General features: G+C 51.6%; 40 protein-coding genes across 44 annotated transcripts; 22 read left to right on the forward strand and 18 right to left on the reverse strand.

Moving 5' to 3' along the window:
- Window positions 1-221: 221 nt before the first annotated feature.
- On the reverse strand, window positions 222-1,550 carry ecm33 (GPI-anchored protein Ecm33; the record flags this gene model as incomplete). The annotated part of the gene is made up of 3 exons (XM_046088181.1): window positions 222-522; window positions 582-1,422; window positions 1,490-1,550. 3 exons carry the CDS (start codon window positions 1,548-1,550, stop codon window positions 222-224), a joined length of 1,203 nt encoding a protein of 400 aa, XP_045944151.1.
- A 4,260-nt stretch (window positions 1,551-5,810) lies between these two features.
- alkA (DNA-3-methyladenine glycosylase II) lies at window positions 5,811-7,200 on the forward strand (the record flags this gene model as incomplete). Its single annotated transcript, XM_046088182.1, has 2 exons — window positions 5,811-6,814; window positions 6,942-7,200. 2 exons carry the CDS (start codon window positions 5,811-5,813, stop codon window positions 7,198-7,200), a joined length of 1,263 nt encoding a protein of 420 aa, XP_045944152.1.
- Window positions 7,201-7,713: 513 nt separating this feature from the next.
- Window positions 7,714-8,541, reverse strand: QCR7 (ubiquinol--cytochrome-c reductase subunit 7; the record flags this gene model as incomplete). The annotated part of the gene is made up of 4 exons (XM_046088183.1): window positions 7,714-7,803; window positions 7,994-8,047; window positions 8,112-8,220; window positions 8,426-8,541. The coding sequence occupies 4 exons, from the start codon at window positions 8,539-8,541 to the stop codon at window positions 7,714-7,716; spliced, it is 369 nt and encodes a 122-aa protein (XP_045944153.1).
- A 784-nt stretch (window positions 8,542-9,325) lies between these two features.
- LDX57_006476 (putative mitochondrial carrier protein) lies at window positions 9,326-10,637 on the forward strand (the record flags this gene model as incomplete). Its single annotated transcript, XM_046088184.1, has 2 exons — window positions 9,326-9,797; window positions 9,862-10,637. The coding sequence occupies 2 exons, from the start codon at window positions 9,326-9,328 to the stop codon at window positions 10,635-10,637; spliced, it is 1,248 nt and encodes a 415-aa protein (XP_045944154.1).
- A 1,388-nt stretch (window positions 10,638-12,025) lies between these two features.
- LDX57_006477 (uncharacterized protein) lies at window positions 12,026-12,413 on the reverse strand (the record flags this gene model as incomplete). Its single annotated transcript, XM_046088185.1, has 2 exons — window positions 12,026-12,244; window positions 12,381-12,413. The coding sequence occupies 2 exons, from the start codon at window positions 12,411-12,413 to the stop codon at window positions 12,026-12,028; spliced, it is 252 nt and encodes an 83-aa protein (XP_045944155.1).
- Window positions 12,414-12,917: 504 nt separating this feature from the next.
- Window positions 12,918-14,412, forward strand: ISU1 (putative iron-sulfur cofactor synthesis protein (Isu1)). Its single transcript, XM_046088186.1, has 3 exons — window positions 12,918-13,282; window positions 13,426-13,716; window positions 13,787-14,412. Exons 1-3 carry the CDS (start codon window positions 13,135-13,137, stop codon window positions 13,948-13,950), a joined length of 603 nt encoding a protein of 200 aa, XP_045944156.1. The 5' UTR covers window positions 12,918-13,134; the 3' UTR covers window positions 13,951-14,412.
- LDX57_006480 (ABC1 kinase family protein) lies at window positions 14,386-17,205 on the reverse strand. 2 transcript variants are annotated; one of them, XM_046088187.1, is made up of 4 exons: window positions 16,483-17,205; window positions 15,804-16,408; window positions 15,185-15,754; window positions 14,386-15,119 (listed from the first exon to the last, which is right to left on the reverse strand). In XM_046088187.1, exons 1-4 carry the CDS (start codon window positions 16,920-16,922, stop codon window positions 14,869-14,871), a joined length of 1,866 nt encoding a protein of 621 aa, XP_045944157.1. In that variant the 5' UTR covers window positions 16,923-17,205; the 3' UTR covers window positions 14,386-14,868. The 2 variants fall into 2 exon arrangements, with proteins under 2 accessions (XP_045944157.1, XP_045944158.1); XM_046088188.1 differs by having other exon boundaries at window positions 15,804-17,205.
- A 243-nt stretch (window positions 17,206-17,448) lies between these two features.
- CDC15 (serine/threonine-protein kinase) lies at window positions 17,449-21,984 on the reverse strand (the record flags this gene model as incomplete). Its single annotated transcript, XM_046088189.1, has 10 exons — window positions 17,449-18,271; window positions 18,332-18,782; window positions 18,841-19,045; window positions 19,097-19,987; window positions 20,040-20,834; window positions 20,907-21,339; window positions 21,394-21,458; window positions 21,525-21,554; window positions 21,609-21,743; window positions 21,805-21,984. 10 exons carry the CDS (start codon window positions 21,982-21,984, stop codon window positions 17,449-17,451), a joined length of 4,008 nt encoding a protein of 1,335 aa, XP_045944159.1.
- A 910-nt stretch (window positions 21,985-22,894) lies between these two features.
- Window positions 22,895-24,145, reverse strand: FOL3 (dihydrofolate synthase; the record flags this gene model as incomplete). The annotated part of the gene is made up of 1 exon (XM_046088190.1): window positions 22,895-24,145. The coding sequence occupies one exon, from the start codon at window positions 24,143-24,145 to the stop codon at window positions 22,895-22,897; it is 1,251 nt and encodes a 416-aa protein (XP_045944160.1).
- A 405-nt stretch (window positions 24,146-24,550) lies between these two features.
- On the forward strand, window positions 24,551-26,708 carry LDX57_006483 (uncharacterized protein). Of its 2 annotated transcripts, XM_046088191.1 has the most exons (2): window positions 24,551-25,006; window positions 25,139-26,708. In XM_046088191.1, exons 1-2 carry the CDS (start codon window positions 24,996-24,998, stop codon window positions 26,430-26,432), a joined length of 1,305 nt encoding a protein of 434 aa, XP_045944161.1. In that variant the 5' UTR covers window positions 24,551-24,995; the 3' UTR covers window positions 26,433-26,708. The 2 variants fall into 2 exon arrangements, with proteins under 2 accessions (XP_045944161.1, XP_045944162.1); XM_046088192.1 differs by having other exon boundaries at window positions 24,551-26,708.
- A 692-nt stretch (window positions 26,709-27,400) lies between these two features.
- On the forward strand, window positions 27,401-28,250 carry LDX57_006484 (kinase-related protein; the record flags this gene model as incomplete). Its single annotated transcript, XM_046088193.1, has 2 exons — window positions 27,401-27,440; window positions 27,580-28,250. The coding sequence occupies 2 exons, from the start codon at window positions 27,401-27,403 to the stop codon at window positions 28,248-28,250; spliced, it is 711 nt and encodes a 236-aa protein (XP_045944163.1).
- A 6,195-nt stretch (window positions 28,251-34,445) lies between these two features.
- LDX57_006485 (putative GPI anchored cell wall protein) lies at window positions 34,446-35,128 on the forward strand (the record flags this gene model as incomplete). Its single annotated transcript, XM_046088194.1, has 3 exons — window positions 34,446-34,543; window positions 34,619-34,761; window positions 34,824-35,128. 3 exons carry the CDS (start codon window positions 34,446-34,448, stop codon window positions 35,126-35,128), a joined length of 546 nt encoding a protein of 181 aa, XP_045944164.1.
- Window positions 35,129-35,929: 801 nt separating this feature from the next.
- RNR1 (ribonucleotide-diphosphate reductase subunit RNR1) lies at window positions 35,930-38,796 on the forward strand (the record flags this gene model as incomplete). Its single annotated transcript, XM_046088195.1, has 4 exons — window positions 35,930-35,948; window positions 36,089-36,246; window positions 36,305-37,245; window positions 37,311-38,796. 4 exons carry the CDS (start codon window positions 35,930-35,932, stop codon window positions 38,794-38,796), a joined length of 2,604 nt encoding a protein of 867 aa, XP_045944165.1.
- A 2,226-nt stretch (window positions 38,797-41,022) lies between these two features.
- LDX57_006487 (RlpA-like double-psi beta-barrel domain-containing protein) lies at window positions 41,023-42,513 on the forward strand. The gene has a single exon (XM_046088196.1). The coding sequence runs from the start codon at window positions 41,222-41,224 to the stop codon at window positions 42,038-42,040; it is 819 nt and encodes a 272-aa protein (XP_045944166.1). The 5' UTR covers window positions 41,023-41,221; the 3' UTR covers window positions 42,041-42,513.
- Window positions 42,514-42,628: 115 nt separating this feature from the next.
- LDX57_006488 (sphingomyelin phosphodiesterase) lies at window positions 42,629-44,647 on the reverse strand (the record flags this gene model as incomplete). The annotated part of the gene is made up of 2 exons (XM_046088197.1): window positions 42,629-44,329; window positions 44,438-44,647. 2 exons carry the CDS (start codon window positions 44,645-44,647, stop codon window positions 42,629-42,631), a joined length of 1,911 nt encoding a protein of 636 aa, XP_045944167.1.
- A 1,139-nt stretch (window positions 44,648-45,786) lies between these two features.
- LDX57_006489 (putative MFS monosaccharide transporter) lies at window positions 45,787-48,797 on the forward strand (the record flags this gene model as incomplete). The annotated part of the gene is made up of 5 exons (XM_046088198.1): window positions 45,787-45,930; window positions 46,059-46,190; window positions 46,260-46,728; window positions 46,778-48,017; window positions 48,083-48,797. 5 exons carry the CDS (start codon window positions 45,787-45,789, stop codon window positions 48,795-48,797), a joined length of 2,700 nt encoding a protein of 899 aa, XP_045944168.1.
- Window positions 48,798-49,409: 612 nt separating this feature from the next.
- GDH3 (glutamate dehydrogenase) lies at window positions 49,410-51,765 on the reverse strand. Its single transcript, XM_046088199.1, has 3 exons — window positions 51,110-51,765; window positions 50,479-51,041; window positions 49,410-50,420 (listed from the first exon to the last, which is right to left on the reverse strand). Exons 1-3 carry the CDS (start codon window positions 51,153-51,155, stop codon window positions 49,653-49,655), a joined length of 1,377 nt encoding a protein of 458 aa, XP_045944169.1. The 5' UTR covers window positions 51,156-51,765; the 3' UTR covers window positions 49,410-49,652.
- A 10,097-nt stretch (window positions 51,766-61,862) lies between these two features.
- LDX57_006491 (uncharacterized protein) lies at window positions 61,863-62,564 on the forward strand (the record flags this gene model as incomplete). Its single annotated transcript, XM_046088200.1, has 1 exon — window positions 61,863-62,564. One exon carries the CDS (start codon window positions 61,863-61,865, stop codon window positions 62,562-62,564), a length of 702 nt encoding a protein of 233 aa, XP_045944170.1.
- Window positions 62,565-66,978: 4,414 nt separating this feature from the next.
- Window positions 66,979-70,303, forward strand: nut1 (putative RNA polymerase II mediator complex subunit Nut1; the record flags this gene model as incomplete). Its single annotated transcript, XM_046088201.1, has 6 exons — window positions 66,979-67,597; window positions 67,663-67,913; window positions 67,970-68,032; window positions 68,084-68,584; window positions 68,637-69,168; window positions 69,228-70,303. 6 exons carry the CDS (start codon window positions 66,979-66,981, stop codon window positions 70,301-70,303), a joined length of 3,042 nt encoding a protein of 1,013 aa, XP_045944171.1.
- Window positions 70,304-70,745: 442 nt separating this feature from the next.
- LDX57_006493 (uncharacterized protein) lies at window positions 70,746-70,919 on the reverse strand (the record flags this gene model as incomplete). The annotated part of the gene is made up of 1 exon (XM_046088202.1): window positions 70,746-70,919. One exon carries the CDS (start codon window positions 70,917-70,919, stop codon window positions 70,746-70,748), a length of 174 nt encoding a protein of 57 aa, XP_045944172.1.
- A 1,242-nt stretch (window positions 70,920-72,161) lies between these two features.
- Window positions 72,162-72,515, reverse strand: LDX57_006494 (uncharacterized protein; the record flags this gene model as incomplete). Its single annotated transcript, XM_046088203.1, has 1 exon — window positions 72,162-72,515. The coding sequence occupies one exon, from the start codon at window positions 72,513-72,515 to the stop codon at window positions 72,162-72,164; it is 354 nt and encodes a 117-aa protein (XP_045944173.1).
- Window positions 72,516-80,955: 8,440 nt separating this feature from the next.
- BUD5 (guanine nucleotide exchange factor) lies at window positions 80,956-84,498 on the forward strand (the record flags this gene model as incomplete). The annotated part of the gene is made up of 2 exons (XM_046088204.1): window positions 80,956-81,471; window positions 81,532-84,498. The coding sequence occupies 2 exons, from the start codon at window positions 80,956-80,958 to the stop codon at window positions 84,496-84,498; spliced, it is 3,483 nt and encodes a 1,160-aa protein (XP_045944174.1).
- Window positions 84,499-85,322: 824 nt separating this feature from the next.
- On the reverse strand, window positions 85,323-88,148 carry MLH3 (putative DNA mismatch repair protein (Mlh3); the record flags this gene model as incomplete). Its single annotated transcript, XM_046088205.1, has 2 exons — window positions 85,323-87,847; window positions 87,902-88,148. 2 exons carry the CDS (start codon window positions 88,146-88,148, stop codon window positions 85,323-85,325), a joined length of 2,772 nt encoding a protein of 923 aa, XP_045944175.1.
- A 558-nt stretch (window positions 88,149-88,706) lies between these two features.
- Window positions 88,707-90,194, reverse strand: LDX57_006497 (uncharacterized protein; the record flags this gene model as incomplete). Its single annotated transcript, XM_046088206.1, has 2 exons — window positions 88,707-89,999; window positions 90,066-90,194. The coding sequence occupies 2 exons, from the start codon at window positions 90,192-90,194 to the stop codon at window positions 88,707-88,709; spliced, it is 1,422 nt and encodes a 473-aa protein (XP_045944176.1).
- Window positions 90,195-91,048: 854 nt separating this feature from the next.
- On the forward strand, window positions 91,049-93,321 carry LDX57_006498 (uncharacterized protein). Its single transcript, XM_046088207.1, has 3 exons — window positions 91,049-91,443; window positions 91,507-92,796; window positions 92,903-93,321. Exons 1-2 carry the CDS (start codon window positions 91,410-91,412, stop codon window positions 92,715-92,717), a joined length of 1,245 nt encoding a protein of 414 aa, XP_045944177.1. The 5' UTR covers window positions 91,049-91,409; the 3' UTR covers window positions 92,718-92,796; window positions 92,903-93,321.
- Window positions 93,322-93,474: 153 nt separating this feature from the next.
- LDX57_006499 (uncharacterized protein) lies at window positions 93,475-94,641 on the forward strand (the record flags this gene model as incomplete). The annotated part of the gene is made up of 1 exon (XM_046088208.1): window positions 93,475-94,641. One exon carries the CDS (start codon window positions 93,475-93,477, stop codon window positions 94,639-94,641), a length of 1,167 nt encoding a protein of 388 aa, XP_045944178.1.
- Window positions 94,642-94,970: 329 nt separating this feature from the next.
- LDX57_006500 (uncharacterized protein) lies at window positions 94,971-96,086 on the forward strand (the record flags this gene model as incomplete). The annotated part of the gene is made up of 2 exons (XM_046088209.1): window positions 94,971-95,126; window positions 95,184-96,086. 2 exons carry the CDS (start codon window positions 94,971-94,973, stop codon window positions 96,084-96,086), a joined length of 1,059 nt encoding a protein of 352 aa, XP_045944179.1.
- Window positions 96,087-97,788: 1,702 nt separating this feature from the next.
- On the reverse strand, window positions 97,789-98,865 carry LDX57_006501 (uncharacterized protein; the record flags this gene model as incomplete). The annotated part of the gene is made up of 1 exon (XM_046088210.1): window positions 97,789-98,865. One exon carries the CDS (start codon window positions 98,863-98,865, stop codon window positions 97,789-97,791), a length of 1,077 nt encoding a protein of 358 aa, XP_045944180.1.
- Window positions 98,866-99,461: 596 nt separating this feature from the next.
- On the reverse strand, window positions 99,462-99,947 carry LDX57_006502 (uncharacterized protein; the record flags this gene model as incomplete). The annotated part of the gene is made up of 1 exon (XM_046088211.1): window positions 99,462-99,947. One exon carries the CDS (start codon window positions 99,945-99,947, stop codon window positions 99,462-99,464), a length of 486 nt encoding a protein of 161 aa, XP_045944181.1.
- A 950-nt stretch (window positions 99,948-100,897) lies between these two features.
- On the reverse strand, window positions 100,898-102,516 carry LDX57_006503 (putative bZIP transcription factor (MetR); the record flags this gene model as incomplete). The annotated part of the gene is made up of 2 exons (XM_046088212.1): window positions 100,898-101,511; window positions 102,222-102,516. The coding sequence occupies 2 exons, from the start codon at window positions 102,514-102,516 to the stop codon at window positions 100,898-100,900; spliced, it is 909 nt and encodes a 302-aa protein (XP_045944182.1).
- A 1,157-nt stretch (window positions 102,517-103,673) lies between these two features.
- Window positions 103,674-105,925, forward strand: CHL4 (CENP-N/CHL4 family protein). Its single transcript, XM_046088213.1, has one exon. It carries the CDS (start codon window positions 104,153-104,155, stop codon window positions 105,614-105,616), a length of 1,464 nt encoding a protein of 487 aa, XP_045944183.1. The 5' UTR covers window positions 103,674-104,152; the 3' UTR covers window positions 105,617-105,925.
- Window positions 105,926-106,199: 274 nt separating this feature from the next.
- LDX57_006505 (RING finger protein) lies at window positions 106,200-107,479 on the reverse strand (the record flags this gene model as incomplete). The annotated part of the gene is made up of 6 exons (XM_046088214.1): window positions 106,200-106,288; window positions 106,348-106,469; window positions 106,540-106,772; window positions 106,833-106,894; window positions 106,990-107,156; window positions 107,223-107,479. 6 exons carry the CDS (start codon window positions 107,477-107,479, stop codon window positions 106,200-106,202), a joined length of 930 nt encoding a protein of 309 aa, XP_045944184.1.
- Window positions 107,480-108,350: 871 nt separating this feature from the next.
- LDX57_006506 (trafficking protein particle complex subunit 13) lies at window positions 108,351-108,923 on the forward strand (the record flags this gene model as incomplete). Its single annotated transcript, XM_046088215.1, has 1 exon — window positions 108,351-108,923. The coding sequence occupies one exon, from the start codon at window positions 108,351-108,353 to the stop codon at window positions 108,921-108,923; it is 573 nt and encodes a 190-aa protein (XP_045944185.1).
- Window positions 108,924-113,582: 4,659 nt separating this feature from the next.
- On the forward strand, window positions 113,583-116,640 carry LDX57_006507 (dDENN domain protein; the record flags this gene model as incomplete). The annotated part of the gene is made up of 2 exons (XM_046088216.1): window positions 113,583-114,231; window positions 114,296-116,640. 2 exons carry the CDS (start codon window positions 113,583-113,585, stop codon window positions 116,638-116,640), a joined length of 2,994 nt encoding a protein of 997 aa, XP_045944186.1.
- Window positions 116,641-119,502: 2,862 nt separating this feature from the next.
- LDX57_006508 (type I 3-dehydroquinate dehydratase) lies at window positions 119,503-121,539 on the forward strand (the record flags this gene model as incomplete). Its single annotated transcript, XM_046088217.1, has 1 exon — window positions 119,503-121,539. The coding sequence occupies one exon, from the start codon at window positions 119,503-119,505 to the stop codon at window positions 121,537-121,539; it is 2,037 nt and encodes a 678-aa protein (XP_045944187.1).
- Window positions 121,540-122,208: 669 nt separating this feature from the next.
- Window positions 122,209-122,816, forward strand: LDX57_006509 (transcription factor domain-containing protein; the record flags this gene model as incomplete). The annotated part of the gene is made up of 2 exons (XM_046088218.1): window positions 122,209-122,374; window positions 122,446-122,816. 2 exons carry the CDS (start codon window positions 122,209-122,211, stop codon window positions 122,814-122,816), a joined length of 537 nt encoding a protein of 178 aa, XP_045944188.1.
- A 292-nt stretch (window positions 122,817-123,108) lies between these two features.
- LDX57_006510 (fungal specific transcription factor domain-containing protein) lies at window positions 123,109-124,717 on the forward strand (the record flags this gene model as incomplete). The annotated part of the gene is made up of 2 exons (XM_046088219.1): window positions 123,109-124,115; window positions 124,174-124,717. The coding sequence occupies 2 exons, from the start codon at window positions 123,109-123,111 to the stop codon at window positions 124,715-124,717; spliced, it is 1,551 nt and encodes a 516-aa protein (XP_045944189.1).
- A 285-nt stretch (window positions 124,718-125,002) lies between these two features.
- LDX57_006511 (uncharacterized protein) lies at window positions 125,003-126,651 on the forward strand (the record flags this gene model as incomplete). Its single annotated transcript, XM_046088220.1, has 3 exons — window positions 125,003-125,174; window positions 125,378-126,162; window positions 126,250-126,651. The coding sequence occupies 3 exons, from the start codon at window positions 125,003-125,005 to the stop codon at window positions 126,649-126,651; spliced, it is 1,359 nt and encodes a 452-aa protein (XP_045944190.1).
- A 69-nt stretch (window positions 126,652-126,720) lies between these two features.
- RIM20 lies at window positions 126,721-129,780 on the reverse strand. Of its 3 annotated transcripts, XM_046088221.1 has the most exons (7): window positions 129,597-129,780; window positions 129,291-129,528; window positions 129,160-129,214; window positions 128,206-129,100; window positions 127,573-128,147; window positions 127,119-127,521; window positions 126,721-127,065 (listed from the first exon to the last, which is right to left on the reverse strand). In XM_046088221.1, the coding sequence occupies exons 1-7, from the start codon at window positions 129,602-129,604 to the stop codon at window positions 126,828-126,830; spliced, it is 2,412 nt and encodes an 803-aa protein (XP_045944192.1). In that variant the 5' UTR covers window positions 129,605-129,780; the 3' UTR covers window positions 126,721-126,827. The 3 variants fall into 3 exon arrangements, with proteins under 3 accessions (XP_045944192.1, XP_045944191.1, XP_045944193.1); XM_046088223.1 differs by having other exon boundaries at window positions 129,291-129,780; XM_046088222.1 differs by having other exon boundaries at window positions 128,206-129,780.
- A 186-nt stretch (window positions 129,781-129,966) lies between these two features.
- Window positions 129,967-131,811, reverse strand: LDX57_006513 (putative mitochondrial carrier protein; the record flags this gene model as incomplete). The annotated part of the gene is made up of 5 exons (XM_046088224.1): window positions 131,077-131,811; window positions 130,938-131,011; window positions 130,619-130,837; window positions 130,224-130,561; window positions 129,967-130,170 (listed from the first exon to the last, which is right to left on the reverse strand). The coding sequence occupies exons 1-5, from the start codon at window positions 131,082-131,084 to the stop codon at window positions 129,967-129,969; spliced, it is 843 nt and encodes a 280-aa protein (XP_045944194.1). The 5' UTR covers window positions 131,085-131,811.
- Between the last annotated feature and the right edge of the window lie 339 nt (window positions 131,812-132,150).

Here is a 132,150-nt window from a genome sequence, read left to right on the forward strand (position 1 = left end):
GGGCCCACAGGGTGGTAATCAACATTGCATAAAACTCCGCGCCAACAGGTTCCGCGGACAGACCCCAAATTAAGAATTTTGCTCAAACGAGATTCAATTATTATCATAAGAACAACAAGGTACTGGACAAAAGCCCCAATGGTTATCAGGCGACTCTACACGACCATAAACAAGGGTTTATAAAGTTAAAAAAAAAAGACACACATTCTCGGCATCTGCATTTACAGAGCGTACTGGACGAGAGCACCGAAGACGGCGGCCAGACCCATGGCGGGCATGTTGGCAACGTTGATGGGGGAGGCACCCTCGCTGGAGGAGGCAGAGGCGCTGCTGCCGCTGCCAGTGCCGCTGGCACCGGAAGAGCCGTCCTTGGTAGTGGGGTGAGCCTTGTTGCCGGAGCACTCGTACTTGCCGCGGATGGTCTTGTCCTCCTCGAGCTTCTTGAAAGCGTCGCAGCTGAAGTTACCAGTGCTCTGCATGTTGAAACCACCACGGACGTTCTTCAGGGAAGGAAGGGAGGCCCTAGAGAAAGAATTAGTATGTTGAAAACAGATGAACCAAGAAATCTCAGAAACACTTACTTGTCGAACTTGCCGCTGAAGTCAATAGCACCGGTGACGGTCTCGAGGTCGGGGAAGCTGATCTCGCCGAGCTTGTTGTTACGCGCGATCTGGAAACCACCGTTGACCTTGGTGAGCTTGGCCATGCTGATGTTGGAGAGCTTCTGGTTGTCGTTGAAGACCAGGTCACCGGTCTCGGTAAGATTGGGGGCGCTGAAGGACTTGAACTTGTCACCCCAGAAGCCGAGCTGACCGGTCAGCTCCTTGAGGGAGGGAACGGAGACGGAAGAAACGTTGCGGAAGGTCATGTTGCTACCGCCGGCAAGGTTGGGGAGCTCAATCTCCAGGGAGTCCATGTTACCGGCGAAGTTGATCAGACCGGTGGCGTTCTTCAGGTTGTTGACGTTGACAGTCTTGAGAGAAAGGTTCTCGGTGATGTCGAAGGTACCGACGGTCTTGAGGGAGATACCGTCGAGGTTGGTCAGACCAGTGTTGGTGATCGTGACATCGTCGGCCTCGGTGATACCCTTGTTGAAGTCGAGGTTCTGCAGTTGAGGGAGAGCGGCCCACTTGACAGTTCCGACCTTGTTGAGGGAGCCGAAGCTGAGGGTGGTGAGAGTGGTGAGACCGTTCAGCTTGAAGGTGTCACCGATGGAGCTCAGGCTGGAGGCGGCCAGAGAGCTCAGGTTGTTGGCACCATCGACAGTCAGACTGCCGGCAATCTGCTCAACACCGTTGATGTTGATGTCACCGGAGACGTGCTCGCTGATCTCAACGTCACCCTTGAGGGTCTTGCAGCTGGAGTACTTGTCGGCATCGCTCTGGTTTTCGATGGTGATGGACTTGCCGCTGCTACCACAGTCTAGGCGATTGTCAGTACGGGACTGGTCTCTTCGGTTTTGGGATCGAATGCGCCGTCCTCTACTTACCGGCAGCGAAGACAGCATTGGTCGCCATCAAGGCGGGGAGAGCATATTTGAGGAAACCCATTGTTGGATGTGATTTCGCACTACTGTTGAGGACATCCAGTTAGCATTTTCGGATCTGTCAGGGAGACTGCGCGCAAGTAGTCCAACTTCTATCAGAAGGATGATTGGAGGGGCAAGTCAAGTAAACAAACATGAGTTGCGCGAAGACGGGCACTGCTTGAGCCGACTTACCTATGATGGATGAGATGGAATTGATAACGGGGCGATGGACGGGCCCTTTGTAGTCAATATGCAGTGGCAGCGAAAGAGCTGAAAAGGGGGTTAAGATAAATAAACGAGTGAAAGAAAAAGAGAGGAGGCTTCAAACGAAGGGGAAGCTTAAGACGGCCGAGTGCTGGCAAGGAAATGCACGGATTAGGCAGGCACGTTCTCAAAGAATGAAGAGAAGAGGGAAAGAGAAAAGGAAGGACTGGATGGCAAAAAAGAAGGAAGAGACAGACTTTCAGGGAGGGACAAGGAAAGGAGTCAGTCGTGGCCCGAGGAGTGGAGTCGTTTTGGGAGACTTTGAGACGGGGGCGTTTCTCCTTGCGAGTACCGTTTGGTATTCAGGTATTCAGGTACCGTATTGTATGTATGCATTTGTTTATTTTGGATTATTATTTATTCAAGTCCTGGATTGCTCTCGATTATTGACATGAATTGACTCCTGTCCTTCTAGTATTTACTATTTTCCCCCTCCCTTCCTCTCTCATAACAATAACAATAACAGGGAAAGAATCCATCAACCACCAAATTCCCCCCTTGGTCTACCACAGTAACGGAGAAAGTCAATAAAAGAAAGAAAAAAAAGAAAAAAGCATCCCGCCGGCTTACGCAGGAATCCTGTTTTTCCCGTGCAGCCCGTTGTGGCTAGTCCGCCCCATCTTGTAACACCTCGCCAATCGTCCGCCCTGCCCCCCGCCGCTGATTCGCTCCCCGAACCCCCTTTAGCTTCTGCCCATTTTCACGTCTGAAACAGTTTGCTTGCGTTTCTGGCCTCTTGCCTGACACCTCAATTCTGTTTTCTAGTTTCTACGGTTTCGCCATCAATGGGTACGCAATTCATCCGCGGTACTCTAGAGGTCCAGCGATCATGAGTTCTGCACTCACGTAGGGCTCCCCGTCTGGAGTAGGTAAATCATCAATAGACAGAGTCCATATACCCATATTTACTTAACCGAGTAAACTCTCTGCCAACTATTCCCGACCAACAGAGCAACGATATTCTGTTCCTGGCGTGAACGACAGCGGATTTGCCCAATGTTCATGATCATCGTGAAGATCGGTTGCAACATTAATCTACCAGCCGACTAGTATAGCCGCTAGGAGGGGCCAGACTCCGGTACGGATCCCAAGCCGATGGCGATTCTTACGATGCTCTCAGGGAAGGTCCTCGACCAAAATATCGCACATCCGTCCAGCCATTTCGCTATAACATGAAATAATCCGCCGCCGGATCGTCCGTCGACCTCTGTTTTCGGCCATCCCAATCCTCCTTGATACTGATGGCCAGTTGATAGGTATTCTAGAAAGGCGACCGGAATGCGACGGTCGTCGTCATGGTCCAACCAGAGGCTGAGCCGACCAAAATAACCCAGCAGAAATTTGGATAGGAGAATTCCAAGGTCAGAACCTGGTGATCGGTCCGATACAGTGGGCATTCCCAGTTGTCCTGCGATTCCTGCCTGCCACTCGGACGGTATGCGACGCCGAGTATTTGGCGGGGTGTTGGCATTTGCCATTTGGTCGTTCGCCTCGTCGCGAAATGCGCGGAGATGCCATTCTTCCATTCATACCTTACGAAGTGTGAAGAAAACACTTTGTGCGAGGGCTGACCTCGAATTGAGCTTGGATTCGGCTGGTGTTCAGGTACCATGGACGGGGTGAAGCACAATCATAAAAATAAAGTGGCAAAGTCCAGATCCAATCACGTGTCGACGTAACGCGCTGGTAACGGGTTCTGTCACGGGGTTACATACCGTACGGTAGCGCGGCCCACCGTGCAAAACCTGGACTGTGCAAAGCTCCTGAAATTGTCATCTTGCCATCATTCATTCACTAATTATCGAGTCGCGACTTGCGGAAATATTCCTCATCATCTTCATCATCCTCATAATAATAGACATCTTCAGTTCCTTTCCTCCCTTCGTTGACTGATCTATCGATGATGTAGCAATGCGTCGTTTTTGCCTCAAACGCGAGGGTTGTGTCCTCGAAAATAGTATCAACCACTCAATGCTGTAAGGAGTCGGTCGATCCTGTGACATCGGCTCGAGGCCCAGCTCGAAATTTGCCCTCCTTCATAAGATGAATAATGCTTAGCATTGTCGTCAACTAACTTATTTCGATCGCTTGCGCAGTTTAGAGTTGCTCACTTATCAACTCCGCCGGCGTGGACGCCCCATTTACTGACTCCACAACTTATCCGTTGCAATTAATCCTATGGGGAATGGAATTTCTTTAATTACTCTGTAAGTCTGTAGTCCGTCCTGAGACTCGGCTGGTTGCTGCTGTATATAGTATCATTGTCTCTTGTCAATTTCAAAATCCCGTCGTCTCGACTCATTCTCAGGGCCGTGTCTTTTTTTTTGTCCCGAGGTGATCTTTCTCTGGAGTTACACCAGGCCAGGTCAGATAATCAAATCAAATCATGATATCAGCTGTGCAGCACGTTCCCCCGAACGCCACCAGAGGCCAGGCACGGGTGGCTGTACGCTTGATAAGGAGGATAACGGCCTTCGTCGAGGACTGAGGACCGAGGACCCTTCACGGATGGACCCTCGACGCGGGAGAAGCGCGCATGAATCAATCAATTGATGATCACCGAATAATATTATAGTTCTCACCACAGCGTTTGCTCGTGCAACTACGTACTACATACACCGTACGATGTACGTATCTTGCTTTTCCTCTAGACGGTGGTATTGCGTGGGCGATAGTCATGCAAGAGCAGAGTTTGGGGCCGTCCATCCTCATCTTACACCCCTGCTAGCAGTGCCACTCTCGTTGCTGCCGGGCTAGACTGGATGCCCACGAAGCAGGTGCTATTATCTGACCACACTGACTTGCCTATTCCGACTGTTGGCTTCCCGTAGTACTACCGGGTTGGTCATGGTTCATGTGAAACAGGAAATTTCCATCACGGTGAATCCCGAGCGAAGCTTTCCATGTTAAATTGTCGATGGGGGGCTTTTGCATCCTGTCATTGTATTTCTCCCTTCGAATCTCGAGTCTGGAACCAACGGCCGAGTATTAATAGTTTTTCATAATTTGATAGTGACCCCTGGCCCTGAGGCCTGAGCTGCTCTATTAATTACGGCTTCTCCACTAGGGTCTGGCGGTCGCGGTCCGTTTAATTACTTCCTCCCTCTTGGGCCAGTTTTTTTTTTTCGGTTTGACAGGAGGGTATTCCGTACTCGACCTGGCCATCGGGTCTTAGGTAGACGAGGTCTTAGATGACCGATAAATCGCCTGGTGGGCTGCGTCTGTCGGATGACGCAAACTGGGGATGTTCTGTGTTACCTAGATATGATGATTCCGCAGACCTGTGGGATCGACCCGGCTTCATTTACACTTTACATGCCCTGATTGAGCCCTGTACCTGGTATTAGTACCTAGGCAGAGGTTGGAAATGTAACCTGCAAGCGAAGGTTTACCTCAACCAGAGTAGAATGCGAGACATGACGAATAACGTTCTTGCTGGCCGACCATGGGGTAACAGTTAGCGGACAGTACTACCACACCCTTTGACCTCTGCGGGTGCTCCTAGACGCGAGGGCGACCTTTTTTATAATATGATACATGGGTCGAATGTATTCAACAGGGATAATGGTCAGATTGAACTTGTGCGATCAATACTTGACCTACGAGTTGGTATCGCAGTGGCCGAGGTTTTGCCGGAACAGTCAACATATAAATGTCGAGAGTAGATTCGAATGATACCTAGTCGGTAGCACCGCAGGACCAATCGTCTACACCAACCAAAAAATATAAGTGACCTATAGGACTACTTCTCCTTTCAAGAATAATCACCAGATCTTAGATGTATAAACCCCGCAAATCCCATCGACGGTTGGCAAGAATGTGGACAGGAACCAAAGCATGGATGACTTATCCGAGCTGACATGCGTCACATCCCAAGAGCGCCAGACATCAATGCATATACCTGCCAACAAACAGACGCTGTTTGCTTGCAACGTCTATATATCCAGTCCACGTCAACCTATATAAATCCACGCCCGCCAATCCCTGAACCAGTCTATATAAATAGATCTTCATCTGAATGATGGTTCTCAGGCGATCTGCTCGCCTGAGCGCAACGCCCGGCAAAGCCGCATCGCCCCTATTGCAAGCCAGCACGCAGACAAACAAAGCCAGCAGGGCTCCGCTCAGCAGCAAAGGAGTGACCAAGCCGCGAAAAGCACCAGAAAAGAACAAGGGTATCTTGAACTCGAAAGTGAAGAAGTCACTCGCACATCCCCTCCCGCCCAAGACGACAGCAGTAGGGGCCGACACTTCGGACGGACATGAAGCAGCGCCCCAGAACATCTTCGATCCATCCTCCACCACGACTGGCTCGACCGGCCGGTCACTGCATTCTACCCCTCCGCCCCTCGACCGACCCGTCGAGCTTCACGGGACGAACGCCCCCCTCCTCACGCCCCATGGCTCTTCCGTGGTCGCGTACCCGCGCACCGAGGACGCCTCTCCCAGCAAGACCGGGCGACCTCGCCCAACAGCCACAACAGGCACGCTTTTGGAACAAGCCGTCGCACACCTGATCGCCACAGATCCGCGACTCGAGCCCGTCATCAAACAGCACCCGTGTCCCCTCTTCTCCCCCGAGGGACTCGCCGAGCCGATCGATCCATTCCGCAGCCTGGTCGTCAGCATCATCGGACAGCAGGTATCAGGCGCAGCGGCCAAGTCGATCCGCGACAAATTCGTGGCCTTGTTCAATGCCACAAGCGAAGGTCAAGCAGGCGATCCCGTGAACGTCCCGGGGAATAGTAATCGATTCCCCACCCCCGAGGAGATCATCCGGTTTGATATCCCCACGCTGCGGACGGCTGGTCTCTCCCAGCGGAAAGCCGAGTATATCCAGGGTCTGTCGCAGAAGTTTGTAGATGGGGACCTGAGTGCCCGGATGCTACTGAATGCTAGTGATGAGGAGCTGCTTCGGAAACTGATCGCCGTGCGAGGTCTGGGTCAATGGTCTGTCGAGATGTTCGCTTGCTTCGCGTTGAAGCGTATAGATGTTTTCTCGACTGGTGATCTGGGTGTGCAGTAAGCGGACCCCTCCCTCCCGTCTTCTCCTTGTTGTTTTTTTCCGAAGTAATTCGAAGCTTGACAGCACCGGCGCTGTGCTTGCCATGTTCCCATATCTCGGCTGGAAGCTAACATGGGGAAATAGAAGAGGCTGCGCCGCCTTCGTGGGCAAAGATGTGAATAAACTCAAGGCAAAAGGAGGCGGTAAGTTCAAGTACATGGCCGAAAAAGACATGCTAGAATTGGCGGCGAAATTCGCCCCATACAGGTACGTGCAAACCCCCTCTTCCCGGTCCACGGCGAAGGCAAAAGAGCCCACCAGTCTCACATGGACACGTAGGAGCCTTTTCATGTGGTACATGTGGCGGATAGAGAACGTAGACATTGCTGTATTGAATCCATGAGCCAATTGTGAGAGTATTTCCTTAGCCCGTTGGTTCCGTTGTGTTCTATGGGAGTTGACTGGGGTTCTTTTGATTTGATTGGTATAACATGTATTATATGACCAGTGTTGAGTGATACGATCTTGGCCATCTAGGTAGCAGCATGCATATATGACATGGCCTCTCCTGCACTCGGTAATGCCAACACCAGATTACAGTGGTCCTGGGGTGGACACTGAGAGCGTTCCGAACAGCGCCGGCATGCCACGCTTCCAGCACGAACCCATCGTCTTCATCTCATGTTACGGATTACTCGAGACACATGCAAGGATGCGATGGTCAACAAAATCGAGACAAATGAATTTGTACAGTATCAGTACACGTGATCGAACGTATCAAAGTCAATTAACTTCCAGCGCAGGTCCATCGCAGCGACGCGCAACGGCCAGCAATTTCCCCCAGTCTCTACCCAGTCTGTCTATTTCCCTAGCGCTCCCTTTGTGTTTCTCGGCAGTAATATCTAGGACTAGACATTTACCGCTTGACGACGAGGTTGTCGAGGTCGGCGCGCTCCTGCTGCTCCTTCTCGATTTCGCGGATGATGGGGCTCAGGTACTCGACGTCCTATTGACTATGGTCAGTCACGGGTCCCTTCAATGACTCCTCAAGTGATATCTGATCCTCTTTCGAGGCATTGGGTCGATCGAATATGGGTCGTGCATCAGTTGACAAATCCGGCTCACGGGATTGGCCGATGGCTTTTGCGGAGGTATGGGGACGAATTGCATGCGAGATTATACGAAATTCGACTCACCTCGCTAGGCTTGGTCTGCTCAGCAGCGGGAAGGAGGGTGTGAGAGACAGAGCACTGATTGAGAAGGTGGGTTAGTTCGCTGATTGCGTCCGGGATCTCATGGGAGGTCGGTTCGAACCTGGAAAGCTCTGCGGATACGGAAAACACGGTCGTAGGCCTCCTTGGGAGGGAGACGCTTGATGGCGGTCTGGACGGTCTCGCTCTCCTCGGGGACCAGGTCATCGGCCCTGATCAAGGTCAGCTCTGCGGTCTCTCTTGGGGATCGAAGGTATAAAAATTGTTCCGCGGACAAGGCGCAGATCGGGATACGGAAGAGAGGCAGGATGGGAAAAGAAAAACGAGGGGCTCGACAGTTTGACCAAGCTCTATCGCATCTCCAATCCGTTCTATCTGGCCCCTGCCCTTCGGGATCGTGGATGGATGAGCGCTTACCTCAACCCGAGTTTCCGGTAGCCGGCAGCGTCGGTGTACCAATTGGCAATCGGCGTCATCCAGCGCTTGAGCCAGGGGCGCTTGACGATGTAGCCGGCAAGAGAGGGAGCGGACATGGTGAATGATTCCAGAAAAGGAGGTTCTGGGTCCAATTGACGGGATGGTGTGGGAGGAGGAGGGGGGTGGTTCGCGGAGTGTCAGTCAAGCTGAGCGAGAGTTGGCCCGACGTTGGAGATTGTGCAAAACGGAGGTTCGACGGCTGACTTTCCCAAAAAACATCCGATCCTTGATGCCTAAGGCAGAACTCATCCTACCCGCTCCGATGAGCGACACGTGACCGGTGGACTCACCGCTGCCTCAGGCCCCCATACGCTTGGAGCCGGGGTGGATTCCCTCTCCACCTGACCGGAAGAGACTCTCGCAACTGGGATTCACTTCTCGTCCACAATCCTCCGCGCTGTCCCGGGTTCGCATTTGTCCCCGACACTTCTAGCGGATCTGATCCTTTTGTGTTTTAACCTTCTTTGATCGCCACTGTCCTTGAACCGATAGGTTATGGGGGTCATCAACCGTTGAATCATTCACCCTGTCATTTTAGCTCCTGTCGAGGAGCCGAGCTGCTTTCACGAGACCCCGCCCCGTCTGTGCTTCGGATAGGGCAACGTCCAACGATTAGACAATCCGGCAGCATCGGAACACTTCGCACGCAATTCCTCTCCTCCTCCCACGTCCCTTCATCTACCTACGAGCGCTCCGAACGACGGATTCCGTCACCGCCGCGACCAAAACAGATTCTTTTGGGTTCCGGAGCGAGCACCGATATGCTCGGGTCCGGGAGCCCTCGTGACAATTAAGACGGATTGATAGATCGATTCGAGTGTTGGCGGAGATACTCAAACGATGTTCTCAGAAGGCCACGGCACTTCAGGTGCCGAGGGCTCTCAACAACAACAGCAGCAGGTTACACATACCGATAATGCCCCGTCATCCCATCTCCATGGGACCTCCGAAGCGCAAACCAGTCCGTTTCTCACTCGCATCGAACTATTCTCCACGCACGTTCCTGACATCTACATCGCGCCGTTTTGCGGAGCCAGTGCCGGCGTGGCATCTGGTATCGTAACATGCCCCCTCGACGTGATTAAGACCAAGCTGCAGGCTCAGGGAGGCTTCGCACGAAGAGGGCCTAATGTGGTTGAGACCAAGGCGCTATACCGAGGCATGCTAGGCACGGGTAGAATGATATGGCGCGAAGATGGCATTCGAGGTCTCTACCAAGGACTTGGTCCCATGCTTCTCGGATATCTGCCGACGTGGGCCGTCTATCTGGCGGTCTATGACCGGTCTCGAGAATACTTTTATGAATCTACCGGTTCGTTCATCCTTAGGTTTTCCCGCTTGAGATATTGATCGGCTAAGTTTATATAACTATACAGACAGTTGGTGGCTCTCTAGAGGTTATGCTTCCATATCGGCCGGTGCCTGCTCCACGATAGCGACGAATCCAATCTGGGTGATCAAGACACGACTCATGTCTCAAAGCACCAAATCTAATAGTGAGGGGTTCCGGGCTCCATGGCAGTACTCCAGCACGTGGGACGCGGCTCGCAAAATGTACAAGACCGAAGGAATCCGTTCATTTTACTCTGGGCTTTCGCCCGCCTTGCTAGGACTGACACACGTGGCCATTCAGTTCCCGCTGTATGAATATCTGAAAATGGCTATAACTGGCTATGGAATCGGAGAGCATCCTGACAATGGAACCTCCCACTGGATCGGAATATCTTTTGCTACTTTCCTGAGCAAGATATGCGCCAGCACCGTGACTTACCCCCATGAAGTACTACGGACCAGGCTACAAACGCAGCAAAGGACATCCCCTGTGTCATCGCCCGAGGAGATAGCATTCCGTGGAGGACTGGACCATCCCCAGGATCGTGGTAGGCGCCCGGGTGCCGCATCATCTGATGGCATGCCTAACCGACCCCGATACACAGGAATCATCCGCACATGCCAGACCATTCTGAAAGAAGAAGGATGGCGCGCATTTTACTCCGGGATCGGCACCAATCTATTCCGTGCCGTTCCGGCTGCTATGACCACAATGTTGACATACGAATATCTTCGCAAGCTCATCGGCCACCTTCAGCACGAGGGGCAGTTGAAGCGGAAGATGGAGGAGGAAACGCCAGAGGATTCAGTTGGAATATAACTGGACGAATAGCTTCTTGGTGGCTGATACGAACCGAGCCAGCGGTCTTTTTATCTGGTTTCACATGGTCTGCACCCTCTATTGGCCGCAGACGAAGCCATATGCTCCGAGATTTTCTTGTCGCTCGTACCTGCGCTTAAGGCGCTCTTTAGAATTTCCTTTTTCCTTTTCTCCTCTTTTCTTTTTTTCCCCCGTCTTTTCATATTTTATTACGTCCCTGGTTACCTTTTACCGGCTACAAGCTTGCCTCTTGTCTACATAACGGTCATGGAACCACCTCGACTGAACAAACGTTTATCGGTATCGAGTGAACAGGGCATGGCGTTAACCCTAGAGTGGTCAGGCTCTCTTCTGACATGTGAAGATTTCTATTTTCCCGATTTCATCCGTCATATGGTGGGCTTCTTTACCCGGCGAAAGACTGCGATGTTTTTCTGAGCGTTGATTTTGAATCGGTTTCTTGCATGTGTTCGCAATGTACATACAAACCTCCATTTTACCTACTGCCTTAGGACCTCTCGACAGCCCAGCGGCTAAATAAGGGCTAATGTAAATGTTTGATATGTTTGATTGAAGAGATCGAGTAGAGTGGAGAGCCAATGCCGGCTGGATGCCTTATGACCGAGCTGTGGATGCCTGAGGAATGATGTCAGGCGGGACCCACGTGACACACCCACAAAGTCGAAATTTCCAGTTTTCGGATTTCCCTTTTAAACTTCCTGACAAACAACGAACAAGTCGGTGGAACGAATGATGAAAAACAGTGAAGATCCTTCTCCGCGCAGACGCAGTCAATCAGATGTCCCGAGTTCGTCATCGCTAAGCGGGCTCTGCATCTCTGCGTCGTTCGGGACAAGGATCTTTTTCCCCTTTCTGGTTACTTGTTGCTCTTCGCTGTAGAAAACTCCCAACAACCGCGCCAACAATGTTACACTTCCTCCGACAGCGCAGTGGAAAAAGGTACTGTTGTTCTCGCTCCTTTCTCCTTTTTTTTTTTTTTGTTTTGTGTTGCCTGTCCATTCCAGAAGATGAACCCTTTTATGTGAGATTCGCGTTCCAATAATGGGCCGGATATGACTATTACAATACACTGAAAATTCTGATCCTGGAATGACGGCGACTTGATTTGATCTGTCGGTTGTTTACTTTGCAATAAACTCATTGCTAACGTTTATTGTCTAGGTATTCTCTTGAGAAAACAGAACTCGCATTGTCGCTAGATAGACATAATAATAATAATAAAATGATTCTCTTGACACTTGGTCACAATGAAAAAAAAAATCCACAACACATAACTCCGCAGATGCATATCGATCGCCGTAGCGCAGTATTTACTTCGTAGTACAAGCTGTACACGATACTTCCAGAGCATCTATCTATCCCGATCTTCAACTCGACGCTTTCTTTCTCCCTTGCTCGGACTCCCGGCTTTCTTCAAGAGCCTGCCGAACCCAGGCCGGCTGGTCAGCGGGAGGTCTCGGACGGGAGGCCGGTGTAGGACTCGCCGACGAAACCTGGGCTTCGCGACGAGCGCTGCGGATGGAGCTGACGCAGTAGGTGGTGAGGAGGATGGCCATGGTGAAAGCGGCTATGGGGGCATTGAGGGACTGGAGGTGGGTTAATTCTTGTCTAACTTTGTATAAATGTGTTTACGTTCAACGTGGGAAGCGAATGCATGTTACATGTTTATGGGGAATGAACTTAGAGAGAAGAGATCAAATAATATAAGATAGAAAGACTTACGCCCGACGTTCGACCCAAGGTCTTCTTGGACATGGTGCAAGCCCGTGGTAGGACCGTAGGAGTTCCCGTGACGCGAGAAGATTATCAGATGGAGGGCGACGAAGAGGCGGCCTGATAAGGTATTGATTACAGGGCGCGTTACTGCTCGGAGTTCCTTCCCGTTGGTTGCGACAGGGATGCAACTGCCGTCTATCGGGTAAGCGACGTTTCGTACGAACCGCCGGGGCTGGACTGCCTTTCCTTTACTAATTCTTTCCCTTTTCCTCGGAGCATCCGTTCGCGGTCCCCCGCCTTCAATTGCGCTCCAGGGAAGACGTGGCCGTGGTTGATGTCTGAAATGCCATTGTAATGAATGATAGTTGAGCTCTGCTCGAATCATAGACACTCATCAAATCCACTTGACCAACCGTGAAGTCAGAAGAAGTCCAGGTAACCGGACTTCGAGCTCGGGGGAACGTCATCTCCGAGGCCGGACCCGCGGAGGCAACGGGGTTTCCGAAAGCGGACTAGCGCCGAAGGGCGAGGAATAATCAATCAATGAATTAATTCGATCGATCTTTCATCGACATCACATCCAACTTTACTAAACCTACCTAACCTCGGGCATCTCCTCTTCCATTTTCTTTCCCTCTCTATCATCCATCTCACTACCCGATATACTTCATCGCCTCTGACGGCTTTTTGAATTGCGTTCTCATCACCAACGATACCCTTTTTCTACTCCGCTCTCTCCTAATTCTTCACATCCATCATCATGTTCCGTCGTCTCGTCACAGTCGCCCCTCGCTCCGTCGGCACTCTCGTGTCGCCTCGCATCACACCGGCCCTGTCTGGCCTGCAAACGCAGCAGCCCATCTTCCGCGCATCTCCCGCTCCTCAGCGAAGGGGCTACCACGAGAAAGATAAGTCGCCCGGTCGCTCTTCACAGGGATCTCTGAGGACGCGTTGCCACCGACGGTCCAAGGAACCCTCAAGCCCTCCCAACATCCCCTTATATCCCTTCGAAAGGAAAACGACCCGAGGAAAATACTGACCGTCTTAGCACTGCTCGACCACTACAACAACCCGCGAAATGCCGGATCCATGAAGGTCAGCGAGGACGTCGGCAGCGGCCTCGTCGGTGCTCCCGCCTGCGGTGACGTGATGAAGCTCCAGATCCGTGTCGACAAGGACACGCACACGATCAGCGACGTCAAGTTCAAGACTTTCGGCTGCGGTAGCGCCATCGCTAGCTCCTCTTATCTCACCGAGTTGGTGCGCGGCATGACTCTTGAGGAAGCCGGCAAGATCCGCAACACCGATATCGCCAAGGAACTGTGCCTTCCCCCTGTGAAGTGTATGTTGATAATCTATTTTTTTTTTCTTCGTTTAGGATCAGGAACTGTGACTAACCAGAACCGAAACAGTGCACTGCTCCATGCTTGCTGAAGATGCTATCAAGTCGGCCATCTCGGACTACTACACCAAGAACCCCAAGGCTCGTTCGACCAACCTCGGTGGCACCGGTGCCTCCATGCCTCAGGTTGAGGTTGAGGTTGAGAAGACTGGCGGTGCTGCTGCCAGCCTTTAAAAATTTTATCCAAACCAAAAAAATATACCAAAAAAAAGATTGAAATTCTCAAATCTTACCCAAAAACACCACCCAACCAAAAGACAACCGTGTTGTGAAAGGAACAAGGCGATACCAAATATGATTCCCTGATTGTGTTGAATTTCTTCTTTCTTTTCCCATGTTCCAAACTCAGATTGGAATTCGTTTCACTTTTCTTGAATGATGTACAGATTTTTGCACTTATTCTTCGAATTTTTTTTTAATACTTCGCGCTGGCAGATTGACGCAGGCAATGAATGCAAGGCGAAACCAGAATATACCTAGCTTCGTGTTTTATTTGCCTGTACTAGTTACTTTCAATTGAATGAATGTCTTCGCTTGCGTGTTGTGATGATTCATCCCGTTCTTTCTGCGATACTGGCGTTATTGTACTTGCAATATCATTTGTAGATTTTATACACATCAGGAAATTCACCTCTCTTTCTTTCTTCCTTCAGTAACTAAGCACTTGTTCTGAGAATAACAAACGGCCACCGCATAAGATAGTTATTGATTTATCCATTCTATTCACACGACAGTGGGATTGCCCACTACTGCCTGCTGACTCGGTATCTATATATGGTACATACAACATTTTATTGAAGGAAAAACCAAACAAGTCAAACGGCAGGGGAGAAGTATATAAAAAGAAAGACAAGCAGGGCGAAGATCAAGGCGAGGGTTCAGAATTGGAAAGACGGACAAAAAGAGGGAAAAAAAGAGAAGGAAAGAAAAAGAAAAAAACGCCATCTGATGCACAGATTCTACCCACCCGTGCCAATCTATCAAACCATAAAACTACAATGAAATAAACCAAAAAGAAAAATAGAAATAAGAACGCAAGAGACAAAAAAGGGGAATGTATACAAAAAAGTTGACTATTTAAATGCCCCGTCCCTACCAAAGTTGAGCGAATCGCGACTTAAGAGACAGCAGGGTCTCGTAGACGGACAACTTCAGCTCGACGCGAAGGAATCCGGTCCAGGCACGGAGAAATCGGAGGAAGTTCCCGATGCGCAGGATCCCGCCTGTCTCGTTGATCGACTCCATTTGCTCCTCGAACACCGTGCGCGTGGCGTAGCGAGCGAGGATCAGGAACGTGCGGACGGGACCCTGTCGGGTGTGAAGGTTTTCGTCAAGGCTGCGGGCTGAAGGAGGTCGATGTTAGGATATAGCGCAGGGCGTAAAAAGGAATAGTGGGGGATGAACTTACTGAGGTCGTTGGTCTTGAGAATCAAAAGGATGATCCGGGGAACTTGACCGAGCAATTCGACCAGCTGCTGCAACATGCCCTCGCTAAGGGCACCGGACATGCTGTCACGCTCGGCGTCAGTGCGTTGAGAGACGATGTTCTTATTCGTAACCTTGGTGTAGTCTCGGCCGGTGATGGCGCTAGCAAAGAGCGGGAACTGCTCGTCGGTGATGCCGGCCACCTTGCGTGCATACTCGCGCATACGCCCTTCGTCCGCTTCGATGACTGCTAGCCACATCTTGGCGTAGTTGCGGCGCAATTCGCGAGGGATGTCGCGGTAGAGACCATGGTCGTAGAGGATGATCTCGAAGCCGTGACGTCGACTTGGGTTCTTTCGGATGGCGATGTTTCCGCCGTGAGGATCACAGTGCAAAGGAGCATTGTCACCAAAGATCATCTCGTTAAATATATGTGCCAGTGTCGCGGAGACTTCGTCCCGGTTGATGTGGTTGGAGTCCAAGTACTCCAGGTCATCAGGCCGGTTACCAGAGATAAATTCCATCACGAGGATCCGTTTCTGAGCCCACATAACTATAGTGCCATTAGTCTAAGCCATGCAAATATAAAAAGGACGGCCTACCATCCGGGATAACCAATGGAGCATCCGAGTGTGCCTTGAAGTACTCGCTGGCTCTCGTAGCATTGTCCGCCTCCATGCGGAAATCTAATTCCTGAGGCAAGGAGAAATCCATTTCCTTTGATAGCCATTCCAGATCATATTCGGGGAAGAAGCGCTTCAGCATCGAGAACGTGAACCGAGTCAAGGCGAGGTCCAAGGGTACCCATTCTGCCAACGCCGGATGTTGCACCTTCACCGCGACTTTCTGGCCGGTCTCTCTCAGCGTACCGATGTGGACCTGGGCCAGAGACGCAGCGCCGATGGGTTCCGAGTCAAAGGAAGAGAAGAGCTCGTCGATGCGACGGCCTGTGTCCGCCACAAACATCTGCTCGATGGATTCGATCGACGAAACGGGGCACTTGTCCTGCAGCGGAATAAAGGTCGTGGTCCACTCCAATGGAAGCAAATAACCCATGCTGCTCAGATGTTGTCCTAGTTTGATGAATATGGAGCCGTTCTTCTCGAGAACTCGCAGGGTTCGTTCGGCGCATCGTTTGTGGCAAGCCCGGATGTTTTCACTCCGTTCTTCGGGCGACGAGGTTTCTTGCTTGAGGGTGACTCGGTAACTGGTGAGGACAAGTATGTATGAGTGGACACGGAGCACCATATAGCAGAGCGCAACACCAGCTTCAAAACTTACTCGTTGATACACACCGCCAATGTCCCAACAACCCTCCCCGTTCTCTGCGCGGCGCGGTAGATATGCTGAGCGTCATCCGAGAACACCACCGCGCCAACAACCAGCGTTCCGCCAATGATCGCATATTTCACAAGCCTCTTCTGCGATCCACCCGAACCCGTGTCTTTGCCGGCATTACTACCGACATTTCCCAACAAAGTCGCCGTTTTCGAGGAGAAGGGAGCGCGTGGCGTAAAGGGCCCGGCCTGTCCCGAAGCGCGGTATCGACATGATTCCCGAAATCCTGGTGCAGATGAGGAAATCGACTTGCGAATTATCGTAGGAGCTCGTGGTTGTAGCAACGACAAGCTGGGAGGAGCGTGAGTAGAAGTTGAGTATCGAAGGGCCGTTGCGGGATCAAAATTGGATGCCCGCAGCGGAGCGCGGAGCGCTGCCCTCATACCGGTTCCAGGGCAATGCCGTCCGGAGAGCGACCGGAAACAAAGATCAAAGAACAAAAGAAAAAGGTTGGTAGCAAAGACGCAGTTAATTGCGTTGCTAACAGCAGGCCATGGTTGTCCGCCGAAGTACGGAGGTCAAGAAGAGTGAACTAGCGGGAACGGAAAGGGCACGAGAGAATCCCGATTTGCTCCATCACTTGCCGCTTTAAGTCAGGCCGAGGCCGAGCCAAACACATTCAAAACTGGTCTACTGGCATGTCTACGTCTGAAGGAACACAAGTACGTGGAGCCAAATATCTCCTCTCATTTTCAGAATCAGGCAAATGGATGCTCAGGAAACAGTCCAAGAACACCTGCCCCCGTCTTTATATCCAGTACCCAGGGAGGAAGACCAACACTATAAACACAACGCCAAAGCGCCAGCACCATGCAATATTGACAGCTACAATGTCCAGGTTCCACACAGAGACCGGAAAAGCATATGGAGATGGAAGATGCAGAAATGAGGAAAGCGTATCTGTAGAGCCTAGTCTGCATCGGTTGGTGCCGTACGCCGTCGTCTGGGGATGATCGATGGCCGACGGGACACCGAACTTGATGGTCGAGGATTGTCTTCGGGTAGAAAGTCGACATGGGACATGCGATTGTCGGAAATCCCTCGTGACAGCCGGTGTCTCGACGCACCGGAGCCTCCATTCAGTCCCGCTGCGAGACTAGGGTTGGCGCCGTCCCTACTCCCCGGCCGGAGTGCCAATGCTGAGCCGCTGAGAGCGTTTCGCGGATGTCTTTGGCTTTCTCTGCCCTCGTAGTATGCCTTGGACTGGCTAGACCGGTTGAACTGGGGGGTGGTGGGACTGGATTGGCTGGTGAGCAAGCCCGGTGGCGTGGTGGATGTGCTCATCCGTCTCACGCCCGGCTTGCGTTTGCCGAGACTGTAAGCTTCGCTCCTCTCGTTAGACTTGATAAGCTTCCCGGCCATGTCTCTTACGAGAATGGCAGGATCGTGCTCGAGCTCTCCAATTGCGTCCAAAAGACCGTATTTGGCGAGAAGTCCGCCTTGCTCTTCGCTAGAATCACAAATGCTGGATATGATCCGGAGTAGGTTCAGCCTCACGGCAGCTTTGGTATGGTGCAACTTCTGGTCAATACGAGTAAACAGATCTGGCCGAGCGAGAGTCGAGGCAATCGGAGGACTCAATCTCAGAAGCTTTTGCAAAGGCTCTAGGAGATTCTCAAATGCGTTGGCTTTCGACAAGGTCAGACAACGGATGATTGCATCGGTGAAAGAGAGCTTGTCATAGCGATTCTCTAGTAGATGCTCCTCAACCTTGGCCGTCTCTTCTTGAAGCCTGTTCATAGAGATCAAGATTAGCTATATGCAGGCTTGATTCCAGCGGGTGCATACTGACCAAGTGAATATGGCATCCAATGCCGTAACCTGCCAATACGGGTCGGATAGTAAGGATATGTAGAACGCAAGACCTTTATTGCGCCACAGCTCCCGCCGCCCAACTTTGCCTGAATGCGCCATGTCGCAGAGAATGGGCAATGCAAATTCCTTTAGTGGCCGCTCAGTCTTCACGATTTTTTGGAGCAGTGGCACGATGCCATTCAAGGCTGCGTCCTCTTGCCGAGACTTGTTCAAGCGGCACATATTATAGATCGTATTCAGGATCTGGTTCGACACTTCTCGGAAATGCGGGCGTTTAATGGTGGACCTCAGTAGATCCGTTAACACGTCAATTGCATTCGAATTCTGAAGTGAGTCAAGTGTTGTGGACAGCATGGACAAGTTCTTGATAAACTTCAACATGGTGATCTGATGCGCTGGTGTCATGCGCCTCAATTCTTTCAGTACCCCTTTGGAAAGAGCTGTCAGTGTAAATTTCAATGGCTATCAGTCCTAAAGAAGTCTTACTGTGTAGGACCGTTCGCTCGGCGACCATCTCCTTGACATGGTTCTCTGCTTGGGAGAAAATGAAGAAGATGTTTGCAATACGGCCTTCGACGACCTCGGCCAACGCTCCGTCCTCATCCAAAACCCGACTGAGAACGAGGGACAGAGGGTCTAAAACAGAATTCCGCGATAGAATTCGACAAAAGTCATTTTTGGGTGTTGAGCCCTAGAGAGCTTGTCAGTTCGCGCGCCAACATTCATTGCTGGAAGTTCTTACCTGAAGTTCGAAGACACTCCAGATGCCGTTCACACCAATCAAGACAAGGTCTCGCTCATCTTCGTAATCATCCTCTAAGAACTCCACCAGCACGTTCAGTCCTCCTGCACTGACGAACATCTGTAGTGTAAGTGTAGAAGTCTGATACATCTGCTGTACAAATGCCGCGGCTTCGAGTCGAATCTCTCGGGGGTATTTCTTTGATGCGAATTCGTTGATGATAGGTATACCTCCCACAAAGCAGAGGTTCTCCTGTATCTCGTAGTCGTTGAAAATGATCGCATTTACAATCCTCAGGAGGCATAGGATTATGTCTCGTCGACGACACATATCGAGGATCTCAAGAATTGGCAGCATCCCGTGGGCGCTGATAATGATGTTTTTCGTTTCCGGTAGATCACAGAAGACTGTCAGCAGTTGCTCCGAAATCTCCCCGAGAACATCTTCGTCCTGCGAAGTTTTGAGAGAGCTCACAAGCCCCTCGACCTGGTTGCGAAGTCGAGCATGCTTGTCACGGGCTATGTTAGCTTCCAGGTCCATTTCATCCAGCCCTTCCTCCAGCTGGGCGAAGGGATCATCCTCATCATCCTGGTCCCCGAGCCAGGAATTGTTGGACAGCTTCGAGTTCAGCATCAACGTGCTTGGGTCTGGGCGTCGATCATTTTCGGATTTATCCAAAGTAACTACACCTGTGCCTAGGATATCGGAGAAATCCTCATCGGTCTCATTCTCCGTGAAACGCTGGATCTCTATTGCTGATCGGTGGCGCTTGACTGAAATTTGTTTTCTAAGCTGGGGCTGCTGATCTCCCCTATCCTCGGACCGGGGTTGATATCGCACTATCTCTTTCGAGGCCATGTCTTCGAACATCGCAGCGTCTTCGTCCACCTCCTAGTGGGTGTTAGAAGAACCATAGTCTGGTAGATTAGAGAATATTACTCACCTGAAAAGCGCCCAGCTTACGGTCTAGGACGTCCTCGTTGGCCCTGATTAGATCCGAATAATCTTCGACTGAGTTTTCCTTGTAAAACGACGCTGGGCGTGGCTGCCTCATGGGTGGCACCGGATTCGGATTTAGGATCGGTACGTTTTGCATAGGCGCGAATGTGCCGTTAGCAAAGTTATACGGCGAGCGATTCTGTGGTTGCCCGCCTTCGGTGGTTGTTCGTTTCGGCGGCGAAGGGCGGATGGTCTCTAGGGGATCTAATTCTCCAGAATTGAATGAGCCCTGGAAGGAGTCCTCAAATTCATCGAAGCTATCCTCTGACCTCAATACCGTCCCATCAAGAGATGCGAACGCTTTGAGCTTCTCTGAGGACAGCATCCCTCCGAAGTTATCCTGTGGCCGAAGGTGAGGCAATTGCAAAGCGCTGGGAGAAATGGCTGTGGCGAAGTCATCGTCCCAATTGTCCTCTTCCGGAGAGATCGGAGACCGAAATTGATCCGCCACATGGGTAGCAATTGGCGACGGAAGGGAGTCTTTAGTCGGCGTATTTCGAGACGAAGGTAGGCCCCCGGAGTATTGAGGTTTTCGGAGGGTTCCTGCACTCGGTGAACGTAGGGCCTCATTCCACTCCTGAACACTTTTCACGGCTTCCTCGTATTCCGTTGATTTCTTAGGGACCACCGAATCCGATCGACGTGCATTGACTATCCATGGATGTTTAAGCAGTTTCTTTGCCGAGACACGAAGGTTAGGGTCCTTTTGGAAGCACTGCATCAAGAAATCCTTGACGGCCTAGTTTCCTTGTCAGAGGCCGAAACCATCGATCGCCTTCTATACCAGTATGGACGAAAGAAAGAAACTCACCGGTGAGGCACCTTGCGGTAGCGGGGGGTGATCATCGTTCACAATACGAAAAAGAGCAGGCATGGGTTGGAGGTTATAATAAGGAGGCCTTCCCTCTAGCAGCTCAATCACAGTACAGCCAAGACTCCAGATATCAGAGGCCGTCGTTGCACCAGAAAGTTCAATCACCTCAGGAGCCATCCAGTAGGGTGTGCCGACAACACTGGACTCGCTGAGCCCGGTGGTACGGCTAGCCACTCCGAAGTCTGCAAGTTTGACTAGGCCCTGTTTCGTCGTGAGAATATTGGCACCCTTGATGTCCCTGTGTATCACACCTTGCTCATGGAGATACAAGAGACCGTGAAGCACTTGCGACATGTATAGACCCACAAGATTTTCTGGGAAACGACCGAAGTTCTTCGCAATTGAGTGAAGGGAGCCATTCTCGCAATATCTGACGCCATTAGCGATGCAAACTCGCAGTACCGAGCTGGGGAGGTGGGCATACTCGAGGATTATATTCAAAGTTTCGACAGACTTCACGAATCCTTGGTACTTGACAATGTTCGGATGCTGGAGAGTTTGTCAGCTACTACTCTGGGGGCCATCTCCAAACTTTAGTCAGATGCTAAATCTCACATCCAAGTTCTTCAGGAGATCGATCTCCAGCTGCGGCACACCAAATTAGCAGACACCCGGATATCGGGGATGGAAGTACGGTACCATAATAACCCGCAGCTCACTCTTGGGAAGGTCTACGAGCTTGATTTGCTTGACAGCAACGGTCTCCCCGGTGTTCCAGTTGAGAGCCCTATAGACCGACCCAAATGCGCCCTTCCCCAGACAGTCCCCCAGTTGCTTCGGTATGTCAGCGGGCCGAATCTTTGTTTGGAGAGAAACCATGGGTCCAGGTCCATACATAATCCTTGAGTTCCGCAACATCCTTGGCTGATGACTTAATAACCCGGTCGTCCTTTGCTTTATCTTCTCTTTTCGATGGGCTGGAGCCGAGTCTCGCTATGCGTGTTTTGGCGGGGGTATTCGGGGTTTTAGAGGATGGAGGAGGCCCCTCGTTCCCCTCGTTGGCTCGAGAGACCATCGTCGGGCAAGGTAGTGAATCGGCTTCCCCCCTCGTTTTTCGTCGGATCGGTTCAACCTATTCGAGTTTTCTCGGAATGCAGGGGTTCGGGTTAGGAACGGCAGGTGTGGACAGGCAGGAGCCAGGGGATCGATCGAAATCATTCATGTCAGCCGAGCCTGTTTATTTTGGGTGTGAATTGTCAGTCATCGCGAGAAAAAAGCACACCAGAAAGCACCGGCAGTGATCGTATCCACCGAGGGGGAATTATGGCATGATCACCGCTGGATTCGGGGGAAAAGAAGAAAAAAAAGCAAAAAGCAAAAAGCGAAAGAGCCATACAGGAGGAAATCGTGCTCTCACACCCATAGAGCCGCGTTCGACCAACGCGTCGCTCCTCATTCGAGATTTGTCGCTGGTAGAATCCGGGTGGGACTTGAAATTAGTCGATAAAACCCACCGATATCGACGGACAAGATCGATCCAACAAGATATGGCAGCTACCGTGGTGGCTGCGGAGGGAACAGCAGCAAATTGAAGAGTGTTTTGAACTTTCCCCTTCTCCACCGGCGGTTTGGCGCATGACGCAGCGACCGGCTTCTTCTGTATCTCCGATCAGCCTTATCGAAAAAAGCCGATCTGTTTTATTTTTTTTTTTCGGCCAGATTGCTTCGCTCCCCACTTTGGTTTGACTCGAGCTGTCTCATATTTACTACGGAGTACGGAGTAGATCCTAAATTAATCTTGGTTCATTGTATGTACATGATTAGTAACCCTTGATATGCTCATGATTGAGCTCCGCAGATGCAGCAACATCCAAGTAGGATTCTTCCCATAACATTATTACAATTGGTAGAAGGTTAAGATGTATATACAAATTATTCCGATGCTGCTGCTACGGTTGCCGCCATCGAGATGACTACCGCATGGCTCATGACGACGTTTTGGCCTCCCGCAGATGCCGGAGGACATCCGACACAAGGTAAAGACTGCCCGCAATGACGAGCGGATTACCATTAGCCTCCCTCGAAGCATAATCAATAGCAGCGACAATGTCCTTCCCAAACGACTGGACTTCTCCGATCCCCGGGAAAGACCGAACGCAGGTGGCGAGCTCTTCGGGCTCAACTGCTTTGACCCACGGCATCCCGTCAACGGGCCCAAATGCCGTTGTGACGACACGGTCGCCCTCTTTGATAATGGAACCGAACAGCTCGGGTATGTCCTTCCCACGAGAAGCTGCAATGACCCAGGTGACGTTCCCTGCTTGTGGACGGAGCCTGCGGTCCACATATTGCCTAAGGACTTCGGCGGATTGGGTATTGTGCGCACCGTCTAGTAGAATAGGTTCTTCCCGAGCAATAAGAGGCGCTAGAGAGATACTTTGTAAGCGCCCTGGCCACTCCACGTTCGAAAGATGTGGAAGTAGTGAATCAAGCCCGAAATCGGGACGTAGCTTCGGCAAGGCAAACTTGAGAGCTGAAACGGCGCAGCACATGTTGGCCTGCTGATGCGGCAAGAGGTCAAGTTTTGAGAAGAGTTGACCAAGCGACGGAGAGTGTTCATTCGGGGTTTCCGGGTGAGTGTAAGTTGCATCGATGTTGAGTTCCTTGATACGGTCTTGGAGAGTGGTGATCACCGAGGGGGAGTTCGTGCCGTCCACCACGCACGGAACTCCACGCTTCAAGATGCCAGCCTTCTCTCGGGTAATCTCTTCGATCGTGTTTCCAAGCAGGTTCTGGTGATCTAGCCCTATCTTCGTGATCACTGACACGAGGACATCTTTCAGGATATTGGTCGCATCCAACCGCCCGCCCATGCCAACTTCCACTACTCCGACCTCAACCTGTTCATGGTGAAAAATTTCAAAGGCCGTTGCAGTCAGCAACTCAAACTCGCTGGCCCCAATCCCCAGGGACTGATCCCGCTGTTTGACCTGGGCCTCGATCTGGCGGAAAAGAGATTCTTGGACAACTCTTTCGCCGATTGTGATGCAGTCCCATCGGTCGACTAGGTGCGGGGATGTAAATCGGCCACAGCGAACGCCCCCGGAAGTTAACAGATGCGATAGATACGCGCTGATCGACCCTTTGCCATTCGTTCCCGCGATGTGAATGGCTTGCCAGGACAACGACGTCTGCTGGACAAGACGGGAAATGCGACTCAGGCCGAGCTCAATCATCCCTCCAAGTATGTGATCTTGATGACAGGACGAGAGGTGGTTATGTCATAACCCGGGGTAAGGTACTTTTGATTTTATAGAAAATCGACCAAACCGCTGGTCAGTGATTGGATAAGAGAACAAAGAGCCAGAGAGAATAGGCAGGTAACTACTGCAAACCCTTTATAAGGCCGGTCACAAGCGACGCTGCCCTTTTCCCGACGAAAACTCCGCCGATCCTTGGAGTTTCCCGAAGTCGCTGCGATAAGGGCGATACGCGATAAGGCCGTGACTTATGCATGCCTCAGGCGGCTAACCGTCGGTGTTATTCCTATTCGGGAAGGGTTGTTTTTCGAGGACGGCGTTAAAAAGACGAACTAAACACGCTGTGTGACTTAAGAGTCGTTCCGTCCTCCTTCAAGTCATCGGACGGTGGAGAGAGAGTCCGTCATCGGATTCTATTCAGTTATCGCTGTCATCCCCAGATTTATCTCGACTCGAGTCCTCTCATCGGTGTACACCCTATTCATTATTCTCATACTCATAGCGGCTGTGCTGAGTTGTACGCAGAGCCACGTCCCGTTGCGCCACAACTCCCAGCCTTCGTTCTTCCCTTCTGGGCGCGACCGCGCGATCGGGGGAACGCCTCAGGCGCAAATCTCTTTGCCTCCGCTTTTTACCCTTAAGAGGAAAACCAAATTTTGCCGCTGCTCCATCAACAGAATCCATCTTGTCGCCTCTCCCCCCGCAGCCTCCTCTCCTATAATTCGCGTCACTCTTAGCGTGACTCGGCCCTGGTGTCTATCTGAACATCGGATTTTGTTCCTTTCCCATCCCAAAAGTGGTTGATCCACACAATTCATTTGTAGTCATGGGTATACCGTGAGTTTTGCCCTAGTCTTCCTTGCCATTTAATTTGGAATTTGCTGCTGTCGGGGACTACGCGCGCTGTGTTGCGCTGCCGACATCGCTCTTCTAGCGCACAGGGTCATCATAATGGCTGACTCTTTATAGAATGTTCCGCGAGCACTCCTCTACCGAGGCTGCCAAAAACAATCCTATTAAAGACCCCTGTGCCGCTGCGCGCTCGACAATCCGTCGCCAGGCCACCATTCGGCGTCCTTCGCGTTACAGTAGCTCCTCCGCTTTACGCAGCGCAACCCTGCGCCCTCCCTTCCCTCGCCCCCTCGTGGATGAGATCGAACGAGAAACAAACGGACTCCAGCGCCATGTGCGCTCTCCCGCTCCGAACTCGGGCTCCGGCGACGACCCGTTTGATCTGACCAACGGTCTCACGGACTCCAGCGCTCGGGAGGCTGGTCAGCGGCTGCTGAACGATGTCCTCCGACATAGTCGTCCTGGTCAACGGTTGAGAATTCCGCGTAACACGACCGTTTCGGATCTGTACCGTCGCTCATCCCCTGGCGATGATGTGACACATCGACAAGATCAAGAGTCATCCTCATTTACACCACGTTTCACCCCTGCAGTTGTACACCATCGAACTAGTTCCCCTCAACTACGCCCGGATGTCGTGCGCCTGTCCCCCTTTCCCAGACCCGAGAGCTTTGGCGGGGATGTTGCATCGAATATTCCGCTGTTGCGTCGAGTCGGCCAACGATCCATCAACGAGGCAAGCCGCGCAAGCCGTGAGTCGGTTGTCGATGGTCTTGGAGATCGCGAAAGGAGCATGAGCCCTGACGATGACCATGCAAACGATGCGTGGGAGACGCTTTTGACGACCATCACTCCCGACACCACTCTTCCTAGCGCGAGTTCCTCCTTCACCTCGGCATCGGCTGCCGGAACAAATGCCTCGAGGAACGGGACCTCCAGAAGCTCGACCACGTTCGGCACCCTTCCAAGCTCGTTGGACTCCAACCCGGGAACTGTGCAGATGGTCCTTGACCCCTACCCAGAGTTTCTCAACCCGTGTGATTACTCCAGTTCCTCCGATCCGGAGCTAGAGTCCGACGAAGAGGTCAATCAAAATTCTCTATTCCGACGATATCGGCGACGAATGCGCCAGATCGACATGATGAGACGATCGCACAACATTCAACAACAGTCAACCATGGGCAACCATCCTCCTATTCCTACAATCTCTCTCGCTTTCCCTGATACCTCCGCCGACCCCGATCTTCATCAGATGCAGGCCATACTGGATCGACTCGCTCGCCGGGAGGATATCCCGGACGACTGGTGGGCGGCGGCCGGGCTGTCTCGGACCATCGGTCAAAGGGCTGGTTCCAATGATGAGTCCACCAGTAACACCGACGGTGCGGACGGACCATTGAGACAACCGTAAAAGAAAATTTTACATCATTTATGCTTCTGTGTCAAATATTGAGCTTTTTTGAGAATTCTTATATCTTCTTTCTCCGATCTCGGGGTGTGGGGACTTACTGGGGAATTTCGGCGTTGTTGGGTTCTTTTCAAGCGGTGACTTGCAGTTTACAGCGGAGGGCGAGAGAGCACTCGGCAATGAATAGGGTTATTTCTCATACTGATCGAATTCCTGTATGTATTTTTGTGAGATTTGTCGCGGATCAACAGTTAATAGCAACGTGCCTACAGAGTTTGCAAAACCTCATCAAGGGGCGAAGATCGGATCCTGCAAGGCTTAAACCGTTGCTCTGTGGTATTGGCTCCTAGATCTCATTTATAGAAACCATATGGTGAGACAACAGGAGTGTGGCAATTATAGTCGTAGAAATTGATCGAAAGACAGACAGGACAGGATCCTCGCTGCTATGTTCTTGAGCATATGATCATCGAAAATTTTCTGGGTAGTAACGTTGATGCAATAAAAAAAGGGGTTCCCAGGAACTCAGGTCTTTGCACTCCATTCGAGCGGCCCGGAGTGGAATAACATAACATTTGGCCGAGGGAGACCGGATCATTTGAAGCTCCCCTGTGACGTAGCGGCAGGTAAGGTAAGCCTTGGTCCGCGCTATGATGCTACAGATCGCAAAACCCCACTCCGATGACAAGCCCCGCCGCTTGCCTTTATTTATCTCAATAGGCCGCGGAAGCTTTCTCGCCCCATTAACATATTCTAACATATTTCTTTTGATTGCTTTGCAGGAAATCGGTTGTCTATACTCTATAGTCGTTTCATTGCCTGTACGTCCCGCTGGAACGCGACCTTTCTTTATAGCCGAGCACGCGAACAGCAACGCGGGGTTCCCACCGTTTAACCCCATATTATCCGGTCGTTTACCGCCGTTTGGACTGCTTCAGCTACCGCCGGGCGCATTGGTACCGTTCAAAAAGATGGACTCCCAAGTAGACAGGCTCGTGGATAAGATATGGGGTAAGTAAATTGTCTCAGCCTTGTGCAACTTCCCACCGTTGGCGCATCCAACCCGTTCGCCCGGCCCCCCCCCTCCGGGGCTTCCCTAGTAGCGAATCCCGCAGTTAGGCCAAGACAGATACTAACAGGTCTCCTCAAGGTAAATTTCAATCCACGCCTTCGGATGCCCGTTTGATGATCGGAGTGAGTGGGATCCCGGGGTCCGGGAAGACAGAGCTGGCCAGCACGATGGCCAATCGCATCAACAAACTCTATAGCACACAACACCCCGACGCGCTACCGGTGGCGACGGTCGTCCCGATGGACGGATACCATTACACGCGGGCCCAGCTGGCCGAGATGCCCGACCCGGAGTACGCCGTCGCTCGGCGCGGCGCGGCCTTCACGTTCGACGGGGAGAAGTTTCTGAAACTCGTGCAGGCCCTGCGGGTTCCGTTGACGCCGGAGTCGCAAAGTCTCTACGCCCCCAGTTTCGACCATGCGGTCAAGGACCCCGTGGATGGGGATATTGCCATTCCGGCCAGCCGTAGGGTCATCTTCTTCGAAGGGAATTATCTCAGTCTGAATAAAGAGCCGTGGAACCGGGCTGCGCAGTTGATGGATGAGCTCTGGCTGGTCGAGGTCGACTTCGAGATCGCTCGGAAGAGGCTCGTTTCAAGACACGTCAAGGCGGGGATTGCACAGAACGAGGCCGAGGCGGACAAGCGCGTGACGGAGAATGACCTCGTAAATGGCAAGGAGATCATCGAGGAGCGATTGGAGGTGCAAGAGATCATCTCGAGTAATTATGACTCCGGGTGGGACCGGTAAAAGGGGCGTTATGATGAGGAATTGACGACAATGACAACGAATGGACAAAGATCATGAAGATACAGCTATACTTTTTTTTTTGCTTTTGCAGTTCAGGGACATTTGCATATCCCCATATGTTTAACAAGAGGACAATTAGAGAGATTTCCAGAATATAGAAGTCTACAAGGTGCTCAATTGATGCTGGATAGGGTGGCAGCATGTTGTTTGATCAATTCAGGGAATTTTATAGGACAGTACAGAGTACTCCCGCTATTTGTATAGTTACCTACTCTTTTGAATTAATGGAATGCTCAACGGTAAAGAATCCACCCCATTCTAGCGGATGGGAGCAAGGCACACAAGAAGCGGCAGCTCTAGACGGATTTAGCATGATTAGGATCATCTGCTCATTCCGGTTGCCACAAACCAAGTAGCGAAGTAAGGTCAGCACCTAGCACCTTACCTACACCGGCAAGGGCCTCCAATTTCCCGCGCTGAGCGTTCAGGAGCATCAAGCAAATTTGATATTACCTTACCGGATTGATACCGCGCGTGTTACGCTGCAAAAAACCAAACACCCGGGGTGTGGTTGCAGCTGACCTGACCTCTTGAAAGTGGGTCCCGCGAGCCGAAAACGCTTATTAAGCAGGATTTGGTCACGTGACGTTCGCACCACCAAATTTTTTCTTTTCAATTCGCACGACCTCTTACACCACCTTACCTTCGTATTCAACCCACCTTCTTCGACCCCCCCCTTCTTTCTTTCTTCAATAAAGCACTTTCCAAACACTTATAAAGCCCTCTGATACACTCTTCATTACAAATACTCATTTACCGCTCCGCAACCGCTTCGGAGCCGCCACGATGGCAAATCTGGCGAAAAATGTGAGTAACCGCTTATCAAGCGCTTTCGAAGCAGTTGTTTTAACTTTTCCCCTCAGAAGTGGTACTGCTGGTATCTGCGTATGGTGCCCACTGGGCAGCTCACCCTCCCCCCCTACGAAACGGTAAGCCTTATTTTCGCCTTCTTTCTGTCTGATTCCTACCTCATTCCGTTTTCCATTTGAGCAATCTTTTCGTGGAAAGGATACTTGAAAGGGAGGGAAAGATTGCTTGAAAAGTGCTTTTTAAGCACTTGAGTGAAAGCGGTTTGAAACCTTTCAGAAAGGGAACTGAGAAGTGCTTTATAAGTACTTCGAGGAAACCTTTTGTTTCCAGCCTCTCAAGTATTTGCTAACTGATTTGGAACTGCTTAGGATAGTGCCGGCAACCTGATTATCTACTACGGAGAGCTTTTTTGCCGGAAGGAGGATTGCGCCAAGGGCCAGGTGAAAAAAAAATAAAATGATTTTAACTGTTTGCTAACTGCTTGTCAACTGCTTAGAGGAAATACACGGCTACCAATAACCTTCGCACCCACCTCAAAGCGCATGAAAACATCAGCCTGGCAGAGGATAACAAGGGCGGTCGGGTCGGACAGAAGGAAATGGATCGGTCCATCAGTACGGATATTCAATATGATTACAACTGATTCTCAAGCACTTGCTAACTGCTCTACAACTGCTTAGAATGGTACAAGGACCTTTTTTCCGGTGAGGAGCCCCAGCTTGAGGAAGGTACTGGCGGCGGCAGTAGCGGCGGCAGATTTGGTTCTGGCAATGCCTCGATTCCCCTGCCAGCTTTGCCCCTGACTAAAAAGGACGGAAAGGTAAGATTATAACCACTCATTAACTGCTTGGCAAGCGATTAATGACTGCTTAGGTTCATATCACGGACATGCGGAAGCTGGTCAGAAATATGGGCAAAAAGATTCCCTGCGGCAGTTGTGGCGACCGTAGAAATTGTTGCAAAGATATCAATCTTTGCGAGCATTTCTTGTTGTTTAATTGCGACAAATTGGCCCCGGCTACCCACAACGATGAGCAGGAAAATGCTGGCGTCAATGCCGAGGAAAACGATGCTTGAAAAAAAAAATACCAGGGATCAAGTGCTTGTTAAGCGGTCTCCAAGCGGTTACAGGAGTTCGGGGGAATTTTCTTTTTTAAAAAAACAGGCGCTTTGGAAGTGTTTTTTAAGTGGTTTGCAACTGGTTACGTGAACTAGGGAGGCGTTTTGATTTGGCCAAGGGCCCAGGATTTTAAGCATTTTTTTTTGGGGGGAAAAACATGGCCGTGGTTAGTTAGTTCAAGTGAAGCAGTTGAGAAGTGCTTCTTAAGCACTTGAAAAACTTCCTTACCAAAAAGTAGATTATCACCTCAAGTAGTTTATAAGTGCTTAGATGGAATCATTCCTTTACCGAAGCTCGATATATCATAGAATATATATCTGTTATATTTAGAAGGGTCCGCCACTAAAATGCTTGCAAGGGACCCCTTAATCAGTTATAAAGCGCTTACGGTCAAGGAAATATATTTCAACCTAGCAAAAGCACTTAGAAGCTGCTTAATAAGTATTTATATCATCTTGCAACTGGCGCCGGCGCTCAATAAGATTCAATTCCAACTCTTCATTTCGTAGCTGTTGCAATCGCGTCTCTTCCTCCTGCTTTCGTATATCAGCTTCAAGCTTTTTAAGCTCAAGTTCCTGACGTTTCTGCTCGGCCGAAAGGGTATTGGTTGAAGCGAGACGACGAAGATTGGTGGTTGATCGAACGGATCTAAGTACTTATTAGGCGCTTGCTAAGTACTTGTGCAGGGGGGAAATATACTCGCTGTCTCTACTACGCCTTGATGATTGAGACCGTGACTGAGAGACGGCCTGAGATTGAGGCCTTTCTTCAGGGTCATATAATGAACCTTGAGAATTCGATCTAGGGCGTTTGCGGGATCCTAAAGAGGGGGTAAGCACTTGCTAAGCGGTTGATAAGTACTTGGGGGAACTCACGGTAAAGGTGTCTCCGATAATGTGTCTCTATACTAGAGGTTCGCGAGCTATGATGAATATTATATTGATCAAAGTGCAAATATTGCTCAATATCATTTTGATCAAGCTTCGCAGAGCTATAGTCTTATTAGTATTATCATAAATACTTGGAAAGTGCTTACTAAGTACTTTCTAGCAGCCTCAGTTAACGGTAAAAACTTTCCTGAGGCATATGACTTTTCATGAGATTGCTCAACCGCATTTGTATGATCGCGAAGGGATTGAAAGAAAACAGGCTTAATTCTTGAACAGGCTTTATTCAAACCTGCTTTAATAATTGGTCGACTTTTGTGTAGAGCCCAATTTCGTACATTGTGATCTTCCAAGGCTGTATAAGCAGTTAGCAAGCGCTTCTCAAGTAGTTAATAAGTAGTTATACTAGTTAATAATCTTATCAACTCATCGTAGTCTTCCTCTGATTTGCATTCAATAAGACTCATCATTCGACTCCATACGCCACTACCATGATTTTGAGTGCCAATCGCAGTCAAAATCGATCGTTGGAAATGGACTTTACAGAATACAATTATATTCTGCAATTGCCATATATAATCTCGATGTTCCGGATCGATTTCAGACAGATATTGCCCCAGACCTATAGAAGCGCTTAGAAAGCATTTGTCAATCAGTTGATAAGTACTTACCAGTATATTGTTTATTATCCATATCAACAATTATACCGTAAATCCCATTGCCATGAATAGGATAGAACTCAACTGGCTTTCTTGTTACCTTTGCAATAAGCTGAAAAGCTCGTTTAAAAAGTAAAAAATAGCCTTTTGTTGTTTCCTGGTTGGTAAAGACGCGTAAGAGGGTAACAACTTTATAAAGCAGTTAGTAAGCGCTTAAATAGTACTTTATTGCTGTTTACTCACTTTTCTTCTGGTCGGTCAGAAAAGTTGAAAAAAGAACTTCATTAAAGTCCTTTGTACGGATCCGTTTGTATGACATATCAACTTCAAATGAGCCTAATTCTGAAAGAAGCTGAATTTGCTCTTTGAATGCGCAAAAAGCCATACTACCATTTGAATCATGATAGTATTCTCGTAGATATTCCTTAAGTAAAGTAAATAAATGTAACTACTTAAGAAGCGGTTACTAAGTACTTACTTTTATTAAAGGATCCCGATTTTGTAAAAAGATTAAACCATTCAATCCTTGACCTGCAGGATTTGAAAGAAGACGTTCTTTTTGAATAATTGCAGAGATTCGATCTTTATTTGAAAAAGATGAATGGATTTGAGCTAAGGTTGAAGAATTATACTGCTCACAAAACTTTTCAAGTTGTGGAGATCGGAGAAATTGAGCTATTCTAAGCAGTTAAAAAGCAGTCCGTAACCGGTTAGAAAGTACTTACACGTTGTTAAAGTAGGATCCCGAAGCTCACGAATAATTCTTTGCACTCCATTTAAAATTTGTTCTGGAGGCTTGTTTGGAGGTGGTGGTATATGTTGATGAATCCCATGCGAAGTGAAGATGAAATATGGACATTCTTGAAGCTGTAGAGGCAATAATGCACTGAATTTAACATTGCATTTAGTTGTAATAATCCGTCCACTTCCTTGCGGATGGTCTTGATCTGGATAAGCAGTTAATAATCGCTTAGCAAGTAATTAAAAAGATAACATACCGCACCACTGTCTTCTGGAGGTAACAGGTTCAAAACTACCACATTCTTCAGAAGAAGGTAGTAAATCTTCATTACAAAGACTTTCTAAGAAGCCTATATCCATATTTGTATGATTTGGAATAGACTCTCGAAGATGAGAAGGATTCTGACCCCCTAGATCATTGACACAAGCAATATAGGGTTGACGTTCTCCTATAGCGTTCTAAAGTAGTTGTTAAACAGTTCCTAAGCACTTAGAGGAAATAATGCTTACCACTTGATTATACCGCTTAAAAAGCGGTTTACATGATTCCCGATTTTCAACACATGCATGCCCTCGGTTGAAACGCTGCGTAAGCATTCGAAAAAAACTGGAAAAATTAGATCAAGTACTTGCTAACTGCTTTGTAAGTGGTCATAATACCTGTATGCATTTCGTTTGGTCCTATCTGTCTCAGAAAGTTGAATGCTTCGACGAGCCTTTCGAATCCTTTCCCACAAAGCTTCATCTACTGCAGTATGATGATGTAATCTGAGATCAGAATTAAGGAATTCGCATGTTTTAATTCCTGAGCAATTCCATGTGATTCGGCTGACAAAACAATCCAAAAATGAACAAAAAATCGATTCTTTACGACCACAGATTTGCCGCTTCGCATATTGAACCTAAGAACGTAAGTACTTATCAAGCGGTTATTAAGTGGTTCTGTACCTCTGATAGTAGGTTTTTGCATTCATCATATGATCGTCCTCTTGATGCAACAATATATGAATATCCTTGCAAATGAGATTGAGGGTATTCAGGAAGATCATCAATATATTCAACCTTTAGTGTAGTAAGAGGCTTTGTTTTCGCATGAGTCAACGGAATTGGAATGTCATCTTCGGGTTCCTATAAGCACTTAGTAAGCGGTTACCAAGCGCCGGCAAGCTTGGGAGTTTTCCCTACTGTAGTCAAAGCATCCACATCGATTACTTCATTCAAGGGATCTGCAGTAGAATCCATAGTATGACTTGTAAGAAAGTACTTTGTAATCGCTTAAGAAGCGCTTGACGGACCGGAATAGGGAGTGGTGAAGAAATAAGAAAGAAAGTTGAATTTTTCATGGAAAGCGGATTACTGTAAGATATTTAAGGTCGCGCGAATCGTTCTGCTTATAAATCAAGCCTTGGCGGACCCACATTATGAAACGGCTCAAGCGAGCCTATCGATAAGCTCGCGTGAACTGTATCCACACCCGGGGTTCCCCACCGGAGGAGCCCTCGCTGACCAAGCAGAGTGGGCAGCAAGCGTTGTTCGGGGCAGTTGGACCCGCCGGGAGAAATCCAAGCCGTACGGTAATTCTGTCAGGTGGTGGTAAGGCCGAGGGATCGGCAGGGTCGCCGCCGTCTTGGGTCAACTCCTCCGCTGGAGACTCTTCATCTTTCCATCTCCCACTTCCATTCTTCAGCGTTTCAAATGGTCGTGCTTGCCCATTGATCGTTGCTTGTCGCTCTTTCTGACCAAACAGTCTCTCTTTCATTTAATCCCACGCTCTTTATATTTACTTCGAATACAATCGTTCTTTAATAAACACATCTCCAGACATTTCGATTGCGATCCCCGCCGCGAACTTGAACTAATCGGCCCCCCTAATCGCGTGTTAACCGAAGCCCCAACGTCAAATTACTCCGACGCCATCATGTTGTTCGCAAAGTCCGCCTTCCTTTTGTCCTTGTTCGCTCTCAGCAACATCGCCGTTGCTGCCGATTCCTCCGCCTGTCTCCTTTCCGCCCTAGGGTATGCTAGATTAGCCCCGCTTCGTGGAATGAAACGTTGAACTACCGGTCATTTGCTGACAGTTCGGAACAACAGCTCGGAGAAAAGTCCCGGTGACTTGAAGGCCGTCTGCGTCGACAGAGTGCAGAAGAAGATCGCGGATGCCTGCAGTGGTGATGATAAGGAGGATGCTCTGAAGCAATTCGCCGACACTTGCTCTTCCGCGGGCCACAAAGTTGGTGGGTTCTATCTGGTTGACCTCTGTCGCATTGAACAAATACTAACAAGACTTGCGACACAGTCATCAACTCCTCGTCATCTTCCGCAGACTCCTCTACCGGAACTGCTACCGGAACTTCGACTGGCAGCTCCAAGTCCACCAAGACCGCGACGACCGGAACTGGGTTTGTGACTGCTTCTGCAACGAGCACTTCTGGCTCTAGCTCTGGCTCTGGCTCGGGATCTAGCTCCAACGCCGAGTCCAGCCCCAGCTCGACTTCCGAAGAAACTCCTCTTCAGACCAACTCCGCTGGCTCGTCCGATAAGCATGTTTCTGCCGCTGCGTTTGCTGCTGTGGTTTTTGTCGGATTCGCTGCCACCCTGTAATGGCCGGAGTCACTTGTGTTTGATCCATCTACCATTCAATATTCCAACATTTAAACCATGTAACATTCATTCACTTCGTGTTTCATTTCTTAGTCACATACCTATTAATCGGAACACATTAGCATAAGAAGAATGTGATGTACAAACTGCGGAGGGAATATGGCCCATGAGCTACCTCTGTTTGTTTCATGAGTTACTATGGAGCATAGTATCAGTACTAGTAGATGATTCACATACTCTGTAAGTTCGGTTAAATCTTCTCAAAGAAATCATTTGACCAGTTTTCTGAAGAGTTTGGAGTACAAGACCCGCTTTCATCGATCAAAGTTCCGCAAGGAAGCCATGAGGAGTAAGGCATGTTCGGCATCGAGTCAGCCCGGTAGATCTATACTTGGACGAGATCGGGTCGGCAGCGTTCTTGTGGCGTGAGGAGCGAGGAGCGTCGGCACGTGACCCGCGCTCACCGCGCGTTTCCGCCGGCGCCGGAAGGCCTTAGGCTCTGCGCAAGGGAAGCCCATTTGGGCCAAACACGAAAATTCGCGTTGATAATCCACCGGCAACGCGTTTGCCCCGGCGACATCAAATATCTACCACGGCCTCTGCCCCTCTGACTTCTTTTCTCTCTTTCCATCCCTCTCCTCCCCTCCCATCCTAATCCTCCCCCATCTTTCAACGACTTTTCTCTTTCTCATACCCCTTGCAGAGCTTCAATACCCTTTTATCCTAGTAATACTATTTCTATCTTTTCTTTCTTTCTAATTTCTGTTCCCACATACCTCGACCTCCCTGCCACCCGTGAAAATGTTTGTCTACAAGCGAGGTAAGCAATCTTGATCATCACCGCCCCTCGAAGAATGAAAGAGGGGAAATACTCGGCTTGGGTTGCCGCAGTCATGGTTTCCTCACCGTCGTTGCCACTTGCTCGAGAAAAGATTTTGCTGACTGAACTACCATGATCAGACGGACGCAAGGAACGCGTACAGTTCGACAAGATCACTGCTCGTGTATCGAGGCTGTGTTATAGCCTCGATCCCGAGCATGTCGATGCTGCCGCTATCACTCAGAAGGTCATCTCTGGTGTCTACCAGGGTGTCACCACCGTCGAGCTGGACAACTTGGTATGGTCCCTGGATGATACTCGTGCTCTTGGGATACGTGCTAATGCCATCTTTTCAGGCTGCTGAGACTGCCGCTTACATGACCGTTACACACCCCGACTATGCCATCCTCGCTGCACGTATTGCCGTGTCCAACCTCCACAAGCAGACCAAGAAGCAATTCTCACTGGTCATCTCCGACCTCTACCATTATGTCAACCCGAAAAATAAAAAGCCAGCACCCATGATATCTAAGGAAACGTACGAGACAATCATGAAGCATGCTGATGAGCTCAACTCGGCTATTGTGTACGACCGGGATTTCAACTACAACTTCTTTGGCTTCAAGACCCTTGAGCGGTCGTACTTGCTGCGGGTGGATGGAAAGGTTGCCGAGCGTCCTCAGCACCTGCTGATGCGTGTTGCTGTCGGTATCCATGGAGAAGATATTGAGCGGGCTATCGAGACCTACCACTTGATGTCCCAGAAGTACTTCACGCATGCTTCCCCTACCCTATTCAATGCCGGTACCCCTCAGCCCCAGCTTGCTTCGTGCTTCCTGGTCGACATGAAGGAAGACAGCATTGATGGTATTTATGATACCCTGAAGACCTGTGCTATGATTTCCAAGACCGCCGGTGGTATCGGTCTGAACGTTCACCGGATCCGTGCCACCGGATCCTACATTGGCGGAACCAACGGTTCTTCCAACGGTATCGTTCCCATGCTTCGTGTGTTCAACAACACTGCCCGGTATGTTGACCAGGGTGGCAACAAGCGTCCCGGCGCTTTCGCCATCTACCTGGAGCCCTGGCACTCGGATGTCTTTGAATTCTTGGATCTTCGTAAGAACCACGGTAAGGAGGAAGTGAGAGCCCGTGATCTGTTCTACGCTCTCTGGACTCCCGACCTGTTCATGAAGCGTGTCGAGGCCAACGGTGACTGGACTCTGTTCTGCCCCAATGAGGCTCCTGGCCTTGCCGATGTTTACGGAGACGAGTTCGATGCTCTTTACGAACAGTAAGTTTTCTTTGTCACTCTGAGACATCATGTGCCAAGACGGATTGGCTAACAATGATATGCAGGTACGAGAAGGAGGGCCGAGGCCGTCGCACTATCAAGGCCCAGAAGCTTTGGTATGCTATTCTCGAGGCTCAGACCGAGACCGGAAACCCCTTCATGCTGTACAAGGATGCTTGCAACAAGAAGAGCAACCAGAAGAACCTGGGAACTATCCGTAGCTCCAACCTGTGCACTGAGATCGTTGAGTACACTGCTCCCGACGAGGTCGCTGTTTGCAACTTGGCTTCTCTTGCCCTCCCTACCTTTGTCGACGCTGTTCGTGGCGAGTACGACTTTGGCAAGCTTCACGAGGTCGTGCAGGTTTTGGTTCGCAACCTGAACAAGATCATCGACATCAACTACTACCCTGTCCCTGAGGCCAAGAAGAGTAACTTCCGTCACCGTCCTATTGCTCTCGGTGTTAACGGTCTGGCCGATGCTTTCCTTGCCCTGCGTCTGCCTTTCGACTCGGCCGAGGCCAGGCAGTTGAACATCCAGATCTTCGAGACCATCTACCACGGAGCTTTGACCGCTTCCTCTGACCTTGCCAAGCAGTACGGTACCTACGAGTCGTACGAGGGCTCACCTGTGTCTCAGGGTATCCTCCAGTACGACATGTGGGATCGCACCCCCACTGACCTCTGGGACTGGGATGCCCTCAAGGCGAAGATCGCGCAGACCGGTGTGCGTAACAGCTTGCTGGTGGCGCCCATGCCCACGGCCAGCACCAGTCAGATCCTGGGTTTCAACGAGTGTTTCGAGCCCTACACGTCGAACATTTACTCGCGTCGTGTTCTGGCGGGTGAGTTCCAGGTCGTCAACCCCTGGTTGCTCAAGGACCTGGTCGACCTGGGTCTCTGGTCAGACAACATGAAGAACCGTATCATTGCGGATGGTGGATCGGTCCAGAACGTTCCCAACATTCCCGCCGACATCAAGGCTCTCTACAAGACCGTGTGGGAAATTTCCCAGCGGGGTATCCTGCAGATGGCGGCCGATCGGGGTGCTTACATCGATCAGTCCCAGTCGCTCAACATTCACCTGAAGGAGCCCACTATGGGCAAGATCACCAGCATGCACTTTGCGGGCTGGAAGATGGGCTTGAAGACCGGCATGTACTACCTGCGTACCATGGCCGCCTCTGCCCCCATCCAGTTCACCGTGGACCAGGAGCAACTCAAGGTTGCTGACACCAACGTCGCTCGGGCCGGTGCCTCGCTCAAGAAGCGGACTGCCGGCGCTGCGTCCAACACCTACTCGGCGGTTCCCCGCTCCTCCGCGGGCGAAGTCAACGGGCACAGCGAGGCCGCCACCAATGGCGACCAGGGTAGCCCCCGGACCATCGCGGCCGATGCCGCAACCCCTCGCGAGGAGGAGGTTGAGAACCGCACTGCCCAGGATGAGGACGGTGCCAAGGAGAGCGAGGAGCGGGAGAACGACATTTACTCGCAGCAGGTTCTCCAGTGTAGCATTGAGAACAAGGAAGCCTGCGTTATGTGCCAGGGTTAGAACTTTTACGTGATCAATTTGGATGGGCGGCGTCTGGGACGTTTTTCATTTTTGCCAATTTTTTTTTTTACATGTAATTATATCATGAGTTTGATGGATATCAGGTTTTACTTTTTCTTTTTCTTTTTTTTTGTTGTTCATTTCATTTCTTTTGTTCTTATTTTTCCTTTACTCATTTCTATCTCACTTTTCTTTTTCATGTCGACTTACGGGCCTTGCTGTGATTTATCCGAAATCTTGTACCTAAAAAAAGACCTCACCCGGGCAAGGCTTGAGATGGCTGATTTCATGTCTGATGGATTTCATGGCGATAGTGATTTATACCTTAGATAGACTGACTTGTCGAATGGCAGTTGTTTTTCGAGATGCGTTGTTCAAAAAGTGGAGTACAGGAAGTCAGCGCTCAGCATGTCACGTCAGACTCGGACAGTCGATGATTATTGAACAGTGCTGCGGTGCATCACTGCATCTTCACAGTACTCCGGACATTCTACTCCGTACAATCTACACAAAGAACGAGAAAAATGTCCGTGAATTTCCGGTCGGGCTCGGACCAACTTGGATGAGGTCATCGTACGGCGAAGCCGATTAATAATGGGTAGAAAGAAAGAAAGATCGCGCGAGATGCATCGGGCTGCGTGAATTAAATCTCTAGGGCTTCAAAGCCCCGCCTTGGACAGGTCCAGCCAGGCACCCCCTCCTCAACGCTGAACGATGATTGACGCAGTACCTGAAGTGAGTCAGGTCCAATGCAGGTCGTGTCCGCCGACCTCTCAGAGCATGTATTCAGCAATTGGCAGGTCCAGGGTGGCGTTGTACGCGCTCCTGAGCCACTCAGCCCAATCCGAGGGTTTTACGATCGAGACCCATCGAGTGGCCAGCAGGCTAGCAGGGCTCAGGAAGAGATTTTGCTCCAGACCGTCTTGCGCCCACCACCCTGGTTCGGTCTGGACCTGAATTCATTGTGCCGGGTCCTCGCGCCATCCGACCGGGGACGCTAACGTTGGGAGAGAGAGTTCAGAGAGGGGTTGTTTGACATGTTTCATGGGAGCCTACGGTGTATTTGCAGGGTTCATGTCGACGGTAGGGTAGCACAAGGCGGGAATTGCGGTCATTGTATGGATGAATCGAATTGGACAGGTTTGAAGGCGCGCGCCGGAAGTCCTGTCCCTGTCTGAGCCTGCTGGATTCCGGCTGTGTTGTGCGTGTCTTAGACCGATCTGTTAGTCTGAGTCTAGTTCCTAGTCAGTCTTAGTCTCTTCGCTTTCTCTCTCTTCTTTTGTGCGTGTGTCTCGGTGGCCGCAAGTGGATCCATGCCCCCCCCTCTCTTGGTCTTTCTTTCTTTCTTTTGTGCGTTGCCTTCTGTGTTTTGAAATTTCTTCCTTTTCTTTCAACTCGGACTGGAGTTGACGCGAGTCGAGTCAACCAGAAACGGTTAAAGCTGTAGGGACTAGACTCGGACCAAGAGGCTAACAGTCGAACTAGATAGCGTGGCGTAGACATGCGAAATCAATAACGATGATCCCCCTGGACCCGACCAGCAAAGGCAGACCTTTTAACCAAGGACCAAGCCTAGGCTAACGAGGTTAGTGGAAGGTTAACGAGGCCCAAATGCCCTGGAAGGGGAATAGACACGACACGCTGTAACGCCGGCGTTGGGTGGAGGCTGCCAATCGGACGATCGGCGCAAGATGAAAGTCGAAAAACGAACAGGATCAGAATTTAAAAATTGGAAAAGGAGCCGTAAGAAGCAAAAGAAAAAAGCGGGTACCTGAATTTGATGATGGAATGAAGGTTACTCGGGTCGGTGGCACAGTCAGTGTCGGAGGGAATGGGATTGGATTGATTGATCAAAATAAAATGAAATGAAATGAAATGAAATGAAATGAAACGAGATGCAATGAGACGAGACGAGATGAAGGAAATGAGAATCAACCACGTCAGGGAGGGCATTCAGGGCAGCGAGGGCCAGTCACAAAGAGGGTGTGCCTGACCGGAATCCATGGAATTGGATGAGCGCAAATGTCGGTTCACGAGCAGCAGCTGGACTCGGTGGGTCCGGGGCTTTTTTTCCCTTTGCTTTCAGTCTCCACCGCGTGTTCATTGGAGTTCCTGAGGTACCTACCTAGTACCTGTTGGTCGAGGTTGTCTCTCCCCGTGCAGGCCGATAAATACCTTACCTCCGCTCTTTCCTCCTGTCTTTTCCTTTCCTTTCCGTCACCACATTCTCTCTCTCTCTCTCTCTCCCACTTTCCTTCAATTGGTATCATAGACAGTTCTACCTGTCGTTCCTTCCTTCTTATCCATCTACTGCTGTGCAGTCTGTCTCATTGATCGCATTCCTTTGTCGATTCAACCCGGACATTCCTTGCTGATTGATACCCAATTCTTTCTCTCTACACCTCCATTCAACAATTCAACTACAATGGCTCCTCTTGCCAAATCCCTGGCCCTTGCCGGCTCTCTTCTGGCAGCCTTCGGCTCTGCCGCTCCTTTGAACAAGCGCGACAACGGCAACAACGTTCACGTCGTCTATGAGACCTCCACCACCGTCGTCTGGACCACCGTGGATCTCACCACCACCATCTATGCCAACATTCCCGCTCCCACCGTGCCTGCTCAGACCACCGTCATCTCCGTCACTCAGGCTGCTCCCACTGTCCAGACCCAGGAGCCCGAGCCCGAGACCACCAGCGAGGAAGCTCAGCCCACTCAGCCTCCTCAGCCCACGACCACCCAGGTCGAAGAGCCGGAGCCCACTCAGCCTGCCGTGACTTCTGTGCCTCAGCCTACTTACACCCCGGAGCCCCAGCCTGAGCCCCAGCAGCCCACCACCACCGCTGTTGCGCAACAGCCCACCATTACTGCCGCCGCTCTGCCTGCTCCCACCACCGGTGGCGGCAGCAGCAGCAGCGGAAGCAGTGGCAGCAGCAGTGGCGGATCTTGGAACACGGGTGATATCACCTACTACGACACTGCTACTTCTGCCAGCAGCCCGAGCAGCTGCGGCTACACCAACGACGGTGAGACCGAGTACGTTGTTGCGTTGTCCCACGAGATCATGCAGGACAGTGACTGCGGCAAAACGATCACCATCGACGTCAACGGCAAGACTGCAACCGCAAAGGTCGTCGACAAGTGCATGGGCTGCAACGCCGGCTCCGTTGATGTGTCCCGTGCTACCTTCGGCGCCTTGGCCTCCATGGCCGATGGTCGCGTGACCTGCAAGTGGAAGTTCAATTAAGCGTTGATCGCTGAAAGCGTGTTCTCTTTTTCTTGACCTTCTTCTTATACCCTCATCTTGTTTGCTTCTCTTCTTCATATCAACTTTGATTCTTCACATTCTTGTCACTCTTTTATGACTTATTTTCAGACGTTGACGAACTCCAACGGAGCATCTGTCTTTTGTTTTTCTTCATGTGGATAAAGCTCTTCACATCTTTCTTTCGGGGTATTTAAACCAATTCTTTTTTCATTCGCTTTTTGAGGAACAAGATAAGGAGCACGCGGGACGCCTTCCGACACGACGCTACGATAGATATATGCTGAGGTCGATAGAATCGGGAATTCTATCTGGGAGACTGAGCCACGATGAACAATGAAAAGTTTTGAGATTACGTAGATCGATCTTGATTCAATTGCGTTTTGTCTAAACCTGAGATTCTTGGCTTAGAAATAGTGACAATATTGACAATGTCATCTGCTTTATTCACTTTGACTGGCTATACTTGTCTCGTACTACTACTATTCACTCCATAACTATGCCGATCTTCCCTACTCCGTATATCTAGACCTTGGCCAATGCACGTATACCAATTGCCCATAGATCAGATCATTCCAACCCAGCCCTCTCCCGAATCAACCTCTCCACGCCAGGCCTCCTCAGCATCTCCCCCAACACCCTCCCCAACCCATCATCCTCACAACCCGGTCTTTTCATCTTCCCATCCCTCTCTTCCGTCTCCCTCTTCGCCAACTCGTCCATCCCCAACCCCCCAACCCGACAATTATACCGTCCATCCCCGCCCCGCAACGCACAGATCTCCGTCCGCGCGCACGCCCCCGTACATTCGCTCACGTTGTACCCGCGCGTCGTCCGCTCCCAGAAGCCCTGGAATACGGCCTCGTCGCGCTCCATGGCTTCTGTGACGTTGTGCCAGAATGACGGCGTTAGTTCCGTTGTGGCGGATGTGATCGGGGGCGAGAGTGCCGCGCCGTAGGTTTCTTTGGCGGAGTAGTATTTTTTCCAGTGGAGTTCGGGTGCTTGGGAGGATTCGTCGTGGGGAGATGTGGAGGTGGATTCGTAGGTGGGCAGGTCGGCGATGTAGACTGTATAGTCGAGCACGGCGAACGTCACGGGGTCGATCTCGTAGATCCGGAACGCAGGCGGGCCGGACGTCGGCGTCAATGACGGCGCGATGTAGCCGATGGCCGAGGCTGACTGGGCGGTTCGTTTGCCCGGGGCGTAGTCGCGATACGAAACCTGGAAGAGGTCGGTGTGGGTGTGGCCGTAGAACAGCGCGGCGATGGTATCGGCGAAGCGGTTCACGACCCGGTCGAACGCCGCGGAGTAGTCGTGTAGTGTGTCGGGACCGCCGTGGGGAATGTGCGCTACGAGCCAGACGCGCTGGCCGGCGGACTCGGCGGCCGTCAGCTCGTCGATTAGCCAGGCGAGGAGGCCGTCGGGGTCGGCTGGCATCGGGTCCGTGTAGGCGTAGAAGTTGTACTTGTAGTAGAGGACGCTGTTGTAGGAGATGATGCGCAGGGGGGCGGCGTCCTTGTTGTTGTTTTCGGCGCCGTGGAGGATGGAGTAGGAGCCCTGGGGAGTCTTCTTCGGGGTGGTGAAGTTGGGGCCCATGAGCGCCGTCCAGTCGTCCGACAGGGCGTCGTAGGCCCATTGAGGTCGGTGCGAGGCTGGGATGCCGTTGTCCGTGGCAGGGAAGAGGTTCAGCGGCGCGGCGTCGTGGTTGCCCAGCGCGGCGTAGACGAGGCCCAATCCGCCGAGTCGGTCGTAGGTGGAGTTGAGGTCGCGCAGCACGGAGGATTGGTTGACCATCCAGATGTCGTGGGCCGGCACGTCGCCCGTGTAGAGCGTGAATGCTGGGTCCAGCGCTGCGACGGCCGCCATCATGCTGGCCTCCAGCTGCGCGGGCGAGTCGCCGTGCGGGTCACCGAGGGGACCGCAGGGCGCGGCGTTGTGACCGGGGGCGTCGTCGTCGGTCCAGGACCGGCAGCAAAGCGGCTTGGAGCAGAAGGCGTTGGAGCCCGGCTGGTAGGCATGGTCGACGTGCGTGTCGCTGATGTGGGCGACGCGGATGGGCGACTGACCGCTGGGAGGAGGCCGAGTGGCCGTGGAGGGCGCCGGCGGCAGCTCGAGGTGGTCGGGTTGCACGGGGGGATAGTCGCAGAGGCCGACAACGTGCGCGCAGAAGGTCTTGGAGGTTTGCGAGCCGACGTGCAGCTCTTTGAGCACGTAGTACACGGCCGGACCTTGCGCGGCGATAAGTCCTTTACAGACGTCGGCATCTTCGACCTGAGAAGCAGTCAGCATATGACATTCAGAGGTCGGATCAGATCAGGTCAGACGCGATCGTATCCTCTGGAGATCGACCCGACAGGAAGGAAAAGAATGCAAGCATACGCCACTGATAATGCACACGTCCGTGACGACCCGAATCAACGCCTCCTGACCCAGGCCAGCCACCAGTTTGAGGGTGCCCAAAAGACCTTCGCAGCTGGCACAGGTGACAGCTTCTTTGACATCGTCCCAGATGGTTTTGGCCCAGTCGGACTCGGTCTTCGCCTGGACGCCAATCGACGCCAGAGCAGCAAGCAAGAAGGCGGGTCTCATTTCCAGATCAGTCTGTCCCAAGCGACGAGCCTCAATTCTTCATCGCATTCCAAAAAACCTCCCTCGAACCCGCCATCTTGCTGACTTTATGTAGTCCTGTCGATGGATTCCTCGAAAGCGAGCTGATTGTCATAGTCTCGCTTCCCCTCCGCCCAGATCCGTCGGCATCCGATTCCAGCCCTGGGGAGTAGAGGAAACCGTTACGTTTTGGAATAAGAAGACGAACACCTCGGGCGAGAGGCCGCCCATGTGATGGACGGTGGGTTGCATCGTGGATTGTCATCTCCGCAATCAAAGTTCAGTGAAGCTGAAGATCGCAGAATTAGCGCGCTGCAGGCCTGCGAGGGACCGAAGGGTTCAACGACTGGCCCCATTTCTCCCATCCCTGACTGATCACGGGGGCGTCGTCGATCTCGTCGAGTGGCTTGACAGAAGATGCTAGGGAGGAATTATTAGTTCTCCCAGGATTTGTGGATTAGGGGTGTGTTTGTGTTGGGTGGTCGGAGGGTGAAAGAACACAGTCCGACAATAGGATTCTCAACCCTTTGAAAGATAGCATCATGACTTGGGGTCAGGTTGAGGCTGCGGGAGTTCCGAAGACAATGGGATTATGACAACAGATTGTCTTAGATCGGAGGATTCAAAGCCAAATGGAGAGCGCCAGAGGAGACCGAATCCCTTAAGACCGCAATCGCCGCTGCAGGCCATTTCGATAGTCTGGCTGCGTCGTGCCTGGCAATATCCTGTCCAATTTCAATATTCAATATCCAGATTCACCCGGGGATTAGAGAATAATAAGAATAAGAATACTCTGTAAGGATAACATCATCCGGCCAGGAACCGACCCCCCCAAAGACCCAGCGAAAAGTCCCTTGACCCACCGCCACACAATCCTTTCCCTTTCCCTTTCTTTCCTTCTCCGCTTCTCCTCATCTTCGCTCTCTCTTTCTTTCTCACTCACTTTCTTACTCTCCTCTCCTCTCTTTCGGTTTGTTTGTTTGTGTACTTCTGTATTTCTCATTGAACTGGATTGCTTGCATTTATTCCGCTACTTCCCCAGATCCCCCGCCATGGATCCGCCAACGTGGAATCATCTCGCGCCGCCTTGTTAATGCCTCCGCCAACTCCGATCGCTCAGCATGGACGACCGTCGCCCCCAAGTACTGGTCGTTTCCATTGTCTTTTTCGTCATCGCCTCCATCTTCGTCGCTCTGCGCTTCGTGTCGCGTCTCTGCATTGTGCGCAAAGTTGGTCTTCATGATTATTTAATGCTCTTGGCCTGGGTACGTCGATTAAGTCCGGACATAAGAAAAAAAAAAAAAAAAAAAAAAAAAACGAAACACAAGAATAAGAAAAGAGACAAACAAGATACTGGGGATTGGGCGGATGGATGTGTTAATTATGCGACCAGATTCTTGACTTTGGTTTCTCCTTCTCCCTCTTCTATGCGACCAGCAAAGGCTTGGGTCTCCACGACCCCGACATTGACGCCGCCGCTCGTCCAAGTCTCAATCGCGCCAATTATGCCTTTACCGTACTCTACGTGAGTGACCGTGACTCCGTTTCCGCCGTCATCCGCTTGGCAACGTGCCCCTTCGCTTACCGTCGCTAGAACCCGGCTTTGATGGCCGTTAAAACCTCCATTCTCGTCTTCTACCTGACCTTGACGCAAGGTGAAAAAGTGTTCCGCTGGGCCAACTACGTGACTCTCGCCGTCGTGAATGCCGCCGGTCTGGCCCTGACCTTGGTCAATGTCTTCCAGTGTCGCCCCGTCGGCGCTGCCTTCGCCTACCCCAAGCCGCCCGATGCGACCTGCAGCGACATCCTGACTCTATACCTCTCGTCCTCCCCCGTCAACATCATCACCGACTTGGCCATTCTCTTTCTGCCCAACCCCATCCTCACCCAGATGCGCCTCCCGCGCAAGCAAAAGATTATCCTGGTCATTACCTTCAGTTTCGGTTTCTTCGTCGCCGTTGTCGATGTCATCCGCATTGCCTATTTGCAGAACGCCGCGACTTCGCGCCAAGTGGCTCTGAAAGAGCTTCACCTCCAAGACTCCCCCGGCGATGACTTCAATTGTAATACTTCCCTGCCCTCTACCCCCTGCCCCAAGGCTGACTAGTTTAGGGTTTGCCTCTTTGTCGTTCATGTGGTCCGTCGTCGAAGTCAACGTGTCGGTCATTTGCGCCTGCGTGCCCAGTTTGAAACCGCTGGTAGCTCGTATCCTTCCCAAATTGATTCGCGATTCCGATGGCAGCTCGCAGCCGACGCTCGATCCTGCCATGCCCGAGCTGCCAGAGATGGCCGAGCCTCCGTCTCCGAATGCGATTCCGAGCGGCCTCAATACTGTACCGCAAACCGAGCATCAGAGTAAACCAAACTCGCAGTCGGGGAGTCGCAGCAGCGGTAGTCCAAGAAACATAGAAGGCCCCATCGACATGCTCCAGTTCTTGACGGTCCGTGACCCGGCATCTGCGGATGCCGAAGCTGCAGAGACCAACACGGCAACCATCACCAGCGCCTCCTACCCCCCGACGATCACGTTCTTCGATTTTGTCAATATGCGAACCCCGACGAGCATGCTCAAATTGAGCAACAAGGAATCAATTGCGCCCGTGGCCCTGACTACCGTTCTCTTTTTCTTGTGGGGCTTCGCCTACGGACTGCTGGATATCCTCAATAGCCAATTCCAGCAAATTGTGCGACTGGATGCGTGGCGTTCGCTGGGTCTCCACGCCGTCTACTTCGGAGGGTACTTCGTGGGACCTCCTTTGGTCGGTCGGGTCGTGCTAAAGCGATGGGGTTTCAAAGCCACCTTCATTACGGGCCTGTGTATATACGCCTGCGGCACTCTGATCTTCTGGCCGTCGGCCGTGCTGACCTCGTACTCCGCTTTTACCATATCGAACTTCATCGTGGGATTTGGTCTGGCCGTGCTGGAGACCGCCGGCAACCCGTTTATTGCGCTCTGCGGGCCGCTGGAGAACTCCGAAATCCGCCTGAATATTTCCCAGGGAGTTCAGGCGGTCGGCAGTGTCCTCTCGCCGCTGTTGGCCAAGAAGGTCCTGTTCCGATCCGTGACCGACGTCTCGGCCTTGGTGGACGTGCAGTGGACCTATCTGGGCATTGCGTTGTTCGACGTGCTGCTGGCCGTGGCTTTCTATTACCTCCCTATTCCGGAAGCATCGGACGAAGACCTGGAGGAACTAGCCAACCGGCGTCGCGCAGACAACATGACCAAGGTGCTAGGCGTTCCCGTGATCTGGGTGACGCTGGCGTTGGGGGTCTTTTCGCAATTTTTCTACGTGGCCGGACAGGAGGTGTTGTCCCAAAGCTTCGCCAGCTTTGTCGACTCGGCCGACCCTGGGTAAGACTCCCCCTCCGATGCTCGTCCCATGGAAGGGTTCTCGGTAACTGACATGAAGTTCACAGATCCAGCCTTGATAGCTTCCAATATTTGACCATCGGCCATTCGGTATTCGCCGTGGGACGATTCCTCGCCGCCTTCTTGCAGTGGTTCTTGAAACCACGGTGGATTCTCCTTCTGTCTTACGTTGGCATGATCGTCTTCGCCGTGCTCTGCATGAAGACTACCGGATCTGCGGCCGTCGCGATGGGACTCATGGTGTACCTGTTTGAAAGTGGCGCGTTCAGCATTATCTTCGCGATTGCCCTGCGCGGCACGGCGCAGCACACCAAGACGGCCGCCTCACTGCTAACCATGGCCATCAGCGGCGGTGCCTGCTTTCCCTTCGCCCAGTATGCCGCCGAAGTGGCCGGCGGCGTCTCTTTCTCCTACAGTGTCCTGGTGGCCATGTTCTGCGCCGGAGCCATCTTCCCGCTGTACCTGAATCTGGTTCCTGCAGCCAAGAAGCAAGTCGACCCCGTTCCGAACGAGTATCTGCGCCGTCATCGACGCCGCAGCCGCGCCAAGCCGAACGCCGTTCAGCGAGAGAAAGAGAACCCATCAATCGGAGGTGTCTTCTCGCGCCGACGCAGCGTGTTGTCAGAGCCGCTGTCCACCGTACACCTCCCCGATCAATCGCAGTCGCAGTCACAGTCGCAGTCGAACAACCCTCCGACCACCAAGCGTTCGTCCATCCAGGGCGGACTCATGCATGATCTGGCCCCGTGGCCTGAAAACTGAGGGTTTCGCGTTCCCCCTTACCCCCTCCCTCCTTTATCCTCCCCCCGCCCCCCCTTCTCTTTCCCTCCATCCATCTTTATAACATCCCAATTCCCCTTCAACTCAATGATACCCCAACCTTTACGAATCTTACGGCTACTTATTACCCAGTGTGGCGATGGTCATCTCTAAGAAGGGAAGACCAAATAAAAAAAAAGAAAAGCAAAGGAAAACTATCACCCATCTTTTTGGACCTTTTGCATCAGCGAGGAGTTAATGAACCGGTCTTAGACTCGACCGTTACAGATGATTATATATCCTTCTATCTATTTTTCTATCTATCTATATCTAGATTTTAATTATACGTGCCTAGAAGACCTAATGGGTCCTGGCGAAGCATTCGGATGAAAACGACAGGGATGGTTCAGCCTGGACTAGGTTGGAATTGTACATAGCTAACATACATATACTGCGATGTAAAGTCCGCAGTTTAGTATACCTAACTAACTTTGAGTAATGATAATAATACTATTTCATTTTTTTAATCATTTTTTCTTTTGGAATACACTGTAAGATCCACATGATCCACCAGAATACGATGCAATAAACCATTAAAAGACAAAGGAAGTTGGTAAAATAATAGGTATATATTCATAATATATGCACTGGCATAAAAAACGTCCTATCTACATGAACATTAAGAAACGAAAACCGGCGCCTCTATCCTTAACACACGCGCTTGAGAAACCGAACAAGAAAAAAAAACATCAAACGAAATTCGTCATCATGATCACAGATCGTTTTTGGACATCATCCATCTCTCTTTTGTGAGGATTTATGTAGATGAGTTCACTGGGCTGAACTGGATGCGATAATTTACCACCAGTCACCGTGGTCCTTCATGGCGGCAGCGACCTTGGTGAAACCGGCAATGTTGCTACCGGTGACCAGGGAAGGCAGGATGCCGTCGGCGGGGGTGGCGTACTCGCGAGCGGTGTCGAGACCGTTCTTGAAGCAGGACTCCATGATGTCCTTCAGGCGAGCGTCGACCTCCTGGGCGGTCCAGCTGAGACGGGCCGAGTTCTGGGCCATCTCGAGACCGGAGACGGCGACACCACCGGCGTTGGCGGCCTTACCGGGGGCGTACCACATGGCGGCAGCGCCGGGGTTGGCCTCACGGTGAGCCTCGAAGATGTCGATGGCGGCCTGGGTGCAGCCCATGTTGGAACCCTCGGCGATGAACTTGGCACCGGCGGCGATCAGGGCCTGGGCCTCCTCGCCGGAGACCTCGTTCTGGGTGGCACTGGGAAGGGCAACGTCGACCTTGCCGACGTGGATCCAGGGACGAGCACCGGGGATGTAGCGGAACTTGGAGGCGAAGGTCTCGGTGCCGGAGATGGAGGCGATCTGCTTGCGGTCGACCTTCAGCTTGGCGATGATGTCGATCTCCTCGGGGGTGAAGCTGCTGCCATCCTTGGCGACGAGCGAACCCTGGCTGTCAGACAGAGACACGACGGATCCACCCAGCTCGATGACCTTGAGAGCGGCGTACTGAGCCACGTTTCCGGAACCGGAGATGGCGACGCGCTTGCCGGCGAAGGACTCCTTGCCGTCCGTGGCGTGCTTGATCATGTGGTCAACGTACTATGCGATTGTTAGCTTTTACTGCTGTCTTGACGGGGGAATCCAATGGAGAACATACGTAGACAACACCGTATCCGGTGGCCTCGGGACGGATCAAACTACCACCCCAGCTGCCGCCCTTACCGGTGAGAACACCCTCCCACTGGTTGCGGATGCGGCGGTACTGGCCGAACAGGAAGCCGACCTCACGGCCAGTGACACCGATATCACCGGCGGGAACATCGGTATCGGCACCGATGTGCTTGCAAAGCTCGGTCATGAAGGAAACACAGAAGCGACGAATCTCGCTGTCGGACTTGCCCTTGGGGTCGAAGTCGGAGCCACCCTTACCACCACCCATGTTCAGGCCGGTCAGAGCATTCTTGAAGATCTGCTCGAAACCGAGGAACTTCAGGATGGAAAGGTTGACGGAGGGGTGGAAACGGAGACCACCCTTGTAGGGGCCGAGAGCCGAGTTGAACTGGACACGGAAACCGCGGTTGACCTCGACCTCACCCTTGTCGTTCTCCCAGACGACACGGAACTGGATGACACGCTCGGGGACGGAGACGATGGCGAGAGCCTTGCGGTACTCGGGGTTCTTCTGGAAGAGAGTGGAGTTCTCCAAGGTGGAGGCAAGCTCTGGAGAAGGGTTAGAATCATTTGTTTGCGATGTGGAGATCGTCAAGATGAATGGACAAGAGACATACCCTTGTAGGCCTGCTCGAACTCGGGCTCGACGGGAAGGTTAGACATTGTGACGGAAGGTGGCGATATGTCTTTGGCGGTGTGAAAGGAAGTATTAAGGATTAAAGCTCTGAGCCGTGCAGCGAAAGACTATAAGTCAAGCGAGACGGGAGGCAATTGGGTATCAGAGAGGTAGAGAGAGAGAGAGAGAGGAAGTGAGTGAGTGAAGATGGAAGGGAAGAAGGGACAGAGAAGAGGCTTTATGTTGACGGGCAAGAGCAGCGGAGGAAGGCGAGGCAGCCGGAGTCGGACGAGACGGGGTGTGGGAACGCGCGACGAGAGGAACGGTTGCACCGGGCGGCGATTGGTGGGAAAAGGGCGGAATGACCGGCACGTCCGAAGTTCGGGAAGAGCGATTCAAGTGTTATTCGATCCTTTAAGGTCACAGTTTTCCTCTTATCTATCGGCGGAAACCCGCTCCCCCCGCCAGCCCGCTTTCGGCTTCCGGGAAATCCTCGTGCTGAGTCAACCATCACGGTCGGGAGACCGTGGAAGGGGATGTGGAATTGAAGTAGAAGTGGATATGGCAGGTGGCATTGAGGATAGTATACGGAGAATACGGAGTACAGTGTCCATTCTACCAGACAGCCTCCACGTTTATTCCGTCCCTAAATCTAATGTAACCATCATGGATGAGAGCACGGAGTACAAAACTGCCAAGCATACCGACCGGCGGCACACGTGACCATCATATCAGTTATCAGATCATTTTACTCACCAGGGCTTATCAGCTCTCGCCCCTCGCTTAACCCAACTGGGCTCTCCGGTGGTCTCCCCATATGCCAAGTCACCAGGCGGGCGAGGGGATCGGGGGGGTTCTCTTCCTGTTTCCTCCGAAAACAGGACTTTCCCTTTAATTTTTTTTTATTTTCTTCACTTTTTTTCTTCTCCGGAGTACAACTCTACCGTTCACCGTGGGGTGTGAAAAGGGGTTGATCAACCTGATCATGCGACAACTCTCTACTACAGTGATACCCTCCGAACAATTCTGCCTGTGGGAGCCCGGAATCGGCCGTCTCCCTCCTTGCTATTATTTACAAGTCGAAGTATGCAAATGCAGGAGCGGTGCAGTCTACTCCGACGCACGTACCATTGGCCTGAGCCGGGGAATCGGGACTCGAGTCCGAGATTAGAGTTAACGTTTGGAACCAATCCAAAGCTTTTTTCTTCTATCGGTTCCATTGCCACTTGATTTAGTAATTAGTATACTCCGGTGTAGTCTCCGGAAAAGATGTCTCCTCACTTGCCGCTCTCCTTCCACAATTCTCGGTCGGCAAGGACTTTATCCCCCGCTCTTCCTTCCCCCTCTTCCCTCTTCCCTCTTCCCTCTTCACTCATTCTTCGCCATTCGCCTTTCGCCTTCCTCCGACTTCAGTGCACGACTCAGGGTTGGACGGTGTACCCACCCCCCTCCCTCCCGTTCGAAGGATCGGCCGCCAAGCACTCGAACTAATGCATCTTATTTCGGCTCTTGGGTACGGCTGTCCCCATCGCCATGTGTTCCCCCGTGGCCATTGGTGCGGCCCTCCCACCGTCTCGTCCCATCCTTGCGTCGGACCTTTTTCCTGTCAATCCGTTGCATCCCATTATTATTCATATGATTCACGACTGAAAGTCTTATCGTGCTTATCTCTCTGCCACTATTCCCAATAGTCCGTAGCCTCGTACAATAAAGCCCCTCCCCGCATCGGTGATGCGAAGCGCCTCACTAGTCTTGCAGACTGCAGTCACTTTCACTTCCCTCTTATCTACCCGTGTGTGGGGGACACAGACACTACTCTTCAGATTCGATTTGGCACCTCTTTTGTGTAATACCTTTGACGATATGATTCTGATTTGTCGGCCTGGAAGAACGACCGGGGAGAAGGAGAATCAGAAGTTGCCGCCGCTGACGCTGACGTGGACACGACCTCAGAGAGATGCAATGATCGCTGAGGATCGACAGTTTCCTGCTCATGGGGGTGTGCAACAGCGCGACCGTGAAGGAGCTACTATGAACATGGCCATTTCTAATATCTTGATCCACAATTCTACCTTTCTTTGCCACTACGGAGTCTTCTCCATCTGGAGTCTCCATGTCGGCTGTTACATCCCTGCCCAACTTCCAGAATGCGGCCGATTTCGCTCCACTGGATGTACACCGTATATCTCTCCGTATTCTTTCTTTTTTTCGCGCGCTTCTCTTTTCTTTTTCTTTTTTTTTCTTTTTTTTTTCTCACTTTTCTTCCCTCTTTTTGTTTCTCGTTTTGATTTATTCATCATTCATTCTCTCGACTGCGTAGTTCCCCGAAGCATCTTTAACAACTTTAGCCTCGTCGCTGCTGTGGTTCATAAACCCCGATGTAACCCTTCCTCCACAGCGAACCAAGGTGAAATGACACCGAGCACCACAGAATCCCCGGTCGGTTGAATGGACTATCAACACCATCCATTTCGATGGTTTGTAGCGAGCTAGCCGCCATGATATACACCTGCGCGACATGCCTATTCCCCCAAAGGATTGGTTGCAACCGTTCATTTTATCAAGACATGCACAGGGATAGGGTCGTGTGAAGAAGGCGGGTTGTACAGCTCTACCGACATCGTTCACGGGGTTCCCTCTGTAGGTTGAAAACGGTTCATAATGACGGAGCGAAGATGTCCTTGCCTTTATGACTAGAGTGACTAGAGTGACTAGAGTGACTAGAGTGACTAGAGTGACTAGAGTGACTAGAGACTTGAAGTATTACTCGGAAGGACAGCCTTTCTAGCTGAAGAGCCATCTTCACTCCAGATAGATAACTAAGCCGCGAGTCAATAAAAAGACATACATCACTGCCTTGGGGTAGTGCACCAGCACGATAGAACTAAGAATGGTTAAAGTTACCATCTATGAGCTACAGATATGTATATGCCTAACCTATGATCAAGCTACCGCCCGGCATTCTTCACATGTACCCATGGGACATTTATTGCATAGTATCACTAACTGACCATCAAAGAAGACAAAGAGGCAATCGAGTCAGGATAGATCATAGTACCGTCAACTATCTATCTATCCTCTCTGTATATCTTGACCTCTCAATCCGACCCGCCCTATAACTCACCACATGGGAGAACTATGTACAGTACATAGGAGAACCAAGCATCCACCACGCCAACATGACAAGTCCCCCACGCGCGCTGGACTCCATCAGTACCCCAGTCAAAGTCAAACGCTAATGATAAGCATAAACAGCCAAGCGTTTCGTAATGCTTTATACATGACAAGACCACTAGTATAGGTACTTAGGGGTACTGTGCAGGTATATACTTGATTTTGATGTAGTAAGCTGTCTCAGTCACGATTCATACAGCATCCAGAGGCATACAACAACACGTTTGTGATGGGAATCTAAACGAATATATCTAATCCAGCCCCTTTCATTTGTCTGCATGTGTATACGATTGATGTGCCGATAGTTGTATCCTCCTTGGCGACCTTTACAGGTCATGTTCCATCTATAGTAATGTAGGTAAGGTAGTTTGGACATCTCGAAAACTTCGCGGTATCACACCAACCAACATATAAGGTACCTGCCTACCTACCTAGATAGATAATCCCCTACTCTCTTTCAGATACAGCAACAACAAACCTAATGTTGCTCATTCGCGACAGTTAGAGAATACCGGGATCGGGTTGGTGGGCGAGGCTTATCCCTGAAACATGGATTTGATCCCAACTTACAGCACATGAGCTATCATTCTCCCATCGAGCTCTTAGGACTGACCTGGTCCTTATCTTCTCTGTGATTCAGACTCACTAGAGGGTGGATCATAGTGACAATCATAACGACATCTGCGGGATGGTTTAGGATGTGAATTTCTCCGAGCCGGTTATACTAGCCATGTTGTTGCGAGGCCGAGACCGCAGGCGGCGATGATAGAGGGAACGGTGGAAAAGTGGACTGACGGTGGGGATTCGTTTACAGGTGACGAAAAGAATCTGTCTGTTTGAGTGGGATATAGCAAAGTGTCCTAACAGTGGTTGTTCAATTATTTTTGCTCGTTCGTTTCAGACCCGTTCGGGAAGGCATAACGACGTACCTTTAGTTACTAAGATATCTGTTCAGATTACGGACCCGTTTACCAACAGACCAACGAGGCTTCTTACTATTCTCGTCGCCCTATCTAGTAACTCTGAGGATATACGAGATTGAATTGTCAAGTCAGGAGACATATCATACCGTCAATGGCCTTGGTCATCATCCCTGGACAGAGAGATCGATAAGGTCCAATGCTTTGTCTCTTATAGGGAATACCAAGGATAAGTTCAAATCATTTATATAATTTTAATATGACTATATATATTGTGTCCTGGTCGAGCTCTTGTTGCGTTGTGACTCTGCTCAAGATGTTGCCTAGTAAGCTTGGTACATATGCAACACCCAAGCTTATCCACTGCCCCGTTGCAGACACTACCAGGTCATTCTATACTGTGACCAGAGTCCGATGCCGACGTCGTAACTACAAGATCCCGAGGACATAATATCGTATACTGTCGGTATGGAAGCATTTAAGAAAGGAGGGGGGGGGCCGTAGATACTGCTTCCGTGTTTAAAAACATTTGACTGTTGCTGTATATGATCGGTTAAAGTACCTTAGGTACCCTTCAGTGAACACGATATCCAGCACCCAAATGATAAGATTTTAGGTTTTGCCACGATTGCTGAGAATCAGGTTCAAGACTGAGGGCAGTAGATATGGATAATGATAATCCAAGAAACAAAGTCAATATCGAATGACTTATCCTCTACCCAGCCCTCGGAGAATTCAGATATAGCTGATTTACTCATTGCGAGTATCTAAAGACTCCTGGAATCGGATTCAGACTTCGTGGCCTTTCATCGGTTGTCTTTCGAACATCAGCCAGGTCCATCGAGGTGTGAAGTACTCACAAGACTGTAAATGCACACTGGCAGGATAGTCTCGGTATGCTAGTCAGTCTTCCGGTCGCTTTTTAGATAAAGACATGTCGATTGATATCAATAACCAATTGTATGCCGATCGGGCCTCTGTGTAGTACTCAGAATCGACTTATTGGAGTTATCCAGATGCGCTGGTTGTGGAGTAAACGGGTTCAGCTGTACAACATGGATGATGTTTGAACGGTATTGTGCTAGTATTCTCCAAGTATAGTCAAGCGGAGTACCTTAACGCAACTTCGGTCATGAGTGTAGCTTTGAAAAATCGGACTACGCGTAGAGGTGAATCAAACGTAGGTCCATAAGCAGATTTTAGACTCCCTATAGCGACTCACCTCATGGGTTACGGCGAGCAAAAGATATAACCAGTGTTCCTTTGAACCCAGTGGTAGAACACCCAAAATCAAATCTAAATTCAGGACTATCTGACTTCAGAAAATCACTATTCCGAGGAACAGGGAGAGCACGCGGATGGCTTTCCGTAACCTCGGTTCTTAGGAGCTTCGGCTTCGGCCCTAGATGGTCTAACCCAGGTAGCGGGAAAACTCTGGCCTGCTATGCGAGCATCCATTGGAGTCTGGGAGATTATGGGATACCCCTTGAATTCCTATATCCGATTCGTACTATTCCGTCCTCGGCAGCGTAGCAGTTGAAGTGTCCATCCAATCAGTGGTTTAACGTAGCGTGATTGCGTACACGGTGTAGACATTCAGCTGCGCCATAGACTCTCAGACCCATATCACGAATTAGTGTTTGTCGGCCTCATTATTGGATAATCTATAGGGTCCGACTCAGACCGTCAAGTGGTCCATGCAGCCATCTGTGGCTAGGGAGGCTAACGAGGCTAGTGAAATTAGTGGCGATGCACGGTGCTAGGCTGCTAGTCTGCTAGGAGTTCGCCGCCACTGTGGCAAGAACAAGATGAGGCTGACACGCCGATCCCTGTGGCGTCGGATTGCTGAATGGAAAAAGTAAAACGCAAACAAAGAGGTCTGCCTGAACGGGCAACAGGGAGCAAATACCTTGCGTGAGACTGGCTGCTCCTGAGATACTCACAGGCGAGTATAGAATGCGTTACACTTGCGGGAATTACCCATCGCATTGATTGTTAAACCGGAGATGACAAATCGTGCAGGAATTCGAGGGCATCACAACTGGCACGGCACCATGTACATACACCGTAGGCACTATTTCATGATTTCATACTTTGGATCCCATGATAGGCTGATCGAACCGAGTTCCTGGGCTAGCGCGGGTTTGTGTAGCACTGAACGAGGTGTGCCACTGGCTGACTCAAGTTTTCTGTTGGACACCAAACATCGACCTGCAAGTTGGCGCAGTTGTCTACCTGCCAAATCGGGAATGCCCTGCATAACCCTACCAACTTCTATACAGCGGGATGTTCAGCATACACCGAAGGCCCCCCTAGATTGGGAACCCAAAATATTTCCCCCCCCCCCCCCCCTCTATCTCGGATCCGAGTCTCTTGGAAGTAATGTGCTACCCCATATCCGTTTACCCATTTAGGTAAACGTGTGATCTCTCTGTGGCAAATCGCCATGCAGTTCCCCCTTCGCCCCCTTTGTCCCTTACGCCGACGTCAGAGCTTCATGAAACCATGCTTGATGTTTCCTTGTCAACAGAACCAGTTGAATGAACGTGTCAAAGCAGATCATGTCTGAATCCCTATAACTGATATCAAATTTGGTTTCGGCCGAAGGTCGAAGGGATGCGGCCATGCATTCATAAGATGCATGGTGTGAGATCATCGGTGTAAGGGCTGGTTTCGATGCGATTGCAAGAGAAGTCGATTGTAAACTTGTCGGTAAATTGTACGATTCGGTACTTATTGACCTTCGAAGGGACTTTGAGAGAAGATCATCGGAAAGGCTAAGCAGCTGCTGACCCTCCAACATCAAGGACACGAGCAACGGTGATCTCGCATGGTAATATCTTCTCAGTCCGATACATCGACATGATGCAGTTCAAAGCCTCATGGCACTATCTCACTGCATGTAGTTCTGAGCTAGGTAAGAGACAGTTTGCTGTCAGCATAATCCACCAACGGGGTTCAAACACAACAGCCACGAAGCAGGAGGTGGCAACGAACCATGCTTTGATGGACCGAATACGAAAGCGATACATCTATTCTACCAGAAATAGACTCGGCGAGGTGCTCATTGATATGAGTCGAATAACTGTCGAAAGCTGTCACGGCGAGGATTGTGCCAGGGAGGTTCACCGCTCATTCTCCATCTTCCCTCCATGTGGACGTCTATGAATGGGCGCGCAAACAATGGACTGGGTTTGTAAGCAGTCAACCCGAGAGACCGAGAGAATGCTCAGTCCCAACCCTTGAACGAACCTTGAACTTGACCTTCAGTGAATTGTGTGAATGATATTGTCGGATTGTTCGTGGCTCCCTTGATAGTGAATTTGTTTTTGTTGGCAAATTGCTTTTCCCCTCCCCCCTTTGTGCGTGCGGGGCCGCATAGTTACAGTGGTACGGTTGGATAGATAATAACAGCATCATCAGCTGCAGGCAGGATTGGCGACAGCGAATGAAAGGCATGCAGATGTTGATATTTTGCAGCGGGTGGACCTGGGCCGGTGTCAAAACTCCGCATCCCGAGGTGGCGATATTTTGATTCCAGGAATTGTCCTGCTGGGACGGGTCGAGCTGCATAGAGTTACAGTAGCATGCTGGATTTCCTTACTGTAGTTCGACGAAAGGCAGAGGACAGTCACTCCATTGGAATGCAAAGTCAATCGATCCTCGAAGAAGCAGGCACGGAGTTCACGCTCCAAAAGATGGAAAGAGCCCTGCTGTTGTTGTTACCATTACAATTCAAAAATAAAAAGGTAGGTAATGTAGACTTACGGTAATCGTACGTATCTGGCCCGCTCTGCGCCCTGGAACGAGTTACGTGCATGAAGGAAGGTAAGATTCGGTGGAGACCAGGCGCTTCTTTGTTCTACAGCCACTCCATCCCCAGCTGGGCTGGTAGTCCGTTTCCCCCCTTTCCTTCGACTGTTTCTGAGCCGTTGAGCCTGGTTCGATCTATACTCCAACCCGTCAGCTGGAACCAATTTTGGATCGGATGTGGATGCAAATGGCAAGTATAGATTCAACAATTGGGCCGTCCCACCCTTCAATTAAAGGTGGTGGCCGTGGTGCAATCCGTGACATTTCTGCGGACGACCTCAGGTTTCTGCAAGCGCTCTGGCTATCTGCTTAAGAATGACGAGGCTGGTCATTCTAAAGATTGAGTTAACGTAACCACTAGAGCCAATGCCCTACCAGGGGCCTGTCCACGCCACAAGTGCCTCGCGGTAGGCGCCCAGTAGTGCGGCGTACTTCCTAAGCACACTCGTACCCACCCCATTTACCCCGAATCAATGGCAAGGATAAGGATAAGGATAAGAATAATAACAATAAACATATGGCTGAACCAGGGATTTGCTCCTCGTCCCGGTGAAGGGGCTCTGACCGCCGCAGAATCTGTACTATGTACCAGAAGACAAGACTATAGGAACGCCACTTACACAGCGTCACTCCTTCATAGTGGATATTGGAATTCGATTCCAGATGGAGAAGGAACAGGCGCAGTACTCGGATTCTCAGACACCGTACGGCGGGATGGCTCTGGGTCCTGTTCACCACTAATATCTGTCACCGGGGTGGAAAGTCGGGCTTGAAGACTTCTTGTCGTCGACGTTATTAGTAACCTTTGCAACCATGGTACAGTATGGAGTGCCTGAACGGTCTGGTTCCGTAAAGGGGTCGACCGCGGGTCAATTCTGGGTCTAATCGGGATTTGGCGATCGTGAATCTCGCACATTGAGCGAAGTCTTTTTTTCCCCTTCCTTTTCTTTCTTTTCTGACAATTTTTCTCTCCATTGATACGGATGAAATGTCATAGGGATCTGCGGGATAATCCTTCCACCGCTTGGGTCCCGGGGTACGGAGTGTAAGATGTAAATTAAAATCTGAGATTCTAAATAAAGGAGAGGGGGGGAAAAAGGGCAAAAAAAAAAAAAAAAAAAAAAAAGAATCAAGGCTGAAGACACCGCATCATTTATGCTTACTCCGTATGCTACGAAGTAAATCCGTGTCTACAGCCCACATAGAATGATAGAAGATATACACCGTAAGAAGAAGGCAATAATCAAACCTTAAACCACAATGGAAAAATTACCAATAATACTAATAGTAATGGAAAACAGGTCGCGGGGGAATCCTCAGATCTACCTAATTCTATCGGGATGGAGGGACATCCCTACTGGACAAGTTGTACTCCGTCAGTAGGCAGGGGGTCCTTACTATACACCACAGTCGTGTGTCGGTAGGGAAGGAGTCGATGCACGCCGCACCGATATCTCTAATCTAGTTTTACGGCCCTATCGCCATTTTCCCGGCTCCACTCGCAGCAGGAAAAAGGACACGCGATGACCATGGCGCCTTTTGCCATCCACTAAGCACGGAGGCACCTCCCCTTTGCATCGCCCTCGTCCTTTCCCTGGTTCGTTCATGCTGTACGGAGTACGGAGTCATGTGAATTTATTGATTTCTTCCATTTAATCTATCTACCTACCAAGATTATTCCATTTCAATAATACTCCCGAAATACTGTGCTTATTATTGATTACGCTATGCTGTTGTCCGTGATTTATTTATTATTTAACCCTCTCGACCGAATTAAGGTCGACCCCCAACACTAACTGAACTGACCTGAATTGACCCGGCCGAACCAGATCTGGGAGAAGGAGGATTATTCCTGCCTTCGCCTTTATTGGTTATTAATAAAATAAATCCAATTTCCCCCTCCCCCCGTCCCTCCGAGGGAAAAAAAATAAAGAGGTCGAAATCAATTGTTATTTTTACGATTGATTTTCCAATTCCGAGTCTTCACCTACTACTCCGTACTATTCAGCATTCACAATCTCATCGTCGAGAGCCAACCTTTGCACCTTTCAGGTACGTTCCAACGATTGCCGATTTCATCGGGTAGACCCGTTCCTGTTCTAGTCACCAGCCAAATATACAAAGTCCACTTCAGGCCAGCTCCGCAGTTCTCTCTCTCTCTTTCCCTCCGCCTGTCCTTTTTTTAAAATTTTCTTTTTTTGTTTTCTTTTTTACTTTTCTTTTTTTCTTCTTTTTTTCTTCTTGCTTTTTTTTTAGTCTCTCGCGTGTCTCCTCACTCTTCTCTACCCTTCTTTCCCTACCACGGGTTCCAAGGGAACGAGAAGGAGAGAGAAAAAAAAAAGAAAAACCATTTGTATGTCCCATGCACCCTCATTTCATATCCTCAAATGGGCCCCCTCTGTCTCACGGAATTACACTCGTTTCCTCATTGAATCCTTGCCCTCCCCGACCCGATCCTATCTCCTTGTCATGAGCTGTGGTTGTCCTCTCCATAGATGGACTACCTAACAGATGTCCGTGAACGAATCTCATCCTGGTAGAGGGCTAGGCTTTTCTATCAGGAACTTATTCCGTTCCTCCCCCTCCCCATCTCCATCGCCGCGGCGCAGAGTTTCGCTCCTCATTCGACGAGGCAGGACTGCCTTTTCAAACCAGTAAACTATCCCCATCTGTTCTGTTTTCAATGATTCAAGGCCAATTGTTCTTGTTCACCCCTCGGTTGTCCTCCAGCAATGGGCGTGACTCGACGGGATACTCCCGTTTGTCAGGGCGGCAGCCAAAGGAAACGGAAACAGGGAAGGATAAACGCTAAGATCAAGCCTCAAAAGCAGACACACTGTATACCGAATGAACCATTCGACTGGAGCCGATATGAACTCCGCTCAGCAATTTGACCCGTCGGCGATGGTTGGACTTGCCGAGGCTTCCCAAGGGGCCACGGGCGACAACCCCGATATCTTCGAGTGGCATCCGCATTACCAGAATTGTCAACGGTATTTCCTGGATCATGCGCAACACAGTGTTTCGGTTCAAGCGCTCTCTGCTTTCTTGAATATCCGGCTCCCGTTCCAGCGACTACCGCATCCCGTCGTCAATTCATCTACCGACCCCTCCTCAGCCGCCGACGCCGGGCAGGCGCCGTCTACCTCGTCATCCACCTCGAGTCTACCTCCGTCTGTGTCGTTGATTCCGTACATCCGCCGCCTTGTGGCTACGGGAATGGATTTCCCTGGCGTGCTCCATGGGTTTTTCGGGGACGACTGGGGGGCTGGCATTGGATTCATACACGAACAAGAGCGTCGCAATTATCTCTTCGCCGCCAAAAGTGGCGGCTGGGCTGCGGTGAAGAAGGACTACGACATGCCGCCCCTTGAGACCATTCCGTTCTTACGTCCGCTCCAGGGACCGCTGGATTCGGAGATCGAGGCCGCCGAGCGAAGTTGGAGTGACTGGCTCGCCATGGAAGATTGGATGGTCGGGCCTCGGGCCCCTGACGTCCTTCGAGATTCATCTTCCCAATTGTCCCGCCCTCGCAGCGCGCGAGGTTAATTTGCATAGAAGTAATCTTTTTTTTCCTTTCCCTTTCATTCTTGAATATCACTGCGCAGAGCGAGTTGATGGAGTTCTGGGGGCACTTGGATACAGCGATTTTTCTTTTGCGGTTCCCACCCTTTTCCTCCACGAAACGACGATCATACGATTTTTTTTGATTATTGAGCGCGATAGATCTTGTGGGTCCACCTATATATTGCTTCATTTATCCGTCTGGTTACGCGGGAGACAGTTAAGGGGTTGGAGGACCTCATGGTTTGAAGGTATCTATCTATCTATACTTAAAAAATCTACCTTTTGGCCTCATGCTTCGTGATTTATCTTATCCATCCTGATGTTATTTCTCTCCCACCTGGTCTATACGGAGCAGGTAGATGACGGACGATTGTCTATATGGCATTATGATGCCAAGATCAGATCCCTTCCTTTTTGTGAACTACTGGCTGAGAGTAGGGAGAAGGGGAAAAGAAAACAAGAGAAACCAGAGCGGGCCATGTTGCGGGATGGTTGCGGAGCAGATACCGAGTGCAGAAATGCAGACCCCGTGCTTGACAAGATTGACCCTCGAACAGCCCCTTGGGCGGGACGAGTGTGACTGTGTACGGTGCTGGGCCTCCGTACGGGCGGACAAGACTACTGAGTACGAGCAGCGCCAAAATCCTAGGCCTATAGCGACCCCACTGGTTTGTCTCTGGTCAATGGTACTCCGTAATACTTCCAGTCGGGTCTACGGAGGGTGAATGCTGAATGGGCGAATGGGGCGGAGGTTTCCCTTGGTTGAGTTGGAAGCGGGTGGGGTGGATGATTTTAGCGTTTACTCTTCAGTGTTAGCAGGAGTAATTTCTCCGTAGTTCTGGAGAAATCAAATCGGCCATGCCTTGCGAAGTTACGACCTCGTTCGGTGGTGCAAGCAAGACAGGAACAAAAAGAAGGGCAAGGCTAAAAACTCAAGAAAGACCGGCGGGTTTAAACTTTGTTCTGGAGTCTTCGACTGGGATCGGAAGGTTGTCGGTGGCGGGCTGAAAGGGCGGGGCCGACCGATTAGCATGGTTTGGAGGGTTTGCAGGGGGCAATTCTTTGTTACATTTGCTCAGTATGTTTACATCTGTTTACCTCAGTTATCTACTCATAGAGTACACCTATACTGTGTACTCCGTGCACTATGGATACACATCTCTGCTACCTACTACCTACAAAGACACAAATACTTTCATACAGCAATACTTCGTACAACGCGGCCCACCCAACCCACCGAGTCAGTCAGGAAAGGTCCGATCTGAGTTAGTCTTGCCTATCGGGGCGACTCCCCCCGAGTCAGATTCCCCATCTGCAGCCGGCGGTTGGCTGTGCCAGACTGCTAGAGTATACTCTGCTGAAGCTGAAACAAAACGGTCAATGGGTCGTGCCCCCTTTCTAGCCCGTTTCAGGCCCGCGTTATGTCATGACATGACTGCTGTTCCCTCAGAGGTGCCGCCTACGCTGCATGATTTGCTCGCGTCTTTGATAGACTCGATTTAGTTCGTCCAATTACTTCCGCAACTGGGGTCATCTTGATCTCTTGGACTTGGAACTTGAGGGTTTGTCCGCCCCCCTTTTTTTTTTTCTTTTTGAAGGGGCCTATTATTGACCATTGGCATTTCATTATGGTGACGGGGTTTGTTTTCTTTGATTTAGTTTCTATTTTGCGCTGCTCTGTACTACCTTCGTATGGACTACTACTGCCTGCCCCTTGTTTCCCCCCACTCTTTTCCTTTTTTTTTTTTTTACTTTCTCTTTCGTACGGAACCCTCGACCAGTTCAGGGGTTCGGTATTCCTAATGGATACCCTTCCAAGATTAGAGCGTCTATCCCTGGGATGCGAACATCTCCGGGCTGAGATCAAAGATCCTTTACGGAGTAGGTTCGTTCGCCTCCCGTCCTCGGTGGTTATGGTAGGAATACGGGCTCTGACCTACTAATAGCCCAGCCATCTATCTGCATGGATTATCATCATAACAAAGCCCGGGTCAATATTCAATATCCCCGACGATGATCCGGGATACTCCCTACCTTACTCAGGTACCTACCTCAGGTAGCCTACACCGTACTCGGTACTCCGTACTAGATAGAAGAACCCCTCGCCGCTAGACAGGTAACATGCTCCACCCAATAATGGAAAAAGAGAACCATGCACATGAAAATCAGCGTGGTTCGGAGATTTTGGGGGGGAATGAACTTTCTTCTCTTTTCTTTTTCTTGGAATTGGGATTTGGATTTCGCGCCATGTTTTTGACGCGTCACTTGGCGGCTTTTGGTCGTAACTATGAAGATTGCCCTGGCAGAACCTTGATTTTCGTCTCTTTGACTATATACGGAGCACGGAATATTCCATATACTGTACAGCCTCATGTAGGGGATTGCAGTCAAAGCGTCACGAATATGTAGAGAACTAGTTCATTGACCCAGACCACACCAAACCAAGGAGGGTTTCAATAGTCGATAAAACATATCCTCATTATTGATTTTGGCCGTGCATATCAGGGTCGTGCGTTGGGAGGCCCAATGCTGATCTGCCGAGTTCGGTTTTGTATTGGGGGCTTGGTACCATTGAATTCTTGGTGTTTCTAGCCGCCTTCTCTTGCATGCCTTGCGTGGTTTTTTACTCTTTAGTCTATGGGTTTCTGTCTTAGGCTTCGCCTTTTTGGGGGGAAGGGGGGGGGGGGGGGGGGGAGTTCTATTTCGAAATTTCTAATACGATGTAGTTTTACGGAGGATCGAGTATGACTGCGATCGCGATGAGCTATACGCCGGGTTTTTAGTTAGTGGGGAAGAAAGGGAATGAGTTATGTAACTCACTAAGTCGGCATGTATGTACATATTTCAGAAATTCTTCATGCATGTGCTTTGCACGTCATGAGATCATGAAGACCCGTCATCCGTCGGTTCCTACGGTTCGACACCTCTCATGCAGGTTCGGATATAGGGTTGGGTTCTCTGCAGACATCTGAGACTGCGGTGGTTCCTTGTCGGTACCACTCTGGTGTTTCCTTTGGATTGCGAAAGAACTGGAGACTTGTTTCCGCAGTCTTCCTTTCTTTCTCTTTCTCTCCCGGGTCAGCGGTAAGGACCATAGATCCGAAAACCAGTATGGAGTCCATCGAAATAATCCAAAAACTGCAATGGCGAATAAATTACAACGGGAAAGTGTTCCTGACCTTCCTGTCTTCAAACAAAGATCTTTCGCTAGACGAGTGGGGGGAAGGAGGAGGAGGAGGAGAGATCGGCAAGGAGATGATGCCAGATTCGCACAAGATCGATCGTCTACTTCCCTTGGTCCTCGATGGCTCTAACATGCCGGGCTGACTTATTTCCGTCGCGCGATTCCCTGGGACGACGGTGTCAGGTATCCAATCTGAAATTTTGGATAGACTTGGTTTCTTTGTGAGAATGGGTCTTGTCTTTGATTTTCGATGGGTCTTCATCGTTCCATCGTCCGGCCGTTGGATGGTTCCATGGTTATACATTCGGGTAGTCAATCGGTGTACGTGTGAACCAGGCGGTGGATCGGGGAAAGGACGGATCCTGGACGGAACTCGGCCTGAAGGAGTGACGAGATCTGGTGGTTGAGTGGGGGGTTTTCTGCTGGTATTTCAGATTTCTTTTAGGTATTCTTAGGCCTGGTATTAGTATTCGGTTTTTATCATTTAGTCTTCACCGGGCCTTATGAGTGGGCTGAATCTACTCCCGAGATCTGTCGGGATCTGAAGTTTTGAGCGCTATCTTGGATAGCGTATAGTGTAGGTATGGTGTATTTTGCATGTTGAAGTAACCGTGGGTATTTACCTTTAGTGTCTCGAGAGTACACTTACAGTAATGAGGACATAAATACATAGAGGTCCGGGGCAAGATCTCGGAACCGATGTTCTGGAAGTACGCCGAGTACATGAGATGGTAACGCTCACGGAGAAGTCTCTCTTGAATATTCGAGTGCTGGAATTGCTGCGTGTATCGCGACATTCGTTAGAGTGAGAGTGGTCAGGTTGATCTCATAAACGTCGTCCTCCAATGCTGACGGAGTTGTATCATCTCCAGTTGTATCTTCTCCAGGTGTCAAAGTGTCAGTGTCAGGCTGTCGCTGTCAGGCACTCAGGCCACCATAGGAGCCGAACACATCACTCTATGGCCTGAGGCACCAATGCGCTCATGCCACGTGACTGACTTAGATAATTCAGTCACGTGCCAGCTTTGGACGGTTGCCAAACAATGCTTGGTCAACCGATTCCCGTGATCGAGACCTTTGTACGCTTCTTGAACACCATGCCCGCTTTGTGGCAACGGGAATACCAAACCAATTGTATAGTCTGAATGAGTCGCATTCTGCTAGTGTTATGAGTGTTCTGCAGTCGGGGCAAAAGGCCAGAATACCCGGATCATGACCTCCTCCGAACAATGGGGGACCTTCCTCCATCAGTGTTTGATGCATCGCATCGATGCAGCCGAGTTCAAGAATCTCTCGAAGCTGCTTCTTCAACGATGTCCAATTGGCGAGACGCCGCTCGTGAATGTGTTGCTCGAGACGCGCTTGGCGACCGGCATCAAGTGGGATCCTTTGCTCCCGCTCTATATAGACTGCCTGTGCAAGATGGGCCAGGTGCAAACGTCGACGGTCCTGCACTCGCTGCTTAAATACTCGTCCATCCATGATGGGCCATTTCCGCCCGCGTCGGACCCGGCTTCCAACCCGAAGAAGCCGTCGAAATGTTATACGTTCATGACAGATATTAGGATCATCCAAGATGCGATGCTCTCCATCTCCACGGGCCACGCCCCAAAGAGCCTTGTCGAGGCCGTCGGCATTCTTGCTGCCATCGTGGACTGGATGCAAGCTATTGTCTCCTGGCACAACAATCACCTAGATGCCAGCCAGCAGGCCGAAGGGCTGTTGAGCTCCCCGGACGCAGTCTCCCTATTCGAGTCGCTGGGCATTCTTCTTGCCGCTTTATCCGGCACGACCAAGGGCTTGGACGTTCTGTCTTCAAATTCGCATGAAGGTACCTCGCTTATGTGTCCCCCGACTCATTATCCCATTGGGTCTACCTTTACTAACATTCATCAGCCCTGAACGCGAAGCTGGGCCAGGCTCTATCGGGGTACCTCCCCCTCTGTATGGAAGTGTCATTGGCACTGCGGAACCGATTGGATAGCTTGCAAAAGGAGTTTAACTTATACGAAGAACCGCATTCTAAGACATTGGAAGAATCCATGATGGATAATGTCAACGTGAATGCGCTCCAATTCGAGGCCTCCGTGATGGATGGGCCTATTATAAACTCGAGAGCTGGTCTCTGTATTTATATTAATGCGATGGTATTGACATCTCCGGATCTGCTTATTGGAGAACGACGCTGACTTCTTTTCTCTAGCTTGTGGGCCGCCCTTTGGTCGATGACACTATGTTGCTTAACTACCTGACAAATCGATATGGGGTAGGTCTGTGGTGTTCATTTTGCTATCCCACTGCTAATCAATCCTGGTAGGGCCATAATGAGGTACTGATTGAGGAAATCATCACTGCCGCGTTCGACGTGCTTTCCAATGCAATGTATCGCAATGAATCCAGTCGGACGATGTTTCTGTTCCGCTCGTTCCTGGTCAACAAACTCCCGGCCTTCTTTGCCGCCATGCTCGCGGCGTCTGTAGTGTCCCTGCCAATGGAAATGTGCATCAGCCACGCCCTGAGCCGATTGGATCCCAGGATCTTCCCATCATTCTCGCAGATGTTCTCCATGCAGGGCAACACCGTCCTGTCCGATGTGCGACAAGAGTTTCTGTTTGCTTGCGCTTCTCACAAATTGATACCCGAATCCAGCATCGAACGCTTACTAGGCGAGAACCCCATGCAGACTGTGCCCGTGGGGCATAACAAGGATCACCTTGTGTCGCAGATCAACACGCATCCCGAGCGCGCCGAGAAATTGATCGGTGAAATTGAATCTACAGAAGGCAACGCGGGAGCGATTGTTGGTGCCATCACCGAGGTATGTATGACACCAAGCTTGGTTTTGACTACGCGAATTAACCGTGCGCCAGGTCATGTTCAACCTATGCAACCAGAAGGAGACCATGACTTTGAAGAACATCTGCAACTCGCTCTCTCGCCGCCCCCAGGCTCTGGATGTAATGCTGCTGTTCCGCAGCTCAAGGCAGATACTGCAACCGCTTTGTGCGCTGCTGGATTCCTGGCATTGGGATGAAGATCAAGGAGAAAGTCAACCTGTCTATGATGAATTTGGGAGCATTCTGCTCTTGGTGCTGACATTTAAATACCGATATGATCTAAAACCGTACGACCTTGGAATCGGAAGCAACGACTCGTTTGTTTTGAGATTGCTGGAGCGTGGATCCAGCAGCCAGAAGCTCGACGATCTGAACGAGAAGCAAAATAAGAACCTCGGCTCGTGGATCGGTGCCTTGTTTATCGCAGAGGGCATCAGCGAAGAAACCATGTCGGCTTGTAGTCCGCAGGAGTTTTATCTGCTGGTGACGACTTTGTTTGCCCAGAGCCTAGGGGCCTGTGAAGCAGGGAAATTAGAATTCGAAACGCTCAAGGGGGGCTTTGAATGTGAGAGCCTCACGAACTCTGACCCAATAAATGAGAACTCGGACACTGACATAACCTAGATTTGCTAGAACCATTCCTTCTTCCATCCCTCGTGGTGGCACTGACCTGGCTGGGCAACCATATCTGGGAAAGCGAGCCCGACCCATCCATCCCGTTAAAAGCGTTGCATTCTCTCGTAAACCCCAGCTCGATTTCCGGAGAGGCGAAGGAGATCCATCGGACGGTGTTGAACATCACCGCGCGCCCTCTGGAAGAGCAGCTGAAGGATATTCGGGCGCGCCAGCCGGCTCGCACAGATCTCAAACCCATCCTGGATGCCCTGGAACCCTGCCTCTCCTTCCAACGGACCGGCAGCTGTGGCCGGTCTGAGTTGGATGGCTGGACCCAAGCCCCCGGCTCCCTGCTCGGCAGCATCCGGAGCACGTTCCAGGCACTCATGCTCTGGAGCACCAGTCCGGATGTGAGCATGACGCCGTCCTCATATACCCACCGGCAGCTCATCGCCGGCATTCGAATCCTGGGCTCCGTCCGCGTCCTCGGAGCGCTCCTCGAGGAGCTGAAGCTGCAGACCGAGGCCGGCAACGGGCCCCTGACCATCGACATCGCCGCGGCGATGATCTGCTCGCCGCTGGCCGAATCATTCGCCGTCGAGCAGAGCCACTACCACCCGGTGGATCCCAGCAAGGAGGCACTGCCGGGCTGCCCGATCCTGACGCTCCGCGATGCGCTCCTCATCCAGCACGAGAACGTGGCCAAGATCTCGGAGAAGGATCCTCTGCGCGCGGAGATCGTCGTGCGTCTGCAACGCCGCATAAACGCCCTGTCGGCCCCGACCACCCAGATGCCTAACATCGACATGACCAACATCATCCAGAACATGCAGCTGGGCGTCGACGGCACCGGGCAGATGGATCTGGAGCCGTCCAGGGCCGGCGGGCCCGATGTTGGCGAAGACGACGCGACGAACCTCACGCGCATCATGGGCAACGCGGCGGCGGCCGTGGGGATGGACGGCGGCGTCGGCCAGAATATGGGCGGGGGTCTTGAAACGAATATCGATGACATGTTGAGTGCGGCGGATATGACGGTGGGGAATCCGGAGTTTCTGGATCTGGATATGGAGGGGATGTTCTAATTCCGGCTTTTCTATGTGTGGTTTCTTCTTTGTTTGTATCATTAACCTGAGTCGGTCGGATATATAAGAACCATGAAATAATACCATTTTATATATTCATTGTCAACAAGGATACATGTTCCATAACGATAAAGTCCACGCCACTGTCTCAACTCCAACATGAATTTGAACCCAAAACAAAAAGCAATCAAGTCAATCAATCAATCATAAACCCGTAACCTAGTCCCCGATAGCTACCTAAGTAAGTAGATAGGTAGGTAGATATCGCATTCAACCAGTCAACACAATCAATCATCTATACCCCTAAACCCCCCCCCCCCCCCCCAAGAAAGTCAGCTTACGCTTATATATCCATACCTCCAAACTTGAACACCGCAACTAACCCAACCCAACCCTCCCAGTACAGTTAAAATAAAAATAAATAAAAAATGAGAAAACATAACTAAGAACTCAACGCCTTCCCCACTTTCCCGACCGTTTGGGGGATCCCCGAATGAGGCATTAACTTCTCCGTCAGGGCCCAGGGGTTCAGGGCGCGGCGGTGCTGGTAGGGGATGGGGTAGGCGATGGCGGCGAGGGAGGCGAGGGAGAGGGTTAGGATTGCGGAGAGGTTCATTTTTTTTGTCTTTTCTTTTCTTTTCTTTTTATTTTATTTTCTTGGATTTGGATTTGGCTTTGGCTTTGGCTTTGGGTTGAGGATGGAAGGGTATCGTTTCTTTTCTTTTCGCTTCGTTTTGTTGATCTTGTTTTGTGGAGGATGTGGTTTTGGGTTGGGTTGGGTTGGGTTGGGCTGTTGAAGTATATATCTGAGGAGAGAGATTTGTAGTATATAAGTATAAGGGTACGGGACGGTTCGATGGAGGTGCCAAATGGGATTGAAAAACTGACGAGCAGAAGAGTGAAATTAGATTTGAATTAAATTGACCAGAGTTGATTTCTTCGACCAAGTCAGTGAAAGTGTAGTTCATATAATTCTCTACGATCTTGACATGGCGTGGATCAAGGAGGTTGGGTTGATGGTATGTGGCAATCGGGATGGCATGTTTCGACGCGTTGGTATTTACTTTTGACATTGTAATCATTCATTGTACTGATATTATTGGCAATCTAAACTGTTTCCACTATGTACATACAGTGTAAATCGACATTCCTACTATTCTATGCTATGAATTGAGTAAAAGCTCTTACAAGGGATGTGTCTCGATGTGGACTGTAGGGTTAGGGTAGGCTTACCCAGGAGTCACTACTGTAGTATACTTACCCCTACCTCGGTTGTTATTCTTATTTTGTCTTTTGACGACGCGTGTCGCGTGCAGAACATTAGTACGCCAGTTCATGTATGCAGGAAATCTCCAGTCCCCTCGTAGCACGGGGATTCCCAGTCCAGTTTCCACATACTTACCCCATGCAGTATGTCTGTCCCGACACCGGACCAGGGGTAGGGTAGGCAAGAAAGACTACACCGAAATAATAATCTATCGCCTTGTCTCTGGCGAAAGACAAGAGCGTCAGCAAACAATGCACAATGCGTGATGACTTATGGCAGGCTGCATTGGCAGCTGCACGAGCCATCACATCCGCACGAGGAAGAAGGATTTTTTTAATTTATCCCCGTTGTTGCGTCTCCATTGGCTGTCAGCGTTATGCACGGTCTGCAAAAAGTGGACGAATGGGTTGCCACGAGCTGCACTCTTTTTTTCATTTTTGCCTGTCATACGCTGTGAGCTCCACTTGACTTGACTGAACTGGGGAGGGGACCGAGCTCGAACTATCTTTAGTGTCCTTTCCCCCTCATTCTCACGGTCTCACCCCTCTTGATGGGCCATGAATCATGAATTATGAATCCAGCTTCCGGTGTTCAATATCCGCCGAGGCTGATGTACACGGTGTAGGTTACCGTGCGGTACAGTGCAGGCGGGCTGTTGGACTGGCTGGCGGGCTGACCGTGTAACTCTCTGATCCGTGTGTTTGCTGCAAACCCTGCCTTTTCAACGTCTAGGCCTTGCTTGACCGTGCTTTGGCTCTCGGGCAGAAAGAGGAGTCGACCAAAGTACCATACGTAAACGTGCGTCGGCTTCCATTCGAAAGTGTTTGTTGATTGTTCCGTGGTTTTAGGTGTGCGGCGGGCTGAACTCGACGGGAAAGGAGGCATTTTCTGCAGCTTCGCGGAAGATTCTTCCAGGGTTGGTTGGCTCTGCAGTTTGCGACGCATTCTCTTGACTCAGTAGGGGCAGTTTACCCCCCTGATCTTCTTTTTCTTTTTCTTTTTCTGCCTTTTCCAAAAGCCGAGTGGCCCTGAATCTAGCGGTCAGTCCATCAGTATCAATCAATCAAGTAGGCCCGATCACCTGTCAAATTCATCCCGTACTCACTCGGACCTTTCTCCATAGGAGAATGAACTAAGCATCTTATCACACACGGACATGATCTTGAATTTTAACTGCCCGCCATTAGCTCGGAGACGAGAACGCCATCGATCGGCTGTCACAAGCATCTTTGCCTAGGCATAGGCCACATATGCTCCGATCAGACAGCCAAAGACGATCGGTGTGTAACGAAGCTTGTGATGTGATAACTTATTCGAGACGAGATCCAATCCTGCACGACCAACCAACTTCCCCGCCTCGCCATACGGCTGAGCACTCTCGTGCAGATGTCGGGACTTGATAGACAGCACACAAGACTAGGATATCGACCCAATCAAGCGCATCTCTTCGTCGTGTGGGAAACGCTTCACGATACCACCGTGCTGATCGGTCGGCAGAACCTCCTATCCTGGTAACCCTGCCTGGATCGGCGACGCAGGCTCGGTCCGCACCATCTACTTATAGAATATCCTTACCGTAAGACTGCACATAAGGCCCCGACTAATGCTGCGTGCAGCAGGGCTCTCCATCCAGAGCTGTCAGCGCCCCTGTCCATCCTTCGATCCCCTCGGTACGGAGTACGCGAGCAGGGTTACAGGGTGTCATCCTCCCCTGTCGGTTGTTGGCTTTAACCAATACCTAAGGCACGGAGAATAGATAGTTCAGTTAGCTCTGCAGAAAGATTGGAGCCCGAGGACCAATGACCGACAACGGGAACCTTGACGACAAGAAGAGAGAGGAAAGGATTTTGTTTCCTCATTCCTTCAGATCCTGTACTTTGTGATATGTTCCTTTTCTCGCTCTTGTTGTTTTTTCTTCTTTTTTTGGGCTCACAAGGTTTAGCCTGCTCCATCGGAGCTCGTGCAGAATGCCAGAATCCTCTTTTGGCCATAGTTCCCAGTCCAACCAACCTGACCAGCTCCCTATCCCAGAAAGTGGAGCGCACGAGGGACGCAATGATAGGCAGCGCGAAGGAGCTCCTGGTCTCTGCGCTAGATCCTTAGTCGCGCTGTGGACTCCACCATTACCAACGGAGTTGAAGGGGGCATCCATTGCGACCGGTGCTTTTGCTCAAGGCCCCCATATCCCTATTCCCTATGCATGGACGGAACGAAAGTAAAAAGAAACCATGCATTGTTGTTGTTCCTGACCTGTAAGCGTAAATCCTGAAGGACGGAAGGAGGTGGTCCAGGGGACTCCAGTCGGGATTTCTCCGCAGACGACGGGGACTACGAGGGTCATGTGACATTGACATGGCCCCAAGGGTAGGGATGAGGGATTCTATAACATCATTCTACTATTAGGGGTGACTCGTCGATTGAACGCTGAACGCTGGTCAGAGGAACAGGAGCGCCCACGATCTATCCTAAACACCAGATCCTCCTAGGAGACCATCTAGGAATAGACGCAAATCCAGCCTGTGTCCACCGTTCGACGATCTGACTCGCGCCCATTGGACAGGCCTATCACATCTCGATAGGAAAGGAATGGGATATGGATACGTTGGGTCTCCGGGGAGATCATGAAATGGTCGCAATAAGTATGTCCCTACTCCGTATTACTCGGGACGGCGTAGTCAGTAGACGCGGGATCGGGTTGCGCTGCCATCGGGATTTGGTCATTGGCGAGCTGTACTTTTAGTCCCGAGCTCTGCTAGGTCCCTGAGTCGGTCGCCGCCCTTCCTTCAGTCATTATTGCCGGAATGGGAATTCAAGAGCTCCATCCGGTGGACACACTGGGGCGGTGGGGGGAAACCGAGGCCGATGAAACGCACCGCCGGGGGAGTGGACTGTGGAAGACTGGAAGTCAAAGAACAGACGGGCGACCTAGCAGGCTAGCATCTTAGACAGACGGCCGAGTGACGACGAACGCGGGAGGACGATGTCATTGATCGTCCCATGATGCTCGTGGCAGGTTCATCGATGCCAGACTGCAAGGGGTCCAGTGACGATGCGATTTCCATCATTTTCTGCCCTCGCCGACCGATGCCGTCACGGTGCGACACGTGACTTTCTGGTTCCTGAGCGATCAGGCCGACTGGACTCGAGTCTATCCTTGGGTAACGTAGTTGTTTCGCTTGCCACCACTTGCATTCTACCCACCCCCTGATATCAAAGAGCAGACGAAATGAAGATGGTACGGTCGGACATGACCGCAGGGATCGATCATCCCGTCGCCCAGAGACACGGCAGGAGAAAGCGGTCTTCTCTTTGTTAAGGGGACCGTGATAGATAGGCCGTGACCGAGCCTTGATCCTTTTTCATTTCGTGCCGTTCCGCGTTGCTACGTCGTCTTCCTCCGGTGGGGTGACGTTGTCGCCAGTGTCGCCCAAAGATACCATCTTATTGGTCCAGGAACATCCCGTCCCAGGGTACGCAGGGTACGCGACCATGGCTTGACCACGGAACGCCGAGTGGAGAGTGAAAGGCGCGTGCTCCCTGCGGCACAGGGGCCTGAACCGAGGTTCTGATCCCTGTTTCCCGGTCGCGATCCAGGGGATGGCGGATGTCAGGACTTTGTTGAAGCGACATTCATGATCCCACAATTGGATTCCTCCTCGAAAGGATCAAAGGAGCCCCGGGAGAGTATACAAAGTACAAAGAAAGAGAGAATGAAATTAACGACGGAGGATGCGCCGGTCCGTCGCTTGGATGGGAATGCCTGGGCTCTATCTCCTCTAGTGTCAACTCCCCGTCCATATATTCAGTCCATCCATCCCGTCTAGTCTCCCTAGTGCCTGCTAACGAGTTAGTCGGCGGTTTTAGTGCCAATTGGTGGCCAGCCAGTGCTTTAGGCCCGCATGCGATAGCGAACACGTGCCTGTGACTGGCGGTCGTCCAAGCATTGACCCCAAGACCCGGCTAACGAGTTCTTTGTTCTCTGCCGGCGAGGACCGTCGAAGCTCCTCTTTTCTTTTTTGCCTTCCCAGCTTACGCCGAACGGACTACTCCGTATGTTTTATGGCTCATTATCAGATAGCTGCCGGTCTCGACCGGACTAATTCTCGGCATCAACGGTCGGTATTACCCTGTCCTGTAGCCATTGTGCTACCTGCCGGCCTCCGTGCGCCGCGTACAGAGAGAAAAACCAAAAAGATCCATAGTTCAATAATTCAGCAGATCAGGTCGTCCGTGCCTATCGGCCATATCATCCACCTCTGCCAAAGGCATGGCAAGCGCACCTCCAGACTGTCAGAATATGCAAGTCGGCGTAAGCCCTAGACGCCACTCCACGATCTAGGCGCCACAAAATTTGCCTCGACTGTGCCAGGTCCTAAAGCGACTTGGTCGCCTACTAAGAGAGCAGAAAATCGGAACCATCATCCGGGTCGAGTCTTTGTCTCTTGAGCTCGAAATGGTCTAAACCTTATCGGTCAGGGCAAGGCAATAGTACTAGCTTTCGATGGGAGGGGAGGGGGGAGGAGTCATGGATGGCGAATGGGCGATAGAATATAGAGTATCCGGACGCCCCGAGGCCTCGAAATGGCCTGATGCATGTGCTATATCATATCTCATATTCCTATCCCCCGTCTAGGATCCTGTTGCTGTGGTAGGGATGATCAGAACCCGAGAACCAGGCCGATGGATTCTTTGCATCTGCAACGCGTCTACGTATACCCATCCTGGCGATATATCTAATGTTCTATCGTCATCGAGGGGAGAATGGACGTGCTCTGATAGCACCGCGTATTGTCTGTAGATTCGCAGTAATGTGTGACCTTACCCAATTTCTCAACGCGGTGGATGGGTCGTCGATCATTGACTCCCAAGTGTGGATCAGAAACACACGATGGAGCACAGATAGTCAGGTAATTTGGCCTGCCAACGACCTCTCTATCCTGGGGAAGGATCACATCCGGGAAAAGCCAGCCAGCGCCAACTCCGAGACACAACCTTAACAGAGAAAGACCCAAAATTTGTCATGTATGTCTTCCATCCACAGACGGTGCATATGATTGCGATTCCAACGACCCGGATCAAGAGCTACCCATGTAGAGTTTGGCGCCGAATATAGTCGCCCTCCACTTTTGGGGCGAGTTTATAGACAGAAACCCGCATTGATGGGGACAGTATAAAGTGTAAACTCGGTCAAGTTAGTCAGGTATGCATAAGCCATTACCAAAGGCCCTTTTGGGCTTTTTACCCTTGCGTCGCTATCCTCGTCCTTTCCCAGTTAATTATCCGTTTGCCTGCTCTGACTAGTTAATGAGTTAATACAGCTAAATAGTTAGTTCTCTTTGTTAAAGGCATGGATAAGTCAAGGATTACCGCGCCCGGAGGACTGGATACTGGAATATGTTAATGCATCCTGATTGAACTGGAAGGATTGTGTAGTCCCTCCACCACTTCCGATAGGGCGTGTCTCTGCCGATCGCTAGGTTACCTGCGTCCCTTGATCCTACGCATTGCCCGCGTTCGCCGACTCCACGACCATCGGCCATTATTTAGAGGGAGAGAGAGAGAGAGAGATCCTGATATCCGCCGCCAAGGTAGGGTTGAGGCCATCTTTTAGCCGGGAGTCCTTCGAAAGAGTCTGGAATCTGGTTAGACTGAGACCGTTGCCCTTTAGCTAGTTCCTTCGTACGAACCACCTGCTCCAGAAGTACTAGGGCGGCCGACCTAGACAGCTTGTAGCGGTTTTAGCCTCTTGAGCTTGGGGGAGACCGTCCGGTGGGCCGTGATGCATCACTCCATCCCCTTCCCCTGTTCCCCGTGAGGCCGTGACAGTCGACATGTCGATTTTCTCTACCAAATTGAAAATTGTGTCCTTTTCTTAGGATCAGTTTAGTGCCAATCCTGGTTCCAGTGGCACTATTTTCACAAAGTCCCTTTTTTTATCTCTTTTCTTTCTTCCTTTCTTCTTCTCTCCGCCTGTCGAGGTTACATTGAGCCCAGGTCGCCGCCAGGTCCAGGCGGAAAACCCTTTCTCCCCCTCGCTCTGGTTTTTGAGAACGGATCGGAAGCGCGTGCAGGACCGCATGCTTCCTAGAGGGGGGGGCGTCGCATGAATCAGGAATCTCCAAAGCATGGGATCTGGAGCATTCATCTGAAGGCGTGACGAAATTGGTTGTCTGGGACGAAGGTTCTGTCAACCGTGGGACGGTTTGCTGCGATGTCGATCCCCAACTGAATCCCTCAAAAATTCGTCCTCGCCTACGGTGTATTTACGTTGTTTTTATTGTTCTTCCTCTTTTCATTACTTGGTGTTCATTATTTATGTATGATCTATTTTTCATTCTGAAGAGGGTTTGTCGGCTCTGAGCTCCGTAGGGAATTATAATATTTCATATGATTGTGCTTCCCGTCTGTTAATTATAGTATGCCTTATTATCAAGGCCTCGGGCAGTAACTGCGAGGGGAAAAAGCAAATAAACCAAGGCCAGCCTTTCTTTGCCACCGGTGCCAGTTAGCGGCTTGGCCTGTCGGACGGTCAATCATAATTAGAAGGGGAATCCTTCGACAGGCCGGCCAGACAGACAAACGCTGTGTACACAGTACGGAGTATTGTGTAGTGTGCACTCTGTACACCATACAGGAAAGAAAAGATGCGAATCCGGAGATCTTGAACCCCTGCAGGTCTTTGCACACCTCTCAGTCGGTGGAACGGGGAACCGTGCAGGGAAACGGGTTCACGATTATCTCAGTAGTCGATAGCCATCAAAGGACGGACTCTACGGGGTACTGTCAGTGTCAGTGCCAGTTCTTCGTCGCCGGGGCAAGTGTGAAAGAAAAAAAAATGGAAGGAAAAAAAAATAAATTAACTGCCTCTACTCCGTAGTCTGACCGAGAATTCCAGAAAAGGAGACAATTAATATGGGATGATAGGAAGACCATTATTAGGGTTATTATAAGGATTGCAAAAGTACCGGCAATTAAGGGGCTGGACGTGGTCCGGTTGGTTCCTTTCGAGCCGTTTTTAATATGACATAAATTAATGGGAGAGAGGGGGGAAGAAGAAATAGATTAATCCTGCTAACTTAGCCTGGGACTTTGGACGGAGGGAAGTCAGGCGGCAGGATTCACGGGAGAACAAAAAGCAAGACAGACGGACAGACAGACAGACAGAAAGAAAGAAAACAAGAAAGAAAGCCACTCCAGGTTCCTGTACTCCGCACCGACTCGATTATACGACGGTCGCAAAAGGCGACTCGAGATCTGCCGTCGCCTGGAAGCGGTTCATTGACAATATTCAATTCAAAGTTGCCCGCAAGAAAATGTGATGGCCGATCGTCGCCTGCTTTGGGCGGGGACTAGCACCAGATGGGGTTTAGCGTGGCTGCGCGATGGTTTTTCTGGTTTTTCTGGCTTTTCTTTTTTATTTATTTTTATTATTTATTATTATTTATTTCGGGAATAATCAATTTGTGATTTATTTTATTCTTTTCTTGATTCTGTCAAGAAATCAACTTTGCTTTTTTTTCGTCTTTTTTTCCTTTCTTTTCTTTTTTTCTTCTTTTCTACAACTTCATTCCCGTCGATCGAGGAAGCAGTGATAGAATAGATATTTGATAGCGAGCATTGCTTTCTCAGTTCCCTCTTTCTTCGTTCTTTCGCCTGGTCTTTTTTTGTTCAGGTTTTTCAGGCACCCATTTGGCCACCCACGGATCACCTGCTCCACTCCGATCAATCACTTCTCGTCCCTCTTTCTCTTCTCTTCCTCATCTTCATCTTCTCCCTCCCTTATTTATTTTCTGGTCCGCGATAATCTCATAGTTACTCGGATCTCCAGACTAAAAAACTGGCTAGTAAAGCGTCTCCCACGGTGACCTGACGGGATCGATTTTATAGTCGCGCTGCTCTTTCGGTCTTGATCTAATTTAGACATGATCCACCCGAGAACCGGTGGATAACATTAACGACGCAGGTCAGTTGCTCCAACTGCCTCCATCTCGCTAGTCTGGAGAAACTGGCTTTGGCTTTGCGTTTACTTTACTCTTGACTCGAATGGGTCCCTTTCGTCCCGTTGTTCCCCCTCCCTCCCTCCACCGTTCTTGATTTCGCCTTCACAATATCCGACGAAGCGTTCCATTTTATTACTCTCCATTATTATTCTGGTTCGAGGCCTATTTTTATTCTCGTCCTCGCCTTCCGAACTACTCCCCCATATTACTCTGGATCTTCGCATCTTTCTCTCCTCTCTCTCTCTCCTTCTCTCTCCCTCCGGTCTTTCTTTCCTTCCCTCTCCCTCTCCCAATTGTCTCTCCCTCCGCCATCTTCTATTCTTCCTTCTTTATAATTAAAATCGATTTCCTTGTGTGGATCATTGCTGGTCTTTCGATCATTAATTGCTGCTGGTGGCAACCTCCAAATCGACCACTCTAACCCGATCTTCGTCCGCAGAACGTTCATTCCTCGCCGATTGCTGGGCCCGTGTCTTGAACGTCCTTCATAGCCCTTGCGTATTCTCACCGCGAAGAACAAGATTAACCTTGCACTCCCCGCGTTCTCGGTGCTCCTTCTTTCGTCATTCTCGTCGATCGCATCCGAATCCTACTTTCGGTTCTTGTTTTTCTCAAGGGACCCGACCCCGGATCGTGGTCCTTGCTGCCATCGCATCTCGCTCGAGGAGGCAGGTTTTCCTCATCCCGTCTGGACCCTAGTTCTTGGCTCGTCGACGTGCCTTGGCCATCTTGCATTTGTTTGCTTTTTCCCTTAACCACTGAATCTCCCGTGCTCGTGCGAGTCGGCTCTCCCTTTCCTTCCCTGGCTCCCTCGTTTTGAATCCTGATTGGGAGAACGTGCCTGTAGCTGGGATCAGAGACACAAAACACCGGGTCAATTAAATAAAATCCCCGTTCTTTTTTTTCGTTTTATGCGTGTCTAGGAAGGTACGTCTGGTTACCCGGTTGCCCTTCCCCAGCATTCCTTCCATTCCCCTCCCTAGAATTTGGCATTCCCTAGGTGATGCGCAACTCCCTTCCCAAACACTCCCTCTCGTCTTCCTAACACTTGTCTCCCAGCCCTCTCGTGCAAACGAGGGACCTTTCAGTTGACGATTGTGCATTCTAGTGCTTGTCACTATTTCGGCTCCGAAATAATCACACCTTTTGCTGGCTTCCCCGGATACATCACTCTCACCAGCCTCGATCTGTCCGAGTGTTTAGCGTCATCAACCATCTTTTCCTTTTCTCAAGTAAAAACTACTTCTCGACTTCCCGGTGAACTGTTAATTTAGGATGTCAATTTTGTTTACTTTCACTTAATTCTGCGGTCAGTGACCTACTGTGTCCGGCTGGATCAACCCAACGAAGGGGACCTTCAAATTATCAATTGGACTGCAGAAGACATGGAACCAATGAAGCCACACATTGCGCCGTTGAAAATCGAAAAGGAACACTCCAATTTCCATACAAACCGCTACTATTGCTCCCAACAACACTCTGAAATGACTCCTCCTTTAACTCCTTATACGGCCGCCGCCGCATCTCAAGACGACACGATGGATCGAACGGAAACTCCAAGAGCTGTTTTCCACAACTATCTTCGCGCATTCTATCCTTTTCACCCCACTGGGGACGTGTCCCCTTCCACCGTCACGCTACCCTTGGACCAAGGTGACATCATTTTGGTACATTCGGTTCACACCAATGGGTGGGCAGACGGCACGTTATTAGATACTGGCGCTCGCGGCTGGCTACCGACGAACTATTGCGAAGCTTACGACCAATTGCCCATGCGCCCGCTCTTGAAAGCATTGACTGATCTTTGGGATATAATCCAAGGGGGATGTGATTTCCCTCTGCGAGACTTCTGCAACCAGGACAATGTCAAGGGGTTGATTGCGGGCGTGCGGTTCCTCCTGGTAAGATTTTCATGTTCTCCGGTGGCAATAAATCAGACTTCTGACAGGTATTATTATTAGGAAAAATCGGAATGTCTCACTCGCGAATCGATTCTGATCAAGGGCCATGATGGGCTGCGCAGGAACCGTAAAGCGTTGCTTGCCGACCTATCTTCCCTGGTGAGAACCACCAAGAAATGCCAGGAATTGTTCAACGGGGATGCCGCCGAGGACGAGGTGTACATGATGGATGAGATGCTCCTCAAGGCATTCCGAATCGTGACTCGAGGAGTCCGATTCCTTGACGTCTGGAACGAAGAGGTGGGTTTGAGCCGTACGATCGCCGAATTGGAGCAGCATTCGACCCAATTCGACTTGCCGCCTACACCCGCATCCGAGACATTCGATGCGGCTACCTCGGAAGCTGAGACCGAACGCAACGAGTCCAGACTCCTGAACAGGAGTCGAATGGACATGAGCCGTGCATCGAACCGAACGGATACGCTAGACTCACAGCCGCCTCGCCCCGTATCTGTCACGACCAAGCGGATCTCCGTCTCCCATCGAGTGTCTTACTCCGGACCCGCTGCCGCATCCCGAAACCCGAACCTAGCGTCCGAACGACTCAACGCCACGTACGATGCGTTTCTTGGGGTGCTCGGTTCATTCATTGGCCTACACTTGCAGTCTCGACCCTCGGCGGAGCTGGTTGTGACGACGGAGCAGGCTGTGCGGTCTTGCCGCGGCCTCCTCACGGTCGTGGAAGCCGTGTGTGAACACAACCCGCAGGACAGCGGACTTCTGGAACAAGCGCGAGACACCATGTATGAAAGACTGTCAGAGCTTGTATATGCGGCACGGGATGCCTTCCGACCTGCTCACTCCCCGGAGGATGAGCTAGTGTTCTTGCCCGATGAGGGCAAGCGCCTGGTCGACGCTGCCACTGACTGTGTCAGAGGAGCCGGTAACTGTTTGGCCAAAGCTCGCCGGGTGCTTGAGCAGTGCGGTGATTTCGAACTGGAGCCGACCCCCACAGACGCTGCAACCACTCCAGATGCCAACTCTACTCCGCAACCGCAGCGAACTTGCAACATTGTCGAGGACGAGACTCGCTCCCAGGAGCAGTCCCTACGGCTTCCTCCCCCTCCCTTGCAGATTCCCATCGGCAACCGCTCCTCCACTTCCACTCCCGCCCTCACCGACGACACCACCCCGTCATCTTTCAACTCCCGTGCAGGAATGACTACTCCGGTTACTGCGATTACCGACTTTCCCTCCATGCCCTCCACCACCGTGCTATCCAACAGCCTAGATAAGATCTCGTTTGCGTCCTCCATGCAAGAGGCTGCTGAGAATACCCCTAATCGTGACAGCCACCCCAAATCGGAAGTTAGTGAGTCCTTCGGTCGGGGAGTTACGAGTACCGGCAGCAGCTTCACGTACAACAGTCACCTGCGAGACTCGGAAATGAGTGGAGTGTCCCAGACATCCACTCGCGCTACGTCTCCGGATATCGGAAACCATTATCAGGTGCCGTCTCTGAAGGGCAGCGTCAGCCACTCGACCCTCGCTGAGGAGAACGAAGAGACGGAAGCCAACCTCCTTGAAAAGACCTACGCTCATGAACTTATCTTCAAAGATGGTCAAATAATGGGTGGTAGCCTCCGGGCGCTCGTCGAGAAACTCACTGCGCACCAGTCGACCCCTGATGCCATGTTTGTATCGACATTCTACCTTACATTCCGTCTTTTTGCCACCCCGCTCGAGTTCGCAGAGACTCTTGTAGATCGGTTCAATTATATCGGCGATACTTCGCACGCCGCAGGCCCCGTCCGACTACGTGTATACAACGTGTTCAAGGGCTGGTTGGAGGCCCATTGGCGCCATGACTGTGATGACACGGCCTTGGATTACATTGTCAACTTTGCCAATACGACGCTCATGCACAACTTGCCCTCCGCTGGAAAACGTTTGGTAGAGCTGACGGATAAGGTTTCAAAGGTCCACGGACCCGTGGTGCCGCGTTTGATGTCTTCAATGGGCAAGACGAATACAGCGACGGCACATTACGTGCACCCGGATACGCCCCTGCCGGCCCCCATCTTGAACAAGAAGGAGACGAACCTTCTCAGGCAGTGGAAGAACGGCGAGGCCAACATCACCATTCTGGACTTCGATCCGATGGAATTGGCCCGTCAGTTCACTATCAAAGAGTCGCGCATCTTCTGTGCCATTCTCCCGGAAGAATTACTGGCGACCGAATGGATGAAGAAGTCGGCCTCCCTGGCCGTCAATGTCAGGGCGATGTCCACTCTATCAACGGACCTAGCGCACCTGGTGGCCGACTCGATCCTTCAGTTGGAGGAGCCAAAAAAGCGCGCCGTCATTATCAAGCATTGGGTCAAGATTGCCAACAGATGCTTGGAGTTGAACAACTATGACTCCTTGATGGCCATCATTTGTTCGCTCAACTCATCCATGATCTCCCGACTGAAGCGCACATGGGAAGTCGTTTCGCAGAAGACAAAGACGACGCTTGAGTTCCTCCGGGGGATCGTGGATGTGTCGCGCAACTATGCCGTTCTGCGGCAACGGCTCCAGGGCCATGTCCCTCCGTGTCTACCATTTGTCGGCACATACCTGACTGATCTCACGTTTGTCGACCACGGCAACCAGCCGCTACGCAGCCTCCCAACGGACGACGGAGATATGGCCGTTATTAACTTCGATAAGCATATGAAGACGGCCAAGATCATCAGCGAGCTACAGCGCTTCCAGATCCCCTACCGCCTGACGGAAGTCCCCGAGCTGCAGGCATGGATGCAGAACGAGCTGATTCGAGTGCGATCAAACGGCGAGAAGAGCCTGCAGACGTTCTACCGTCGATCGTTGGTACTGGAGCCGCGTGAATCTCACGCAGCCCAGCGACCCAACTTGCAAACTGAACCCAGCTCGTCCTCATCAATCCTGGAGAATGCCAAGGACAAGTTTGATTTCCTGTCCTGGACCCATCCCTCCAAACCCAAGTCGGTAGCGACAAATGGTTAGATCCGCTGACTCTTCGCTTCACGGCCGTGTTATGACTTTACGACAGCCAACTTTCTATAATGCTCATTCACATCTCATACGGTGTTATCATTCTCACTATTACCACCCATCATCTCTATACTCCTTACCATTCTTTTACTGTGCATACGTTTTTACTATATCTTTTTTTTTCTCGGGAGGCCCTTGTGATATTTTTTTATGCGAAATATTCATTTCTTGCTCTGAACAAAAGCGACACTGGATCAGGATAACGCCGGATGGGAGTCAAAACGGATTTCATCAAAATGAAAAGGGTGATTCGACAACGATGACAGGAAAAATCACATAAAGTGGGATATAATATACAGGATTACTACTCAAAGCCTCGCGGCTGGGAAATTTTTCTTGCACACAGTTGACGGGGTCATACTTTTTTTTTCTTACTTCCTTGTCTATTCTCTTTCATTTCTCTGTTTTCTTATTTCTTGTTTTTATACCTCTGCTTTTTGTTTTCTGCATCGGACTATACCTTTTCATTTATCACCCTGGATTTTATTTTGGATACGTTGGTTACTTTTGTTATTTTCGTCTTGGCTGTCGCGAAGACTGTGTTACTATGGATTGTTGGTTTGGATTTGGATTGGACAGGATTAGGTTTTTGGACTTGGATCGATGAAAGGTTAGCGTTGGGAGGATTGCATGTACTGTATTTTGTATATATACCTATATGGTCAATTGACCTCGTCGACTAATATTATCGATGTGTCCTTATCATTACTGTTCTTGGATATTTTAAATCCGTACAGTTGAGTGGCATGCTCTGTGTCCGGGAGAACATCATCGTCTCAGCGAGACTGCCAGTTTTGAAACGCCTCCACGAGCCCAAGTTCACTTAGATCTTCACCTTGTTCCTCATCGCCATCCAATCCATCGATCATATCAACGATGGGGATCATTGATGGCCGTCCGTGCGCACACTGGAATGGGAACACGCATTGAGCCAACCGGTTTACCAGATGCTGACATTCCCCGGCCGTGAGCTCGTCGTTGAACATGATCGCCGTTCGACACGCTCGTGAATTCAGCAGGTCAATCAGCCCTTGGGGACATCCCTTGAGTCGGCCTACCCATCCCTTGTCTTCGTCTGCGTGATCCGGCCGCCTCCTCGTTTCCTCGCGGCCCCAAAGCTCGCCGCGAATCAGTTCAATAACCAGAATCGGCTCCATCCGGCATCGCTCGGCGATAAGCAAAGGGACCCTGTGTACGAAGATGAATGCAGATCGCTCCGTGGGTTTCTGTTCAACAGTGTATTCAATACCCCACGATCCAAAAAAGTCCCGGTACCGCCCAAAAAGAGGTTTTTCTATGGAAGGTATCTCGAACACCAACGGGTCCAATGTGATGGTCTGGATACGCCTGAAATCATCCGGTGACGGCGTAAATAACTCCTCGAAAAGAGCCTCGACACGGCAGCGCTCATCTGCCGCATGCTGGTCGATAAGAACCAATGTAGTCACGAAGCCCTCTGTTTCGTGAGCAGAGGTGACATTAAGTCTTGCTAAGACGAACTTATGATCGACTTGGGCGATAACCTCTGCCTTTTGAAGGTCTTGCTTGAGTAATTTGCCTCGGAACTTCGATATTCCAAAGGTTTCGAACCCACACAACTCACTTGACGTATCGCGGGATCTGGTTTCCACAGCTTCGGTCACATTGCTGTGACCTGAATCGATAGCATGTATGGGCTGCTCGGAGCGGGCGAAAGCAGGATTTTCCCAATGATCCAAAAGGTTGCTAACCCAGAAGTTTTGAGCTTTAGCAGTCACCGCTGACTTCGGACGATTTCCAAGCTTCAAGGTCCGCACAGTCTGAATGCATCCTGTCGATCGAGGTCTCTGATTTGCCTGGTTGGAAATAATGTGTGGCATCTCGCTAACTGATTGCCCAGTCCGGGAGTTGATTAAGTGGCTTTTTCTAGTATATGGATCAATCCAGGACACTATTCGATCGGCCGTCGACTCATCTTTCCCATGGAAAACCAAAGGAGGGTTGTCATTTCCAACTTGTGGCGGTTCTACAGGCCTCGAATCTTCAGTGGCCATTGATATCGTCACCGAAGGAACTTGAGCAGGTTCCTTTGTAGTCGGTTCGTTGTTGGCCATTTTCGAGGCGCGATCGGGATTAGAGCTTGGAGTTCGTCTTCTTGGAGGTGCCTTGAAAGAGTCTCTGGCACTCTTGGCTTTAGACCAATTCCCTAAATCCTCGACATTGCGTGCGGGGATATGAAATTCGGGCAGCTTCACACGGCTATTGAGCGTTTCTTCGGTACTGGCATTGTCTGTATGGCCCGCTGCAATCGTTGGTTTGCTCGTACCTTGGGCAGTCCATTGTGCCTGATTCATTGTCCTTTTTCTTTTCCTAGCACGTGGACGAAGACCGTGCTGTTTCAAAAATTCATTCATCATAGCCGCAAGCACGTCCATGATGCGTTGGATAGATTTGTCAGACTCCGGAACATCCTCGCCATCATTTATTTCTTGAGCATTGGCATCTATACGTATATAGAACATCGGCCACTTATTCACAAGTTTAGTCATCGGGTTGAATCTGGTACCGGTATGATCACTAGGAGGTTCGGCTAGACCTCCACGCAAAGATCGTTCCGGAGGGCCTCCCATGGCACCAAAGTCAGATGAAGAGAATAGACTGTTGGTCTCACTGTACAGCAGATTCGTACTGTTACGTGCATAGATTGGGTTCATCCCCACTGAGATGAACTGAACCTTTTTTGTAGGGCTTGGCTTAAGGGAAATGGCAGCATGGATCGAGAGGTCAGGAAGAGTAGCGGAAACGGCGTTCCAGCACTGAGTATTCTGAAATTCGGCTAAACCAGCCTGCGCAAGGACGGAGCTTATGCGCTGCAAATCTAACGCACCCTCCGCTGACTGGCTCTGATTGCGTGGACGAATGATGACCTTCTTCTCCCGACTGGCATCAGATATCACTAGCTTTGCAAGACGGTCATTTGCCAACATTAACGAGACTAGAAGCTGCCTGAGTTCATCCCACTGACGATCTAGTTCGTCAGACTTCTGGAAAGCCAGCGCTCGATTTTTCACGCGCACAGGCATATTTCCAAAAAGATCGTTCACAGTGATGCTGGTCCCATGGGGGCTAAACCTCAGCCCTCGCGAGGCTGGGGCAGGGACCAGCCGAGCAACCGGCGTGGAGTGGTGAAATATTACCGTGCTTTTGCTTGGATAGTGGACATGATGAGATGTAATGGTAAGCAACGACAGAGAGGCCAACGAAGCCAAGAAAGAGCCCCGTCGGCCATACACTTCCCGTTCCGAATTGAACCTTGAGGTATCTGTCTGCGTATGAGCAAATGGGCGCAAACATCTGGCAGGCTGGTGTCACATACGGTACGGCTTCCCCAGGCCTCCGTCGGATTCAAACTCGGTCGGTGGTATTCCATCCCCATCATCATCTACCACACAACCGCCCCGTTGGAAGTCAATGGTCACGTAGACGGTATGGGCATTTGCATCCAGGGCATTCTTCACTAGTTCAACAACCACGCCGTTTAAGTGCGTGATGGACGTGGACGACTTGAGCTTCGCTACCACTTCGGACGGAAGCGATTGGATCTTTTGCTCATTTCCAGACATTTCCAAAGTTGTTCTGTGGGTTAGTACGCTAGATATGAGTGTAGTACTTCACTCGGCATGATGGCGAACTGTTTGGTGTTGCCGCTACGCCGGCATCAATCAGCAACCAACTAAGTGTCGCGATGAGAGCTGGATAACCATTTAACATTCTGAGTGAGATACTTATTGAGTCGATATGAAAGACGTCGGTAGGGTAATCACTTCCATGGCGAGGTGTCGAGTTGAGCAGAGAAGGAAGAGCAGTTTCGGGGAAGCGACGGAGGATGATGTCGTGGTATCACGTGACAAGCATCAAGTCATCGGGGCAAGTACTACTACTAGATGTACCCAAAACAAAAAACACTGTCTTTCTCAGCAAAAGCAAGTACTGTACATACTACTACTATTATCTCATGTGTATATCTATCTCAAAGGAAACTTATGCACAATATGTTAACCAAAATGCATGTATGTATACCTCCTGGACTATCATCACGCCTGTCCAGACAATCAAACTGAATGATATTCACAAAGTGTACCGTTAAATCGTGATAAATCAGGGTATCGTTGCACGGATCATCATGGACGAGGATTGCTGGCCACCCATGGGATCTCCACATCGAGGCACTTTGCGACTCGCATGGCGGAAAAGATACAGCCCTCCAGCATAACCATCCCATCCCAGCACCAGCCCCCGACGAGGAAAACGTTACCATCTCCATTTCTCCAGGATTGCTGTTTCTCATCTAGAATGTGCTGGGAGGGCTTGATGTTGATCACGCGGTTGACAATGTCCCTACTCTCGGTCGTTCGCAAGACACGGGTGAACTTGGCCCGATGAATGACCTTGGCCGGATCAATTGGGGCAATCGGGTAGGTTGTTATAAGGGCGGACGAAGGATGTTCGTGTACTGACTCCGATGCCGATGAACTGGAGCAGATGTGGATTGGTTGTGCAGGACTGAAGCCTGCAGATGTACTGGATTGCTCTGAGCGCATCTGTTGCTTCAAGGACGTGCTACACCCAGATATGCGGGAGAAGTCATAATGTACAACTGACTCAACGAAGGTAGTCGGGATTCCGGTCATGGCTTTCCGTAGAGGAGAGAATATAGCACCGACGACATCAGGGGTCACCGCCATAATCGCATAATCGAAGGACTTGGCGTGGGCCTGGCCATCTCTAGTAGTCCAACTCACTTGAACCTTGTTGTTGCCGATGTCCTTGACTTCCGAGACCTTGGCACCGTAGTGTACCTTTTGCTTCTCGGCCAGTTTCTCTTGCACTTTGCGCACACCCCCAAGGACCAGGAAGTGAGGTTTTCGGAATGTCCTCCTCTCATATTCCACGATGTCGATAGCAGGAAATGAAAGCACAGCATCATGAGTGCATGTTGTAACACTAGACACCAGCGGGAGTAAATAGTTCTTGACATAGTACTGGGGTAGCCGAATCCGTTCTAGATATTGCCGGAACGATTCTTCCTCTCCAAAAGTATGAGCCATCCTAGGCGTAACCCAAAAGCAACAGGCCGTGAACCAGAAATAGCATATCGCCAAGTATATGAGCTCGACTATCCATGTACCGAACGAGCTCCCCGCCGGTCGTAGTGGAGGAATTCTATGGTTGTTGGACGAATGAATGAAATGAGGAGAGACCTGTTCGCCTTGCGCTCTGGGGAGAGTCGATAACGTATATATAAATCGTGGCGAGATGAACTTGATGTTGAGATACTCGTACATTCGTTTCAAGTTTTCATAATAGCCGCCCGCGAAAACGCGCATGGGCAGATCCAGCCGATTTTGTGCGGAGGGAAGGTCGCCTTTAGTTGTAAGGGTATACGAGGCCGAATCGAGGGACAAGTGATCTTGCTGATGGTTTCAATTGAATGAATTAGCACACGTTAGTCAGTCTCAGGAGCGACAGGAAACTGGTACCATCTCGAAGATCTCGACATCGTATCTGCCCCGACGGTCGGTTCTCAGCAGGTATGCCGAGATAAGGCCAGCCATTCCAGAGCCCACGACCGCAATCCTCTTCCGTCCTGGCTCTTGTGCAGCAGACATGATGAATGGGATGGGTTGATGATCAATTGTTGACTGCGAAGGGAGGTGCTGGACGAGGCCAGGGCGCCACCTGAGCGGGCGGGTTCAAAGAAAACGATCGGTCGAATCTTCCAGGGTCTTTTCTGCAGACTAGCGAGAGCCCCGTATTCTGCAGCCTCGGTTGATCCACTGAGGCCCACTCTGCTAGTGACGAGGAGCCACCCAGACGACTGATATTGCCAATATGTACTCGGTGGAAAAGGAGTTTTCCAATCTACTAGGATCTGGAATCTCCCAAGGAGAATATATAGACTTCAGGAACAAAGGAAGGACGAACCACGCGGTTGCAGCCGGGTGGAGTGACACGACGTGCACCAACGCCTTGGCCTGCGTCTCATTTTCCCTCCTCGTATCTGATCATGCACAGAGCTGACTAGATTGCGACCGAGGCAAGCATATACCGGAGAGACCCGCAGCCAATGGATGGTTGATCTTGACTTGGATGTAAGTATTTCAACATGGCGAATTGGCGATACTGCAAACTTCTCCACCTCACTTATAGAAAGGATCATTAAGGATCATGCAGGACAATCATTTCCTATGACTTCATCGTTCCCCTTCATCCCCTGGGGCGCCACGAATTGGCACAATATCGGTGATGTACCGGTGAACATGACTGCAGGAGGCTTGAGGAGACAATCGTTTCTTAATTCTCGCGTTGATTCTCTTGCTTTCTCGCCGGACGCCCAGGAGCATGTGACAGTCTGATTAATAATCGCTGTTTGTTTATGCAGGGCATTAAATAGATATGCCCGATGCATAATTAGCTCGTGACCAAGGTTGCTGAGTCATTCGCCATCGTCGAAGCCGCGGGCATCACGTGCATCAGGCGCCGCTCCTGTTGACTCCTGACGAAGTGCTGGCATCCCATCCCTCTCCATCCATCTGGCGCAATTAGCTTGCTGCTTTTGCTCCTTGAAATTTAATCCGGCGAGTCGCTCAGTGCCCCTGAGAACGGTCCCCCGTTCTTGTTTCTGGCAGCCTTGAACTGCCCCGCAATCGATCGTCCTTCTCCTGGGGCACTCGCATAGATTCGCTTGAGGCGATTCTTCTGTTGGCTGTTGGGGGTTCACTTGCAGCATCACACGTTTGCTAGATCTTTTCAACCTGCGAGTCTGCGCGTATAGATTGGGAGGGCAGTGCCAATTTCTGGTTCTCTGTTCCTGACCGGCCAAGATGGCCACCGCTGAGGGCCCGGCGAGGGTGCACGGTACAGTGTCCCGAGGGATTCTTGCTAGAATCTACTGGTTGTCTAACGCCTTGTTTCCCGCAGATCGAAACGGTCGTCGCCGCCCATTTTCGAGCTGGATGAAGCGTCTCGCCAACCTCAAAAATTCCACCGATTCAGGCAGCATCCGCTGGTCCAACAAACTCCATGCTATGCCCAAACACAAAGGCCGAGGTCTGAAGAACAACCCATACCCACTTTCGGGCACGACGCACGTTATCAGCGAATATAACAGCGACAACAACACTTCGGATGCCAGCGACGTGAGTGAACAACGGTCGGGCTCGCAGAGCGAGCCCTCCCTTGCATATTCAGGATACGAGAACCAAGTTCCAGCCACCAGTGCAAAGTCCACCGCACCCACCATCTCCACCAACGCCGACACCGCCATATCGGATGCCGCCTATTCCAAAGCCGGGACCATGGCAACAGCCGGCGGGGGAATCAGCTCGACTGGAGGCGGCGAAGGCAGCACTTTTTCATCGCCGGCGCCGTCGGTGCGGTCCCTGGCGACGACCTTGACAACCGTGCAGTCGGCGGCGCCGTCTGGTCACCTCTACAATGCGCAAAATGCGCACCACGCCCATCATCATGCGCATCCGATGCAAGGCGGCGCGACTCAGCAGGTTCAATTTACGCACCAATTTCCCCCTTCTCCGGCCACCGCAGTTCCGCCCCACCTTGCCCCTCACGGCCATTCCGTCACGTATAGCACGGCCACCGCCAACAACATCTTGACTGACAATGCTTCGATACTGACGCTTGCGTCCTCCTCGAAGCGACGCCGGAGGAACTCGTTGGATACAAACGCGTCGGTGCGCGCTTTGGCCCCGTCGTCGGTGTTTGGTGGCAGCCGAGAGAGTCTGCCTTTAAGCGTGCTCAGCGGCAGCGTGGCCGAATCTCCGAACAACCCCGGAGTGCTTAATCGGCCGAGCATGGTTGGATTGGCTAGTGCAGAGCGGATCAGCGTTTACTCATCGTCCGGTGTAGCACCTGTCAGTGGGAACGGCGAGCGCGGCAGCTTCTATGCCAACAAGCAGAATTCGGTCACCGGGGACGGAGCTAGCGTTGTTAGTGCTCATGGCAGGCATGATAGCAACGCGGCGAGTATCTCCGGGGGTATAAGCTGTCCCTTGAGCGGCCCGTCCGCCAGCCAACCCATGGCGACCGGGCGAATGAGTCGTCGTAGCTCGGGCTGGGGAGAGATCCCGGGCGACGAGAGTGAAGAAGAAAAGCCCAGGGATAGAAAGGGATAGGGGCTAATAGGAGGGATCGATTCATGATGGACGACGTTACGCCAGATATTCCCAGATATGGACAGATTGAGCCTGCGGTGTATATTTTTCTTTTCTTTTTGGTTCATGCCTATCCTTGGTTTTGTGTGATTTTCTTTGCCGATCCTCTCTTTCCCATAACGACTAATGCATGGAGGCTTTGATAGAGAAACAAATTCACGATGGAGTTGGGTTGCTTTTTCCGGAATGCGATGGGTTCGGCGGGTTAGGCTGGGATTGGAGTGAATGCATACAATGTATCTGATATCCTACGGTGCTGGAATTGATTCGATTGATTGACTTGCCATTCACTCTGGAAACCTATTGGTGTCAACGCCTTGGCGACCCGACCACTTCAAGTGTGATAACCCAGCCTATCTGCAGACAAGCTCTGCCTCTGTCCTTGTATTGCTTTTCCCTCTCACCATCTACCCGCTCATCAGTGCAAAGGATGAGTGCCAAAGCGGTTATGGAAAAAAGAGGACGTGACGTGGCCATCGTGGGCACCGGCATGGCGGGCCTAGTGACTGCATATCTGCTGCATCACGATCGACAGCAGCGATTCAGGGTGCATCTACTGGACAAGGTTTGTTGCGGCCCCTGTCGATCCATGAGGTCCAAGCCCTTTTCCGTGCAAAATATTGACGAAGCTCTCGTCTAGAGTCCCCAAGTCTCTTTAACCGCCGAATCAATCGCTACCGCTTCTACCCACCGGGGCTCCGTCTGGGCAGATGTCCCCATGCGTGCTTTTGCTGGTGGATACTATCACAACCTCCTGCGCATGTACGACCATCTGGGCATCTGCTACCAGCCACAGCCATTCGTCTTCGGCTTTTCTCGGCGCTCAGCCCACCAGGCCCACGCCGTGGAACCGTACATGATCCATGCCTCCAACTTCCACCAGACTCCCCCAATCCCTCGCGGCCATCTCGTCCGATGGATATGGGAGGTGATATTTGTCTTGTTCTGCTACTGGTGGTTTGTTCTCTGCTGTTTCTTCGTGCGTCCGCTCGTGTTCGGCAATTCGGAGGGTGAGTCCTTCGATCACTATCTGCGTCGTATCCACCTGCCGCTGTACTATGTCGACAGCTACTTGCTGCCGATGATCTCGAGTGTCTGTACTTGCTCCCACGCGCAGCTAAGGCGCTTCCCTGCCTCTGACATTACCGCCTATAAAAGACTCATTCATCGGCAACCACATTTCGTTGTCCCCGACGGCGTCTACACCGTGCAGGAGAAACTGCTGCGTGGTCTGGACGTGCATCTCGGAGTTGAGACGATGGAGGTGCTTCCAACCTCGCAGGGTGTGCAGCTCACCTTGCGCGACACTACCGGTATGTACACCCAACCCTTCGACCTCGTCGTCCTGGCCGTGTCGCCGGATGTCGCCACCGCAATTTTCAGCCCGGCTCGGCCGTTCTTGCAGGAGGTGCCCACCACGACCGTCCAGACCGTCGCTCACACGGACTTTTCGAACGTCGTCGCGCCGCTGCAGGACGGATCTGCGGTGCACCCTAGCCCTAGTTCTCCGCAGATGATCTGCTTCTGTACCAACGGCCTTGTCACGGAGGCTATTCATGCCCAGCCCAATGGGATCTTGATCACAACTAATCCGCTCACGTCCATCGGCCCGACCACCATCATCCGGTCTGCGGTGTTCACGCGCGTGTTGCGTACCCCAGCTAGCCAGCGCATTCTGTGCGAGATCTTCAAGGAGGATGGTTCTACCGATGCAGACTCGAAGCGAGACATGTTGGTCGACGGACTCTCGAGATGGCGCAGCGGCGATGATGGGGTCTACCTGGCGGGCGGATGGTGGTGGGATGGCATGGTGCTGCTAGAGGGATGCGTCGTGTCGGCGATGCGCGTGGCGACTGATTTGGGAGTGGCCATTCCTTGGAAATGATGACATTATTGGTAGTTTGGTAATTGGCATTCGTATCTAGCTGCATGTTTACTGGGCATCCTTAGGTAGGGTCGCAACGCAGCATTTAGGGAGATCCAGATTGGGGGTCTCGCATTGGGATCTGATGGTTATTCAATATGACATTGGCTCTTCACTTTGAATTCTGTAGCACTTCAGTATAGAGTATAGAATATGGAGTATATCGCAATTATGATGGGGGCGAGGAACTGTGTACGATAACATGGCAGATCTTATCTCCATGTGACCCTCGGCACGGCCCAAACTGTCGATGCCAAAGAGAATGGAGGCAAGAGAAATGCCACCTCACCATGAATCCCATTCAATGGGTTCTCTCCCTCATCAAGTCTCTCCTAACCCTCTTCCTCCCGTCAACCGGGGATCGCTCCATCTACGGTCTTGACCATGCGGTTCTCAACACTCCCATGCCCCCACCAAGCATGTGGATGAACATGGGATATTGGAAGGTTCATCTTCTTGAGAATATCCAGAGAAAAAGAGACCCCGCTGATCTGTAAGCTTAGGATGGATCCGATCTCCCGGACGCCTGTAGGGCCCTCCTAGAGCAAGTCCTCATCGCGGCCGGCCTTCTTGATTCCGCCGGCCACCCGGTGCCCACAGACCGACAGCTCCATCTCGTCGATGTCGGGATCGGATGTGGCGATCAATCGCTGCACATGGTCAAGCTGAGGAAACCCGGCGCGCAAGCACCGAGCAATGACCGCAACGACCGCGTTGATGGGGTCGCGCCCCCGCTCTTCGACTCCTACGTCGGACTCACGCTCCTCCCCGAGCAGGCGGAGCTTGCGCGACAGCGCCTTGAGGCGTCTGCCACTGCCAGCATGAAATCCGCCCCTACCACCTCGACCGAACCAACCCAGGTGGACATTTTCTGCGCCGACGCCGCTGACCCAACCTCCTGGCCTCAGGAGCTCCAGCGCGCGATTGCCGGGGCCTCTTCTAACACCCCCTCGAGGAAAACGACGACAACGACATGGCTCCTCGCACTCGACTGTCTCTACCATTTCCAGCCCTCTCGAGCCCCGCTCCTCGCCTACGCAGCCACCGACCTCCACGCCTCCTTCATGGCCTTCGACCTCTTACTCTCCGACACCGCCACCGCCTGGCAGCGTCTGCTCCTCCGAGGCGTGTGCCTGATGACCCGGGCGCCGTATACGAACTTCCTGACCCAATCCGAGTACGAGGCACTTCTTGTGCGCGCGGGGTACTCGATCGACGACATCGTTGTGACGGATATCTCCGAGCATGTCCTTGGGGGATTGGCGGGGTTTATTCGTAAGAAGGATGCGCGCATGCGTCGTGTGGGGATGTCCGTGGGTGGGAAGTTTCGCGCGGCTGCGATGGTGTTTGACTGGTGGGCGAGGAGTGGTGTTGTGCGCGGTGTTGTGGTAGTTGCGGGTTTATAGTAATATGTAGTGGTATGTAGTATGTGCTCAGTAGCAGAGGCTATCGATTTATTAGGGTGTGAATAGTTCGGCTATCGACATATAGGGACCGAGAATGATAAAATTGTCCGGGAAAGATGAAATCAAAACATTTAATTTTGGGGGCTGCCGTCTCTGGAATGGGCAGCTTTTTCTTTTCTTTCTTTCTTTCTTTCTTTCTTTCTTTTTTTTTTTTTTTTTTTTTTTTTTTTTTTTTTTTGTTTTTCCATAATTGGAACGTGGGAAGGATAGATACATGAACTGTAGATATGGCTAGGTAGATAGCGGCGAATGGACAAGTTTCTATAGAATTATGCACATTATTATTGCCATCTACCCCTCCCAGCCCGTGGACGGTTTCCCCTAGCTCTGCGGTGTTTTAAGTTGGTAGAATAGTGAACCTGCAATGAATGAAGAGGAATTACGATCGTTTCTTCCTTCAACTTCAACTTCACCAGCAATTTGTTCTCGGTTGTTGAATACATCCGGGGTTCGCTTTCCCCACGAGTTTGAACGCTTACGCTCTGTGACGGAGAATACCACCTGTTTTCTCGGATTGCAGGGAGAACTGTGCGCGGCAATATTTGACACCCAACGGATGTTCTCGGGCACAAGATGAGGGTAAGAAAGTTAGCTCAGACCCTGGGTGTCATTAGCGGGAATTGCCCGCCGAACAATATCGCGAATCTCCTAATGCCCGGGCGATGAATCACTGGACGTGTCGTTGGGGTACTGTAGCGAGGAGCAGACCTACTCTGAGGACTGTGATTTCCCCCCGCAGATTCCTCAACGTCCGAGAATTCTCGTCAGATGGCGCCGCTCATGTAGTCTTCGTATGAGGAATCATCAAAGTCCTCGCTACTTTCACTCTCATATTCATTCAATGGAACAAGTTTCGGCGTTGAGCATACACTCCGTACAGATCTAGGCAGTGGCGGAGCAGTAACGACAGCGATAGAAAAGTGACACTCGTTACGAGCAGTGTTCTGCTTCCCAGTCCAAGGCGGAGGGCGTTCTCGTTTATTGCAATTTGGGTCTCCCGATGATGAGCTGGCTTGGGGTTCCCGAAGCTGCACGGAGCCATTGTTGACAGGGCAAGAAGTGAGCTAGTTCGGACGTTTGGGCGAGTGAGCGCGAAGTGACATCTCATCTGAATTGCTCTGCTCCAAACTCCAGGGCGTATATTGGCGCTAGAAAGAATGCGTTCTCAGGATCGCCGCACCGGATCATGCGTCAAGGTCCAGAGAGACTCGTCTGGCGAGGGGGGTGATGGAGAGGCCAAACTTCGGTCCAACGAATTTAATAGAATCTGAAGTGTTACCTCAATTGTGAGTAGTGGTCATAGATTCCCTCGCTTGGTTCTGGTGATGAGGCAAAAACGGCGCCGGCGTCGTAAGGCAAAGACTGTCGAACGCTTTCAAGAAGGTCATCCATCTGCCCCATATCAATATGCCTTGGTGGCTTGGAGATTGTACAGTCGGCTCCGAGATCACCATATACTAAGCCAGGCGCTATATCTGACGTTGTAAGAGACTGGCCTTTGAGATGCGGAAAAAGGGCTTCATCATAATGTGTTAGATGCCGGTATGACTGCTCACGTGATCCCACACTTATATTTAGTCGAGCTTTTCCTAAATACAAGCATTTTCACACTGATAGAGCTATCCATATCTCGCCGCCCTTATCATAATGCATTTCTCATGCGTCGCTTCTCGCGCTCAAAACAGTCATGATGGCTGTTCTTGTCTTGGCTAATGGCTGGGAAGTCGATCTCTCGCTTGCGTTTGTGATTAGGTGAAATACCACCGAGTGGCAGTCGTCGGGGTTGCAGCTTTGCCCGCTCAAAATCAATAAACATCACGCGACCATTTTCCTCGACCATGTTGCCGGGTATCGGATCGCCCTGAAGCACATTCAGTTCGTGAATCGCGTGCAAGGATTTCTCAACTTGTTGATGAATCTGTGGACAACGATCAAGGTCACGCCGGTTTGCAAGGGGTTTGCCGACGTAACTCATGAACATGAGGTGGACGATCTCGGCAATACCATCGTAAGGGAATGGGTGACGAAGTCGCAGGCTACCTAGTAGCACTGGAACGTATAACCCTTGAATCGGAGCGAGATGCGAGTAAATAAGTTCCTCATGTTTCGAGCCAGTAACAAATTCAACTGGCGTGCCTTTCCCTACAAACGTATATCCATGGGACCATAGTGTGATCTTGAAAAGCGCCCCGCGGCTTCCGTGCACATGCAGCGACTCGCACCCTATTTGTGTGTCAAGCTGCTGGTGGTCGCTAAAGAATTGTCGATCTAACTGACTAATGAGGGTCGCTGGGGTCAGACGATGTCGATCCACTCCATGATCCGATACATTCGGACATTTGCGATCTAGCGTCCCTCCTTTGATCAAGCCCAGAAGACACTGCTGAGAGCAATATTGCCGGGACTTGCCTTTGTAGCCTGAACCTTGGGGTGCTGCCTTTCCTGATGTGGAACGGGGAGCTGGCGGGTGAGCAAGCCGGCGATCTCTAGGCGGACGGCTGGGGGTATTGGGGTCAAAGTCATCACCAGCATCATCATCATCACGTTTCTGAGAGCTGATATTATATGAAGGGTCACAGGACCCGACTCCAGCGGACTTTGACCTTGTCTTAACCGGAGACATGCGGCAATACTCGTTCCGACTCCGCCTCGGTGGTTTGAAACTAGTAAAGGGAATATTCTTCTCTGCTATTTCGTCAAGAAGATCGTCGTATACCATTTCCCAAGTGTCCAGGTTGCAGCGTGCCTGGTTTATCCAAGCGATATCTCGGGTGGGTACTCGTAGGGCACGGAGAGTGAAAGCCAGTACCTGACCTAGCGCGGTCAGGTGGAGTCGGTTATCATCACTATTGCCAGTCCATCCTGTGGTGGGACCAACATCTTCTTCCGGTACTGACAGGTAGTAGTAAACAGTAGAAGGATCGTCATGCAGTACACGAAGAAATATGAATGCTTCACCAGTGCATACATAGCCGTACTCCAAACCCGCATGAATCATGTATGAAAAAGTTTGGGTTATTACTGCCGCTATAACACGACTGCAGATATCTTCTGGCGATTCATCTTTCTGTAAGCGAACAACCATGTCAAGGTCCTTGTCTTGAAGCCCGGCTTTGATATGGGCAAGGGAAACCTTATGGGGTGCCTTATACTCAATGATGAACGCCGGGACCTTCGATTCTGGGCCCTTATTATAGACACAGAATTGATCTGCTCGAGGTTGTGACCTTGACTGACTTTTCTGGATGGATGGACCAACATTGGTCGGTTTGGCGGCTAAGCGAGTGGAGCGACGCGGCTGCGTCTGGCTGAGGCTTAGAGAGCGTACAGCTGCTTGATGACCGAAGCAACACGTGACTCAACAGTCTGTCGTTCAAAGTAACTCAGATCTAGCTCTGAGCCTAGCATCCTCTCTCGGATTTCAGCTCCATATCCCTTGAGTAGTATTAGAGAGGTGAAATGGCGTTCGGTCACAAAATCGGTATTCATTAGATCGTCCCATATCAGAATCTGTTCCTCTGGGAAGTTGCTCCACTCTCGAATCCGAGCGGGGCGGAGTTTGCGGTCGGCGTTCGCGGGGTTGCCCTGTGTAGTAGAGCTTTTGTCTTGTTGGATTTTCAAAACGAGGAATGAATGCAAATGGCAAGCATCAAGGAATTCGGGGAGGGTGGTATCTTGAGTTTGACGCCTGAACTCTTCCTCTGCCTTTTCCCGCCGCCGTTGTTCCTCTTTTCGTAGTCGCTGTTCCTCTTCCAGGCGCCGACGCAACTCTTGTATCTCCTGCAACTCCCGCTGCGACATCCTATTCGGTGTGGAATGAGTGGGTGATGTGAAGATGGCGGAAACAGATGTTTGTTTTGGTGGAAAGAGGTGGAGCAATCGATGCACTAACTGTAAACGGTTAGAGATTCACCGCTTCGAGCCTACCGTACTCCACCTAAGATTCATCTGGCAGAATTCAAGTTCTGTATACTTTCTTGTTTATAAAGAACTATAGAAATCATAGATATTAACTCTATTCATTATATATAACTTGAGATAAATTGTAACTTACCTTTACAAAGTTGGTGTAATACACTGATCAAAGTTTGGTATTTCATCAATAATTCAGGCGGTGAATTGCGGGTACACTGGATGATTCCCTTTCAGGCGTTGTGCAACTTGTGCCTCCCAGTTCCACGGAATAAAGAACCGTCCAAATACAAAATTGTCGACAGGACAGAGACAGTTGAAGAAATACACGATGTGGACACCCTATCGATGAGCATTTGGGCCCATAGTGCATAAATCTGTATAAATTAGAGTCTTGGCATACATAACGCAGCCTATGGAGGTAGATCACTGATCTGTACTTGCATTGTGGGCTGAAAATCCGTCGATTTGTACCCACTAGGCCCTGTTCTAGAGCATTGAATCGTCATAGTGAAGAAGAAATGTACAGAAGACATAAAACGTATTTGCGGCTTTTATTTCTCTGTGGTGAGAAGGGAATCATCGTTCTCCAACTGGAGTCGGTACTTCAGATCAAAACATGAGAAAAACGTATGAACATAAAACATCACTCATCCACCCAACCCATTCGTGCTCCATGAGACGCCGCCTCCAAGTCTCCGAAATGATCCAGATTAAGTATGAACAGAAGAAGTAGAAAAATCAGAAGGCTAGGTAAGCATCTACAGACACGGAAAACAATCAAATCAGGGAATATGAAAAGCATGGAGGTTAAAAAAAAAACTTAGGTTTCATCGTGCTTAGGCAGTGCCCACACCGATCTTCGACTCAGAACTACTCCGGTCGGTATTGGCCTTCTGAGACGCAAGGAACTTCTTGAACATGTTTGCAATGTCCGTCTCGGACTTCTTTTCCTCCTGAGCCGTCTGGCCGTTCTTTTCGGTGATCAGGTTCTTCAGCCATTGGTTCTCCAGTTCCAGTGCCGTTACGCGCGCCTCCAGCGCGGTGTTCTTGTCGGTGGTTTCCTTGACGGTCTTCTCTAGAGCCTGCTCGCGCATCTTCTTCTTCACACGGAATCGAGCGCTTGCGGCCGTGTTTCGTCGGCGCTTGTCTTCCTCGGCGGCATTGCGCGCGGCCTCCTCAACGCTAACAGTGGGTGTCTTCTGCGTGTTCTTGCGCTTGGGTCCTGCGGTAGGCGTACTGGCGGCAGGCGTGGGAGCCGAAGCAGGAGCTTGCGACGGGGTTGCAGAAGGAGGCGACGAGGCAGACGATTGGCTCGGGCTGTGGGTAGCATTGTAGCCCCCGTTAGGCAGCTGGGGCATCGCGGAGAAGTTGGGCAACGAGTTTTGCTGAGACTGGGGGTTCACGGAACCAAATTCAGGTGCTGGATACTCCGGCATGTTGCCAAAGCCCTCTGTATGCAGTTAGAGACTGATCATGGTCTGATTGCGACGAAATTGAGGCATATCCCAAAATGGATCTCAGCTGGTATAAACAAGACATAGACAGGATAGTATGGATGTAGTTGCACACCCTCCACACAACCCACAACATGACCCCTTCCCAGGCTGAAAGTGAATGAAAGGGTGTCTCCATTCACTGAAGCCCGAGAGTCACGTGTGATGGCGCCATAGCGTCGACCGTTTACGCTATCGGCGCCAATGGGAGGGCCCATGCAAGTAGCACGAAACTTTTAGCGATCGTCGCACACAACAAGGGGGGCTGATGCAGGAATGGGCCAATGATGGCACGTGCAGATGATGCATGAAGGGCGGTAGGATCCATTCGCTGTCTTGGGATATAGACCCGAGTTGAAGTGGTGTAGCGTTGAGAAAGACTCCACCAGAAGGAAGAGGCGAAAAAGCAATGAAAAAAAGAAAAAAAAATGAAGAAAAAAGAGGGGAAGCACAAATCCCAAAAAGCACAAAGGCAAACAAAAGAATTCGGGGGATTCGGAATGCAAATGGTTCCAAGCCAAATCAAGCGGCATCGTAGTACAGAACCAAAACCATAACACCCAACCAAATATATGTAGGTTCAAGATGAATATGACCCAGTAGATACCGGTTTGGATCCAGGGAAGCCTCAAGTTTCGTCATTTCAAGGAAATCTGCCAAAACTTACCACCACCGAGAAGGTCCAAGAATTCCATGTCCGATCTCTGGCCAACATTTTGCTTGTTCTCCGTCTTCAAGTTCTCATCCTCCACGGCATCGAAAGCAGGCAGATTGAGATCCCCAAACTTGTCGAAATCGAAGAACTCGGCGTTGGTAAAGAGGGAAAGGTCCGCATCGAGGTTGAACGAGTCCTGCTGCTGTTGCTGTTGCTGGACAGCCTGATCGTAGGGCGACGGAATGGCGTTCAAATCATTGAGATATTGCGAGAAGTTGGGGGCCCGGCGGCCGTTGAAGTCGGACATGATGCACCGGGTTCGAGGCTTTCGATAACCTCGAAATTTGACGATTCGATCAATCCAACTCGGCGATTCGATGCTTTGCGAACGGTTCTTTGTGCGCAAGTCGACTGTGGCGATGTAGCCAGCGTAATCCTCCGTGAGGAGCTATTCGAGATGTGTCCGCAATCAAAATGGCGTAGGCTTGGTCGGAGCAGTCGTATAGACGGAAGAACAATGGAGAAAGGAAGAACGGGGCGAAGAGGGAAGAGGGGAGACAATTGAAGCAGTGTGGGAGTGGGACGGTGGGATCGGAGATGAAGGGCGGGATTGGAATTTGCGCAGGTGGGGGTGGAGAGGCTGAATAATCGCGGACAAAGGCACGGGGTTTGTAAGCCGGAGGAGGATGACTCCAATTGTTTCAACCTACACAGTACTACGGATACTCTTCCCGGTGTTCGCACTCGCCCACGGCCTTCCTACCGGATCTCGAGTTGGCTGTGGCTCACACATCCTGGCATGGTCTACTTCCTACTACAATCATATCAACATCATACCATCAGTTCCCTGTTCTCTGTCCCAGTCCTGGCCAGTTGCCACCCTCAACTTTCGGTCATGACATCGACTCCGATCCATCCTCTTCCGGTGGCCGAAGTCGGAAAACGGAACCATAGAACGAGGCAGGACTCAAAGAGTTGAATGGCCGCTCCTGTCCCCTCCCAACCAGTGAACGTGGGAGTCTATCTGGTGGATCCCCAGCAGACTAAGCAGAGAGTCTTTGGAGCAAAAGCCAATCGCCGCTCACCCAGAGTCCTCCTATTTGGGCAATACTTCCCGGTTGTGCGTGGCTCCCATACTTCTGGCGAGTACCACGGCTACTCCCAGTTGTTAGCTGGACCACTGTCCCTTGCGCCCGTCGTGCGCTTATACGACAATGTAGTTTGCTACCGGAGGAATGCTAGTTGGCTTCCTCCCATCCCAGTGCCAGCCAGCGCCTGCCTCGTATTTGCTGGGAATGTTACAACAGCATGATCAAAGGCGTGCTCAGTGTGATATCTTACCTTATGATCCTCTCCGAGTTTTCCTCGGATTTTTCCCGTTGCGCGGTTCGCGCGTACTCAGTGTAATCAACTCACGGGTCGACGGACTTGAGACAAGGTTTCGCTGATGCTTGACTTTCTCCTTTCAGCCCACTAATAATTCCCATGATAAGAAGCGGCCAATCAGTCCCCGACCGTTGAAAACTTGTACACTTTGGAATTACACATGGCCTTCCGCTTTCCGCGACTTGCCCGGAAAACTGCCGCTACGGTCTCCTAGTATTCCCTCCGGCCCAAATATGGATCGAGTCACTATATGCAGTCCGCATTATACCGAAATTTAGCCCTTCCCATCTCTTAGTCTTTTTCGGAAGTAAATTTAGATTAATTTAATTTGTCTCTGAAGGGAAGCGGCCGATCAGATAGATGCCTGAGGCATCAAAATACAAGCAGATGTTTATCACCACGTGACACAACCGCATCATGTGATTTCGCGACGGACGCTGCCAAATGCGTCGCATTCTCCATCCCGCCGCACCTACCAAAGGCGCAACTCTCGGATTGAGGGTGTATACATCACGATTCTCGCACTAGCGATTTTTGTTTTTCCATCTGAGAAAGCAATGGCGCGTCCGAAATCCATTCGCGCACCTACAACCTCAAGTCTTCCCAGTGACCTTCGCATCCCTTCCGCAACTCCGTCGCTCGTCAAGTCCTTCGGGAAACTCACGCGTCAGGCGTTGCTGGACCTGGTGTTTTACTGGCTGGATGACCGCAACGTGCAGTCGTTCCCGCCGTTCCTAGAAAAAGATGATGTGAACAATGGGGACGAAGACGAGCTTAGCCCATACCCGGTCGAGCGAACCATCGACGATGTGCGGAACGCATACCAGGACCTGCAGGTCAGGAGAGGTGGAAAACGCGAAGTGATTGATCGGATTCTGGAGGGCGACTGGCGACATGGTATCAGTCTGCGTCAGCTTGCAATGATCGACTTGCGATATATGGATGATCATCCGTCGAGTCTGCGGTGGTCGGCGCTGGAGCTCTATCGCATCGGCGCGGATTGTAATCACTCGTCCGACCCATCTGCGGAAATGACCGCCTGCATCCCCCGCATCCATACCTCCACGTTCTTGAGCAGCCTCCAGCAGCAGATCTCTCCGCTAGTGAAGGCGCATTATCACCTTGCTCGCTCGAACGTCTTGCCGCTCACATTCTTGCGCATATTCGTCACCAATTCACCGTATAAGCATCCTCGACAAGCTCCAGAAATGCTAACCGACTCGTCAAGGGTGATATATGTTGCATTCCCCGACAGCTGCCCGTTCATATACACTTCAATCGCGTCGTCCCCGAGCTCTAAGACGAGCGCGTCCTCGACCGGCGCAATCGCAGCGGACCCCCGAACCCTGCAACGAATTGTGCGGGATGCCGTCCCCGTGGCACTTTCTGTGCCACAGAAAAGATACTCGCTCAAAGCAACTGCTTTGACAGCTAAGAGTCTCCAGGCTCTTCTTGCTCTGCGCGGTCCGGGCCGGTCGAACCGAGCTGCTGGGGCATTCAGCATTTTCGCGGATGCCGTAATCGAAGGCAGCCCTCTGGACCCACGGCCCTCCAGCACCGTATCTCCAGAGGAATACATGGGTCAAGGGGCCGATCGGGGTAAAGAGAACCAAGACCAGAACGAGCAGAATATGGACGAGGAGACATCTGGACCTCAATCATCTAAGAGGTCAAGGAAATTGGATTCCGACCCCCAGATTCCCAAGAAACGGAAGCTTGCTATCGATTCTCGATTCGGGACGACAGGGTCCCTGTCCTCCGCTCCCCTGGACCGCTTCGATGTCCGCTTACTTGACTCTCCTCAAGTCGATGGAGCTGCCGAAGAAGACGACATCGCTGAGCAAAACCAGCCTACCGTTTCTCTTACTTTTGCCGGCTCAGACGTCATCAGTGGTATCCGCAAGCTTGCCGAATTGGGTATAATCGACCCAGAGCGCATGCCTTCATGGATGACAGGTGAAGAAGCCGTTAGTGTTGCTGTCGTACGTGGAGGCAATCGTGTGGTTCAAGACGATGGATGAACTGTCCGTTCTCGACATAATTATCCCTCCATTCTCCTCTTACAGGGTGATCACTTAGGCACGCCGCCGAGCTAAGAACCCGGACTCCTAGGGACGGCTAGTAGCCCCCTCTCGCAGGCTTCGGTTCTTTGCTCTAGACACCATATGGGCACCCGTCAATCCCGGCTTCATGTGACGCTGCTAGGATTATCTGACAGCTCGGTACTTGGCTTGATGTGGTCATGCTCTGTGGGTCCCGTGTCTCCTTGGGCGTCCAGGAAAATCACCCATGAAACAAACATCTCTAGCGTGCCCATGGCAATGCTCCATATAACGAATCATGGCTTGATTCTTGTGCTACCACCCTATCGACGAAACACCCACATATACGTGTCTCCGCTATAATGCTACTCAGAAGACTCTTTTATAAAGATAATTCAATAATAATATCAAGAATGGGGTATCTAACATCATACCAATGAGGCAATTACAATTTCAAACGCCCGGATTCCGTCCACATAGTAATTGTTTACCCCGAAAATCAAAAACAACCCGAAAACCAAAAGCATTCTTGAACATCCCCTTGTAGATTCTTCTGGGAACATTAGTAATAACCGTAGTAAGATCGTCGACCACGGCCACGGCCACCATACAATTGTTGGGAAACCCAGTACGGGTGGTAGCTTGAATAATCTAGACATAGAATTAGCATTTATGCGGTGAACAATCGGGGGAGCATGATAGTTTCGTACCGCGATCTCCGGAGAGGCCCAGTTGATCAGCCACGTTGACGTAACCCTCCTGGTTCACTGTGCCTTCTGTCACGAGATTCTCTAGGTTCACATCACTGGTGTCGGACTGCCAGGGAGAGCGGCTAGAGAAGTAGTAAGAAGCAGATATTAGTTTGAGGGACAAGAAGGCAAGTAACCGCCGAGAAAACCTACCAATAGACGCAAGTCACGCCCGAACCTCGCAGGGTAGCGGCCCATTGCATGAAACATGTTTTGTGGATGTTGTTTCCACAAGCTGCTCGACACCAAACGATCTCTTCGTTTGCTTCAAATTCCATGAAACAGATGGGACAGTCCCCGTCCACAGGCTTTCGGTTACCGTCTTTGCTCTCGGGTGCGGTTTCTGGGACACTCAGGGAGGACTGCTGGTAGATCTGAAGGAGTTCCTACAGCACGGTTATCAGCTTGAGAGGCTGTGGCAAACTGGGGCCCTATGAGCTACTTACCGAAGACAGAAACGCCAATTGGTACTGCAGATGCGCGGGAGCCTTGAGCACAACGGCTAGAACTTATTAATCCAGGAAGATTAGCATATACATCATTCATAGTAGCCAGGAAGGTAGCTGATATGTGTAAGATGAATACTAGAAACTTACTACTTACCATAACAGATATGCTTGCACTGGTTCCCCTTCTGGGCATCCGGGCAGTCGCACGTCGGCACCTTGCAAATAGTCGTCTTGTAAATATTGCCTGTGGTCCCAACAATGCTAAATGTCATCTCAGGGGCTTCGTCGGTTCCAGTGACAGATTTGCCAACGACAAACATCCTTTAAGATCGACGGTCAGTGATTAAAGAGCTTGCGAGAGCAATGGAGTCATTACGGCATCCATACCTTTGACTCGTGGCACGCGCATGTCTCTCCAAATACGACTTGGGTGGATGCTTGCGAAAGACCCTGGCCCTGCGTTCAGCCGCAGGCTCGGATGGCGACTCTTTGGTCTTGGGGGTTCTCCTTTTCTTCGCCGGACTGGAGGTAGCAGGGTCGCCCGTCAAATCACCCACTTTCGCTGGGCGAGAAGCACCTTTCTTGACAGACGTCTTTGGAGGATTGGTCTCAGAGTCGGCATTTCGTTTCCTCTTTGATGACATAGGCGCGCTTTTAGGAGGCTGAGATTTGGAAACGGAAGAAGCTGCTGTCAGCGATGACTTGGCAGCTTTACTTCTGGTTACGGGAGCTTTTCTTGTGGAACCCATGTCACAAGCCGCTTTTGAAAGCTATAGCGATCGGGGTTGTGGAGGATGACAAGTACAAGACGTTGGTAGATTGGCAGTTGATACTTAATGAGTGGCGGTTTGTTGACGACGAAATCTTCCGGTTATATTGCTGACATAATCCTTCACATATGCTTTGAGATCCACGCGACCCACAGTGAATATTCCAAGTGAATATAGAGCCTTTTAGATAAAAAAAAAGGTGACTTGGTCAAGCTAGGTAAGTTCATCAGGTTGGAGACGACTTATTTACTTGATGAAACTCTCCCGCGTCATGCGGAGGTTTGTCTTGTTTGCCTTATTTGCCCCGTTTGTCCTCCACTAGCGCCCGGTCCTGATAACGATAATAATCAATGTCCACGGACTGCGCGACTTGACAGCTCCAAACAAGAAGCACAAAACATATTCCAGCTTCAAATGGCACGCCCACGGGCACATTCGGGGGCCGACGGTCCTAAAGAGCCACACGCGGTTTCGTTGAAAGGTACGAACAAGCTGAGATTCTCCCGTGGGCAGCGGCCTGGCTGATCAAGGTTCAGTGCTCCGGTAAGCGGTGTCTCTAGGAGTAAATTGGTCCGTTGTTACTTGTTAATAACGTCTGGGATGCCATCAGGCTATCGAGGCCTTCCCTATCCTATCAATACCCTCTTCCAGAATCGAATGCAAAGATATCTAGCAAGGCGTCGTTGAGTTATCCGTCCGACAGCACCGATGATCGCTTCATTCTTACTCCTAATGTACGATTGACATGTCTGGTCTTCTCTCTTGGTATTCTGCTGCTAATAAGGATTGGAAGTTGACACTCCCTCCTGCCTTTGGATCTGCCTACGTCGGGGAAACCTTCGCGTGCACTCTCAGCGCGAACAATGAGCTCTCGGAGGATGACCCCACGCGTGTCCTTACGTCAGTCCGTATCGTCGCAGAAATGCAGACTCCCTCCCAAGTCGCGTCGTTGGACCTAGAACCCATGGATGATTCGTCTGCGCAAGAGGGCCTGAGGAAAGGACAGTCGTTGCAAAAGATCGTTCGCTTTGACCTCAAGGAAGAAGGGAATCACATCTTAGCGGTCAGCGTCAGTTACACGGAAACTCTAATCGGGTCCGACTCGCAAGCGGCCAGCGGGCGAGTGAGGACATTTCGTAAGCTATACCAGTTCGTTGCACAGCCCTGCCTGAGCGTTCGAACGAAGTCGTCCGAATTACCGCCATTAGAGGTTGACAACAAGACCCTGGGGCCCTACGGAAAAACTCGATTGCTCCGGTTTGCTCTCGAGGCACAATTAGAGAATGTGGGCGACGGTGCCGTGGTAGTGAAGGTATGATAGATGCGCGGTTTCCGTCCAGCCCCCTTATAGTTTTTCTAATTGTTGGATCAGCAAACGAAACTCAACCCGAGACCCCCATTCAAGGCGGTTTCCTTGAACTGGGATCTGGAGCGGCCAGATGAATCCGATGTGCAACCGCCACCTTCCTTGAATCCACGCGATGTTCTGCAGGTTGCGTTTCTCGTTGAACAGGAGGAAGGACAACAGGAAGGATTGGAGACTCTGCAGAAGGATTTGAAACGGGACGGGCGAGCCGTACTTGGACAGCTATCTATAGAGTGGAGGGGGGCCATGGGGGATAAAGGATTCTTGACCACCGGTAACCTACTCACGCGACGACGAACATGAGACTGCCCTTTGTTATCCTTGTATGAGGTCATCTTATGTGCGTGCCACGAGACCCGGCCATTCCCTTACCAGAGTAGAGCTTCAGCAAGAAATCGACAATGTGAAACGGGAGAGTGGCTACGGAGGGAAAGCAGTTCGCGCGTTTGTCTGTGTCGAGGCGGAGACGCCAAGGGATGGCGACGGGGCGGAAGCTTTGTCGTCGTTCACGACGCAGCCAAGCTCTTGATGTTTCACTAGTATCACGGATGCAACCGATCCAACAACAGCCTGGCACTGTTGCACGCGTTATCGGGGATGTTCGTTTAGCAATCAGGCCGTCAAAAGTACGGTTGAAATCGATAAGCTTTCTGGTCCGTCAGGTACAGCTTCCGTCGTAGAGTTGGGGGTTCTCAGCCCCCCTTGATGGCTGGGATGCTCGGTTCTCTTTCGAAACGAGGCTGTGGGGGACATGCCAAACGGGCCTGCCTTAGGATAGGGACACTGACCATCCGTGACAATCGTCAGAAATCCTTCCACGACAGCAGACCCTCCCGTATTCGGGTCAGCATGCTCATTGGCCCTATTTTGACCGCAAGTCTCTCAGAGGTGGCATGTTCGCAGGAGGTCTAGACTTGCCTCCTGCCTTGTTGCATGCACAATGGCTTTATCATGGCGATTCCATTCGACCTTCCCATCCCGGAGCAGGGAGAAACTAGACCCTGCGCCATTCAGCCGTATATAGACACCGTGAGTCAGGGCTGGGAGGTGACTGCGGGGTTTGTACTATTTAAATGTTTTCCCGTTGGACTAGACAGTCGGTCTATTGGCACTATGAAAAGTAGAAGCCCGTCATCCGCAAAAATAGAACGGCCGCCCGCCTCAGGCACCCACCCACCCCCTTTTTTTATCCAACGGTTGCACGTTTCCACTTCATGGGGTTCCTGGTCGATCTGCATCAAACGAACCATACTCCGTACTACCCAACCTTGACTATTATTGTTTGCAGTCCATAGTACGAAGCAGGAGGGGATACCGGGAATGGCAGGTCAATAACTATGCCGTATGGAGTAGTGGTCTAGTAGACAAACTAGACATCCATACGGCAAGTTGCCTCCGCACTCCGCAGACTCACTACTGTAGTCTGAATGTATTCCGGAGTAAGGAGGACCTATGTCGACGCTTCACTGCAGACCACGGCGAGGATTACTTCACAGCTTCACCATATCTCGCGCAGAGTGAAGTCATCGGATACTGGCGGAGATGAAAGTGCCTTGTGTCTGATGCCAGGGATTGACTTTTGCGTCTGTGGCGACCTGAAAGATAGAGCGAGCGCGAGACAAGATGAAACGGTCTCCCGAGAGATTTGAGGCAAGTGGCATATCTACTCGTTATCTTGTTCTCGGTATTAGAGATCTACTAGGTCCCCGAGTCTCGTAGTTCGTACTAGTTACAGAGTGCTCCGTAGACGTACTACCCCGGGCATTTTCATGGTCGAACATGCTCATCCTCATTAAACTTGCAATGCCTAAAAAATGAGAAAATAACAGAGATAGTGAAGCGGACCTGTCAATTGAGCATTGATGATTCTATGCAATTATACTTTTAACTACTGACGGAGGTGAAGAGAAGAGTTTCCCTCCCGCCGCCTCCTTTTCCCACCACGGAGTAACTTGGCTTTGTGTGAGAGCCACTTTGGCCCTTCGGGTGAACCCCCGATCTAATAATAGCAGGTTTGGCTGTCGATGATTTTCCTCGTCGTCAAACTATAACTCTTTTTTCCCCTGTCGCCTTTCCTTTCTTTTTCTTGTGCATAGTTAATCCACGATGATGAGTATTAATAATGAGAATATACAGAACACTGAGTACTCCGTCCTGGACGCTAATCGACTCTGCCTTCCCCCTTTCGGTTACGTTGGCCCTGCAAGTCTCCAGTCCTGCCTTTTGCCATTCGGCTCCATCGATGACTCTGCCTAATTGCTCTTCATCCAATCATCCCATACCCACCGACAATCTCCAGACTCCATGAGGGTCCGCCTGGTCCATCGTCCCGGCCTCGGTACGCTGCTGTCGTCGTCATGATAGACTACATGGTAACCGCCCCCAAAAATAAGAGGCCGTGGTTGTGGCATTATCAGACCGGTGTAGGTACACAGTGTACGGTGTACGGTTGATGAAGAGGATCATCTGCAGACCACGGAGTCTTTGCTCCGTCCGTCGTAGTATTCTCGTTGACCTTGACGGCACAATTAGTGCCATATCAAATGAATTGACACGGTGGAACTCCCCTAATGGAGGAAAAGATTGACAAGACTTTGAAACAAACCGTTTTGGAAGCCAGAAGCAAGGGTCACCAAGCACCACTTTCTTTCTTTCTTTCTCTTTTTTTATTATTCGTCTTCTTCTCCGTCTCCGTGATGTTCCTCTCCCATTCTTCCCAAGTTCCCCCGTCCTGGCTTTGTTCTCCTCGCCCAGAGTCCCACCCCGGAATCCGGATCCACCCTAGCAAACCATCGCTCGGAAGAACCAGAGGTCCCAATTAGAGGAACGCAAAGTGGGAGGGTTTTCCCGAGTTCCATGGTTATCGCGAACGATGGTTCTGTGCAGTTGGACCAGTCGGTCTCTCCCACAACCCCCTCAAAGGCAGAGGGAGGCACTAAAATGGAGAGAGCCAAGCCAATTGTGCACGACCGGATCCACCCCAAGGACCGCCGATTGATATTATCCCGACCCCCCCTGGTAGCCCTCAGCTGGAACCCGAATGGATGGAGGAAGGGCCAAAGTAACACAACTTGATGCCGGATGATTCCGCACCTTCTAAGTCAGTAAGGTACCTGGTTAGTTTCGCAGGTGGTTGGCTTGGAATTTAGGAAAGGAAAAAGTAAAAATGAAAAAAAAAAAAAAAAATCGAGAATAATAACCTAGAATCAAAAGGAGGAACAACGGAAAAAGAAAGAAGGAAAAAAAAATAACAATCCCAGCGCCCGCAAAAGGACTCCGTCGACGCGCAGTAGTTCGTTCACTTGGGCTGGCTTGGTGCGAGTTGGGGTTTTGCTCCTGCATCGTTGGTGTCAGAAATCCTTCTTCTTGAGTGGCTTAAAAGCAGAACATAGCAACCTGCACGTTTATCCTCAATGTTTTCTTTTTCTTGCTTTTTTTTTTTTCAATTTTGTTTTTTTCCCATCTTGTTTGGTGCTTTAGGGGTTTGTGTGTCTATTTGTGCAATCTTCTGTTTGTATCATTAAAAGCATGGAATCTGTACTTGCTATTTTCTTTCCCCTGTTTGATATGCAATCAATGGCTGCATCCCAGCCCTTTTGAGAATGACCTTGGAGAACGCCATCAGGGTCAACATAGAAAGTAAGAAGTGGATAGACCACCTAGTACCTACACAGTAGTACCGACGGAGTACTACTCCCATGAAACAGGTGCACTGACAGTCACAATGATCTCAACCTTCTCTTTTAAGAAGTCAAGTAAAATAAAGAAGACCAAAAATCAAATAAGAAAAAGACCCCAATCCTCAATGTGCGTGCGCCGAGCGGAGAAGGGGATGTTCAATACATCCTCGCCAGTCAGATTGACGCGATAATCTACGCAAGCATCCGTCTTTGGTGTCGTGCGGGATTGCAGGGGGAAATTGACCAAAATCCATTTCTAGTACATATTAATCTTTTCCCTTTTCTTTTTTTTCTCTCTTTTTTTTTTTCTTTTTTCCACGTCCCCCTTCTTCTTCCCTCTCAATCAAATAAATAAAAGAAAAAGGAAGTCAAGGAAAGGGAAACAGAGTTACTTCTTCCCAATTCCTTCTACTCTACACAAAGAGACAGGTGTCAACCCTTCCTCCTTTTTCTCTTGAACTCCGTCCCCCTCATCCGCTCTTCCTCACCAACTCCTTTTTTTCTTTCCTCGGAACGCAACCCTCCCTCCCTCGCTCGCTCCGAAGGCTGCAGCTGCACAACCTCCCTACCGCCCCCCCCAGCCCAATTCTTTTTCTATGCAATAAAATAAAAATTCTCTCGTCTTGGTTCCTTCCTCTCGCCTCCGTTTCGTTGAGGATTTCCCTCTGATCAACCCCTCCGTTCCTGCGACTGCGTCGCGATCCCCAGACTTATGTGTTCTCGCTACCACTGCAACCGTTTCCCTGTCTACGCCGAAACTCCTGATCGCTGAGTCTCGCCTGCGAATTTTTTCCTCCCTCCTCAATTGATGCTGGTGAAGGGTGTCTAGTATCAAGTGGTTGGATTTGCTCCATGTTGTGACGACGTCCACGATTCTGTGACGATTTGATGATCATAACCCCGCGCGCCCGGCCAGCGACGATTTGACAAGATGCCCTTCTCTTCCTCCTCTTCCTCCTCCGCCCCCGAGGTGTCCACCACTCCGCTTGCCGATTACTTTTGGATCGCTGGTGTCGACGGGACCGAGATCCTCGACTGCTTCCAGAGATTGGGGGATGAGTACCGCGCCAACAATGCTACCTCGCCCGGCCCCGCCGTCACCGACACCATTGAAGAAGATGCCGACGCGGAGGAGGCCCACGACCCCCGACTAGATGGTCTCTCCCGGCCCAACTCCATGGCAGGCGGGCGCAATTCCTTCCAGCGCTTCTCCATGCGCTCGGGAGAACCCGAACTTAACGAGAATGGTCCGAGCAGCAACCGGAGCAGCATGACCATCAAGGGTGCGCAGTCCCCGCGAGGCTCGTCTTTCCTGGAGGACTTTGACTTCGATAAGGCGCTGTTGAAATTCGCTTCGGAGCGGGATTCCTTCCTGTCGGATTTGAGTGTCACTGCCGGCGCAATCACCCCCCAGTCGCAGGCCCGCCCCCGATCTCGACTACGGACCACTAAGATCGTTTCGGAGGAGTCGCCCTCGCAGCCATCCAGCCTGCTTCGATCCGGTATCGGAAGTGTGCGACGTCACATGGCTTTCAGGGACATGAACAGTATGAAACGGCAACCCTCGGTTGCGCGTCAAGGTAAGAGGGATCCTCAAAAGTTCAACAAGGGATATATGGGCTAATGGCATTCTTCTCTCCAAAGCTTCCATCCGCACTTCGCGACGCCTGAGCAACTACAACTCGGTGATCCCGGTACCGCAACCGCTGGAGATCTCGCCTAGCATGCACCCTCTCAAACGGCGATTCGAACCGGTCCTGCTCGATCGATACCCTACCAGGAACATGTCCGACGAGCTGAAGCAGCGTGGCAATTTCCCCGACTACGTGCCGATGTTTGCTTTCCCCAACGACATCAACATTGTTTCCTCGGACCAAAGACCTCGGTCGACGTGGCATGGGTTCGCCATGACCACGGATAATGGCTCCCGTCTACACGCCATTTGCGTTATAATGTGGATTCCGCTCAACCAGCGGGCCGCCGAGGAACTGGAGAAGCGTTGTGAGGAATGGCGAAAAGACAACATGACGGACGAGGAGCGGGAGCTGGCGGCAAGCCTCGGCGAAAGATTGGCGTCGGAACGGGCCAAGCTTTCGAGGCTCCTGGCTCAACTGCCGACGGTCCCTTCCGGATCGGAGTCCAGAGAGCAGTTGGAAGATGAAATCAGCGCGGTAGAAGAGAAGATCGGGCTGATGACCGACCTTTTACGCCCGGTGCGCCACGGTGCGGCTTCGAAGATCGAAGGCCTGACGGATGGCGACACGGGATTCTGGATACCCCGCGCCTACGGCATTCTCGGGCGGGAAGAGAACATGACCAGCTTCTGGAAGGAATGGCTGAAAGCTGTCATCGTACCGATGACCGACGGCAGCATTCAGCGGGTTCCCCCAAGCTCGCCCCGCATGGGCGTCTGGCAGCCCCTGGAGCGGTATGTGATGAATCTTTGCACGGAGGCCTTTAGTCCCAACACCTCCAAGACCCAAGTGGAGCTTGCCGTCCGCGAACTGCGACTCTTCGCCCGAAAAGAAGCGTCCAACGAGCTCCCGGGCGCCCGCAATACCGACATCTATGCGTTGTTCCGCACGCTTTCGCTGTCGAACATTGTCATCCTTCTGGAGTACGCTCTGACCGAGTCGCGGATCATCTTTCTCTCGTCCCATACTTCCATGCTCTACCTGGCGACCAAGGCTCTGGTTGACTTGCTGTTCCCCATTCCCTGGTCGGGTGTGTTGATCCCCGTTCTTCCGGCGCGTTTAGTCCAGGCGATCGAGGCGCCTTGCCCTTACATCGTCGGCATCGAGCGCCGGTACGAGAAGGTCGAACTTCCGTCCGATGATTTTGTGCTGGTGGATCTAGATGCCGATCTGATCGAAAGCACCATTCAGCCCACGCCCCTGCCCCGCCATCAGCGCCGGAAGCTCCTGTCGCTTCTTCAATTGGCGGCTCCGCACCACGGTCGATTCGGAGTCCCGACAGGCCCTCCTGCGTATGCCGTTGAGACGTTCCCATTCGACGCCTTCATGTCGGAAAACTCGTCGATCTTCAATTCTCGGGCACAATCGACGCAGCTGGCTAAGTATGTCAGTCTCAACTCCAGTGCTTTCGGTCAGAGCTCCGTCCCGCCGAGCTCGTATCAACCGCTTGTCTTCAACGCTTATCTGCATGCTCGATACGAGCAGGTTCCGTCCCGAGGATACTCCTCCAAGGGGTCTGACCGCCCAGGAACAGGCTCAACTTCCAAGACCGGCTCGCCGCCTTCGCCGCGCGACATCTCTCCTACCTCTGGTCATTTCCCGCCTCCGCCACCGACGCCGAACTCTCGAAATGATTCCGGCTTGGCTCTACAAGCCTCCCTGCGTGAAAAGCGCTCGGGCCACTTTGACGCGGCATCTCGACGAAGCTCGTCCTTCGGGATGGAGATGCGCCCGGGCGTTCCAAGACGGCCAAGCGCCCCTTTCCTCGGCCATGCGCCCAACCTCTCTGTAACAACTTTGAACACCGATTATAACTCCGGGTCCACGTATGCACCGTCGGTTTACGCCCAGTCCACAGTGGCGGCGTCAACGATCGTACCCCAGGCATCCAACCAGCCCATCCATAATTCGGAAGGCACGTGCTGGGTCGAGGGTCACTGCCTCCGACTGCAGCCGTGTGACGAGAAATCGGTTTGTGCAATTTGTGACGAACGAGCTGAGGAGGGCATGTACCGATGCACCGCCTGTAAGACCCTGGTGCACAGCCGTTGTGCTCTGCAGATCTGCCTGGTTTGTCCCGCTGCATTCCATCCGGAACAAGTTCGAGCGGCCTTTGTGAGATTGTTTGCCAGCTTGTTCTATACTTACAAGAAGTATCTTCAACCCGCTTCGGGCGACAAGAAAAAGGCGGGCCTGACATACAGTTTCAACATGGATGCCTTCATGAAGAGTCTGCCGGGCGAGCATGCGGAATACATTTCCATCCTCCAGCAAACGCAAGGTATGTTTCTGTGACCTGTCGACTCTCGCCCCGCTAGGAGTTCGATCTAACCAAATGATGTAGGATTCAACGAATTCATCAGCGAGAGAGAGCATGTCAATCCTAAATCAAGAGACCCCAGAATGGCACTTTTCGATGAAATTGTTCTATCCAAGCGGAACCGCGGGCGATCGTCGATCTTCTCGAGCCGGAGCATGACGGATTTCCTGTCTGACACGTCAAATCATCTGTGGAGAACGGCCAGTGCCACTTCGTTTGGGCCAGGCAGCCGGGGCCAGCAGAATCTCTCTGGGGATTACACCCGCGTCGTCACAAGAGGTAGGTTCCTCCGTTATTCTCGAGATTAGTTAGCCCTCGGTACTAACGAGATCACTTCTAGCACCGGCCAAACTCGATACCAGTTTGATGAAAGAACCCCGCATGATCCACGGAGCCCCTCGGGTATCGAAGACGGCAAACAATGCCCGCAGGAAGCCTCTTCCCAAGATGATGAACGGACTGGCGATTTCACCGCCGTAAGTCAGCGACGCACGAACATTGGTGGAGTGCACTTTCCGAGCGACTAAGGTATCATTGGATATGGCACGACCCTGCGTGTCATGAGTCTGCCACGTATTTTTCCGTCATATCTCTGGCCACCATGACCAATCGCGGCTGAACGACATCATGGTGGATATACACTGCAGGAATCGATGATACGAGTGACCCTTGCAACTGGCTGCTCCGGGACACTCGAAACACTCGTTGCTTCCGTCCCTCCCCACCGGCGACATTTCCTGCTCTAGCGTGCAGTATCTGCGACCGCTAGTATTTCATCTCCAACCCCTCCTGTGATCTCAGGACTCCCATCTTGGAATAGTCTGAAGATTTTTGTACGGGTGGACCGATAACCGCATCTACGAGGAAGGACGTGAGCACATGCACCCGTGGGTGGACTGAGTGTTGAGATCCAATACTCGCGGGCCATGGCTATCTGGCATAGGGAACGGTCTCGAGAGGCCGTAGCCCTGGTGGTTGCCCTTTTTGATGACTTGCTTTACCGGCCAGGTCATGGAAGACCACCGAAACCTGGCGATAATAGAATTTCCGTGAGACACATACATACCATCACATATGCATTCATGTACACATACCCATCTACACCCATACATACACCGTGCTGATCCCCCAGCCACCGATAATTAGTCGTGATCTTTAGACCCTATTGCCTCAATTCTGGCGTGTTTTTCGTCTTTGGCCATTTTGTTGTCAATTTTGCTAGTTCCCAATACCCCCTGTGATTGGTTGACATTTCTCTTCTGTTTCAAATATTATTATTTTATTTTCCGTGTAATACCTTTGGTTCTTGAATGACTCTCTCCTATCGTGACTTCTGCTCTTTCCCTCTACATATTGGTGTGGCTTCTGTCGTTATTTTCCATACAATTTTGTTGCGATAAAGACGAGTATCTGGGGTTCTGCTGTGCACCCACCTCCTAACGCAGGCATAGGTCGATAAAAAAAATCTCTGGAAATGAAGACAAGGGGTACGGTGACTAGTGCAAGTGTCCGGCTATAGTCCATTTTCCATACGGAGTACGCATAGGCCGTCTGTAACGCCGCAGGGCTGACCGTCCGAAATCCCGGGGGGTGTCCCTTGCCACTGAATCTCTCCCCTCAGTCTCCTGACGGGCAGGACAGAACCCCGCTAGTTATCAGTGCGGACTAGACTTTGAGGGTGATCAGCCGTTTTGATCTGTATGGGAGTATTCACCGGATGAATAGCAAGTAGACGGACAATTAGGGACCTAGTTTGGTGGCACCCCTGAGTCCCACTCAGGATCCAGCGTAGGTCAGGGACCTAGACATGGTGGATATTCCACGGGCCAACAGGAAACGCCGCAGAGAGCAGCATGGGTAGCATTTTCCTCGTATCATCGACCGCCTTTGATGGTGGATCGGAAGGCGAAAGTCTGAGCCAAGCGCAGGTCCAATCAGCCGCAGGGCGATAGCGAAAACGAGGCGATTGCATGGAATGTGAATGGAAGATGTTAGAGCGTGTCTCTTGTTGTCCATTCACTGTCAGTGCTGCACTGCAAATAATGAGAGTCTCGGGTTACCATCCTGTGTAGAGTGTAGAGTACTCTACACTACCTATACTCCAGGCCCATATACAAAGGATATGTAGTGGGGACAACGTGATTGGCGGAGAAATGGGGTCCGCCTTCCGGGATGCGGAGCAGGAATCCCGGGGAAATTTAGCCGTCATCGACTCTCGACTCTTCTCCTTCTCTTCCTCGCACCGTCGCACTTGGTAAATGCTACGGTCGTCGTTGCCTGGACTCTCTCGCCCGTCCCCGGTGTCTCTCCTCTCCGATTTCCATCCCCTTCCTTTCTGTACCAGGTAGTACCGAGTGCAACTCCCTTACACAATCATAATCTACTTCCCGACTTACCTCTTATTATTGGGCGGGCTGCGATAGGGTCCGCCTCCCTTACCCTCACTTCTCTCCTTCGGGCTTTCCGGGTATTAAACCTGTCCCCCTCCCCGTTGTTGATCCTTTGTCCGATTGATAAGGCCTCCGCTTCTCTTCCTTCCCTCCTTTCTCTCTCCCTCCCTCCCTCTTGTGCTCTGGTCGAGGATATCTGGGGAGACAGTGATAAGGTTCCTGCAATTTCCGACCCCGATCATCGATGCAAGTCCAGGCATATCGTCCCTAATCTGGTCTCACTGCTCTCCCTGTATACCATTTTGATTTTGATCTTTTTTGATTCTATTTTTGTATTTTCCCGCTCTTCTCGAATTTCTAGGTGGACTGTCGACATTCAAGTATGATAACGCAGTATTCTGCCTGTGCAATGAGATGATGCAGACAGCCCTTCATCAGCCCGTGGCTATGACAGTTGTTCCGGAGACTTCTTCTCCCATTACTTCTGTAAAAGGACCCGCCGCCTCCTTCGCCTTGTCCTCTTCTTTGGTTCAGAATGTGCCCCCGGAGCCTTCGCGAGCGGCGGTGATTGTGTACGGTGCCGGCCAGGAGACGATTGTGCAGGTGGTTGCGGAGGTGTTGGGGAAGCCGTGGACGACGGAAAGCTCGCTATCGGCCGTCAGTGGCCGGTGCGGAAATGCGGTCGTGATCGGGATTCTGGCCGATGACCTAGCTCGGAGCTTAGAAGGGTGCGACAAGTCCGATTGGATTCTAATCAACACTCACTGCGTGGACGATGGCTCGTTTCCGGAGGAGGCGCTCACCGACTGCTGCCACTACGAGTTTCTGTACTCGCTCCGCAGCCCCTTCTTTCGCCGCGATCTGACCCGCTTTCTGTCGCTGATTCTGGGCCAGGCGAGACCCCACGAGGACCTGAAGACCAAGAATCGCACCAATTTCATCTCCACTACTTTCCCGGACGTCCATGCGGCGTTGCCCAACCTCGATATCCTATCCGTGGGGTCCGATGCCGTTGAGATCCGTGTAGATCTGCTGAAGGATCCCTCCCCGCAGGAGACCTCGAGCCCCGTGCCGAGCCTGCGGTACGTAGGGCAGCAGCTGATGCTCCTGCGGCAGCATACCGAGCTGCCGATCATCTTCACGACCCGGTGCACCAAGGAGAATGGCAAGTTCCCCATGGACGACCCGCAGCTCTTCTACCGGTATCTCCGGCGCGCCATTCAGTGGGGCGTGGAGTACATCGACGTGGAACTGTGGCTACCGGAGGATATCCGGCGCCGCCTGGCGGCCGATAAGGGGAACAGCATCATCATGTCAGCCTTCCACGACTTCTCGGGCACGTGGCGGTGGACCTCGCCCGAGGCGCCGCGCATCTACGCGGAGAGCGCCCGGTACGCCGACATCGTGAAGATGATTGCCATGGTCAACACGATCGAGGCCAACTACGAGCTGGAGTACTTCCGGTCGACGGTCCGGACGACCCACGGGGCCTACCCGCTGTTGTCGGCGGTCAACATGGGTCAAATGGGCCAGCTCTCTCGGGCGCTAAACACGGTGTTCTCGCCCATCACGCATCCGCTGCTGCCCATGATCGCGGCGCCGGGCCAGCTGACGGCGGCGGAGATCAACGAGGCCCTACACATCATGGGATCGCTGCCCAAGAAAGACCTGTACGCCGTCGGGTCCTTCCGGTCCACGCCGCAGTCGATGTTCATGGAGAAGTGCTTCAACGAGCTCAGCCTACCGCACACGCTGACCTCGATCGATCGCGGCCCCGGCGGCTCGGTGGAGCGGGTGATCACGCAGCCCTCGTTCGGCGGGGCGTCCGTGCATCCGCCGATCTCCATCTCCAGTGGCAGCAGCGCCGGCGTGCCCGCGTTCAGCGAAGCGGCGCGAGCGATCGGGCTGGTTGACACGATCGTGGCGGCGCGCGGGGCGCTGGTTGGCGAGAATGCAACGTGGAAGGGGATTCGGGCGACTTTAACCCGAGACTACGTTCCTTCGGCCTACCGTGGGCGAGCGGCGATCATCTTGGCGAGCAGCGAGAGCGAGGCGTCGGCAGCGGTCTTTGCGCTGCGCAGCCTGGGAGTGGGTGCGATCTACACGGTCGGGTTTCGGGCGAGCGGGCCGCTGGCGGACGGACTGGAGCCCTTCACGTCGATCCAATCGGTCAAGTTGGTGGAGCAACCGTTTGTGATCGTGTCCGCGCTGCCCCCGGAGAAGTCGCTGCTGGTGCAACCGTTGCTGCGACACTACCGTACCAGCGGACGTGCCTCGCCGCCGTCGACTCGCGGCAAAGTGTATCTCGATCTCACTCGCGGCGAACGCACGGGGGATCCGGTGGGCGTGGCCGAACGGGCAGGATGGACGGCCTACGGCATCGAAGACGTCAACGCCTGGACCACCGTGGAGACGCTTCGTCTGTTGGTCGGACAGAACGTACCGTTTGATTTTGTCCGCATGGCATCGGGACGAGTGTTTTGATTGAGTTGGATGATCATGGTGCATATTTTGGTGGGAGACTCTGAAGAGCAGAGGGAGAGGGAATCCATACTCCATATATACGTGGCAGCGTCCGTGCGTTCTGTCTTGATATAGATACGGCGTTTCTTTGACCTGGATGAATTTCATTTTTCTAGTATATGATTGATACTTTTCCGTTTCACTCGGGAGATTCAACGGATATCCAAGGGGGAGATCCGAAGAAGAGAGACAGAGCACACGCCAATCTTCAGCGACGATCTCGCAGCAAACTGCACGGGCAGGCGTCCGTGATGGACAGGGGAAAATCCCGAGGAGCAACCAACAAGTCGCAATTAACCGAATTAATTAATCTGCACGGCTTTCCTCCCCGCATCGGCTGTAAGTCCGCGACACTAGACGACACTAGACCAGATGCTGCCTTAGTGCCCTCCACGTTTCTTCCTTTTCCTCCACTTTAAATCCGGGGTTTGGTTTTCCCCTCTTTTCTCTCGCTCTCGCGCTCTTTTCCCTCTTTCTTTCTCTCTCTTTCTCCTCCGTATATCTTCACCTCCATCCCCCCATCCCCTCATCTTCCTCTTCCCCGCTCTCTTTTTTCTGCTCTTTTCCCCCTTTAATCTTCCATGTAAATAATTAATCACCCTTTCATCTTCCTACATGTCCAATGTGACCATGTCTCGTCCCCAGGTCAGTATCGACCGACTCACGCCGCGCAGAGTGACCGCCGAGCCGCGCGAGTCCATGAACTGCAAGTCCTGTCGGAAGAGAAAGATCAAATGCAATCGTCTTCGTCCCAGCTGCGAGGCCTGCAAGGTGTTTCAGTGCCCCTGTGTTTACGGTCCGTGGATCCCTCTCTCAGGTAAAAGTTAAGATTCGAGAATGACAAGCTGACACCCATGGTTCCTCCAGATGCCGTGCCGAAGAAGCGAGGCCCAAAAACCGACGTGCTCGAAGCCCTGCTAAAGCGCGTCGACGGCCTCGAGAAACGGCTGCAGGATGAGAATCATCCGCTGTCGCCCGCCTCGTCCACGTCGCCTGTCAAGTTGCTCGAGTCTCAGTTGCCCGTGGCGCCGGTTTCGCTGCAGCCGGCTCCGCCGCCGCCCACTCTGTCGACCCCCAGCCCTAACCGCTTACCGGACTCCATGCTCGATGCGTATTTTGCCCGGCTTCACGGCAAACCCTACTTCATCTTGGACGAGCCCTCGACTCGTCAGCGACACCAGTGCCGGCAATTATCGCCCGCCCTGTCCATGGCCATCTACGCCGTCACGCTTCGGTAGGAGATGGTTGATTGATAACCACTGCAAGGAACCGGCGTTCTGACTTGGTGTCCAGGTATACATCCCCGAGCGGTTCGCCACAGAGCCTGGAGTATGCGCGACAGGCGCGACCGTTGGTCGACATCGACAATCCGTCCGTCGAGGCACTGCAGACCCTGCTGCTGCTCTCCCAGACCTTCTTCGCCCACGGCTGCGGCAAGAAGGCCTACATGACTCTAGGTTTGTTCTCTTCGTGTTCATCAAGACCAGCTGGTATGTGGTTACTCATGTTACTCTAGCAAACGCCGTGGCCATGGTCCTGGCTCTCGATCTATACCGCGAACTCCCATCGCCAGCACCCCTTCCGGCGCCGGAACGAGAGATGAGACGTCGTCTATTCTGGACCGTCTACATCATGGACCGATTTCTCACCTGCGGCTCGAAACGACCCTGTCTCGTCGCAGATCATTCAATCGTGCTCCGATTGCCCTCCATGGGGACCGAAACCGGCGAATGCTTCAACCCCGTCGGCCCCAACATCCAGTACGCGTCCGAGACTCGACGAAAGGGGCCCGGCGCGCCCGCCCTCCTGGTCGACATTACACGCATCCTCGGTGTCACTCACCGCTACCTCGCCGCGGGCGGCGTCAAGGGCGACTCGCACTTCCCCTGGCATGCGCTGTCGAACCTGTCGAAGATCCGCCAGGAACTGGATATCTGGGCGGCCGGCACGCAGGACCTGTTCGCGTCGATCGAGGCGCTGTTCGGTCACCCCGAGAGCACCGTGCTGCTGCTCAGCAAGCTCATCTACCACCTGGTGCACTGCCTACTCTACCGACCGTTCCTACCGATCGATCTCGTCGAGCTGCGCGGGACCGGGCAGCACCAGTCATGGCAGATCGAGGCCACCACGCTGTGCTTCTCCCACGCCAATGCCATCGCCGAGCTGGTCGAGCTGGCGCGACATGCCCCGCGCATCGAATGGCCGGACCTGGTGGCCTACTGCGTGTGCACGGCTGGTACGGTGCACGTTCACGGAGTGCACTATCACGGTCGCGAGGGCGAGGTGTTTGCGTCGAGCGCCGACTTCCTAGCGCGCGAGATGCACCAGCTGACGTGGTTGCGGCAGTCATGGGCCGGCGTGCAGCACCAGCGCGAGATGCTGCAGACCATCTCGGCGGGCCACGCCGAGCTGGTGCAAACGCTGGCGGCGCGTCCCGTCCGCTTTGCCCCGGTCTTTCATCTGGAGGATTTCTTCGACCGGTACCCGGGTCTGGCCGTGGACGGGGCCCATGTGCGAATGGTGGACGGAGAAGACACGTACGTTCTTTCTTCTTCCCTTAAGGTTTTCAAGTGTCTCGCTGACTTTGCATCATAGCATCTCCTTCGACCGACCGGACTTCTCCGATCCCCGACTCATGTACGCCAGTATTCCGCCGGCCACCCCGACCCTCCCATCCCAACCGGGTCGATCCAACTCCTTCAGCTTCCACCCCTCCCAAGCGTCCCCCTCGTGGGCTCCGGGATCCGATCTCGGCCTCCCCGACGGCTCCGCCCTCGCAGGATTCTCGCCGTCCGGCGTCAGCAGCTCCGCCTTCCTGGCCGAGTCGTTCGCCCCGGGGGCCAGCACCGCGGCGGCAGGCGGCAGCGCACCGACGCCGCCCGCCACGCAGCCCCAGTACGCCACGTTCCCCTTCGAAGCGCCCGTCGGCGGCACGGCCCTGACTCCAGGCGCGCAGTCCCAGGGCAGCAGCGGCGGGTCCGGGACGGGGGCGGCCGACCACGGGACGTCAGAGAAGGACCCGTTTCTGAGTCTCCTGGAGCAGTTGGCGGAGAACGAGCACTCGCACGGAGGACCCAGCGAGCTAGACTTTTTCCTAGGAGAGAGTCTCGAGAACGGGGAGGGACACGAGGCGGAGTGACATGGGTCCGTATTGTTGTTTCATTGCTTGGTTGGATCTTGGAATGGAGAGGCGGATCAGATAAGATAGATACCCCTGTATTATATAGTATTATTTTTATTTTCGACTTATGAAGAAATGATGAACATGACTCGACCACCCACCATCTGACCTATGACATCATGACCCCTTCCTCCAACTCCTCCGCCCATTTCCCCAACTTATCAACCATCCATGTTCAACACCCAGACAGAAACCCTCCAAATACGAGAGCCCAAGATCCTTATTGCTTGAGAAGAGTGGAACATGGAAGAGCTGGACACCATCGCCACCCAGAAATCCTGGGCCCAAGGATCCCTTCAGAAACCTTTTACCTCTATCGTGACGCTGTATATGCACGAGCAGCTCTCGCTTGAGCAGGCTGTTCGCGAGATCACCAATGTGATTAAGAATATTTACTATGCAGATGGGGACGTTGGTACGTCTTGACTTGTTCTTCTATCCTAGTTATTCATCCATCCATCTATCCCACCTCCTAGAAACCAAAACCCACCTCATATACTCTACACCCATCCATCCATCCATCCATCCACTTTTAGTTCCAACATCCCAATCCCTCAAACCAACCCAGAACCAGAATAGACATCCGAAATCTAACCCAAATGGTTTGAAAAAAACTAGACTCCTACCTCCTCGACCTCTGGCTCACAACCCTCCACACCTCCAAAAAACTCCCCCGCCCAACCACCACCCCCCCGGATCAGCCCACCCCGTTACAATCCCGACTCCTCACGCTCCTCGAGACCCTCCGCCGGCAAACAAACCCCATCCCTCGCCCGCATCTCGACTCCCAGAATCCCATCCCGGATGACCCGTTCGCGACGCCGACCCGGTCTGCTACGTCTTCGAGGACTCAGTTGGTTGAGGATTCGGAGGCGGTGGTTGGGTTGGGACAGGGGGATGTTGGTCGGCAGGAGCAGCAGTTTGATAACTATACCTCTCCCTATAACAATAACAATAACTATGGCTATGGCTATGGCTATGGCTACAGATATAACGATAATGATAATGATAGCGATCGATACCCCCCTGGAGAGAGAGGAGGAGGAACAGGAAACAGAAACGGAAAACAAAAACGCATCATCTGGTCCCAACTCCCCCGCTTCCTCGACGGCGTGCGCATCGCCCTCCACGACGAACCGGGCCGTCCGTCAACGGGGTTCGCGGAGCTAGAAGTCCGCGCGTGGGAGGATCTCGTTGCCTTCCTGGCGCTGTGTGCGAGACACCAGATCGTCCCGGATCCGGTCCCGGGGTCGGGGTCGGGGTCTGAGGATTTTGGCTCAGCGGCGGAGGGGAGGAATGTGAATGGCGACAGAAATGGGAATGGGAATGGGATGGATCAGGAAGGGGAAGGGACCGGTGGATTGGATGCCGTCGCGGTGAGGATGTTGAAGGGGGCGTTGGAGGTGCGACATTTTCCGACGGAGGGGTTATCTTCTTCTTCTTCTTCTTCTTCTTCTCCTCATCCTCATTCTCCACTTCATCATCGTCAGGATCATCAACACCATAATCATGAGGGTACTACGAGCAAGATTCTCAACAAAATCAAGAAACCCCACAAAAAGCAAGACCAACAAGCCGCCGAAGAAGAGGCCGTGCGGAAAGAATCCGCCCAGATCACCGAAGCCGTCAAACTGAACGTCTACGTCGCGGCGGCCGCACTCTGGGCCGTCATCATGGGCGAGGAGCTGTGGGAGCGACAAGGGCAGAAGGTGGAATCGCCCGTGGGTCTGTCGCTGGAGCCCGTGCCGCAGGTGCCTGCGGGGAAGATCTCGAAGCCGCGATGGCGTATGTGGATCGATCGGTTCCAGTTTATGAGTTTGCGGGAGGATCTGCGTATCTCGACTCGTGAGCTGGCGGCTGAGGCGGCGGCTGTCATGTTACGGGTTGTTTAATCAGGGAGGGGTTTTTTTGGGCTTAGTTGTATACCCGGGTTATAGTATGAATAGATAATGAATAGATATCTTAATTCTTTGTTGTTGGTCGAGGGTTTAGTAGTTTATAAAAGATTTGTCTATGTACGTGGGAGAGTACCCTCTAGCAAACTTGCAATACCCGGAAGTCCTCCGTACTAAGAGAACTTCACTCCCTTGCTGGGATCCCAGGTCCCCTGTCCGCCAAATCGAATGCCCATTTCGGGCGACCAGACCCCCGGCGCCATCGCGTTGGCCCGCGTCGGTTGTGGCGCCGTCAACGGCTCGGATCGCGCTGCTGGCGCCGGCGGCGGAGACGCGCTCGACGTCGGGTACGGCCGCAAATGCGGTTGCGTCAGGTTCAGCGACGCCATCGCTGCCGCACTAGTAATGTCCCTAGATTCATGTCAGTCCAGAAAAGTCAAATAAAAGAGACCGGGAGAACATACGACTCCATCTGACTGGCTTCCATCCGCCTCTGGTGCACAAACGCTTTGCAGTCGTCGCGGAATCGACTCACGATCTTGGCCAGGTCATTGTAAAACTTCCGGCCCACCTCCATGTTCGAGATAATCTCCTTGTACTTCATGTACCCGTTCTCCAGTTCCTGCAGCGCCTTCTCCCGCTCCCGGGTCGACGCATCGCCCTTGTGCGCTCGCGTGAACGCTCGGTTGGCTTCCCGCACCAACGCCGCGATCTGGTCCTGGTCGTGCTGCTCCTGCGTCACCATTTCCAGGTCGGTATCGTACAGATGCAGCTGCTCCTCGAACAGATCCTCGAACTGACCTGCCTGAATGGCTTGCATCGGGAATTCTCGCTCCAAGCGAGCAGCCTCCTTCAGGAGAGCTTTGCCTATAGAAATAATCAGCCCTAGCACTTCCTCTCGTCCTGGGTCTGACTTACTGATATCATCGGCTCGCGCCTTGTCCTTCAGCGCTTGCGCCCTCCGTTTCCGCCGGTGTTCCAGCCGGCTCACCTCGCTCAAACAACCCCGGAGTCGAATGGCCTCCTGCTCGACTTCCGGCAGAATGGCCGCGCGACGGCTGCTCGGCACATACATCTCCAGATCCCGGTTGGTGCCAGTGAGAACGCGGAACACCGCCTCCGAGTCCTTCAGCTTTTGTTCGACAAGGTTGTCGCTGCTCTGTGCCGAGGTGAAGTACCCATCGATCTCGCGTGACGTTGTGAACAGTTTCGTTGCCGCTGCCTCCGACGACTCGCGGGTCCATCGATCGGTTCCGTATCTTCGGCGCGACGCATCGTCTTCGGCCTTTTCGGCGGCTAGAAGTTCAACTCCTTCATTGTAAATCGCCCTATCATTCCCCTTCACCTTGGACGTATCTTCGAGAGACCGACGTAGTCGATTCAGCCCGTCCTGCTGGCGCATCTCTTCAGCGTGGGACACGAGTGTCGGCGGTAGGCCAAGCGGCTTCTCGAGGGCCTGCAGAGAGCCGGGAAGATTTAGAGATGACAACAAGCTAGACCTCATATTAGTATCGTTGAAGACAGTTTAAACCAATTCCAAATCGAACTCACTCTCGCAGTTTGTCAGTCATAGTCTCCAACTCGCCAATGATGGTCTCGTTGACCAGCCGATCACGACGGTCCGAGTAGATGCTGGCGGCGATGTGGACAGCATAGGGCACCAACTTCGAGAACAACGGCTGGCCCAGGGGCCCATTGTCTCCGAGCATGGAGATGGCGTCCGTCACTTGAGACGGAGCCTTGGCTGCAACCATGCATGCGCGGTCAATAATCTTGAGCTCCGACTTCGGCGGGACCGGAATGAGGTATATCACGTCGTTGTCCTTTTCCGCGCGTTTTAGGTCCTCCGTCACTCGGTTCTTCAACCCTTGAAGATCCCCCAGCACGGTGCGATTGATCCATCGCGATTCCTTCAAGGCCTCGTTCACGCAGGCCTCGCTATCCCGGAGGCGCGCCACCTCCTCGCCATACTTGCGCTTCTCCAAGCAGTCCAACGATTGTCGATACTGCGCCGCAGCGGCGAAATGGTGATGCTTGGCCGTCATGTGATGGATCCATTCGGGGCTGATGGCGTTCGACTTGACCGCATGGTCGCCCGCGTCTGCATAGAAGTCAGAGACCTTGGCCGCCAGCCGAGCGATCGACGCATCCTTCAGTCCGTCCTTGACGGCCTTCTGCCAAAAGCACTCCTGCCCCTCGGCTAGAAGGAGCTGCTCCAAGCTCAAAAGCGTCATCTCATCCATGTCCTCGGGAGGAGTCGTGCGAAGGTCCGCAAGGACCTCTGTGCGCAGATGTGCCAGGACTCCGGCCGCCTGGCAGAAGTAGTTGCATGCCTGTTTGAGTCCGTCGGACGTCGTCCGGTTGACCGAAAATGCCAGTTGCGAGTATAATGCGGAGAGGTTAAAGAGGATGTTGGCCAGTTCGAATCGGATGTTGTTTTGCGAGACTTGTCCTCGAGTTAGTAATCTATTCCTCCATTGTCCGATGGATCCGTCCACGACATACTAGGCCTTGACGTATTAAACCCAAAAGCAGGGTACCACGGAAACTCCACACCGACCTACAATAAACCAGCTTATGTCAATCATCACGATTCTCCTCATAAGGAAGGGAAATGTGAGGGGGCATCGACTTACATCCACTGGAAATTTCCCACCCAGCCATTTAAGCTGCGCTGCGTATGTGACCAGCCGGCTAATTCCGCTCACATGAGGTTCCTGTACATTGATCGCTTCATTTCGCAGTCGATCGATGATCAAGAGATCATCTGCGAACATATCCGGACGCTGGTCATATTTGGACGAGATGTATTGGGTGATGGCATCGGATAAGGAAACGGGGTGGGAACGTCGAAAAGGAACCTGAAGAATATTGCTAAACCAGGATATTAGTCTCTCTGCGCAACACACAACGGAGGCAGTCCTAGAGAAAGAAGCACGTACGATGCCATTGTCGGGGTCAGCAGAGCGCACGGAGAGAAGAGAGATCGTTGCGCGGCAACTTTTGTTGACGTGGGAAAAACCCGGCGAAACCCCGCCGGGCAACGGATGACGTTGTGGATGCCTCAGGCTGCCATCGGCCCTCGACCGTCTTGGCATTGGATTTACTCCGTACTTCCGTAAAGAAGTCAGATGGATTAAACTACCCTTCCGGGCATATGTCATTCTGTACGTGTTAAGAGCTTCAAGCTCATGCAACTATGTACTCCAGAGAAAAGAAAATATCTTTCAGGACCCAGCATTCCACTGCCACCAAAATCGCTCTCAACCAGGAGCGCCAAATTGGTAAGATTGCGTCCCCCATCGCCTTCGATCAATCAAGCTGGTTGATTCTCATCTTGATGTACTCAAAAATACTGAGCAGGATCATGTTGTTGACACCGGTACGGATCAGGATAATTGAAAGACCTTTGTACATGCTCGACTTGGCAACCGCGGCAGATGCTTCGCCCACCTCCGAGGTCTTTCCCAGCAGCACGCTCTGCGCGCGAGTCTTTCTAGTATCAAGCGGATAGGTCTGCGTCCGTTAGTAAGATCCGAAGGCATACGAATTGTTGAAAGTCGACTTACGCAGAACCAAGGCACAGTGCTACAGATGGCGCCGGCAATCATAGGAGCGCCGAATGGGGACTTGTCAGGGCCAAGCTCCTTGGCTGCAAGCTGCTTGACGGTCTCGTAAACGCTGAAATACAGGCCGGATCCAAGAGTATCGCGCATAGTGTGAAGTTTGAAACCGGTATACAAACCACGGAATCCATAGCGCTGTACGATCTGACGGATCGCTTCGATGGTGCCGAGACGAGGCTTGTTGCGCAGAGAAGGATCCCCCACGGCGTTGGGAGACGCCTGGGCACGGTTAGACACCAGGACCGAGGTCTGGACAACATTCTTTGCCAGTTCAAAAGGGCCTACATTGAAGCAGTCAGTGACGGGGAGAAGGCAGATCAGGTTGAATTCAAGCTTACAGGCCAAGGGTGCGGTGATCAAACCGGCAATCAGACCGGCGGAGAAAAAGGTACCAAGGGTCATCAGAGTGGGAGAACTGCCGGGCTGATTGTACTGCTCCAGAGGAGACTGACCGGTGGTGCTCTCAATAAATCTAGAAATGCGGTGCTTGGCGGCATTGTATGTAGAGAAGTTCAAAACGCGCACCGCAGTAACGCTGGCGAGAGGTGGCAAAGCTCCTGCATTACAAAATCATATTAATCATGTGGAGTTTCGAGCGCTGAAAGGTGAGGAGGGGAGAAGGAAGAGGGGATTATGGGGTAGGGGCGGTTCACTTACCAGCTACATAACCACGAGGGCCTTCGGTACGCCAGAGGTAGCGCGCACAAACGAAGACATTGCGAAAGTTGTGACTAAATCGAGTCAGCCGTAGTCCCGACCAGCAAGCGGAAGTCGCTTGAGTTCTTTCTATACTCACGTCTGCATACGAGTTTTGACGTTCTCCAGTGGAGTCTGGAAGCGCGGGGATCAGCCCTGGGTTCTTCTCTCCGGCGACATCGGATCGACAACACTTACCACAGCCAGAGTCGCGCAGACGGTGGAGGTGGCCGAGGCGACTTGAGTCTTGTAATCTTTCAAAAACCTGTTATAGGCAGCTTCGTTGTGGCCCATCCAAGTTTTACCAGTCGGCATTATGACAGGAGCGGGTTGAGAGTGAGAGGGAGAGTAGGGTGCATGTTCAGAGTGTTTGTCAAGAGTCATCCCTGGAGGTATCCCATCGGGGGCAGAAGTAGAGGAATCTCGCTGAGTCGTTGCTTAGTCGCTAGGTGCACTAACGTCGTGATCGTCAGGTGGCAGGCTGGGGAACCCTATGGAACGCAAAGCGGTCTCTCAACGTGCGAGCAGACCGTTCGGCGTCCCACAATTGTCCATGAAGCAGACCCCGATCAACCTTGGGGGATGTTGCAGAGTATATTCAAAAGACAGAGAATGTCTGTCAGATCAGGAGAACTGATACGGTCGGTTCGGTCAATGTATAGGGAGTAATAGTAAGATATATGTTCCAACCCTCTCTGTTTCCGCACGGCCAGTCACCACAGAACTATATATAACGATAATGGCAGGTTTTGTGCAAGGTCGCAAACGGGCTCTCTCGTGAATTTCCCACGTTCTTTTTGTGAATAATGCGGATGGAATGGTTCAGGAGCTACCTAGAGGTCACAGACCAGATCCACAGTCAGTCATTATCGCACACATGCCACTTTGACAGCTCCCCATCCCTTTGATTGTTACATGCAACGGAACAGCAAATGGGACGAACAGTCAGAGAGAGGGGTGAAAAGAGGGGAATAGAAAAAGAAAACAAAAAGGAAACATACCTCCAGGGAAGCTGACGTCCACTCCCAAGTGCGACCGAGAGCCCAATGAAGAGAGGACAATCGATGGGAGGTGAAGGGAGAGGGAGGAGGGAGGGGAGAGAGGGAGAGACGGCGAGAGCGCAGCAGGGCCGACATCCATCACAAGCGATTAGTTGTGCGGCCTGAGTGCACTG

This window comes from Aspergillus melleus (assembly GCF_016097325.1).
Source record: "Aspergillus melleus strain CBS 546.65 chromosome Unknown contig3, whole genome shotgun sequence".
NCBI classification, from domain to species: domain Eukaryota; kingdom Fungi; phylum Ascomycota; class Eurotiomycetes; order Eurotiales; family Aspergillaceae; genus Aspergillus; species Aspergillus melleus.

What these genes read in the sequence shown, in the direction of transcription:
- GDH3 (XM_046088199.1), bottom strand. Translation starts at nt 51,155, where the DNA reads ATGTCTAACCTTCCCGTCGAGCCCGAGTTCGAGCAGGCCTACAAGG. An exon ending in GTTCGAGCAGGCCTACAAGG is followed by an intron (nt 51,042 to 51,109) that starts GTATGTCTCTTG and finishes ACCCTTCTCCAG; the next exon opens with AGCTTGCCTCCACCTTGGAG. An exon ending in CCGGATACGGTGTTGTCTAC is followed by an intron (nt 50,421 to 50,478) that starts GTATGTTCTCCA and finishes ACAATCGCATAG; the next exon opens with TACGTTGACCACATGATCAA.
- CHL4 (XM_046088213.1), top strand. Translation starts at nt 104,153, where the DNA reads ATGGCGCGTCCGAAATCCATTCGCGCACCTACAACCTCAAGTCTTCCC.
- RIM20 (XM_046088223.1), bottom strand. Translation starts at nt 129,752, where the DNA reads ATGCCAAGACGGTCGAGGGCCGATGGCAGCCTGAGGCATCCACAACGT. An exon ending in ATGACTGACAAACTGCGAGA is followed by an intron (nt 128,148 to 128,205) that starts GTGAGTTCGATT and finishes TATGAGGTCTAG; the next exon opens with CTTGTTGTCATCTCTAAATC. An exon ending in GGCGCGAGCCGATGATATCA is followed by an intron (nt 127,522 to 127,572) that starts GTAAGTCAGACC and finishes TTATTTCTATAG; the next exon opens with GCAAAGCTCTCCTGAAGGAG.
- ISU1 (XM_046088186.1), top strand. Translation starts at nt 13,135, where the DNA reads ATGTTCCGTCGTCTCGTCACAGTCGCCCCTCGCTCCGTCGGCACTCTC. An exon ending in AAGGGGCTACCACGAGAAAG is followed by an intron (nt 13,283 to 13,425) that starts ATAAGTCGCCCG and finishes CCGTCTTAGCAC; the next exon opens with TGCTCGACCACTACAACAAC. An exon ending in GTGCCTTCCCCCTGTGAAGT is followed by an intron (nt 13,717 to 13,786) that starts GTATGTTGATAA and finishes GAACCGAAACAG; the next exon opens with TGCACTGCTCCATGCTTGCT.
- LDX57_006498 (XM_046088207.1), top strand. Translation starts at nt 91,410, where the DNA reads ATGGCCACCGCTGAGGGCCCGGCGAGGGTGCACG. An exon ending in GGGCCCGGCGAGGGTGCACG is followed by an intron (nt 91,444 to 91,506) that starts GTACAGTGTCCC and finishes TGTTTCCCGCAG; the next exon opens with ATCGAAACGGTCGTCGCCGC.
- LDX57_006480 (XM_046088187.1), bottom strand. Translation starts at nt 16,922, where the DNA reads ATGAGGGCAGCGCTCCGCGCTCCGCTGCGGGCATCCAATTTTGATCCC. An exon ending in TCCATTGGTTATCCCGGATG is followed by an intron (nt 15,755 to 15,803) that starts GTAGGCCGTCCT and finishes ATGGCACTATAG; the next exon opens with TTATGTGGGCTCAGAAACGG. An exon ending in TCTCAAGACCAACGACCTCA is followed by an intron (nt 15,120 to 15,184) that starts GTAAGTTCATCC and finishes GACCTCCTTCAG; the next exon opens with CCCGCAGCCTTGACGAAAAC.
- LDX57_006487 (XM_046088196.1), top strand. Translation starts at nt 41,222, where the DNA reads ATGGCTCCTCTTGCCAAATCCCTGGCCCTTGCCGGCTCTCTTCTGGCA.